Source organism: Sebastes fasciatus, chromosome 11 (assembly GCF_043250625.1).
Source record: "Sebastes fasciatus isolate fSebFas1 chromosome 11, fSebFas1.pri, whole genome shotgun sequence".
Taxonomy (NCBI): Eukaryota; Metazoa; Chordata; class Actinopteri; order Perciformes; family Sebastidae; genus Sebastes; species Sebastes fasciatus.
Window position 1 is genome coordinate 25,117,062 of NC_133805.1, and position 144,179 is coordinate 25,261,240.

Consider the following 144,179-nt stretch of genomic DNA (forward strand, 5'->3'; position numbering starts at 1 on the left):
GATTATAATTAGTCCAGTGATTATGAAATGGACCTTTCAAACTGCAAACTCGGGTTTTACACAGGAATTTGACTAACGTCATGGTTTTAACTCATAAAATGAAGATTTCCAAAGAAATCTCAGTTTACACATTCATTTGAATAACAGCTGAATTCTCCTGGGTTTGTTTTTATTAAAATTGTTAAAAGTCATCAATCAAAACCAGTGGGCAGGATATTGACTGGTTGAAGCACACCAATCGCAAAATACAATTCCACTGCTTTGACACCACTTAAAGGGACTGTTTGTAACTTCTTACACGTATAAATCACCCGGATCGGTGTCCCATGCGCGCTCGCGTATGCGCTGTTCAGGCAAGACTCCAACACAAACTACAGGGAAGCACCAAATCCAAAAAAGTTATATCTAGTGATGCCCGTCTTGCAAATCAGTGTTGGCCGCGGTCGGAGGACGCGGTGGAGACTATAGTCTTGGTCTCCAGGGCCGGAGTCTCTGCTGTACTCTGCTCCTCTGCTCCTCTGCCTGCTTGCCTTCACTCAGCTCGCTCCACCTCACGTGCATGCGCACACACTCCACACTGCAGAAGAGTTAGTTTAGCCCTGAGAATATATTGTGAATGTACAGTGGACGTTTGTGCAGAAATAAATGCTGCAGCTCCTCCAGACCAACAGAGGTTTCCCGTGTCTTGTGAAGTGACGGGGCTCCGCAGCGAGAAACGTTATCGTCTCCGACCGGGTGCCGGTGTCTCCCCTGTTCCCTGCGGCCGCGGTCGGGAGGCTGAAGCAGGAAAAGCCAACACTAGGATCAGCACTGATTCATGGAGAGACCTTTGTCTGGTCAGCTAATATTACTGCTAAGCAGTAAAATATAGAGTGATATTGTGGTTTTAGCTGATGTGTGTAGCCTCACTGTTTTGAGCTACAAGCGCGAGCCCGACGCTGGCTCTCGTTGACTTAACGAAGAAAAAAAAGAAAGCCACTTTATTAAATTAAATTAAATTTTTACACTCTGTTATTTTACATAGAACATACACACAGGCCTGAAATACACACATGCACAAACAGGACCTATATACATGCATTAATGGAGAGATGTCAGAGCGATGGCAGGCGCCCCGGGCAGTTAGGGGTTTGGTGCCTTGCTCAAGGGCACCTCGGCAGTGCTCAAGAGGCAAACTGGCATCTATCCAGCTACCAGTTCACACACAGTACTTGGTCCATGCGGGGACTTGAACCAGTGACCCTCCAGTTCCCGAGCCAAGTCCCTATGGACTGAGCTCCTACCGCCCCCAACATGAAAAGAAAGACATTACAGCTACAATCGAGGATGGCTTTATGCAGAGAATGAGCATTGCAATGGAGCGTGCTTTTGGACATTTTCTGAATAACTCTAGAGGCAGCCTTATGTCCAGGATGGGAGCAGAACCAAAAGGTTGTGTGACTAGTCCTCTTGAGTCAGAGAGCCATGCTAATGCTAACCAGGCTAGCACAAATAATGCAAATGTGGGCACCAACCATGCCATTACCAAGACTGCCAGAGCTAAGGATGGGTATGCTGCTGTTGCTAACGTCCGTGATGCTAATGCTCCTGTTGATGTTCCGCGTTCAAAAACTACCCAACATTCCGGTGACGGGAGGTCTCCTTTCTGGGTCACAGAGTCAGTGGAGCTGGCATTATGACAGAGCCTGACAAGTTAGCGGCTGTCCAGGATTGGCCTACCCCCACTGATGTCCACCAGCTGAGATCCTTCTTAGGATTAGCGTCCTATTACAGGCGGTTCGTGGCTGGATTCTCTATTGTGTCTGCGCCCATGTTCAACTTACTGCGCAAGGACAGAGACCTACAAGTGGGGACCAGATCAAGGTGCGGCCTTCCACCAGCTGAAACAGGCCTTATGCAAGGACTCGGTGTTGGTTGCACCAGACCCAGAGCTGCCATTTATCCTTGACACGGACGCCAGCAACACAGGCCTTGGCACTGTACTCTCGCAGTTGACCCCGGAGGGGGAGTGTGTTGTTGCTTACCACAGTCGCACCCTCGATAAGCCAGAGAAGAACTACTGTGTCACTCGCAGAGAACTCTTGGCGGTGGTTGGCGCTGTGAACCATTTCAAACACATCCTCTGTGGCCTTCCGTTCACCATCCGTACTGACCATGCTGCCTTGAAGTGTCTCATGTCATTCAAAGAGCCGGAAGGGCAAGTAGTCAGATGGATCGAACAACTCCAGGCCTTTCAGTTCACCATACAGCACAGAGCTGGTGAAAGCCACACAAATGCAGACAGTCTCTCCCGCCGACCATGTGCCCCAGGCTGTCACCACTGCAACCAGGCCGAAGAATGTGAAGCGGCAAACCTACACACTTGAAAGGTGATCTGTCGGGCCCTGTTACCCGACAATGAGAGAGTGTGGAGAGAACTGCAGCTCAAGGACCCTGATCTTGAAATGGTCATAGGGTGGCTGGAAAAAGACATCCGGCCACCCTGGGAAGATGTGGTTGCCTAGTCTGCAACTGTCAGAGGCCTCTGGTCTCAATGGCCTGGAGTGTAGCTGCAGGAAGGAGTCCTGAAGAGGTGCTGGCGTGAGCCAGCTACCGGAGAGCCGCGATGGCAAGTGGTTGTGCCAAAAAATCTCCGCAGGGAAGTACTTGAGGTGCATCATGGATCCCCTGGAGCTGGTCACTTTGGGGTGACAAAGACATTGAGACGGCTGAGGCAGACATTCTATTGGGGCCACAGCAGGAGGGATGTTGAGGACTACTGCCTCCGCTGCGATGCCTGAACTGCCCGTAAAGGCCCTCAAGGTCAGTCCCGCGCACCCTTACATTAGCATCGTGTAGGGGCACCAATGGACAGAGTGGCAGTCAATGTGTTGGGACCACTACCCCGTACCAGTAGAGGGAACCGGTACGTGCTAGTCGCCATTGACTACTTTACAAAGTGGCCCGAAGCCTACCCCCTTCCTGACCAAGAGGCGACGACCGTGGCTGAGGCCTTGGTGCAAGGAATGTTCAGCCGCTTTGGAACGCCCTCTCAGCTCCCCTGAGACCAAGGGCTGAACTTCGAATCACAGGTGTTCACTGCAATGTGTAACCAGCTCGGCATCCAGAAAACAAGGACCATCCCGCTTCACCCAAAAAGCGACGGATTAGTGGAATGGTTCATGCGGACCTTGACTGCCCAGCTGGCCCTCACCACTGCCCCAGACCAGACTGATTGGGACCTGCAAATACCCCTCATCCTCATGGCATGCTGCAGTGCAGTACAAGAATCCACCGGCTGTACTCCTGCATACATTTGTGGATTTACAAAACTATAGCTGAATATGCTACATCTGATGGATCTCCAGACCTTTGAGGAGGGGGGATAGCATAACCAAGAAGTGGTTTATTTAGGCATATTTTGGCAAAACGTTTGTTTGTACTTTTGGGGTAAGGTTACAGTAACTGTTATAAAGTGTCAGGTGTGTACATATATTACAATGAGTTTAAAGTCACTCAACACAATAACCTCTTAAAGTTGGACAATTTGGCCTCAGTCGCCAGGACAGGAGAATAATCTAAACAGATCTTCTGTCATTATGTGATCTTAAGTTCTATGAGCCTCTGTCCAGAGCCTTCTTAGTTCTGTGTTAGGAACAGGTCATGAAGGTGTTAAGTCCAAAGTGTCCCTAAAATACTGAGTCTTAGGAGGGCAATGTATGGCAGCAGTAGTGGACAGTATAGCTGATCAGGGAGATTTTAAGTATCTTACAGCTTCTTGAGTCCCCTTAAATCACAAATCCACTAGCGACAGAGGTCCCGTCAGGACAGGCCAATAATCCACAAAATATCCTTTAATTAGTGTGAACTGTGCTTCATGTGTGACTGTAAAGGAATATACTGAGACGGACATTATCAAATGTCTATGAAATCCCAAAGGTTTGGCCATATACTGTATTGTAAAATATATAGTGAAAGACAAAAAAAATGTTGGTGTTCAGTAAAATAATGGGGGTAGTCTGGGGTGCTTTTAATATGAAAATGTTCAATAATGACAATTTATTTTCTGTATATGGCTGTTGTGATGTTTCCTCGGCAAACTAGTAAAAAACTAAATTTAAACTTAAATTAATGATGACATTACACTGAAAATGTATGTAAATGTCTGCTCAATGAATAGTATGCAAATCATAGACTAATTATCATATTTGCAGGTTGTTACCTGTTCTTATGTTCTTACTGTTCTTCTATTCCTCCAATTGTTCAGATGACACAAAGTTAAAAAACTAAAGTTCAATATCTTTTTCTTAGGAGTCAGTGGAAACCAAAACAAATCTAAAAGGAGAGTGAATATCAAATTTACATTCCTCATATGAGATTTGCTGTCAATAGAGATACCCTGAGCTGATCCTGAGGATCGGTATGACAGTTTTTCCTCACCAAAATTTAGCGTACGTTTAGAGCGTTATTTAGCCTCCTAGTGGCTACTGGATATTTGTATCTCCTTGCAGCCCCATGAACCATAAAAAACATTTTTTGTAACTTGTAAGAATTCTGTAGTAACTATTGTTTCTATAATAATGTATACATTTAAAACTGTGTGCTATTATTCCATTATGGGATATATTGGTACTTGCTTTTATTAGTGTCTATTACGGCATTACCCCATGTCTACTTTAGTAATTAGTACCGGCTAGTGAGGTAGACAGCAGTGGCCTACATCCTGAGGGTCTATCCTGCTGCATCTTGTTGACAAGGTAAAGACTTTCCATTGTCTGTAGGCTTCCAATTATGAGCTAAGCTCTTTAGCGGTTTTACTCCAGCCACAAGTTATTGATACAGTCTAATCATCCTGACACACAATAGCCAAGGTTTCATTTTGGAAAGTTTGAACAGCAAGCAGCTCTTGTTGATAATTTTTCATTGTTAAAAAGATTGGATTTTAGTGATTTTAGCCTTCTCACCTCCACTAGCCCTCAGCTTCCCTTTCCATGCAGGACTGAATAACATCTATTTAAATTGAGCTATGGTGTTAATCGTGAATCAAATGTTTCACCGGAGGAGGTGATGAAGAGGACAGTGAAGCAGGAGCAGAAGAAAAGGAAACGCCAGAGTCCAAAGGAATGTCCAGGGAGGAGTTTGTGGAGTACCAGAAGCAGCTGGTGGAAGAAAAGTGAGTGAGCAGAGATGCTTGTATCATTCCTTCATAGCAACACTGACTACAGTGCTTAAAATATTTCTGACTGGTGTAGCACAACAGGTACACTGAACAGGATATACTGCTTAAAAATGGTTAATGGGCTTTGTGTGGAGTATGCACACATACCAAGGCTCTTAAATTACATGTGTTACAATGTTTTAGAGTGTGTCGCAGGAAGCACTTTGCACAATGGATAACACCGAGCTGTACAATTCTATGGAGAAAAGTGAGCATAATTAATGTACGTTTATTTTATACTGAATTGTTGAATAGAGTGGAAAAAGTAAAGAGAAAATATGACCTACATATCCATTAAGCAGGGATTAGCAGGTGTGATTAGTACTACTTAAAGTAGGCTCCCACTTCATGTTTATCTCAGAGACACAGATATAAACAAACAAAACGCCTCACACCTTCACATGACAGTGACAGAATGATACAGTATTGGTATTCAGCGTTTTTAATCTAAATGTCCACTTTTGAATGTGGATCAAGTACACAGAGTGTCATTGTGTGATCTTATAAAGAAACAGAAACAGGTTTGTATTTTCCAACTGGGATTCATAGTTACTAGATAGAAGTTGCCATCTGTGTCTATAAGTGATGACATTGACCATTGATGAGTTTACAGTCATTTAACCTGAAAATTTAGAGAAAACTATTCATATCCAATTACATCACCACCAATATCTCATCACATTTGATATCTGGACAGTATCATACTGCTTTCAGCGTGGAGCCAAAATTGCCAATATGATATAAGAACCAAATAAGAGGAGCAAAGATTGGTCTTTGTAAATTTCCATTTGCAAACAGCTAAGAGGTGTAGCTTCTTGAAATGGATGAAGGACTGGTTTAGACAGGTTAGATTAGACGCACCTTTCAATAAAATGCTGTCACAGCTAACTGCAGCCTTAAAAAGCCCACAGAGTTGACACAGCTCTGGCAACACAACTGAACATAGTGTCTCACAGAGGTAGGTTAGATTATAGGGGCGGTGTATTGGAATGTATTGTATTGTAAGGTGAACCTAATAGTAAACAACATGACTGGTGGTTTCCTGACTCTGCATATTCAAATCCAATGAACTGTCCTGAGTGATAACCGACGGTATAGTTAACTCTCAAATGACAAACATTCATACAAAGATTTGGTTTGGTCTTCAATCAGTCTCCAGCTGATTTGAACTCGGTCTTAAGTTAGACTTGACTGTGCACTGTCTTTGACTTGTTTTGGACTCAGCTTAGGCCATTATGACTAAAGTGTGTTTCCCAATTCATTTGTTACAGTGGATGGAGGTTTAGATATGAGTATGATTTCCATCCAGTCATGTGTTTTGCAATCTTAGGCCCTGTTCAGACCTGGTATTAACATGCGCCCTGAGTGAACAGCTCAAAGTACAGGTGTGAACGCACTCAAGACGCATTGAGATCCGATCACTCAGACCACATTCAGAGGTGGCCTACTCGCTCGCCCGGTACAATAACCTTGTATTTTGATGTTGATGAAATGTACCCGAATTCACGAATATGTAGGATATGACTTCTAACATTCCTGTAATATTACGTCACAACGTTGGCTGTATTAGCCATGTGTTTACTACGCGTTTATTTGCATATGGAGCGGGGAAGTGAGATCGGATCACAAGTGGTCACTCGAGGCGCATGTGGAGACTCATTCTGATGCCAGATGTGAACAGACGTACTTAAAGCTGTCCACTTGTGATCCGATCACTCAGGACGCATGTTAATGCCAGGTCTGAACAGGGCCTTAGATATTACAAACACTCCCTGATGGGATATGTTTGCCACAAATTACCATAAATCAAGTTTCTTCAGTGTTTAATTGTCAATTTAGTGAACAGTACAACTCTGTGATTGATGAAATAACATTATATGAATTTTCCTTATACACAAATACTTGTGAATTGTATTAAACCTAAGTCTTATACAATCTATTACAATACGTTGCGAGTTATTGATGTAATAGCTGATCAGTTACCAGTGCCATTTGTAACTAACACAATAGATGATGTTGATTTCAGTTTATTATAATGTGTGTGTGGGTGTGACTTAGGCAGTTTGAACTTACCTTACCTGTGTGGCTATGTGTGACATCAACGGATGTGAGAAAGGCTTACAAGGTAGCTTTAGGTAGGAGTTTATTTCCTCTGGGCTCAAATTAGCCAGAGAAGCAGATTAGGCTTGTGTGTAATAACTCGTCAGGGCTCGGTTTCAAGAAGCCACCATTAAACACGTCTCTCAGCCAGTGTGCTTTAAAACAATAATTATTTAATCACCTTACAATCTCAAGTAATGCTGATGTGTTAGTTATCGCCAATTAAATAAAAAGGGCAATTGTAATGACGTTAAGGTCTAATTGAAAGAGTGGCAGCCTGATAAGTGGTGTTAACATTCAAGTGATATGAGGCGTTCAGTAATTCATTTTAAAATGTTATTTGAAGATTATTCAAGCTATAGTCTACATCTAGTTAGAGTGTAATTAAAAAAAAAAATAAAAAATTCATCTTTAATATTTCATAAGTTTCACAGCCCCTTTTTTCATGTTTTCTTGAACTAAATTATATAAACATGTCAGAACTAGGGGCTGGCTGTTAAAACAACAGATTACTTGATTAAGCTATTAAGGATGAGCTTCAAATCCTCATTTTGTTTGTCTACGTAAGAGACAGTATCTAGGTCTGTGGCTGAGTCACAGTTTCAGTAAATCTGAAGATCATCTTCGTGTATAGATGACACAATGAGGTGAAGGAGTGCAGCCCGGGCCAAGACATCAAGTAACCGTGGGTCTGTGCCAAGCTGCAGCTCTTGGTGAAGCTAATCTTATTAAAGGAGGGTCAGGGCCTGAGCAGACCACCCTCAAATAGACACGGTTCAAACGTAGTATCAATATGGAGACTGCCCTATGGTCCCCTATTACTGATGATGACACTACTGCATGTACACTTACAGAAGTGGGCTTAGAATAAGTAACAGCTTATTCTATGCTTTAGTTAGCTAAACCCTATTTTTTTTTACCATATTTTTTATGAAAACAAATGACTGGTATTCTGCCTGGCTTAGTTCAAAAAGTGTGACACAAATGTGAATTGTATTTGTCTTTTATTAAGATAAACAAAGCCAAAAGAGGACAAAACTTTACCCAAACCAAAACCAGACTAACATAACCTCAACCAAAGTAATTTAATGCAACCTTTACATATGAAACACTGACCTAAAATGGAACCAAAGAGTGGTGCCGAGGCAAAGTCGCCTTTGCAGCAATGCTGTTTGTGTGGGGTATAAGTAAGTCTTTTTATAGCAAATAAGGATTTCCATTTTTTTTCCGATTCTCCTCACAAATAAGACAATTTGCCTTATTTTACGACCATTCAAAGTTTTACATTTTGATCTTAAAATGTAGCACTTCCACCGGGCCAATATCGGTATCGGTGACAATGAGGCCAATCTATTCAATTCAATTCTATGTTTATATACTATATACATTTTAATACTGGAATTTTAATTCCTGTTTAAATTTTGACCAATTTGTTGCTGCATTAAAAAGGTTACACTAATCAATTGAATAACCTCCATTTAGCCAAGTAGTTGGCTCAATGGCTGCACTTTGTTGTAAAATGACTAAACACAATGCCAAATTGTTTGATCCCTCATATCTTTATGAATAAAAATTAGAATGACGTACAAGCATGAAGAAAAAAAGTTTATAATAGCACCAGGATCATAAAACGGGAGAGACTACATTCTCACAGATCCACATGACGTCATGGTACAGAAGATGAGGACATGTACAGTATAAAGCTTTCTTAACCAAATCAAATCAGTGCAATGTGAGGAGTTGATTAGGTTAATAAGTTCTTGTTTTCCCCTGCTAACAACACTGTAATGTGGTAATGCTGCTGATCATAAGACGCCAATCGTTAAGGAAAGCTTTACTCAAAGCCACCTGCTTCTTTGTCTACCCTTTAACCTTTTAATACATTGTCCTTATGCTAGGACACATTGTTTGAGCTTAGACGTACTGAACACAGGACACACGGGACATAGAGATAATGTATGGTACGCATTCAAATGTACGATAAAGGGATTGTAAAGATGAAAACTATTTGCTGAAGATAAACTATTTAGCTGAAGAATAATATCACATTTAAATTTCTCTTGTATTAATTGAAAGATATTTTAAAATATCAGTTTACTAATCAATGGTATTTTGCAGTTTACGTTTTTATTCCTCATTTCTTATTCAAATATTTTGTGTGTGACTACACTGCACAGTTGGCTTTATAGTTTCTGCTATTGACTGTCTTATATATAGTACATGTATGCTGTAGTGTGTGTGCACTGCAGGATTTAGTGTGACAAAGTTCGCTACCGCGCACAAATGACGGAAGAATGATGAGGAAGAGGAGGAGACTTTAAGTGAGGGAAGCATTAACCAGGTCAAGGAAGGTCCTAATCTGGATGAGTGGATGGAGGGTTAACTCATTTGACTGTTATGACCAAAAGATTAAAAGATAAAGAACCTGTTGTTCCAAATATTTATTTTTCCCTCGCCTGACAACTTTGTATCAGTTAAAATAGTAAATAAGCAGGCTTTAAAGGAGCACACTAATAGAACAAAAGCATTGGATTCAAAATAAGCAAATCCAGGAACGTACTGTTCCTCCATCAAGGATGCACTCCCAACTACAACTCAGTCTGATCTCCCTGAATTTTGTGTTGCTTGTACCTACAGAACATGTTACAGGGTTTATTGTTTAGTATATGACTGCTTAATTTAGTATTAAACCTTTTGCCCTGACACCTGCTTGTCCACTCTGTTGCTCAACAGTCATATTAGATTACTTGCTCTGGTTGATAAAAATAAAAGTACCTATTTTTTTTATAGACTGTATAGAAAAAGTGGACGTAGTCACCGTGACTTTACCCATTGGTTTGTGGACTGCAGTTTTGAAGCCTCGACTTTGGCATTTTGGTCATTGCCATCTTGGTTTTGGCCGTCGCCATCTTGTTTTTTTTGCAACCAGAATGCTGAATATAAAAAAAAAATTGTGAAAGGGTTAAAATTCTAAGACAAAAACACAGACAACTCCCAGACCGGACAACGCCGTGGTAGTGACCTGTCAATCACAAGGTAGCCACGCCCTAAAGCATTCCCTGCTTTATGGTCTATCTGACTCTAAGTGGGACCATAATTTACTAAATGAACATCATGCTGTATTGAAGAAGATTTGAAACTAGTGATTGAGACCATAAACTCATGTTTACAATGTTCACTGAGGTAATAAATCAAGTGACAAGTAGGCTCATTTTCTCATAGACTTCTATACAATCAGACTTCTTCTGGCAACCAGAGGAGTCGCCCCCTGCTGGCTGTTAGAAGGAATGCAAGTTTAAGGCACTTTTGCTTCACTTCCCAGACCCAGAGGTTGCCCACTGGTATAGCCATGTGAGATATCCTGAATTGACATATTAGAATTCAAAACAAAACTAACTTTAAACCATTTAATTCTGGCAGTTAAAAGTAAAAAAAGATCCTTTTACTAACTGGCTCACACAAAATGATCATGAACCAGCACGTCTACGACTGTTCCAAGATGTGACAGTGTCAGCTTTTCCTCCACATTTCCGCTCAAGCTGGTCACATGACCAGTCTCTCAGCTTTTTACCCTCCCTTTCCATCATCTTCCTGTCATCCCCCTGCTGCTCACCATCCCCCTTTCCCCCTGTAAGCTGACACAGCGCCTTGAAACATTAGCCGCTTTCTTCCTAATAGGATCTCATGGGCTTAAATTGTCATCTGATAAAACTAAGGAGCTTGATAGCTATGCTGCACCCTCTTAACCAATTTGTACTCAATTAGGATAATGGGGAAACAAGCAAAGAGGGACAGCTTTAATATATTAATGTGATAAAATGATTATCAATTTCCCTTGCCTACGACTTGGGTGGTATTAGGAGCATCTTGCAAGTCTCATATAAATATTAGCCATTAGTGAAGTGGGCTAAACATTAAAGGACATCAGAACTATTTGAATTAGATTCAAGGATGTGTGAAACATCATCTCTCTGGAGTGGCATGGCAAAAAATGGAACTGAGGCATCATTAATGTTATTAATTACAGCTGTTCTTTCGTGCTATGACATGTCACATGTTTACCAGATATGTTTCCTGCAATTTAAAGAGGTACTCCAGTTTTAGTATTGTAATTCCATAAAGTTGAGGGACTCACAAGAGACAGATTTAAAAAGAAAGCAGGTGAGGTTCCTTTTTAGTCCCTGGTCTTGGTTAAGCTTAAAAAAAACCTGTAGCCTACATCTCCCACAATGCAACTTGACAGCATCTTTTATCAGGCCCTCCTGCACACATCTAAACTGCTACATCTTTCAAACTGACCATGTCTAGTTTGTAACGCAGGGTTTCTGTTCAAATTGATGCATAATTCTGCTTAAGAGGCCTGCAAACTCTTTCTTTGGATAGTTCAATGGCCTTTTGATTTTCACTGACTAAAGAGAAACCTAACACTGAAAATTGAGAGTATACTAACTGTGTATTAAGAGGGATTGTAGCAGGTGTACTTGGCAATCAACTTCAGAAATACCAGCTGATCTTTTTATACAAATTATTACCTACTGATAACACTGTTAAGATTCAAATTAATGTAATACCTCAAACTTTTCTGACAGGGAACAACGTGTATTGAGTGCATACTAAATTTCTGAATATATTGAATCACAAACAATGAACCTTCTCACTTGCATCATTTAGTAATGGGACTAATTATCATTCTCTAAGTCCATTGAATGTCTTATGGTATCAGCTTACTAAGGCAATTAATGCTCCTTTCAATGTTTTGCCTTGTTAGAAGAATATTTTGATATCCTGGTACAAAATATTTGACATGATAGAACACAACAGAAAAAAACAGAAAACTGCACAAATATGATAGTGCCTTATTAATCAATTAATTTTTTGCATGCTCTTTTGTTTTTGTGAACGTATTAAACATTGGAAAAAGATGGCTCTGCAAAACATCCCACAGGCCTGACTTTCTTTTTTGTCACTATATGACAACAACCTACTTCATAGCGAATCCCTGCCACAGGGATATCTTTACGTTCTTTATTTCATTCATCTAGTGGCAAAGCTTGACGTTCATAGGCGAAAATAATGAGCTTTGCAGTCTCTGCTTTCTTGCAAAACAACCTTGACAACAAAGAAAAGGTGTTCAGCCAAAGCCACTTAACCTACAGCCATTCTGTTCAATAGACAGCATTGGCAATGGAGCCCAATGTTGCCAGATGGCTTTAAACTTGTTGGCATTTAAAATTCCTCAGCTACTTAGGCATATGCCAATCGTGCAGGCAAGTGCTAAGTTTCTGTGCATCTCCCTGATTCTGAGAAGATGGTGTATTCATGGATGGAAGACCTTCGTTAGGGTCTTTAATACATGTCAAAAGGTGTTGCAGACGCTCTTATTAATCTTTTACCACATGCAGAACTTTCACTGACTGCTACTATAGTACCATAAAAAGTGATGTAAATATGAACATGCAAAATATGTAGGTATTGGTAGATTCGACTTCTGTGTTTTCTGTCAATATGGTCATTTACGAATACAATGCCATGTTAAACAATCCAAGTACAATGTGCTGCAGAGTATACAAGGGAAAACACTAAATACAATTTGGGGGGTGTTAAAGATAATAAAATAATAATAACATAACAAAAAAAAGTCAATATGTTCTTAGTGCGGTTGATACTTCAGACTAAACTCAATGCAAACAAATTGTATTCCTGAAACATTTGTTTTCTCATATTAAATAAACACAAAATACTGTTGGACAAAAAAAAAAAAGAAATGTCCATGTTGGATTTTTTTGTCTAGTGTGCAAAGAACTCCTAAATATATCTTCAGATAGGAAGAGTGAGGTCAGAGGAAATCTCTAGTGAAGTCTTTAGGCTCATTAAGGATAGGATTGATCTCTGCAACACCTACTGTAGCTGCCACAGCTTTGGTTGTGCCAGCTGGCAGAGGAGAAATTTGCAGGCTGCAGGATAAAACACCCCCGATGCCCCCCTAACCCAATTCTACTGTGAACGATCAGAGGCTGAGCAACAAGATTATTCGGCAAACAGGCCATATTATTTGTTATGTATTCATTTGACACATGTCAACAACATGGTTAAATGTCACACACTCAACTGAAAAATGTTGAAGGGGTGATAAGGACTGGGTTCAACATTAGTGTTGTCTGCTAATTGCTTGTGTTTTAGAGGATTGTACCTTATTACTTTGCCTACTAAATACAGTAATTAAAAAAATAATGAAGCCAAGAACCAGGTGTGGACGGGCCTGTGGCACACGAGCCATTCCCTGGACCTGAGCCTGCTCTGACTATGTTTTTGTTTCTGATAGGTCCCCTGGTATAGACCTGAAGCATGTAGCATCAGACGATAATTATTATTATTATTATTAATAAACAGTGCAACTTATTAGTTGTGTTCTATTTATAGTAACTCTTTCTAACTAGACAAAATAGGAAACCATTCTAACTTTGTTTATTCTTTTTCTTTAACAAAATAATATAACGTAATCAAATTTGCTTTGAACAACACGATTCACTTTTTTCGTTTGATTTTTATTTCATTAATAAAGCCAGCCACAGTATGTCCTAAGCAATGCCGCTCATAAAGAGTTAAGTGCCTACTTGAATGTAACTATTTTTTGAATACAAGTCTTTACAGTGTGTAGCCATTCAAGTTAAAAGTCCATCTCTGTGTCTTTTCTCCCTTACATTGTCTATAATGAAGGGATTAGCGAAAACTCTCAGTACGAGCCATTATCTTTCAGACAATAGATTTTTTGAAAGAAAGTTTTGTCGAGGCTTCATTAGCAATGGCCTCCCTCTGTGGTCTGAATGCAGGACACATTTGGAGCAATTACTTGACCAGAAAACAACTGTCAGTCATTCTTAAAGGGGAAGGATTCCAATTAATAAACCTCTTAAACCCTTTGGTTTTACTACCATTCCCCTGCGAGCATCGGTGTCTTGTGTGGTTAAGGAGAGTTTTGTCAGCAGAGAAAGACATTACATGTGCTTGTTGCACAGGACTCCAACGGTAGGTCCTTTGCTCACTTGTGTGCAGGGGATTTCAAGGACTTAACTGGGAGTAACAAGTGCCTCCAGTAGATATTGTTAGTGTCATTCGTCTACTTATGGACTACAGAGACACCATGTATGTAGCCTAGCCTTTGGTAGGAATCTGAAAGAAGGTAAGATTACTTTATGCACTTTCCTTACTGTGCATTCTGTCAATTGATACATGGGTTTCCATAATGCTCATTTGTATTCAAGAGAATATTGTCCAAGGGCAGCTTGCTTTTTGGTGCCTCTCAAGACGTTCTCAAATGTCGTTAAGTAGATTTTAAACAAAATTAACTGCATACCTTTGTAAAAACGTTTAAAATGCTGAGGTTTAAAATATACAAGTAAAAACTGATGGGAATCAAACGCAAGAGAAAATTTGATTACTTTTTCTAGAAACTAAACTAAACATTCTTCACCGATTCACTTTGGAATTCTTCCTACTTTTGTTTGTTTTTTCTTTCTATATCTTAGTTTTTTTGCGTGTAGTCCACAACATGTGTCGTGATTATTCGTTGTAATGGAAATTATACTAACGTAGCATAACTTGGGGAAGTTTCTTGTGGTTAGATATTCACACTCACTATTTAAAGTCATTTATCTTAATATTCAAAACAAGGGAACCTGCTTGACTAATGTCTAATGTTACATCTTGTTTCTTTTCTCTCATTCCCTTGCAGACAAAGATGTGAGTTTGTTCGGCTTTTGTGTAAACAATATCTTCAGCCTCACTGAAGTGATTCTTGAAGGATACGGCCCTCACGCCGCACATAAATCTGCTCCATTGCACGTGAAGCAGCTCCGTACAACAACTGCTCTGCTTTGTCTCACTTGGTAGCATTTTGCTTTTTTTCCTGACGAAGAAGAGAGAAAGTGTCTCAAAAGGCTCGGATGCATTTGTCAATGGATACCCTGGGAATAGTGGACGATAGTTGCCTGGACAACTATGACATGGCAAAAGGTGCTGGGTCAAGCGCTGGAGGCCGGGTCCACAGTATTGATGTCATACTGGGATTCACTAAAGACCAGGACCCTTTACTCGAATCGGTAGGCGATGATGACAGCCAAAAAGCCAACGGAGAAAACCCACAGCACCCTGAGAAGCAGGTCCTGTCGGACCCCTATGGGCACCTTCCAGAATTGGGTGACAGCTCCCAACATTCTTCCTACCATGGTGAGTCTTTTCAGAAAAAAAATTATTAGGCACGAAAACTTAATGTGGATTTTCAGGGGATTTTGTCTTCAGCTGTACAATAAGCGGAAGTAGAGCTGCACTAAGTTTGTCAGACTCACGTATATCCGGTTTTAAACGCAGTGCTCCCACACAGTTTTCCCCATGTATTGCACCAGTGCCCTTCTATAAAAAAAGAGTTCAATGTCACCTTTTAGCAACCACTCTCATGATGATGAGTTATTTGATGGTTCAAGTTATAACTTGTACTTAAGCTACTAATTGGCAAAATGAGTAATAACGGCAGAAGTTTTCGGGAGTAGAAAAGGGGGAGCATAGTACTACATTTAAGTGCATTTATATTGGTTTGCTTCATCTATGAGGACAAAACCAGTAATTTCTCAGAAATGTCATTTTATGCCAATCGGACTCTGACATTTGCAGTACAACAACAGAAATACAAAGGCCAGCCAAAGAAAGATGAAATAATAGCAAATGTCTCTTATTGCCCTAGATAATGTTACCTCATGAGTGTCCAGCTATGCTGCTGAATCCTGATTTTTCACTTAAATGTACCGTTACATTGCTTTAAAGTTAGAGAAAACCTACTTTGACGACATCACTCTGTGTCGGCCTGTTCTAAAATTGTATTTAATCGATATGAAGTAAAATAATTAAAACTAGGATGCAGTTTTTATTATGGCTGCACCTCTACTGTATATCAAATATAAATATATTAAATAATGTTTCCTGTAATAAGTCTTTTTTTTTTTTGGATTATTAGAGCATTGCTTGTCCACACAGCCGGTTTTTGTAAGTATGGACATACTGTGGGGTCTGTTTAGAAATACGAGGTTACTACCTACTGTAAATCAGCTAAACTTGCATGTAATAAGGGGTGTTGTTTGGTACATACTTCAGTTTTCATTCACTTTTGTTTTTGACGACTACTTGTATGCTAAAAATCCTATTAAAGCCTGTGATAAACATGACTGTTCAAATGTTCTGAGCATATTCACCTGCTGTATGCTTAAGTTATCTAATGCAATATTGCTATACTCTTTGAAATAATCTATGGACATGATGAAGCTGTTGTAGTATTTTCAAAAAATCAACAAAAATACCACTTAACAAACATTGCAAAAAGATAACAAACGGAACAGTTAGGGTGCTGTAGAATTATGGACATGTGCAATTGCAACTCATATTGTCTCTCGGTGGCCATGCTTGAATATGACCTGCTGTTACTCAGTCAACTTTAAAGATTTCATATGTGTCCTGTGTATACATGAAAACTGCAGATTTTTAATAACCAAGATACACAATAATTCTCTGTATATGCTTAATAGCTGAAAATATGAATAATATATTGACATAGCTACAAGCTATGTGAAAACTTACTGCCACTATTTAAGTGCTTCATACAACAAAACAAGAATTTGCAAGACTTTTATATGAGCCTTGGGGGGAAATTTGAACTTCAGATCTACCTGCGGTGTTTTAACTTCAATTTAGATAATTAGCTAACTTTTTTTTCACCACGCTTGTGGTGATTAAAATAATAATTTGCTCCGTAGACATGACTGATACGGCAGACTACACACCTCTATGAAGGTGCTTAATGCCTGACTCTTGTACAGATATAATTATATAATATACCAAAGCCAGAGTGCGACTCCTTTGCCTAAAGAGTTACATGTTTAATCTAGAGTTCCACATATTACGGTCAACAATAACACAATTTAAAAGGGATGATGTTGATGTGGAAAAACTTTTTTTCTTCCATTCAACAGAAAAACATATTGGCATTCAATTTTGATGCGTATTAAAAGTCATCATCCACTCATTCTCTATTCATGGTGTACCCTTTAAAACAATAAGGCCTTAAGCTTTTGCTGCCTGACATCATTATTTTAAAGTAAAGATCTGTCGACCATCTTGCCTTAAACGATTTGGTATGATTAACGAGCTTTGGTACATCAAACACATGGCTCATTTGCTCTACGTGTACATCCACGTCTTGTAAGACACAATCTGGACTATGACCGTTTACTCGGCTTGTACAGAAGCCAACTAAAGTCCCTTGTTAGATTAGAGGAGGCGGGGACTCGCAGGTTTAACTGGTAGCATCTGTTACTATGGGATTACTGCAAGGGAAGAATTCAGTGAAAGACGTGATGTCATTTGGACTTGCCAAACCCCTGGTGTTTGCAAGCCCTCAACTGTATAAAGGGTTCATCAGTCATTAAGCTGTTTTATCATCAGGAGAAGAGATAAGATTTCACTTTTTGATCAGGCTGTATGTAAAAATGTTACATTTATTTTGAAATGATCCACATCACAATAAGTAGAGGTGTTTTCTTTACTGGTGATATCTTTCTTTCTTAACAATAGATAAAAGACAACATATAGTAGATCAAGAATAATGCAATCTTTATTTATTTGATATCAAATATATCTGAGATGAATTTTTTTTTTGGAAAACCAAAAGAAGCTTTGAGGTGTAAACTAGCAAAGATTCACTGATATGACATGTTATTACTCTTGAAGGCAGGGTAGTGCACAAAACTGATTGTCCCTAAAATGATGGACTCCTTGGCAGAGAGGTTTGCTTTTGTGTTTTTTTTTTTTTTTTTTAAAGTTATTTTTTGGGGGGCATTTTCCATTTTTATGACAGGACAGTGGATAGAGTCTTGAAAGGGGGGAGAGAGAGAGTGGATGCGGAAAGGGCCACAGGCCGGATTCGAACCCAGGCCGCCGCGGTCAGGACCAAGCCTTAATACATGGACGCCCGCTCTACCAACTGAGCTAACCCAGGCACCCTGCTTTTGTGGTTTTAAATGTACAGTATAGTCCTACCTCTCCAAGATCCTTCATTGCTCTTTTATGTCCACCTTGCTCTGTTCTGACGGCCTTGGCACTACTCGGCCAAATAAGATTTGTCATAATGGTCCTTTAAGGACTGCTTACTGGCTTGATACCAGTGGCACACCAGTTGGTTGTTTCAAATGTTACATTAATTCTGTAAATATATAAACGAAAATACATCAAACATCCACCAATTTGCGTATACGGAGGGAATTCTCTGAAAAATTTGATGCGTTTTTTTTTTAATCACACCCAAGGTCGAGAGTAAATGTTTAAACATAAGACATAAGGAGAGAGTGTGGGCCACTAGTTGCAGATCACTGGCATTTGGGAAATGACACAAAATATTAATGTTCTGGAAAATGGTGCACAAAATTCTGCAAAATATGCTAGGATATGATATCCCTACGAGCTACATGGTAATCTATTTGTATAATTTTACATTTTTACAGAAGAAAATTTATGAAAAAGGGATAGGTATCTGGTCAAAATATTGCTGGTAGCTAGTAAAAAAAGCTATCACAAGTAAATGGGGTAGAGTGGATCCCCTTCCAAGGAACAATGGATAGAAATAGTAGAGGAACTCTACATAATGGAAAAACTGATGCGTGGTTTGAGATTGCAAGAAGCACAGGTGGAAGAAAAGTGGGAGAAATGGACATTGTCCAGGAGCCAAAACAGCGACGAAGACACAGAAAGGACAGCTGATCTAGTGGATCTAACTGAGAGAAATAAACCCTTTCCCTTTTTATTTTCTGTATTAACTTGATTTTATGTTTGTTTGTTTAGACTTTCATCTGTGGGATTTTATGTTTGTAAATGGTGATAATATCACTAAAAACTTAAGTGAAAAACATTTTTTTTTACATTAATTCTAATAGGTGTTAATGGATATAAATTTTCTTGCATCTTACATTCTTGCCATATTCATCCTGTCCTTCATTTTAGAATCAGACCTTTTCTCTGGTGATAAGTGTGATGAAGAAATGAGCAACTTGCAGAAGGAAGTGGACATTGCTGAGGGGTCTCCAGAGGCCACTATAGAGGAAGAGTACACTAAAAAGAAACACAGGAGAAACCGTACCACCTTCACCACTTATCAGCTCCATGAGCTGGAGCGAGCCTTCGAGAAGTCCCACTACCCAGATGTCTATAGCCGTGAGGAGTTGGCAATGAAGGTTAACTTGCCCGAGGTTCGAGTTCAGGTAAGGACTAAGTGAAATCCTAATGGTATACTATGGTATTATTTACATGGCCATGGTAATGGTATTGGTTACACGACCCGTGCTGTGCTGAGCAGAGAACTGCAGCTTCAATTTATGGCAAATTGGGCCAAAAATGCTATTTATAATTCAATATGCCACAATGTATTCATCGTTTATCATACATTTCCCCCCAATACTTCATGGTGCATCCAGCAGCAAGAATAGTTAGTACACTTTTGGGACAAAAAGTTTAACCCTGAACACTTCTCATAAAACCACTTTTCCAACCTACAAATCTATTTTAACTAAGTTTATGTAAATGTTAATGTGGATGCCACATTAATTTGAAAGTCTCAGACTTTAGCACCACCTAATGGTAGTATTAGAAGGTACACAGCATAATCTGTGCAAGATTTTGTATTTTTCTGGTGAATGATTTTTGCTATTGTCTCAGTGCACCATCTCATCTTATTTAATTTCTCTTTGTCCAGGTGTGGTTCCAGAACCGAAGGGCCAAGTGGAGACGACAAGAAAAGATGGACACTAGCACCATGAAGCTCCATGATTCCCCCATGCTATCTTTCAATCGTCCTCCGATGCCTCCTAGTGTGGGGCCAATGGCCAACCAGATGCCCCTCGATCCCTGGCTGACCTCGCCCATCTCCAGTGCCACGCCCATGCATTCCATCCCAGGGTTCATGGGTTCACCGCAGGGCCTGCAGCCCGCCTATCCGAGCCACAGCTTCCTAAACACCCCACCTGGCATGGTCCAAGGTATGCAGTCGATGGGGCCTCCTCCCTACCAGTGCCCACCCAGCTTCAACGATAAATACCCGATGGAGGACGACAGGAGTTCCAGCATCGCAGCACTCAGGATGAAGGCCAAAGAGCATATTCAGTCAATGGATAAAACCTGGCAGCACATGTGAACTGATGTGCTACTGTGGAACTTTTTGAGCTGCTCCCGTGAATGTTTACAAACTGCTTTTCCACCGTTTGTTTCATGTACTCGCGACGAGGACACATGACACCAAAGGAGTCAGACATTTTTTCACTCACACGAATAAGCATCTGTGAAAATAAACTTCTTGTGATTAAAAAAAAAAAAAATCACTTTAAAATGTTTTTAGCCCTAAGGGAAAATGATCAAATCTCTGAGGGGCACTTATTTTGGTTTAGCTCAAAAGGTTTGGGAATAGACTCTTGTTTAGAGAAAATCCTCAACATGAATGTTTTAACACTTTTATGTCAACATTAATTTTCTGATAAACTTCAGACTGAAATATAGTATATGAGAGGCTAAGTAGAGCCATGTGGTCAGCAGTAGCAACGTTTGTGGTCTTAATTGAGGGGTGTCCTTTTTTGTGGAAATAAGATATTTTATAAAAAAAATTTAATATTGACCCTAACTCTGTCTATATGTACCTGGGTGTACAATTTTCCTGCTCCCCCGGAGTGATAATATCTTTATGAGGTTTAATGAACACTGTGTTTGAGCATTTGCTGGTATCTACATCCTCAGAACTAGACAATGTTAGTATAAATTTGTTCAAAGAAGTTTTTCTCCCAGTATGTCTGTTTGGTTGGGTTTTCTCTTTGTATTTGCTATCTTTTATTTTTTCTGAACAGTGCAGATACTGTCGAGCTATTTCTAGTATATTTTCAGGACCTTTATAAGTGTGCACAAATCCTTCTCCCACTTAAATTTAAGTTTGATTAGGTTTAAAATCGATATGTGTGTGTTTTATTTAAATCATTAAAACTGGCCTTCTGGAGAGCATTGAGCCCTGATGGGGGAGGTTATCGGAAGTCACAGAGCGTAATCTGGCTCGGAGGCTAATTTAAGCAGACAAGCATACCTCTTAACACCTAATTACTGCTTTTAAAGCGATTAACCCCGGATTCTCAGCCATAGACAGAATGCCCTCAGATGCCCCTTAAAAATCCTTTTCAAGACCTGATTAACCTCGCCCCTCCCCTCAAACTTGAACATTTATATTATTTCTAATTTACAGATACGGTCCAACATCTCAATGTTGCTTTTTTATTATGCCCTGTCTTAACCTTAATCTTATTGGTAAAGGATGCTCCTCATTGCGTTGTTGACAAAATATTCACTAAAGACAGGTGGATTAAGAGTGAGAAAGTTAATGGGTGCTGGCAGCCTCTCTAACCCTTGGAAGTAGCACAGTTTGATGTAACTGTTGGACCACAACTAGAAGGAAATGACGTTACACTGACGTTTGTCAGAGACATAAGGTCATTATAATATTGCCTGTGTGTTTTATACTGAATGTGTATATTTGGTGTGTGGCCATTAAAATGATGCAGAAGGGTGCTGGGCTGGCAAAGTACATTTTCCTATAATCATTTTCTCTCTGGCTCTTGAAAGACAACAAAAACATTTAATTTAATGGAATCAAGGGAGGAAGAACTTGCCATTCATTTTACCTGGGCTTTCCACTATCTGGCAAAAATAACATGTCATTAAGTTAGTGTTATCATTTCCTACTTAAATGCGATACTGAGTACTGTGGCAATGCTTTGAGGGAAATTTATCAGGCAATAGAAGTCCCATGTGGACAGCATAATGAAGTGTAAGGAAGAGTTATCATTTACATCACTTCCAAACTTTGTATATATCATGGCCTTTAGAAATGACAGCATCCACACTGTCAGTTTTATAGGTTTTGTTGTTTATATTGTTATAATCCCTGTTGACAACAGTGGACTAAAAAGCCAAAGAAATAAAAAAAGAAAAGACACATTTATAAATGTGTGAGGATGTTTATTATTTTGAAATATTTTTTTTTCATCAGTTTCCAATATCATTATAACTAATTTCTAGTCCTTTCAAGTTTTTAGAATGTGACATTCCATGTGCAAAACACAGAATAAAGTTACAGTAGCACCACTGTAGAAGCACTTTGATTGTGGATCTTGTTTTTCTTTCTACACATGCATTAGTGAGCCACCAACATGACTTAGTGCCGTTAATGAGCGCTGGTGTACAATAGGCCATGTAAGCTGTGACAGAGCGAGCTGGCCTGATGGAGGCCTGTTGTGTTCGTCCAGGCCTGTGGAGCTTTGCCAGGCCGTTAGGCAGATGAAGCTCCACTCCATCAGGCCCAACCGGGGGTGTCAGGAGGCCCCGCCTGCTAGGCTGCAGAGGCCACAAGGGCTCAAGTTCTAATTGCCCTCCGGTAGCCTGTGTGGTTTAGCTGCTCCAGTTTATTTTTGGATGGTGGTTCCTATAGAGGTCTATTTTGCATTTGAGTACTTGGCAATAATGTATTAGTAGGCAGACAACCTAAACAAAATACCCAACATTTTTTGTGACAGAACAGTTTTTTAAGTTGACATCAATAAGATCTTTCTGTCAGATCTTTCACAGCGTTTATCTATAGTCAAACAGATTTGGAGGTTGGTGTAGGAAATTATTAGATACTAAAGCAGTGGCTTTATGAGAAGTGTTTGAGGTTCAGTATATTACAAAGTAACAATGATTTGCAAAGATTCTCTAAGGGAAAGAGGTGAAAATGAAAAACTCTTGTGTGCAGGGTTACGTTTATTTGATTTAGATTTGATAACATTGCACCAGAGCACCACCTGAGCTACCATAGGGCAGGTGGGACATTAAGAGTAAATATTTTTGTGTGTACTGTAATTGAGTCTTAGTGAGGTAGATCTGGACCTGTGACCTTTTTAGAATACACCCTTTAAAATATGATTAAAGGATTCATAAAAGGAAATCATTCCAAGGTTTACCAAATAATATGTAGGCCTCTTAGAACCGCTGCATGCTGAAATTAATTGCCAAGTATAGGAGATAATGCACCTAACAAAGTGAGTTCTCTCACTGCCCTCCTCTTAATTATTACCCTTTAGTTTCCCAGGTTGAGCAATTGCAAAATATTCATACCATTTATATGCTCAGCAGTTTGATGTAATAAATCAGTGGAAAGGTTGTAGATAAAAAGTGTTAGACTATGCTATTTTTAATGACTTATATTTAATGATTCTCACCACACCTTTGTCAGAAAGACTTAATGTAGCAACACCCAAACTATGCAAGAGCCACACTCAGAACTAGTAATTAATTACACACATTATTATGTTATTTTGCTTGGCCAAGCGTGACCTGCGCTGGGGCCCAGGCTCTAGTTAACAGGCTGACTAGCGGGACGTGGTCCACGGTGGAAATAATAAGGGAAAGGAGCGGAATTAATTGGGTTTGATTAAGAACACTTTTCAAAGGGACACCATTTTCCCCCGTTGACATAATTGGGGATCACTTAGAGGGTGGGGGGATTTTGATGGCTGGCGCCAGTTGCTCGTCTTCGCCCCAGTGTTCACTTCGGGAAAACGGACATGTCACTCAAAAAGCACTCCCTCCTTCGCCTTACACACATGTGCAGAGCATGCACCGGCACACATGTTAATGGTTTAGTTTTGCATTCATTGCATTGACTAACATTCACTCTCTGTTACTCATCTTAACCTTAACTGACTAATAAATGCCTAACTATCCCTAAAACTGACCTTTTATAAATCCTATTAGTGAGTGCTGAATGTAACTAAAGGGAAACCAGACTGCCAACACAAGGTTTGTTTTCAATGTAGACAATCAACTGGCTTAAGTGTCGTCTTCTTTGCCATCTTATATTTGCAGAAAGGGGTTTTCATAAATTACAGACTGTAGTGAAGACCTCCCGTTGCTGTTGCATGTTATTGTTTTTCAGAACTTTACAAAAATTTAGATTGTGAGCAGTTTTAACGTCTTTTGTAATGATCCGTTTATGCATTTATAGGGCATTGTTTTTGTTTTCTCCTCTTGATCATAATTTATTAAGGTCATACTAAAAAAATATTTTCCTTATCACACCCTGGGAAAATAAAGTAGTTTCCTGATTACATGTTAACTGTAGTCAGCGTAAATTCAGTCAATTACAATGGATTCCAATAGCGACAAGTATCAAAATTACCATCTGTTTGTTCAGCATGTTCCAAACATGTTTGTACTAGTGTTGCCAACATAGGCTGAATACAATGCTTGTTTCAATCCTCAGCCACAACAAGCAAGCTATGTATTGGTTTGTGCACATTAGATCACCAGTCTCTTACCTGAATTCCAGTGCTGGTGCGAGTGCGGAGTGGTCTGGGGGTTGGCTTCGTCTTCTGAGGTGTTGGGACTTCCAGGCTTTATCTCTACTCTCTTCCTGTACACAAAATAAGTGTCAGCATCAATATCTCATTCATTTCATAAAAGCAGCAAGATAAAAGAGGAGAATCTTACTATGTGTCAGGATGGGATGGCAACAGAAACATGTTGGTTAACTTGACAGCTCAGTCATCAGTAGATGTGATCCATCCATATTATTTGAAGCCAGCCAGCTGCATCAGGTCCTGTGCATATGGAACAGGCATTGGATATTAATTTGTTGATGTGGGGTGATTTATGTATGGATAGTTTATCTTAACCTGTACAGGGATCCAGGGTCCCTCCAACACATTCTCTCCTGAGATTGTGGTCATTAATATATCTGTCCTTTCCCCTCTTTGATTCTTGTTGTTTGTTTTGTCAGTCTTAGTTTGAGACTGATTAAGAATTTTACACATTAAGTTTTTCTGATGTGCTTTTCGAGGATCAACTTTTTTTAATCACAATGGTGAGTAGGTGTAAAGACTTTTCATTGTTTATGGAACGCTATGAAGATTTGGATTTCCAATACAACTCAACTTCCTCCAGAAGATGATTGACGGATGGAAAACAACTCAAGAGAAAATGTATCAGGTTTTGATATTATCGGGACAACTAGATTTACCAACAGTATTCAGATTTTCTGAGTGAAGCATTTCAGCAGTGTGGTTGTGATCAGTTATTCAATAAATGTGTAATTTAACTGCAACATTTGAGAGGTCACTTGTGCTACCTGGCCAATATACTGATGACACCTGACATAAATGCATAAAAGGGAAGAGGAAAACCTCATTACTTTATACCACTGGAATGATTTGTCAACCAGTAGAACATCCATTTAAAATGGTATAGCATTTGTTTTTGTGTAACACTTAATTTTACACTGCAATATAACTTGTAACTTTCTTAAGTACACCAATTAACAGGCATTTGACATTCAATTGCAAATACATTTATTTTGCCTATAAGCAATATTACACATTAACACAGACATGCAGCTATCTTTTATTTGACGTCGCAGAGCAGGGCAACCCCACGCAAGATCCATTGTTCTGGTGACTGGATGGTAGGCAACACCACTGCTGTGATGTAATTCAGGTCTGTGCGCCTTGGTTTCTTGTAGATAGGGCAGACATATAGCTTAGGATCCATGGGGGCAATGGAGTTGATGGCATACATGTGGATGACAGGCAAGGGTGTGAACAGCACTTTGGGTGTGGACTCGATGAGATAGGTGTTCTTCCTGTCCCAGCCGGCGCCCTCCAGGTACAGACCATAGACATAAACTCCCTCCTGTTGAGGTGAGGCAGTCAGTGACATATTAATGCATGTTTCCTAAAAGAATAAACATCAATTGTTCTCTTGTCTCACGATCAACTTACTTATTCATTGTAATGTCCTTACAAGATTATCATGAATGTAGGCGTAAGCTGAATTTGAGATCTATGTAATTTTATTATTTGGTGTATTGCTAGTATATCCATGCTTTTTGACTCACTGTAGGTGAGGCTGTGATCTCCTCCATTGCCTGCTTCAGTACTTTGTTGTGCAGGGTGACAGTGTCCAGAGCCCAGCCTTTGTTTGCCCTTGTTACTTCTTGTCTCATAGCTGTTAGGAACCCTGCAAACATCCCCCATTAAAGACATTATTAGCATAAGTCTGATATCAATTCAGCCCCGGCTGATGGCATCATTTACTTGAGGTCTTCAAATAGCACATCTTACCACCATCAAACTCAGCGTGTCTCATGCTTTGTTCACACTACGAGTGACACAGCAACAGCCTACGAGTCATTTTCAATGGAAGCCGGTGACATGAAGCTTCAAACTGACGCCCAACATTTGTCGCTGTGTGACGGGCATGATACGCTACAAATCAAAGTTGAGCTAGTCTCAACTTTTTTGTAGTGCTCCAATGAAGTGGTGAAGCGTCAACGAATCATATGTTTTTGTTTCACCCTGTTCTGTTCTATCTAAAAAAAAATTGCTGTTAGCCAGTCCCCAGTGCTATTTAACGACATAACTACGCCAACGAGCGCTTGAGCAACACTTCAGCGACGACTAGCCGACAATGTAGCTGGCCATGCTGGCCGTTTTGTTGATTTTGTTGCTCGTAGCGTGAACGTAGCACCAATCAACCAGATTTAACCTGTTGGGATTAATTTATTTTCCTTTATCCTCAAAACTACAGCGATTTAAACATTAATACAACACGTCTAGTGTTCATTATATGTATTAGTGTGAGAGAACTCTAATAATGCCTTACTTTAAAAAACCCGTTACTCACCCTGTGGGTTGAAGAAGCCAGTCATCCAAAAGGTTTTGGGTCTTCTTTCAAACACCCAGCTGTGGAACTGCTCATTTCTCTCCAGAAGCTCTGTGAACCAAAAGCCCAGTGTGGAGGACTCCCAGGAGACTTTCCTCCACTGGTTTGGAACACGGGCATCAAAAATATTGTCCAGGGCATCACGGAGGTTCTAGGAGTCAAGAACAGATCAGTGATTTCACTGCACTTAAAACCTTCATGAAAATTAAAGATATTTTTATTATTACCTCCGGCAAGGCCAAAGGCCTTGAAGGCGTTGGTTTGTTTGTTTGTTTGTTTGTTTTTGTTTGTTTGTTTGTTGGTCTGTCTGTTAGCAGGATTACGCCAAAAGTTCGAGATGGATTTGAATGAAATTTTTTGAAAGGTTGGGGTGAAGCACAGTGAACAATCCATTCGATTTTGGTGGCGATCCGGATCATGATTCAGATCCAGGAATTTTTTTACGGATTACAATCAGCCACAACATTATGACCACTGGGTATAACACATGCGCAGTGTTAGTGACGATGCGTTGACGTCGCGTTGACGACGCATTGATGACACGTTGATGACGCGTGACCCCGTGTCCTTCCTTCTTTGAGCAGAGAGATATGTGTGTGGATGTGTGGCGAGACATTGAGGTGTGGGAGCTGCTGGCCGTCCGCGGTGAGAAAGAAAAAAGCGGTAGATGATGAATGAGAGACAACGTAGTGTAACATTATAAAGACATAACAAGGCGGCTGAATGAGAGAGGCATCCACTGATATGTTACACGGAAACACACCGTGTAAATAATTAGCCGACCACCTCACGGTACCGCCAACTGTGAGCTGTGATCTGTTTTTAAAGTCAGGCACCTTGGCGGAGGTCTGCGCTCTCCGAATGCCATTCTAGTTATGAATAAAATTATTTTTCAAAATTACATGTTTCAGTATTGCAATATGCAAATATTCAGTGAATATTAATTGTGGAGAAAAAATGTTAGAATCGAATTTCAAACATGTTAGTATTTTAAGAAACAAACAGTAAAGCGTTGATGTTTTAGAGTGAGCAAAGAGATGAATTAGTGATCTGACCTCGCTCATTATGATAGTACCATCGATGGCCAGCTTCAGCTCAGTCAGACTCGTGCGCACCACACTGAAGATCCTTTGCATTCGATCCACCTCCTGACGTAGGAAGACGTTCATTGAGGTCAGAGCTCCCATCTTCAAAAGCCTGGCTTTGACCTTAACCCATAAAAAATGCAGAATTTAGATTTTAGTTGGTGCAAGTGGTGACTAATACCATAATGATCAAACAAACTCACCTCATGTGGCACATAATTAGGGGGCAGTTTCTCCAGCATGTCCTCTGCTATGCTGTAGACAATGGACTCCCGAGTCACTCCTGAATCCCCTCCACTTTCCTTGGGCTGGATATTTATGATTGTGTCCAACAATTCAGCAGATGTGTTTGTCTGATAGCTGGTCAACATTGAACAAAAAGCATAAAAGCTATAACATTACACATTATCTTTGTCATTAATATTTTTAGGGTAATGTTTCCTTACGTGATATCAGCATTAGGATGCAGCCCCAGCACCAGGGGTGAATCCACAGCGGGTAAGCTCTCAATACATTCCATGTACTCTTCTACTGTCTTGCACACAGGAATTGTGTAGCCCGTGTAGAAGGAAAATGATGGGTCAAACATCTTTTTACTGAACCACACCTGCAATGAAAAACACTCATTCTCATGTATTGTAACAAATCAAATAAACAAACGTATTAATCAAGGAGATGTAACACATGAATAAACACAAAAATGGGATTATTACACGAGAAAAACACTTGAGTAGGCGTTTGTCATAGTCATCTGTAACCCTTCCTCCGTATTGGACCTCAGCTAGCATGTATTGCACAGTTACCCAGGACACATCCTGTCGGAAAGCAAAAAATGACAAGTGAGGGAAGATGATAAAAAAATCTTTGAAGTTAGAACACTGTTGTTAAATCCTCACCTTCCTGGGGCCACAATCATCCAAGTGTCTCTCAACAAATTCAACACTCGCAGTGAAGTCAGCAGAGTTGAACTCATACGGTATGTTCCAACCCAATGGTCCAAATTTGCGTCGTTCCTCAGAGAGAAAGCAATAAAACACATGATTATGTGTAAAATCAAGTGAATGAGCATCAATCATTACTAAAGAGAAACACTGTGTGATTATGAAGACCATACTTCCCTAGGAAAGAAAATACTAGGGATGCACTTGGGGTATCGGCCGATACCGAGTACCGTTCCAATACCAGTGTTTAATTAATAAGCTGTATGCCTCAATGTGTGGAAGTGACTGGGATCATTCTGTTATGTGTAAGGCAACACCAGGCTTGACTTAAACATTATTTCCTAAAATAAATACATAGATACAAAGTGAATGATTGAATTGTTAATTATTATTAAATTAATTAATCGTACACCAACAACTTGGCAACATTTTTTTCAAAGCTAACAGGAATCACAACTCAGGTGTAAACCTTTTTAATGCAGCAACAAATTGGTCAAAACTTAAACAGGAATTCAAATTCATGTATATAATGTATATAGTATATAAACATAGCACTGAATTTAATAGATCGGCCCCATTGTCACCGATATTCGATCCAGCTATTTGAGTCAGTATCGGCCCGATATCCGATCCAGTATCAGTATCTGTGCATCCCTAGAAAAAACTCAACACATTGTTCGATCAAGGATTTACTGTTGTGAATAGTTAAGCACACTTTGACATTTAAAAACATTAATGACTTAATTATAGTAGGCTATCAGATTAATTTCTCTTTCCAAATAACAACATGAAAAAGGAAGGAGTAAGAAGAAGTAGAAGTAGGACTATGTCGGGATTCCCTTTAAATTTTGCTTTGTTCCCAGTCTGAACTGTGCCAAGAGCTACATCTTTCTTTATTTGCTCCCTGACCTTGGAATGGACCGTACCTGCACAGCAGAGTGGAGAAAGGCCACACTATACAGCATGGGCTTCCACATGGGCAGGCTGATGACTTCCAACTGGTTCTGTGAAATTCCTGCAAATGTGCGTTTCAAGCCAGCACGCACTCCCTGGGGTGGATCGTTGGTAAACTTGATAGAGGACTAGAGGTAAAGAGGTGAGAAACAATAGCTCTAAGCTTGTACATGTACAGTTGATACAGTAAGTGCAACACAGTATTTGTAGAGGTTAGGTAAGGAAATAAAGTCATAATTTCATAACACCTTACATAATAGCTTTATAAAGTGTCACCTGTAGGAGTGTGATGGAGAATTGATCGTGTGGCTCTGTCGTGATCCACACCCTGAAAGTACCATGCATGTTCTCTGCAGTTGTGATAGTTTCTAGCAACTCATCCATAAACTCCAGGCCCAGGTGGCAATTTTGCAGAAGGACCCAGCCTCCCTATACATATCCAGATATAGAGGCCACAGATCAGGTGAAAAGGTCAGCCATCACTTTAGAAGTACTCATTCATACAACGTACTACTTCATTACATACATACATACCTGCGTCATTGATGCCTGAAGAAGCTTCCTTGCATGCACCTCCTGCCCTTGCCCCATGGATATAGCTCTGCTTTCTATAAGACACAACACACAACGTAGTGAGATGATGACATGTAGCACATGTACAATTCTTCAGGGTTAAGATGAGAAGCTTATAACAGTTGTACGTTTAATAGGGCAGTAAAGCTCACCAAGTTCAAGTCTCTTAGCAAGTGCTTCAATTTCACCAGTGGGATCTGAGCCCATAGAGAGGAAGCATATAAGAGGGGTGCGAGGGTCGCTCTCCTCCCATGTGCTGTGAAGGTTCAAGATGACCGGCTCAGCAAATCTCGTGCCCAAGGATTCTCCAATATACTTTTTGGCCTCAGACAAGGTACGGTCAGGACACACCGACCTGTACGAAAATACGAAATAGCTTGTAAGAATATTGTGTTAAACATGATATTGTGTATTTGAACACATAAGCAACATGAGGATCAGCAGGATCAGACCTTATTAGCAAAAGTTTAAGGAAGACATCGAGGGAGTTGTATCCATCTGGGATGACACCTTCCTCTGGGGCATCAAGTTTGAGCCATGCTTTCCAGGCTTTCCCATTTTGAGACACCTACAAAATATGTTAGTAGCAACTTGTGAGGACACTTTCATGGAGGATTCAGATGTACGATGTTACTTACGTTCTTAAGCTCACCTGTTTAATGATGTCAGTGAACGGTCGGAATTTGCTGAGTTCCACTAAATTTAGCCATACCATATCCAGGATCCAGCTGAATGGCTTTGTGGGGCAGGTCTTCAGGTCAAGAGCGGCGCCACCTATTTGTATATTTAAAGGAGTAATCATGTTAAACGATGCCATAACAAAAAGGTGCATTACATTTTCCCGGCAGTGATGATTATCTCACCTTTAATAAGTATCTGAAATTTGTTGTGCTCTATTTTGTTATTCTGTAAGTCAATCTTGAGAGCCAGCAGGAGTGTGAAGATGAACTTGTGTTCTTCATATAGGCCTCTCACTGTGTATTTGAACACCTCATAGGTCAGGCAGTCCATGATGTTTGCAATTCGCTTCTTAGTTTTGGGGGATTTCTCAGACCTGCAAAAGCATACTCATGATAGTAACAATACTAAACAGGAGAGACAGAGTGTGCAACACTGTGTCTCGATATGATAAAATGACAAAGGTGAAGAATGCTACAACACAAAGTGGCAATTATTTTCTACATCAGTACACCTTGAGGCTCATTACAGCACCTATAGCCTGGCCACTTACCTCTTTTTTAGAATTGCAATCTTTATTTGTTTCATTTTAGACAAATTTGTTGGTTGATAGACTAAGACATAGCTGGGTTAGTTTAACGCTGAGTTAATTTTGAACATAGTGTGAAATAAAAGGTCCCTAGTACACAGCCCCATGCTTCATACTCAAAACAAGTGCCAAGATGGTTCAGACATACTTCTTAAACCGGTTTTGGTGAAACCCTACCTTTCCAGTGACAGGTCAAAGATTTTTAGGAACTGATCCAGGGAGGTCTGGTACATGACATTGACCATGCTCATCTCTGTGATGAGGAAGTAGAGAGTGCTGCCTCGGGAGGCAACAGGACGATATTCTGCTTGAGCTATATTGATCCTACACTCCGCGTCGGCTGCAACACTGAGCTTTTCACTAACTTCAGCGGCCGTTTGCTTAGTTGTACTCAGAATGACGATCATGGAGTCATCATCAACTAAGGAACCTTTAATAACAGAAACAGAAACACTTTTATTTTTAGAAATATACAAATACATTACCGGTATGTTTTCAAAGAAATTGGTGTTGACCTTCACCAGCAACTGTTGTACCTTTTGTGCTGCTGAGTTTGTACAGCAAGTTGTCTTCCAACTCCTGCATCTTTCTCTTATTGAAAGTTACATCCTCAATTAGCTTCAATCTTTCTGCCTCTAGTTCCTGTTAAAAGAATTGTAATAACATTCACAACTTAGATTGCAACTAAAATTCATATAGCCCAAAACACTCACACAATATTAATGCTCAATACTGTAATAACAAGTCAATATAAGAAAAAACATTGATTCAGCTAGCCTTGTTATATTATATAGAGCTAATAACAAAAATCCATGTGAGGAAAACCTGTTTAGTACAACATAGAAAGAATATACACTGACCTGTTTCTCTCTGAGGAGGACACGACCAAGTAGTTGGTTCTCCAAGCCCTTCATGTTTACAGTGAAATCGATGATGGATGTCTTGGCACTCTCTTCTGGGGTGTATGCTGGATTAGGCAGTTTGGTGGTTATATACAGCTGGAAGCCATCCATCACAATTACCTCTGTATCTCCCACTTTAACCTACACAAAACAAATCCAAGAATTTAGGAGGGGACACATTTTAGTTGTATTGTTGATTTCAAGTGGGAATGGCAGCAACATTACCTTGCAACTGTTTTCAGTTCTAATAAAGTTTTTCTCAAGGACATTGTCAAGGGCAGGGTCTAGCTCCTCAGATACATCTTCAATAAGCAGTGGGCGTCCCACAGAAAGACAGTCTTCCAAATGAGAGCGAAAGAACTTGTGGTTGAGTGATGTCACCTGAAAGAGGAATCACTGATTAGTTCCATACCATGTATTACCAAAACAACTAATCTGGGTTGTACTGCACTTGTACTATGTACTTGGAGTGCATTAGCCTTTTCTTTTTCCTTAATCCAAGCCTTTCCCTGAGTCTGGGGATCGATGAGGAGGGGATATCTTGTTGCTTTTGTGACGATGATGCCATTCTGCACAGACAAGTCATCTCCTGGGAGTCCTTGAAGGTTCCACTCACTTATCTTAAAACAAAAAGCATATGTTTCATAGCATGAATAACTTTGTGTGCAGCTGCTGTAGTAGTGATGTAAAATAAAATGAGGTTCATGTTGTTCTTACAGTGGGAGGGTCCACTAGGGCAGAAATGAGGTTGAGATTTTCTGTAAAAGGGATATTATGTATCCTGAGCTCTTTTTCCCAGATGTCCTTCAACAGCATGTCACGGAAACTCTGGTTGAATGGCCCGCAGTAAGACAAGAAGCCAGTCAGCTGGAGCACGTCGCCCACAAGTCTGCAAAGAAGAACAGAAGCAAATGACCTCATTTAAATGCTTTTAAGCTCAATAAATTACAAATCTCCCAATTATAATATGAACAGATACACCGCCTCCCCGTGTCCCTTGGGAATGTTATGTAAATAGTTTTTTTTGTAACCTACCTTTTGATCTGTGTTTTAAATTCCTTCCTTTGCTCTATCCAGCGAACTTTCTCCCCACTAAGTCCATCAATAAGTGCAGATGCAGCCTGCATTTTATTCCTACACATCTCAGCATCATCCAACAAGTCCTGAAAAATGCAATATTTTAAGTGATCCACAATTTAAATTTCTAGCTAAAAGTAAATGCAATACTAAAATGTTTTATAAGGTTGAACCACACCTGCTTCTCTTTCATAGCAGCATCACATTTGGCTTTCACTTTGTCGAACTCTGCTTGCTTTTCAGCCAGATGTGTCTCAGCCGCCTCTAGTTCATTATTAGCAACTCTTTGCCGCCTTTCCTGAATGGCCAGGTTAGCCTGCACACAGACAGAGGACATTGCAGTTCACAAAACCACAATCAAAGCAGTATTTTATCATTATTATAATATGTATATGTCTACGATGCAGTCCTGTTTTATATATAACGAAAATGTATGAGAACTACCTCAAACAGAGTTGGAGCAGAAATTTTTTAACCCAATATTAAAGCTAGGGTTGGGGATGTTCCTCAAAATTATTTTTGTTATATTTGTTGAAATTCTCATTACATCCTGACACCAATCAATAAATTAAATGCTCGGACTGAAAAAATAAAAAAGGACTGTGATAAGCCCGTCCCGGCCTACCTGCCTGCGTGCACTCTGCTGTGCACTCATTGCACATCACCTGATGCTCACTTGGCAGCTGTGAGTACTAACAATAGCCATGTTCGTTGTTTACGTTCATAATGATAATTTTGGGGGAGTGGCTTTGGAGGGAGGCCTGAATGGACGGACTGTCAGTGTTGTCAACTTTCTTGCTAGCAACTTTTGGAGCTAGTGCTGCTTGCTACTTTCATTGGAAAAGAGTTGGCAACGTTGGGCTGGATTTTCTGCTTAGATAATTTTCAGAAATCCAGCGTACTCTTGCTAGTTTCTCACAATTACAACAGTCAACTATGCCAGATATACATTGCAAAAATTGATTAGCTGCCATGATGAAGATCAACTTTACCTTGAGTGGTAGCACTTCTTTGTTGATGCCAAAGAATTTGGCCATTGCCCGGGTCCATTGTAGCAGACCAGCTACACTACCACACACTTTCTTGGCATTATCCATTGTGTAGTCCTCCATGTCAAAGTATTGCCGCAGCAGTTCTACCATTTCCTCATTAATTTTGTCTGCTTGGAACTGCTGGAGGGAGGTCAGAAAACCAGTGACAGCGAAGAGCTAAAGAGTAGACGAGGGGAATTTGACAAAGAGGAGCCATAAGTAACTTCACAATGTTAATTATTTATGTATTATTATTATTATTATTATTAATAATAATAATAACATTACAGAACACATAATGGAATTTACATACAGGCTACAGTCATATCTCTCTATATGGGTATACAGAGAGAGGTTACGAGTAATTGGAGCAGAATTCCAACAACTGAAATTTCATACAAATATCTTTTGTTACCTTCTGTGCTTCTCCCCATGATGGCTTAAGACAATTTCGTTCTTTATCAATAGTGACAGTGTCCAACTTCTTTTGGAATAACAGCAGGCAGCAGTCCATAATCCTCATGATGAGATGTGGAGGGTTGGCTAATTTTCTCACAGTGGAAATGTCAGCAGGCTTGATGGTCTGGAACATTTTAAAGTCTATCATGTAGTGCACACTATATATGGTGTAAATACACAAATATGTTCAAAAAAGTTACACAAATCTCACATTGAGTGCGGCTTCAGCCTCTTCTAAAGCTGGCCTGGCAGCCTCCAGTTTTTCCTCTGCAATAGCTTTCTCTATCTCAATTCCATTCACAATTTTCTGGGCTGTATCCTTTGCAACCTGGACCTCATTCTTTACAATGGTAGCAGCTTCAGCACTGACTGTCACCTCTGCCACCACCTTTGGGAATGCAACAAGAAATGTCTCGCATGATAAATTGTATCACATAGATACCAATAAGCTGTTGAGCTTTCATCCAGTTTTCAAAACATGGGGAAGATATTCGTTCTACAATGAAAGATGTTTCCATAACTCCCTTTGACCAATTAATGAATGTGTGTCATACATCCAACCTTTTATGCTTGTTTTTATGTCATTTAGTAAATTCTGATTTGAGAAAAGTTATGAAATACAATCCATCCATTATCTATGCATGCTTATTTTGTGCAGGGTCGTGGGAAGCTGGAGCCTGCATTATTATATACTGTACCTCTTCAGCTTTGATAGATGCTATAGCCAGTTCTTTTTCCTTGACTTCAAGGTCTTTGGATAGTTGAGCCACAGACTTACTAGCCTCCATCAGTTTGTCCAACCCTGGAAATCAGTAACATCTTTTAAAATCCCTTCCCTGAGTAGAATTTGCAAAGTCCATACATTTCATCTTCACAGCACAACCTTGCAGCCAAAACGTTCTTACCAACATTCATGCGCTTTGCTAGTGTGTTGATATAGTCGTACTTTTCAGTGTACAGTGTTTTGTAACCATTTACAAAAGAGAGGTAGGATTTAGGGGTGACATGAGTTCTTCTTCGAAACCTGAAAGATGAACAACATACAACTTTAAGTTCATGTAAAATATGTCTCTGCACTAAAAACTTGCAAAAATCTGGATATAGATAATTATGGTAAATGGACTTGCATTTATATAGCGTTTTTCTAGTCTTCCGACCACTCAAAGCGCTTTACACTACATGTCAGCATTCACCCATTCACACACACATTCATACACTGAATACACCAACTTTGCCCATCAGGATCTAATCTAAATACTCATTCACACACCGATGGCTATGCCTTCGAGAGCAATTTGAGGTTAAGTGTCTTGCTCAAGGACACATCGACATGTGACCCAGAGCAGCCGGGTATCGAACCACCGACCTTCTGATTGGTGGACAACCTGCGCTACCCTCTGAGCCACAGCCGCCCAAATTACAATGTAACAGTGTGAACCTAGATATGATTTGTGCGTTATACCTTTCAAAGTAGCTTTCACAGGCATCAGATACTTTGTCATGATATGTACCCATGGTGGTCACCACGGAAGCCTTCACATCTGCGGAGCAAACCATTGGAAACGCTGACAAGAAATAGTTGGACACAGCCACCAGAGCCTCATTGGGCCACGGGGTGAACCAGTCCATGGTGCAGCCAGAAATTAACCCTGGAAACTTCAGGGATCTGGAGCGAAACTTCTGCCCCACCTGTCAAGGAGAGCAGATAATGTAATTTAAATGAGAATATTCACTTATGCTGGGATAGCTTAGTAAGTGCATGTTTAATGCATCAGTTTACATTTGGCGTGCATGAAACAGAACAATTACAGAGAAATATAAAGTAAACAAAATATCTGAGTACCGTCGGGTTATTGCTTTTGGATAACAAATATGCAAAGTTTTGACCTACCGGTGAGAAGCAAAGAACTACATGGAGATTCTTTCTGGACCGGGAAATGAAGTAGTCATAAAGATTGTCAAAAGTTGGTGGAACACGAGGAAACTCCTTTTTCATTATAGGGGTCAGGTTCTGGGTGATCTCTTGCATCTCATCTTTAGCAAAAAGATTGGAGACCTGCACAAATAATTCACAGTGAAGCAATCAGGACAAGTAAAAGCTTTCCTTTGAGAATGATTTGGTCTGACTTCTTTGTTTCTGTGATATAGAAATAATTTATTGTTTCAATGAGAATGAATAGGAAAGTCCTCAACTATATTGTCTAAATGCAGACTCTGCTATTATGGGGCTTCAAAGACATCAAACGTTTTACTGTTGAAGTGAAGTCCTCACCTCTCCAGAAGAAAGAACATTGTTGAGGTACTCAAGGAAGGCTTCATCTTTTATTTCATTGTCCGTAAAGATGAAGGTGATGCCTTTTCCCTCAGCCCCAGCTGTTTTATACAACACTTTCAGGTCATCCATGAAATTACTTATGTTGTATGTTCTGGTGGAAAAAAAACAGTAGTGTAAGAAACAAACTTTAAGTATATCCTGTATATCCTCCTGTAAGTGTGAATATGTGAAAACTGATACAAGAGTACAATTTTGGACAACTGGATACCAACAGGACATGGGTTCATGGGATACTTATTCTATTGCCTTTTAATAAAGAGGTCTAGTACTTCTTTAAAAACGTCCCGTTTCTAATGAAAATGATCTTGCGATGAACAAAAATGTTGATCCAGTCCAAAATAACACACAGCATACAATAATATTTACGCACAGTATGTGTTATAGGGTTGCTACTATTGGACAATATAGACCTCAAATGACGAATTAATTTGTTCATTGCTACCAAGAAATTAACAGGCCAATGTTTTTCATGAACTACATTATACAACAAATTGTCCAATTACACCAGCATTTTATCAAAGTATTTAAAATGACAGAAGTGACAGTATTAGGTGAATGGCAAGTTATTGTAAAATAACATTTTACAATATATAAATGTACTTGTTAACACTGGAGTCAATGGGAATTAGGTGATATAGTAATAGCAATGTTGTTTTGCAGTGTAAGCAAAACGGAGAGAATAATCTTTAAAAAGTGTACACTTTTTCTAGATTAACAAGATCAATTATCAGAATATTTTACTTTACCAATGGAACTGTACAAATTTATTTAAAACTGTTAATTATAATTGATATATAATTGAATTGCCTCACAAGTAGCCTTTCTACAAACATTATAAAACAAAATACAAAACTACATAGAGACTTTATCAAATTTTCACCTTATTTACCACCTTATCTTACTGCTTGGCTATCTTCTTCCAAATTGCCTCACAAATGCTGAACGAAGTTTGTTTGTTTTTTTCCTGTTTTTACCTGGTCAGTGTGATCTGGAAGATGCTGTATCCAGCCATGAATGAGGCCAGGCGAGTCAGGCTCTGTTTCCCTGATCCTCCCACTCCCACCAGCAGGGCATTACCATTGTCAGTTCGAATTATTCGTGAGATCTATACGAAGGCAAATCTCAAATAAATCAGAATTATCTATAGTTTACGGGGGGTTAGATTGTTAGTATGGGGTTAGATTGGCTTCTAGTCTGACCTTGACAAGGTGAGTCATGGCATCCGTGAAGAAAACCAGATCTAGGCTGGAGCCTCTTACGGTCTCATTGTACTGGGTCTGATACATCATCAGCTTTTCTAATAAGAACTCAAAATTTGGCATCTGGAAGAACGTTAATTTGCTCAGACTTTGGTGACAGTTTTCTACATTGATATTACAGATATCATACAATAGTCCACAATACCAAGTTCATACCAGTTCATAAATTTTGGGGGCATCACAACAGACATCCTCATCTTCTTCTACCGGCTCGGGAGCATCTTGCAGGAAGTCCACAAAGTATGGCTCAGGATGAAGTGCTGGGACAAGGCTGGGGTCAACATGCTCTTGAATCACACGAGATACAGCCTTCTCGAACCACTCTCTGTCCTCAGAGCAAATAAACCTATAGCAAAACAATGTCTCAGTATGCCTTTTTGTTGTACTTAAAAGGGGATTTACTGTATGTAAGCACTGTACCTGTCAGCTATCACCCTCGTACATTCACTCTTGAAAAGAGCCAAGAGAGTGGGGATATCATTGCACTCCTTGGCCTTAATGTTTAACATTCCTTGCCAGATCCTGGACAAGTCTCTCAAGTTGAAGATGTAGTGGAACTTGGATGGTGTAGGAAGCATTTTTGCCTTCAATGAGAAATTATCAAATCAGGTCATGCCTTCATTAATAAATCTATCCCTATAATCAATTTCACATCATCTTTTAAGTGATTACCTTTGTCCACTGCCATACAATCCTCCCAGCAGACACCAGACACTTCACCATATCTGAAATCTCAAGCTTGAATCCCCTGCATGTATGGAAATATCCACAGCCGATTACACCTGTAGCGAAAGAGCATGAAAAAACAATTGAAGTGTTTCATACATCCTAAAGTAAGCAGAAAAGTGAATAATCTTAGTGACGGCTACCAAAGATCTTATCAATGGAGGTGTTGGATGGCAGAGTACAGTTGAAGACTGTAAACTGTCTCTTCAGTCTTTGTGGGATGTCGTTTCTCCCACCACCAGGATGAATCATGGCAGCTAAAATCTGTACGTCCACAATAGTGGAGAAGTCTCCTGGTTTGTCTAGGTTGTACATGCCGTTCATTTCCATCATCTGGCGTACTGTCTCATTGGTGATCTGGTTGGACAGTCACATACAGCAGTTACTCAGACTGAACATAAAATAGTCTATATATATACAGTATATATATATATAAATAAAAACCCTGCTATATAAACACCTGATCTCCCCATTCATTGACAATGGGCATGTTGATATCATCAATGAAGATTGTCATCTGGCGTCCCCCTGGGGGTCCATAGGTACTGCCAATCCTTTTTTCAATGTAGCTTTCCACTGTTCGCTGTAATTAAAAAAATGCTTTCCCAATCAAAAAACAATTCAGAACTGTACTAAGCCATGCATAGAGAACAAGATAAATATCCTACCTGAAACATCATGGGTTCTGTTGCAGATGAGAAGTTCAGGGACTTGGACAGGTTCGTCTCAGGATCATATTTTTTTGTGTAGCCTTTTATCATCACAGTCTTAGCTGTCCCTTGTTCACCAATAAGCAGTACAGCCTATACAAATACAATATGTATCTTTCACAACACACCTTAAAGCAAAATAAATAATGACATTTTATAAGTAAAAATACTTTGGTTATTTTAAGAGAGACAAGATCACCTTTCGTTGTTTGGCAATAGTCTCCAGCAGGAAGGATGTTCTTGTGTTATCCACATTTGGCACAAGAATAGAGGCGTAGTCTGGCACAAGATCAGTAGGATAGACATACTCCCCCACATGGTTATTCCAATGACACCATTCACCTGAAACAGAAGTCACCATACATATAATCGTAGGCCCAGGACAAAACAGTCCTTCAAACACTCACTTAAAAGCCAGGAAAGAAGTGGTATTTAATGTATAAAATGACTACCGTTTGGGTTGACCATATAGTCAAACATAGTCTCTCCTGGATGTGCTTGAGGCACGTCAATGCCACTGTCATGAGCTCTGATGTACTCCTCTAGTTTGGCTCTATCCTCTATCTCCAAAAGGGCTCCCAGGCTCCACATCAGGCAGAAGACAAAGAGGCGTTCAAGGTGTTCGCTCCCAGCCAAGCCCCCTGTCTCCCTGGTTGGGATAAGGCCCTCCAGCAGATTCACAGACTGAGGGTGGATCATATTCAGATAATTCAGTGTTTCGTGATTCATTTCATTTCAAGTTTAAAGGCATCATCTAATTCCTGTTCGTCTTCAGCATTTTTCTGCATACATACCTGCATTATGTAGTTGCATTCCAAAAGCTCCATTTTGGGTTTAAGGTTCTGCCTCAAATATACGAAAGCGTCCTCAAATATCTTGTCGTATAAATTCCTTATGCTTTCTGCCTCTTTTGCATTGCGCTTGTTAGCCCATCCCTACAACACAAAGCCCATGTTCTAACTAAGCACGTCACTGCAGAAAAGAATCAATGCTTCTTTTACAAACAATCTCTCCTTTGATGACTTAACAAAACAACTGTACCTGGAGTATGGGTTTCCAGCTGAGAGCGGAGGAGCTAATGATGACCATTCCCATCCGGGACACAGTAGCAGGGGAGGCATTATCCATGTTGTGCACCTCAAACACCAGCTTGCAGGATGGAGACATGGTGATGCGGTCACCATTAGCCAGGGTCAGTGTTTTGTTATCATCCAGGACAGAGTTGAGGTTCTCAATCCATATGGCATCCACAGGGCCATCCAGCACAATCCATATGAACTCCCCTGAAGTGTATACATTTCAAAGCCATCACAATTCAATCCTTAAATCTCCCACATTTTCAGTTACTCTTTCTGTTGTTCTGTCTCAAGGAAAGACCATTTTACAGGTGTCATTACCAACATTATTAGGTGTAAGGGCCTGTGTCCATATAGCGTCTTGTCTAGCAGAATAGCGCCAGCAGGGTGCTGGGGAGCGTTTCATCATAAAAGCGCTATGAACACTTTTTAAATGTTTCTATGACAACAATATTTTGACAACATATCACCACTCTAACCACCTTTGTATGAACAATTAGTATAGCCCCCTTGTTTGTATTATCTATTTGGGCTACTATCTATTTGTTTGACATACTTCGTATGAAAGAGCCCGTCACTACTCCACACCCGTAGAGCAAAGATAACGATCCGTGACGGCGATAAAAGTACAACACTCACCAGCAACATTCAGTGTCCGCCTGGCCGATCTGCTCCCACAAATGGGCTTTTCGGTTATGATAGGGTCTGTCTGACATATGAAGCTCAGGATAGACAGACACGGCCAGAACAAGCTTCTCCTCCATTTTCTACAGTGACTTTCACTAGTGCTTTTTCGTACAGGTTCAAAGATTTTCAACTAGAAGTGCTCGGAGTGGCCGCACAAGAAAAGTAGAGCACTCAGTAAAAAGGATGCTGGGGGCAGCACTCATTCTCGAGGCGGCCGCATACGCTCTCTCCTCATAGGGAACAACTGAAAAAAAGACGCTGGCGCTCAGAAAAACGTATGCACCACTGCATGTCTGCTGCTTAAGCAAAAAGTGAACAGAAGCTGCTTTCATCATAAACAACTAAACTGTATGAACCTTGCTTTGTGTTCTTACACAATGTGTTTTGGGTAGTGCAATAATTTTTTTTATAAAGGCAATTTGTGACATAAATTGAGAAATACTAGTTTCAATGTGCACTAAACTTTGTGTTACAAACCTTTCTTGGCTTTAAGTGTCCTCCTCCACAGAGTGGAAAAGATCCCATCAGTCCAATCATTGGTGGCTGCATCAAGACGACCAAACATCTGTGGTGCAGTGATTGCTTTGGGGTTCATGCGCATCTCCCTGTGTGGGGCTCCACATTCACTCATAGCTCGCATGAGCAGGTTGATGACTGTAGTCTTCCCAGCTCCACTTGGGCCCAAAGTCATCAGGCCATGGCGCACTCGTGAAGTCTCATAAAGCTGACAGTGACAGTAACACGTCAGTGATGTATAATCCAAACAATAACTTTATAACACACGAAACACAACAGGTGCTTAACGTACAGACAAAGAGGCATTGAGGTACCTGAACCAGCTTGAGATTCCATGGTGGGTGGTTGACAATACCAGCAAGCTCAACTTGATGGGCAACAGCAGCTTGAAGTTCAACATATGTGCTCCCATCCAGCTGGATACCAGGGAATAGATCATTGATCAGGCTAAGGAAGAGGGGCTCATCCTCATCCACCTGAAACATACAGAAAGATTCACATACACAGAATCTGCTGACACAGTACTATACCTCCAAAATATATTATATTTTCCCTAGTGGTCAACACTGAGTTCCTGTCATACCAGTTTAGAAAGATTCATGTCACGCAGCACTCTCATGACAGTGCTGGACTCTGTGTCATTAGGTCTTGCTCTTTTGTTGGCCCCCAGCGTTCTTAACACAGACAGGATGTTCCTCAGGCCAAAGTCATAGTGGACCTGGCAAATAGAGGCTGTGTGTCAGTATTAATAATCATACAAAAATAGTACTGAAGCACCGACCACACATTTCTCACCTGTTTTGTAAGTTGTTCTTCACACAGTTTATAAAGGACAAAGAACTTCTGGGCTAAGATGACATTGTCATTGAATCCACAGCTGGCTAGTTTGACTCTAATGATGATCTGCCAAAGACAACAGCGGAGAAGTGACCGTGTGTTAAGACTAGAGCAGAAGGAAAAATATTACTTTCCAGCAAAGGTAGCCTTGACCCACCTGCCGGTCTGGTACCATCATTGACACTGTCCTGAATTGCACTTTCAGGTTTTCAGGAAGTTCCTGACGACCTGCATACCCAGGGTTCTAGACATGGAATGGCGACATGTTATTTAGTTTATATTTAGTGTTTCTTATAAGATTCCTGTGCTTTTGTGTGTCCTACCATAGTGATAAATATGCCAAACTCTGGATTCAGATCCACACAGTCTCCATCAGTAAAGATGAAAGTGGTTTTGTGTTTCTTGCGTGCCATCAGAACGATGTAGATCTGCTGAGCAGCAACAGAAAGCACTGGCAGGTTGATTCTGTTGAACTCATCGAAGCAGCCCCAAGACCCTGACTGTGCAAGGCCTGAAAAAAGAATACATCATGAGATACCTGAAAACGTACACCACACTGCTCGATGTATTATTTCATTGCCTGGGATACCTTTGTATATCCTGCCAAGTCCTCTGAAGTCCATCTGGTCCGAGCAGTTGAACACCACCACATACTTGCCCAGGCAGCGACCCATGTCTTTAGTGGTTTCAGTCTTCCCAGTGCCGGCTGGCCCTGCAGGGGCTCCTCCCATGCTCATGCCCAGAGCCTGGGACAGCGTGATATAACACCTGTTGATAAAAAGCAGTTCTCCGATTCAACTTAGAAATGAAACACTATGAAAAGTTAATTCAATGATTAAGTAACAAAAGAAAATTCCTCTTCTCTTGCCTGTCAGTCAGAGGGGTGATGACCAGACGGTCGGTACAGCCTAGGAACTCATTCTGATAAATGAAGTCCACATTGGTAATAGACACAAGGATTTTATCCATGTCCTCCCTGAAGTAAAATCTGCTCTGCTTCAGCCATTCAAAATCACCGACAGATTTGATACGCTTTTTTACCTGAGGACAAATAGGATATCAATCTGAACGTGAATAATAATAATAATAATAATAATAATAATAATTCATGAAAATGACAGTTAATAATATAATAGGATCCATGACAAGTAAGATGTTTGAAAGAACCTACTAGGTCATTAAATATGTCACTCTGGTGCACATGGATTGTGACGAGTGTCTCATATTTGACTCTGTCAAATTTGCTCAGGTCACAGGTGGTTTGCTTAATGAGTATGCTGAGTAGATCTAGGAATTTATTATTGGTAAGAGGCATGGCCTCCCTGTAATCTTCAGCATTTTGCAGTGCCTCTTCTGCATCTCTTGTCCAAAGTATCTGGATTCCCAGCAAGCCCACCTAAAACAGTAAGAGCAAAACAATGCAAGAAAACGTGACCTGAAAGTATGAGCTAACATACATTAGTTGCGGTGCCATCCTGTAATAAAAAACAACTAAAGGTCTACCGATGTCACCAGTCTTTCTTTACATCTCTTAAAACTACAAGTGTACTCATTTTTGTTATTTTACAAATAACTCAATGTTTTAACACAAAGTACATCCAAGAGTATAAAAAGGACCATGACTATCATTTGTTAGGCTGCCTCAGTCACTGATGTAGGCAGGGAGAGAACAGTGAATTAGCAAAATAAAGTCATGATCAACGTTATAAATGTTTCTTGAGGCATGAGGCCATAATTCTGGACACTCATGCTAAGTTGTCAAGTGATCACCATGTAGTAGTTTGATCAGGATATGAATAAGCCTTTCCTAAAATGTGTCCTGAGGATTTTATAGGAAGATTACAATGTATAAATCCTCTGTTGTGGAAGCATCTACAAGGTCGGAGCTGTGGTCAGTTGTTGTCACAATTCTGACTTGTTACACTTGGCTTGTGGTGTCAGACTTGAACAGTGGAGAAAGAAATAATCATAATTATACCCTGTACAAGTCTGGTGTTGACCTCATATCTAATACAAAGGTATTAGGGTGCTAATAGCATGGCAACTGTCAACATATTCAACATTTTCATTGCTGTCTTCTGACCTGCGCTTGGAACTTGTTGAGGAAAGAGAGGAGCTCGAAGTCTTCTTCGTAGATATCTTGAACTGCAGCTTTGATAACAGAGTGTAATGAAGCCTGCTGTTGAAACAACAGCTCCCCAAGCCAGTTCTCCACTGGTCCCTGTGCCATGACAGGACTGTCCAGCTGAAACCACAAACACACATTTACTTTATTATACTATACTTCTGAGGATTACAGGAAAGCAACAAAGTGTATTTACTCAAGTACAATTTTAGGTAAATTAGTTTTTTTTCCATATTTTTCTCTCCTACGCTTCACTTCCAAGTTATTTTATACATTAAGATTTCACAAACAGAACACATGACACACTCTGCAGTGTGCACACTATGCTATTTGATGTATTGTTAGAGATTCCCAACATTATATGATGCAATTAAAATCTGCTCCATTTAGACCAGCTGCAACAAAGAGCTTTACATAAAGAGTAACACATGCAGTTCCACATTATTTTCTATTATGCAAATGCAAATAGCATTACATACCTCTAGTTTCTCTCCCTCTTGTGAAATAACAGCCAACATCTTGTCATACTTAGTTTCATGAAACTCCACTTCATTGACATTGTCAAACACTCCGAGAAGATGTGACTGAAAAAAATAAATTGTATCTAAAATTAGTTTTACTACATTTTTTTACCAAACAAGTTCAAGAAATCAACATGATAATATGACAGACTACTATTTGTTGTTGCATAATTCATCAGCGTACATTTTGTCACTATGAAAAGACAATTATAGGATTCATGTGCCAGATGTTTTTTTATTTAAAAAGTGTAGCAGTTCACAAGAATATAAAATGTATGAGGTCATGAAATCCTTCAAAATTTTCCTGAGTTATATCTGTACCGGGTTTACATCCTAATCCTCTCTTCCTTGGCCTTATTTTCTTCCAGATTTCACTGAAATATGTTTTTGAGGTACCCTGCTAACACCCAGATCTACAAGTGGGACCAAAAACACAACCTCCTTTGCAGAGGTACTATTTCCTTTTTACACTGTATAGTTTTTAAAAACAAACTAACAACTTTTTATAGTGACAATCAATGATCTAACCTGAATTGTGTGAGAATCACTGGCTTGTCCGAGGATTTCCAACAGGGCCGGATCAGACACAAAGAAGAACCGTGGGAAGAGGAGCCTCTTTTTCTCAAGGTACCTGTTGAGTCAGATCACATCATCTCCAGTTTACACATCGCCTCCATCAGCTGTAGCAAAGCCTTTGCAAAGTGTGAGGAGTAACCAAAATTAAATGAAAAAAAAAAAGAATAATAAAGTCTGATGACAACGCTTGAATGTAAAACATTAAAATGCAAATGAATTACAAGAAAATGCAAAGAACCTTTAAAGTTATAAGTTTCACCTCTCACCGATCCTGGCTTCCTTACATTGGCTACCTGTTGCTTTTAGAATTGATTTCAAAATATTACTAATTACTTACAAAGCCCCGAGAGGCCTCGTCCCAAGTTATTTAGCAGATCTATTATTACCCTATATCCCTTCCCGCACTCCGAGATCCTCAGACGTGTCATTCCTTGTGGTTCCAAGGTCCAGATTCATTCACAAAGATGAGAGCCTTTGCAGTCAGGGGACCTAGACTATGGAATGACCTCCCTGATGAGATCAGGGCTACAAACTCTGTTGCGCCTTTTAAATCACCTTTAAAAAACTCACTTTTTTAGAATTGCTTTTCTGTGATTTTATTTCTGTTTTACGATATTTTAGTTGTTTTACCCTTTGGATTTTTATGTGTTTAGTTATTGGCTTTTAGTACCTTTTGTTATCCCTGTGTTTTAATGTGTTCTGTTTTTATTGTAAAGCACTTTGTAACTGTGTTTGGAAAGGTGCTATAAAAATAAAGATAATTATTATTATAAGAAAAAACGACTTTGCAGTTACTTTGCAATGAGGCTGTAAAAGAGCCACACTTCTATGCTGTTGAATCTCTCATATATCAGTGTTCTGTTTAACATAATACTGACTGTAGCAATTTGTAGGAAAACTAAGGGAGATCACTAAAATTAAAATACATTCAATGCACTAACAAGGTAACACTATGTAGAAGAGTTTTTAGACATTTTTTTTTAATCCTACTGACATTTCTAACAAAAAGTACTAAACTACAAAAAGTGCTTTACAAAGCTTTACCTTGCGAGAGATTTTTGACAGAACTCCAGCTGTTTCTGAAGATCTGGTAGGAGCTGTCCCAGAGTTGAATCACCCGCACAGCACTCCACCACATTTGGGACTTTGTGGGCTCGCTGCATGACCGTAATCCAGGACTTGTCAATGTTCGCAAAACGCTTTGCTTCCTACATTGGGGAAAAATTAAGTATTTTTGTATTTTTCTAGGGAAAAGCTCAACATTGTAATTTTCAATATATAAAGATAAAAAAGATTAACTCTACCTCTGGTAAGTCTTTGGCGATATCACCCCCAACAAACACAGCCTCCAAATAGATCCACAGGGTTTGAACAATAACCCACTGTTCAATGACATCAGATGATGTTGAAAGCTTTGACAGCCAGTCCTGGATCTCTGCTTTGTAGTAGGCACTGTACCTATAAAAGGAAGATGACACAAGTTCCTTAAGACAACACAAGACACTGTATGGGCACTATGTCTGAAAGGATACCTTGTATAAATAGAACCAAATTTATCGGCATCAGTACTTTATTTCCCTCTTTGAATCATCATTTATAGTCACATCAGTCTAGCAGCAGTCTTTTCTTTTTATTGCCTCAATCCATTTTTCTTACTTGGTGTTAATGCAGCAGTGGGTAGAATTGGAGAAAATATGATTAAAAAAAGTTATTTTTTATAAAACGGTAACTATATGCTCACAGTAGTGCATGAGACAGGTAATCTGAAAAAAATCATGTGCCTCTGTGTCCTCCGGTGCTCCTAATGGCATCTGCAAGATTTCACAGACCGGAGGAAAACAAGCAATCAGAGCCGAGCTGGAGCCCGATGTCTCTGAAATACTAAGCGCCGCCCACCAGCCGGAGCAAACTTTCTCATTTTACAGCTAAACAGTACACTACAAGATGTTTCTGAGAATATTTGAGGCGAGAAATAGGCATTACAGTAACAGAATATTGATTCATATTTTATCAGAGTTTGAGAGTGATTGACAGCTGCCGCCGTTGAATGAACAGCCAATAGGAACACTCTCTCTCTGAAATGACCTGTGATTGGCCAAAGTCTCCCGTCACGGGCTTGAATTTCTAAAGCCTGAAAACACAATGATGCCAAAAACATTCTGCCTACTGACACTTTAAATATGGATTTTGGTCAAAATGTTGAAATCTTATTTGTTGATAATTACAAGTCAGTGCTCTGTTGTACCTGTTGCTCATCATTGACTCCAGCACCATCAGACTATCCTCCAGGTTGGTGAGTATCTCCGCTGTGTCTGAACCTTTCAGCATCACTTCACCTCTTTCCTTGAATGTCATCAAGCTCAGGAGCTGGCTGGACCACAGTTCTTTCACTTGTGACAATTTAGCCTCAATATCCTTCTCCATCACAGCCGATTTGCAGATATCCTACAAATGCAAAAAGCCAAGCGAGTGAACAACATAATAAGATAAATATTGTAACTAGAGATTAGGGCAGGTTGCAACAACAGTATCCAAACTGCCAGCAAAGCAAACCTCAATATCGTCCTTGTACTTCAACAGAGGCGCTTCCATGATGTTTTGCAGGGTAAAGGTACTGGACTCCACTTCAAATTGATGCCCAGTCAGGTCTGCGATCTGGTTCCAGTGTCTCCTCAACATAGACTTGTTTGCCATCAACTCAAGCAGAGGGCATGACTCATTGAAATCATCAATCGTCTTCTTCAGGTCTTGGAAGGCTTGCCAGTCCTTCAGTCCTTTGGGTAGCTTTCGGCATCTAGAAATGGGGATAATCATTGATGTATATGTCTAAAAAAATATACAAAGCAACTGTAGTTTTCATTTTCACTGCCTATCTTTGAATACTTTCTTCTTTTTGCAGCAATTATAGAAATAATATTGTATTAAGTTGGGCAAGATGATTGTACTGTTATGTACTATGCAGTTATTCTCCATCATATAAAAATAACTAAAATAAATTGGTTGTAACAGTAGGGTGGGGAGAATTTACATAAATACTTGGATTACCTCTTCTCAAATTCCAAAAGTTCTGCATTGATCTTCTCAATATCCACATCTGTCCACAGAATACCATAGTATCCGCTAACCTTACTCCTCACTGCATCATAAAGGCCATAGAGTTTCTGTAGCAGGTCAAGCTCTTTTCTAAGGAAATTATAGATCTATTAGTCCGAATACCATAAAGATTAACCATAACCAAGGATTGTCATTGTTCTGGTAAAGTAGGGTAAGCTTTTGTAAAGTGGCAACATACTTTTTCTTATGTAGACAGTCATACTTTGTGACTGGCAAGCCAAGAAGCTGCTCCCCAGAGGTATATGTGGTGAAATTTCTCCACAGTTCTTCGAATCTAGCCTGAGTAAAAAAAAAACAAGAAAAAGAAAAAGGTTAAAATTAAGTATTACATTAGACATTAAATATTCAAGAGAATCTAATGAAAGAAAAGTAAGATGCTGGTATATTTAGTATATTATTTAGCAGAAAACAACCACAAATGTGTGTGGATATTGATAAATGTTTGGGTTTATAAAACAAATTCACATGTATTTTAATCCCCTGCTCACTTGTCACCTCTGATACTTTTGCATTGAACTCCTTGATTTGGGGTCTTGTGAGTTGATACTCATAAGGAGCAAAGACAACATGTCATCCACAGTATCAGACAAGCTAATAAAGTTATATATACATTTTCAAAGTGGCTGCCCTTGGAGGCTGGTTACAGTAGATAGGTGGTAGAGAGTAAAGCACTTTTCGGTACAAAAGACTCAGGATATTTGGGTCGCCGTGGTAGCCAACCTGGTAGAGCGGGTGGCCCATGTACCAAGGTAGGAAACCTTTATTCGCAGTGCGAAAGCTCAGAAAAATCAACCTTGTTCCGAAAAAAAATTGCATTGCATTTCCGCAAGGTAATGTTCATGTTCTGTGTGGAGGTACTCATAACAAAAACAACAATTCGCAAAAATATACTGTTGTGAGAATTAATCGCACAAAAACAATGCCCCCAGTGTGTAAAGGCCTTTAATTTCAAACTGAAATGTTTTTAGTGTGCCACATACTGTATTTAGTTTATGGCATTTCTATTCGTTTAAATGTTTTTCATGCATCTAACATTAACCAGTACAGTATGGTGGATGGTATTAAATCAACTGACGGTGGTACCTGACAGACTTGGAGCCTACGGCTGGCTTCTTCGGATGCTATTCCATCAACCATGGGGCCTTCCTGATAAAACAAGACCATAAAACCATAAGATCATGAACTGATTAATTTAAATTATTTGATTGAAAGCTTACAAACACTGATGAGATTTAAAGATTCACAGATTACTTACTGTATCATATTGTTTCATAAAAGTGCTAACATCATTTTGGAAAATGGCAACACACTCCACAAGGTTTTGTTTGAACTTGGGCTGCATACGAACAAGCTCATCTTGCACTGATGTCTGGGAAAGTCAGGAATAAAAAGAAAATAAAAAAAAAGATCACAGCTGAGTTATAGAAGAACACACTGTAAAATACCAAAGCAAAAAAAAGGATACATATAATGGTAATACTAACAGCTTTAGACTGGAGCTCTGTGAAGAAATTCCTCAGATTGTACACCCCTTCTGCTTCTTTTTCAGTCACCTCTGCTTCATATTTAGTCAAGATTTCAAACGCTTCCTGTAAAATACAACATCATCATAAGATGGTTATTTGACAGCTTCATCAATCACAACTGCACGGCTAACTTATCAAGGAAAATAATGTATGACTTCAAATAGACTGTCAGTGAAAAACATTTCTGAACCAACTATGACAATCTGTAAATTTTATGAGCACACAAATTTAAGACAGAGCATGTGAACCATGAATTTGATGGTGATAGATATAACAGTCTCCACAAATAATCTCTGATAACTTTCACTGATAATGCACAGCTGGCAATTTACTCACATCATGGTGTATTTCTTGTCTTTCACAATGCCTAACTCCCTTTAACTTTACTCCTATCATTTCAACATTATCTTTCTATAATCACAAATAAGTTTTCACCAAGATTTGTCCATATTCCACATCTGGAAACCTAAAAAAAGCTGAAATTCTTTCTGTGGATCCCATTTGGTCGGCTACTTGAGCAGAATGCATTTATTTCAGTTAGACCACTGGGTCGGCACAAGATGGGTCCCAATGCGGAAATGCAAAAAGACAGAGGGTCCTCTAGGAAAAAGACCAAATAAAGCAAACTACGGTTTGCCTCCATTTGTCAAGACAGACGATAACAGGATTTCTGCTGTGAAAGCTTTCCAGAGTTGTAATATCATTTCTCGTATCATAAACCGCTTTGCGGTGTTTTGGTCTCTGATAAATCTTAAAACTAATGGATATTTTTACTTCCTCGATCATATTTCATTCTCTCACCAGTAGCTGTATATAGCCATACCCCCTCACTATTTCAGCCTTTTGTGTTTATTTTTTTAAAAGCAGTTCTATATTTGGTCTGTACGGTCATGTAACCATTGTAGTTACAGACTAGACTGAAGCTACATCATATCCTTGAAAAAACAAATGATTGTGCTATTCATACCTCAATGAAAATCAATGTCATATCAGTTTGTATTTCAGCATCCCGCAGCTCAGACAGGGACCCCATAGCATGACGCACATCTTCCAGATTAGCCACAGGATGAGACAGTTGTACGAGGTATTTGTTGGTGTGTATGCTGGTGTCCATCATTTTCTTCTCGTACTCCTCCTTCACGTATTTGCACAACAGTTTCTTCCATGCTTTGGTCTCAACTGTCAAGGACTTCTTTAATGGTTCTGTACAGACGACACAATTCACAGTGCAGAATTTGCATTCCTCTTCTCTAAACACACACAGTTCTCAAAACAGGCACAACCTACAAGTGATGACATAACCAACTAAAACATTTTGTTGGAAAATCAAATATTCCTATGACAAAAAGGATGTTGCTTCTTGGGTCAAAAGGTTTCTTGTCGGTAAAAAAATTCTGTGGCAGAGATGGCAAAGTTGGTCACTCGGTTCACCACTTGGGTTCAAACAGAAATATCTTGACAAAACATTTGATGGATTGCCACGAAATTTTGTACAAATGTGTGTGTGTTTCCCAAAGGGTACATTCTGTGACTTTTTCCCCTCCTAGCACCACCACAAAATTAACATTTTTGGTTTTGAGTAAAATGTCTAATTATTGGATGGATGGACCGTTTTTGTGTCAAATTATTGATTTCTTCAGTAAGTAGCCGTGTAATAAGCGGGATAATGTACAGCTAGCTGGTCATTGTTGTGTAAGAATCCCCTTCAGGGCAATGCTGCACCCCCACCCACAGCAGAGGGGTCTCTCATCGCCCTGAAGGGGATTCTTTCACAACAATGACTAGCTCGCTGTACATTATCCCTTACTTATCCATCTCCCTATTCTCTAGTGGAATTTGACCCAGCAGCACAGATTGTAAAATGTAGTGTAGAGGCCAGAAAAAAAAGTGGGTAAAAAAAATTTATATTAGAATTAATCTGGTTGCTGTCTAGAACACATTACGGCCTTACCTGTTGACAATTCAGTAGACTCCAAAACAAAGATCGGTGTGATTTCATCAATGTCTTGTTCAACTGAGTCGTAGTGCAGGATTTCAGATTTGATTTGGATCAATGATGGATTGCTGTCTATGAATTCCTTTTAAAAGTTAAGATAAACATGATATTATGATCATCATTATTATTATTGATATAGGAAAACATATATTTTCTGTCAAAAGTCAAAACAAGAACATTATGTTCTCAGGAAAACAAACCTTGACTTTGAGGTCCTTGTCCTTGTCCCAGATCACGCTGTAAGGGTCGAACTGCTTCAGAACATCAGCTGCTTGGCTTTTATGGGAGCTGAACGCTGATTTCAGGGAGACCACAACCTTTTTGATGTCCTTGTGTTCAGCAACTCTGTAATAGAACTTCTCTTTTTCTCCGTCTATGAGATTATCACAAACAGGGAAACAGACAATGATTAAAAACTGCTCTTGACAATTTAAAATCAATGATTAATACAATTTATCATGTTCACACATCAAACTAAAAATAGCTTTTTTTAAGGGCTGTACATAACTTTGATTGCTATTGGCCATGTCAGAGAACTGATTTTATTATACACAGTCAGATTATACCATTATGGACAGTCAGAAGAAAAAGATTAAATAATACATTTGGACTATTCTTAAAACAAAAAAATTTACAAATTAAAAACTGAAATAACTTAAACGTCATATACTTGGTTTCAATTTAAGAAGATTAATGTTATTTACTTAAGATCCAAATATTTTCATTATATTTTAGGATAAATGTAATTTCTGTCAACTTGTCTTTCAGAGTTTTTTCATCCATGTGCATGCTGATAATGACTTACCTTTGTTCTTTGTGCCATCGTGACTGTACTCCCGTTGCCATGCAATGCCCTTGCTAATTTCCAACACCAAGTTGATTAGTTGATTTATGGCCTGTTGGGTCTCAACTACTGTGGGAATCATTACCTGATGACAAATATCAGACAGAGAAACTGAATTTTCTGTTTAACAAGATTGGTAAGGAATTCTAGATTATCCAACTCCCCTAAATGGTAACTAGTGTGAAGTGGAAAGTCGCCAATGAGTAGTAGAAACTCACCACATTGGGTACAACCAGGTGTACTTCACATTTTATTAGCGGCACCATCTTAGTCTCAGACTCTGACTTCTGATAAGTGCTAAAATCCCCTTTTATTGATGTTGATCTGTAAGAGAGAGATAGAGATAATTTCTCTTAGATATTGGCCTTTTTTTACATACTGAATAACACAGTCATACTTACTTAGTGCCACAAATTCTCCTTTTCAGGGTCTCCAGAGATAGCTTGGTTGTTTTGATCAGTGCATCCAATATCCTTGCACTGAAGTATTCATAAAGCTTCTTAAACTCCTGAAATTAAAATTTGTATTTGAAGAATTAACATATTTGTTGATATATTGTACATAAAGAGCAATGTTTTGGTGTTGGTAAGCAAACATACCCTCTCAAATTTTATTGCTTTAGCTCTATCTGGACCTTCCAAATTCATTCCCTCATCCTCATTAGGGGTCTTCTGGCTCTCTCCTGAGAATGACACACTCCTCTGTCCTACAATGTTCAAAGGGAGAAATAAAAAGTATACTCACATACACACATAACAAACTTCAATTTTGGGTGCTGAATGACTGTTATTCAGAAACTGGGAAACTGGGACTTAGGAGCACCTGAAACAGGTTTCTCGACAGTCTTCCTGATGCCTTCTGATTGATAAATGGCACTGAACACATTAGCCAGCTCTGTCACTGCTTCTTTGACACGACTAAATTTGTAGTCCAATGTCTTCGCCCACTCCTGACATCGTTTCTAAACAAAGGATATATAATGAGTGGATTGGTAAACCAGACCTAATTCATAATTTCTCTGAAAAAGCACATCAAAAACAACTGAAGCTTTGTTTTGGTCACTTGAGGGCAGCAGAAACAAGTTGTGAACACAACATTGATATATCATCACCTTTTAAAATGATATGGCGAACTTGTTAGCAAACAGTTGCCTATTTACACATAGTTACAGAGCAAAAAATTGTCAATCTTTTGGAGTCGTGTTTTTAGCCACCCGATGAATGTAGGCCCAATATTCACTTTACTCTCTTAGCTCTGTTTTTGGTGTCTGTCTAAAGGGAAATATCTGGATTTTTAACTGCTAAATGCTCCACTATGTTCCCAAGCTAGTTGCTAACTGTGTCTACATGCCATGGGATTTTAGAGCTTTTTCAACTGAAAACAGCTGCCTGCTGTGGCTCAAAACAATGTAATGAGAGTGGTAAGAGTGAACCAAAACAGTTAAGTTGCTGGCGGCAGGACAGCTTAACAATGCACTGAAACTCTGTATAACACTCCGTATAGCCGAGGGGAGCTGCAGATTAGGGTGATGAATCCCTTCACATTGCCAAATTGTTTTTATATTGTCATTTGATACATAATCATAAAAAATATTGAACATAGCCGCTTTAAGGATTGATTTAATGGAAGAACATTAGCAATTCAATTTTAATTCATGTCTTAATTTTGAGGATGGAAATAAGATAGCAATAAAAAAAATGAAAGTGAAGTCCATACCTCATTGCGGTCAATCAGGTGTTGCGCTGAACACGCATGACTTTCGGGGAGCTCAATCAGCACAGTCTCTGAGATGTCTTTAAGGACATCATCAATGTGTATCTGACAGATATCCTGCACCTGAAAAAAAAAATGGTACATAAAAACGTGGAATCCCTGAAGGGTAAAAGTGTGACAAAGCGTTGCTGACTGGTAATTGCAATGTTATGTCATTCTCACATTGCACAACAGCAATATCCATATCTGAAAAGGAAAGATAGATAACATTTTGCTCTGTGCTTTTATTCAGTCACATACCTTCTTTACAAGATGTTTGAGCTCAAACAAAGCAGTGTCAACAATTTGTAAGAACTTGTCCAGGAGGAGGGATGACCAGGTGAGCAGCACTGCCCCTTGGCGAAGCTCAGATTCCACCTTGTAATTTACCAAAAACATAATAGCAAAAGATAGCAACTCTGGAAGCACTGATAAATTACGCAATAGTAATTCTTTAAGACACAAAAGCCATAAAAACATTTTAAACAGTCATAATTGCCGGTTTATACCTTTTCCCACAGAAAGCCCAAGTATTATTGTTGGTAAGCAACTAAGCAAGAAACACTTGTCTGTTTACACTGACTTGAAGCACATATCATGAGTTGAACTATTTATGTTTACATTTATGAGAACATGATATGAGTTACTCTTTACCATTTTGATATTTTATAATTTAGACAAATGTTCTACATTTAAATGTACTGTGTTTACAAACTGCTTACATTTTTTACTTTTGAAGCCATCATGCTGGCGAAGTCTGCAGGAATGCTCTCACATGTGGACTCATACTCTGCCAAAATGGTCTATAAAAAACAAATAAGGCATACATGTAATTTTATATTAAGGTAACCATCCATCTGTTAAAAAGTTTATAATTTACCTTTAGTCGGAGGTGATTGACATTTATTTTGCTTTCCAACTTCACCAGATGCAAAGCCTGCTTTGGAACCTCCAGACCCATCTTCAACAGACACTTAGCCTCCCGAATGACCTCAGCTACTTTTGAATCAAAGTTGATCACGAATTTTCCAGTCTTTGGGTGACGAACCAGCAGTGTAATATTCAGGACTGTTATGAAGCAGAAAGGGGGAGAAAACACTTGAAATTAATATAATACTATATATATTAATATTACTAACAAGGGACACTGTGTGCCATCTCGGTATCAACATATTAAGTCAGAGCCAGAGAACCAACCATGATCTAGATTTGATACTTCTTCCACCCACGCTCTATGGTAAACATACTCAAACGCTACTAACGCAGCTGCAGTTTGATTGTACATTTTGACCACATCTCGTCCTTCAGGGCTGCACAGGATGTCAGAGTGTTTCTGTTAATGACAACAGATACAGTCAACATTAAAACATTTCAGTACAATAATAATGTATTTTTAGTTGTTTTGGTGGGAGAATCGTAAGCTTACTTTTATGTATGAGATGGGTTCCTCTATTTTCTGGTAGAGATGCCTGACCCAACCAATTCTTCCAGCCACAGGAGGCATGTTTCTAGCTAATGGGGGGTTGTCTTTCTGTCTGTCATAGAGCTGCCAAGAAAATTTACAAAAGAAGATCTGTTCATTTCATCAAAAACATCAAAGTCCATATTTGATAATAAATTTATATTTTATTCTCAGCATCTACTCAAGCATGAAAATGGGTACCTTTTTCACAAACTCTACTTCCAACGCATAGTGCTGAAGAATAAGACCCAAAACGTTGGAAATTTCTGTGTCAAGACAGGGGATGTTCAGCCTCTGGAAACTACCAATAAAGGAATTTATGAGATTTGTGTTAGAATTTTTTTATTATAATGCCAAATCATCCACAGTTTAAATAATTACAGTACAATCTTAATATTATACTACTATACTATATTATACTGACCGCTGTAAAAAGGACAGAGCTTGTTGAGATGAGAAGATGTTTGAGAAGCATGAACTCATTAATGTCCGCAGCAGCATCTGTAAATAAAGAAAGCACAAATATTAATATGACCATCTATATTGGAAACAATAATTAATATATAAGAGAGAGGGGGTCAAAAGAAGCTACCTACACCATAGATTGTAAACAGAAGGAAACTATACATACCTCAATGTGCCCAATTTCAGCCATAAACTTAGTAAAATCCTTTTCAAATTCAACTGTCCTTGGAGCCAACATATCATACTGCGTCCTTTTCAGCTTCATGGATACAGTGCGGAATTGTCTGGCCAGAACCGCAATGCCCTCAATATTTGATTTTTCAAGAGATTTGAACGTCTGGAACACTATAAATATTTGTGTGATCTAAAATAGATAATGCTTATTGTTACTTGGTAAGGCCTTGTGGTAAAAGTAGGATTTAAATTAAAAAAGGTAATGTGGGACTGCACCTTTTGGAGTTGCTTGCAGAAGTGCTCAAACTTGCAAAAAACCTGCATTTCTGGAACCTCAAAGGACCTCCTTCCAGGTGTTTCCACCGTTTGTTTCTTTGTTTTCTGGATGCAAGACTGATACTCCTGATATAAGCAGATACAGTCCTGGCAAAGATAAGATAAGATTAGTGAATTTGAAAACAGTTGCATGCTGATGTCAATATGTATTATTACATTATTATATTTAAGCCTAACCAATTATACCACAGATGTTATCCATATACTGTAAGTAGGTGTCATCATCACCTGCATTTTCTTGATGATATCTTCAGCATCCTGGTCCCATATTAGACGTGTGCCATTGTCAGTAATATATGACCTGCAGGCTGTAACCATCTGATGTGTGACCTGGCAGTTTTTTCAGGAACACAATTACAAAGTTTCACAAAGTAAAAGGGGTCCTTCTATTTTCTCAACACAACGTATATTTTCCTGAGAGTGAATTATATCATATATATACAGTATATATATATATACACAATACACTTACTTTCATGAACAGTGCCGATATCTTTTCACTGGTATTGTAGTACAGTGAAACATTGTTAATCATTTCAATAGCATTGATGACGTTCTGCACACTTTTCATCATGGTGACCTGAAATCACACATCCATGTATATTACTAACCTTCTAATGAACACGTACTTAAAAAATGGAACAAACTCGCCTTAAAAGGGATCTTTCGGGTCTTATGAAGTGGGGTTGTATAAGGTACTTATCCACAGTCAGTGGCTGCATCCAAAATCACATACTATGCGCTACATACTCAATAGATGATAATTTACGTCGTCACTTCCTGAGAGCCTCGTCGGTTTGAGGCGTTTAACCATGGTAACCCGTGCAAGCATCAAGTGACCAAAACAACGGTTTGTGAGAGTCAAAGTCTGAATTAATTTTAAAAAATATATTACGCCGAGCAGAGTTAAATCTTATACTTACAGTTAAACTGAAGCGTTAGTGATGTTACAGAGCTGTCCATCAACGTCCGTTATGAACGTTGTTATTATGCATTGTGGGATATTTATGCCGCCGAAGTTTACGGTAATATTTCACCAGAAATAGTATGATATGCTCAATACAAAATATGCAAATAAAGACAAGAGAAAAGAAACCATCATTTTGTATGTAAAGCAGAAAAGGGGAACAACATCACAGTACAGTGCAAGTTATGCCTTCCAGCTGTGAAAATGCTGTCATCCAAGGACTCGTATCATTTGAGTGTAACAGATTTTAACTTGAAGCAGCAGCAGCAGTACCCATATGAATTAAATTAACCTGGTTTGTCCTGTATTATGTTTCCTGGACGTCTTTTCATGCTGGGATATTTTTAAAATACGAATCTGCTATTTTTGCACACAATGTACCTGAATTATGCTACATCTTACTGTGTATAAAATTATACAGTATGGAGATTATCATTCAATACGAACAAATACAACCTTTCCTTAGACATCATATCAAGTTATTGACTATACATACCGGGTCACTGTTGTAAAGAGGTTGACAGACTTTCTCCAGTGTGTTAAGAAATTTTGCATTGTCTTTTGCCTCGTTGGCACGATCGGTTATCCTGACATCCAGCTCCCGCCACATCTAAATAGGGAAATGGTTGAAAAAGTTCAATTTTGAATGTAATCATTCAAAAAGACAACTTGAAGATCAACTTAAGTTTTCTAATATGTACTTTTTATTAAAAAAAATGAAATCCTTTTGTCCGTTAAATGCCCTTCACGACTTACTGTACTAGTACAGTGACGTTTTCAGATTGCAGAATACTCAAAAAACCCAAAGATAACAAATTTGGAAATAAAATGAGAACAAATGTTTAATATCTTATCTTGATAAAAATGTCTTAAAAAGAATTATCAATGATCAATTTACGTTCTTCATCCACCTGGAATGATCATCTTCACACTGTGGACATTGGATCTCTGATAATTACTACGGCTAAGGCAACAATTATATTTTATATCATATAATTTGTACAGACATTTGTCTTGTTAATTTTAAACATAAACAATTAGCCATATTGTGTCATTACACGCGTCAAACTACAGTCTGAGCAGATCCTCCAAAAACCTGGTAAATGCTGTACAATAAATTCTTTAGGTGTTACTTTGTTGAAGTTTAACGCTCTAGCGTCCATACCTTCATAATCTTGGAACGGCTGATATGGAGCACCATTACCACTGCCTTGCACTCTGGGCCTTTGATGTGATTTATGATGGAGTTGAACATTGAAGACATTTCTTCCCAGTGTTGTAACTCACACAGAGGCCCTGCAGAATCATCCTCTTTCGTTAACTGATCACTTTCTATCAGGACCTGATGATTATGGATACAGACAATGTTTAGCAATTCAATCAATTAATCTACAATGAGATATGAGACTCATTTAGGAAGTGATATGCTTTAACATTTCAAAATATGGATTCATTCACCATGAAAAAATGTTCCATGTCCAACGTTATATGCAGTTTCCATTTATATTTTGGACCCACTGCATAAACCATAAACATGCTCGTAATGACACTGTATTGTCTCTGATCTGATACCAGGAGATACCGTTTCTATTCACAGACATTTGACCGCCTGTTAATAACAATAAAATCTTAATTTTACCAACCTGCTCGATTTGCTTATACCATTGCATCAGAATTTCTTCCAGTCGATGCACCATGTCAATGTTGGCAGCTGCAACTTTCATATCTTCAAGGGAGGCCAACTTAGAGAAGTCAAGATCTGCCACTGTATTCAGATGAACAATACTCTTATTTCTCATCTGGAGGTCTGGGGTACAAACAAGAAAGACAAAGTACAAGAAACTTAAAATTTACTTCAAGACCACCATTTGGTTAAAAGAATATCACTGTTAACAGGCAATGCCACAAATGACAATTTCAAAGCAATACATTATGACTTGCCAAACAAAATAGTTAAGACATGTTACTGTTATAATGTCTTCTAAACATCAAAACTTGAAAGAAAAATAAAATGTAATAAAATAATGATTTACCATCTAAGGAGCTGAGACAACGATTCATGCTGTACTTGAAGTTCTTTTTAAATCTTTTTCCATGTCTAGACTTATCTAAGACACCCCAGTTTTGTGCTGCGTCAAGAGCTGGTAGCAGAAAACTGTAGGCATCGCGTGTTCCTTTCAGGAGGCCCTCTCTGGCATCAACCATTGAAAAGAAGATCTCCTACAAAGCATCAAGACAATAACATCCATCACTTCACGAAATCCAAAGGCAAAAAATAAAAACTAGCTTAGTGCTAGTTACATGGTCATCAGACGTGAGCATCCTCTTAAGTAATGCAGAACATGTTACACAATAGTTGCTTACGTTTACCAAATAAATATAGGGAATGCTGATTCACTTCATCCGACTGGTTGAAGGTGTCCTAATGAGTAAAACTGTCTGTTTTGTTAAATAGTATTAAAAACTGTAGACTCCTCAGACACGATAGCATCAACTTAAGCAATCTTACCAAATCTGACAGTATTTTGGCAATAGGAGCACTCCAGCAACATGATGCATTCCCATGGCTCATTTGTCATGGGTCTGACTGACTTGAACATTTTCAAAATTCATCCTTTTTAAAGCCCCAATATTTGAAATCAGCATGATCTCTATCTATCAATGATCTATGAAGGTCAGTCAGTATTTATATGTAGATCCATATTTAGAATAAAAAGTAAAATACTTTTTGTATTATTAAGATGAATAGAGTTGTTTAGCCTTGGTGGATGTATGCACTCGCTGATAGCCAGGGATGCACAGATACAAATACTGGATTGGCTATTGGGCTGATACTGACTAAATAGCTGGATTGGATATCGATGACAATGGGGCCGATCTATTAAATTCAGTGCCATGTTTATATACAATGTACATTATATACTGGAATTCTAATTCCCTTTTAAGTTTTGATCAATTTGTTGCTGCATTAAAAAGGTTTACACCTGAAATGTAATTCCTGTTAATTTTGAAGTTTTTTTTTCCAAGTTGCTGGTGTACGATTTACTATTTCATTAAAATAACAATTCAGTAAATTTGTATCTATCCATTTATTTGTTAAATTTTGCTTTAAAAAGTTAGGAAAGTGATTTTTAAGTCAATTCTGATGTTGCCTTACACATAACAAAATGATCCCAGTCACTTCAACACAGTGAGACATACAGCTTATTAATTAAACACTGGTATCAGATCGGTACTCAGTATCGGCCGATATCCAAAGCCCAGGTATCGCTTTCCGTTTTCGTTTTTAAAATCAAAAGGCATTATAATATACTGTACTACATAGATTGTTCAACTGTTATATATTGCTATTTTAGCACACAATGATTCATTATGATTAGTGAATCCTCAAAAAATTAGCGGTACATGTGGATTGTTAAATAATAATCACAGCACTGGAGTTGCTAAACTCACTGATGTACAGTGCAATAATTCAACGTGAAAATGCGTCAATATCACATAAAACAATAAACAAATTACAATTAAAGAAACACACCACTCTGCATATACAAGACTGTCTTACCTCGTGTATGTTTTCTAAATTCACAGGAATGTCCACTCTAGTCCGTCTGAAAGAGCAGCAAATGCCTGTAAGGCATGTCTGCGACAGATTGGCTAAAAACAGCCTCAATACTTTTCCCCCTTTGGTAGTCCCAGCATATGAGCGTCCACATTCTGAAATTCAATTAAATCCAAATGTTTTTTGATGAGATGAAAAACAGTAATGGACCTCAACAATTGATATAGATTCTGTGTACTTAAGTTTGAATATTCACCACTGTAGGGAAAAATACAATCAATTATGCAATACAATTATGCCTACCTATTCCTGGGACTTCAGCCTCTTGATACACAAAGGAAATGGTTTTACAACCTCCTTTGGCAAAGAAATCATCAAAAGCAGCCAGCTATTGAGCAAGAAAACAAAAAAATAAATGAAAAACTTTTTTAACAGTAATGCTATAGAAGAGTGGTTCCCAACCTTTTTCTCTAAGAGACCCCTTTTCTATCATTGAATAAACTGACAACCCCTAACTAAGTAACATGTTTTACGTATATTTCATATTATATTTAATGCATAACAATAACAGTACAGAACAACTGATAAACTGTACAATAACCCAAATAGTGAATGCATTAACTGCAGGAAGTTTGTGTAAATCGGGCGATTTGGTTGAATTTTGAGCAATTCATTCCTGTGAATATTGCTTCAGAGATGAGTTTTCTTGATATGTTTAGGAACTTGTAATACCATCCTATGCACTATGTATTTTTTTTAGCAATCAATAATAGGTTTCTTTTTTGACAAATTTAGTGTTTTCTTCTCCCTGATGCTTGGCCATTGTCCTATAAGCTAGTTTAAACTGCGTACTTTTCTAATGCAGGATGAGGCTGTTTAGCAGAGAGGGGAGGCTCTCTGAATATAACTTGTGTTCAGGTCTTCACCTTGCCCTTATCTTGTGAGATTTGTTTTAAGTTCATATCAAAATATTTCTTCAGAGAAATTAATGAAAAGCTGAGATACAGGCCAACTGTATATTTAAGAATTGTCTTACACCCCTTACAATCAAGAGGGCTTTGCGACCCCCGTGGAGCTTTGGCGACCCCTAGTGGGGGTCTGGACCCCCAGGTTTGGAACCAGTGGTATAGTAAAGGAGGCATGAAAGACATTCAATCAAAAATACAATCTTCCTGTCATCTTAGATAGAAAAAAACATGAAGATGAAAAAAAGAGCCACAACAATACAGTGCTACAGAATGTCATGAATTGGCACCATAAATACAGAGCGCACATTTTTATCCAAATCAAATGGGAAACCCCTACTAACTTACTCCCCAAAGTTATGTTAAGGCAATTTGCAACAAGTTTGGAATCATAAACCATCCAATCATCCATGCCATCATGCATACGATGCTCCTTTCTGGGAAAACTCACAGATGAAGAATCTAAAATAAATTCTTCTACTGCTGTTGGCTCCAAGGACAGCCTGTCAGCCAGGAGGTCAATCATGTACTTGTGGGCAGGGGTGAGGAACTTCTTTCGCTCTTCTCTTGCCTGCCCGTATTCGGCCTGTGGAAGACACAGGTTGTAAATAGTAGTAATAGTACTTGCCTGCGTAAAACCGCTGTACCATACTAAATAAACAAATTTGTTTACTTTTTTTATTCTGTAAGCCAGCGTGTAAAGGTGTTAAATCCATTTACCTGAGATCCATGCTGGTTTGCCTTTGGATCATGCGCTTCCATCATGAAGAACTCAAGCAATATCACCTCCTTTGCTATTGAAAAAGAAAAAAAAATCTGTTAATCAGCTTATTCTCTCTAGATTACATACAAATAAACAGTCACTAATGCTGGAGCCTCATGAACTTGTTTCCTCTAACATAGTTAGTTTAGTAAGTTAGACCTATCAAATACACACAGTGACTTCTATGACGTTGAAGCCCCCAAAGAGGCGGTAATAAGCTGAAGGATTTGTGTATTTTTTTTCAGTAAATTATGGCAGTTTTTCATCAAGCTGACGTTCATAATGACATTCATGACGACATCCAACACATCACTGGGTGCGAGCTGCCCAGCCTGCAGGAGCTGTACACCCAGCGGTGGCTCAGGAAGTCCCTGAGGGTCATTAAGGACAAGACACACACCCACAACAGACTGTTCTCCCTCCTGCCCTCTGGTAGAAGATACAGGACCCCCAGGACTCTCACCAGCAGACTGAGGAACAGTTTTTTCCCCCAGGCCATCAGACTTTTAAATAGATAATTCATACGACACCTTCTCACACAAAAAGTGCAATAAACAAGTGCAATACCCCAATCATATATCTTATACTGTATATACTGTATATGTTCTTAATATGCCTGTATATATTCTTAATATGCCTTGTACAAAGTATTTCTTATATATGTACATTCAGACTTCCTGATATGTATATGTTCTTAATATGCTTGTATATGTTCTTAATATGCCTTGTACAAAGTATTTCCTTTTATAATTGTAATATAACTTATTATTTTTAATGGAGCTTCCCAGCAAAAAGCATTTCACACGATTGTACTTGTATAACCGGCGTGACAATAAACATCTTGAATCTAGGGGTTGACTTTCATTTAACGTGTTAAAAGCTGTAAACAGTTATCTAACGCTAACGCGTCATATGTGGGGCGGGATATGACGCACCACATCCACAAACACACAGCAGGGTAACGTCAACGTTTCATGTCATACATCATACGTCATCACGCATAACGTTAACGTCAACTGACGTTAGCTAGCGTTAATTATTTAGCTGGTTAACGTTCATGCAACGTTACCGTTGTAGTGGCATATCAGTGTTGAAAACAGAGCCTACCCCAAGCTAAATTAAAGTAAAAGCTAACATTCGTCACTTTATTGTATGTAATAGCTAACGTTAGATGCTAAATTAGTGTCGGTAACTAACGCTAGGTGGGCGTTAACCAACGGTCGTTGTTTAGCCTGATGCTAGCATTGATTTAGATAGCTGAGTTAGCTACGTCATAGTTACCGTTAACAAACTACGCCGGAGTTTGCTGTTTGCTAATATCTTACTAAGTATTTTCTGTACTTACCAAGACTCAGTTGGCCACATTTTTTCTGTTGGTGCTGTTTCTGTTTTCCAAGTAGAACTAAATTCGTTGGTGTTATTTTGTTTTTAGACCCGCTGACAATGAAGTTTTAACGCTAAACCGACCGTTATCAGCTCACCTGTTACCGTTGGTCTAATGTTATCTAACGGTCACCCGTTGAGAGATGCCACGCGCTCCAGCCGTTAGCACCAGAGATGAGTGGTGACGTATTAACGGTTAGCGGTTATTTAAATCTCAACGTCTCTAACCGAGCTAATTTCCAGTGTGTTTATGGCCTTTCCTTCACTTTTGGGTTTGTCAAAGATTTTATTATGCTCGTCCATGTATTTCTTTCAGTTGTAGCCCTGTTAATTTTGTTGTCTAGTCTTAATATTATGAGAATAAAGTAATAATATTACGAGAAAAAGTAATAATATTACGAGAGTAAAGTCTTAATAATACAAGAATAAAGTCATAATATTACGAGAGTAAAGTCTTAATAATACAAGAATAAAGTCATAATATTATGAGAAAAAATTCTTAATATTACGAGAATAAATTCATAATATACCGAGAAAAAAGTCTTAATATTACGAGAATAAAGTCATAATATACCGAGAAAAAAGTCTTAATATTACGAGAATAAAGTCATAATATTACGAGAATAAAGTCATAATAATACGAGAAAAAAGTCATAATATTACGAGAATGAATTCATAATATACCGAGAAAAAAGTCTTAATATTACGAGAATAAAGTCATAACTTTACAAGAAAAAAGTCATAATATTACGAGAATGAATTCATAATATACCGAGAAAAAATTCTTAATATTACAAGAATAAAGTCATAATATTACGAGAATAAAGTCTTAATAATAGGAGAATAAAGTCATAATAATACAAGTAAAAAGTCATAATATTACTAGAATAAAGTCTTAATATTATGAGAAAAAAAGTCATAATATTACGAGAAAAAATTCTTAATATTACAAGAATAAAGTCATAAGATTATGAGAAAAAAGTCTTAATATTACGAGAATAAATTCATAATATACCGAGAAAAAAGTCTTAATATTACAAGAATAAAGTCATAATATACCGAGAAAAAAGTCTTGATATTACGAGAATAAAGTCATAATAATAGGAGAATAAAGTCTTAATATTACGAGAATAAAGTCATAACTTTACAAGAAAAAAGTCATAATATTACGAGAATAAATTCATAATATACCGAGAAAAAAGTCTTAATATTACGAGAATAAAGTCATAATATACCGAGAAAAAAGTCTTAATATTACGAGAATAAAGTCATAATATTACGAGAATGAATTCATAATATACCGAGAAAAAAGTCTTAATATTACGAGAATAAAGTCATAACTTTACAAGAAAAAAGTCATAATATTACGAGAATGAATTCATAATATACCGAGAAAAAATTCTTAATATTACAAGAATAAAGTCATAATATTACGAGAATAAAGTCTTAATAATAGGAGAATAAAGTCATAATAATACAAGTAAAAAGTCATAATATTACTAGAATAAAGTCTTAATATTATGAGAAAAAAAGTCATAATATTACGAGAAAAAATTCTTAATATTACAAGAATAAAGTCATAAGATTATGAGAAAAAAGTCTTAATATTACGAGAATAAATTCATAATATACCGAGAAAAAAGTCTTAATATTACAAGAATAAAGTCATAATATACCGAGAAAAAAGTCTTGATATTACGAGAATAAAGTCATAATAATAGGAGAATAAAGTCATAATATTACGAGAATAAAGTCATAATATTACAAGAATAAAGTCATAATAATACGAGAAAAAAGTCATAATATTACGGGAAAAAAGTCATAATATTACGATAATAAAGTCATAATATTACGAGAAAAAAGTCTTAATATTACGAGAATGAATTCATAATATACCGAGAAAAAAGTCTTAATATTACGAGAATAAAGTCATAACTTTACGAGAAAAAAGTCATATTACAAGAATAAAGTCATAATAATACGAGAAAAAAGTGATAATAATACGAGAAAAAAGTCATAATATTACGGGGGAAAAGTCATAATATTACGATAATAAAGTCATAATATTACGAGAATAAAGTAATAATATTACGAGAAAAATGTCGTAATGTTACGAGAATAAAGTCACAACTTTACGAGAAAAAAAGTAATATGAGAATAGTCATAACTTTACGAGAAAAAAATTGTAATATGAGAATAGTCATAACTTTACGAGAAAATTTTTTTAATATGAGAATAAAGTCATAACTTTACGAGAACAAATTTTAATATGAGAATAAAATCATAACTTTACGAGAAAAAAGAAAATAACACGCAAAATTCCTACTTTATGATATTATGACTTTATTCTCGTAATACTAAAAAAAAAAATCTCGTAAACCTATGACTTTATTCTCGTAATATTATGACTTTATTCTCTAAATCTCAGATTTATTTTTTTCTCTCAATGTGGCCCTAATACTCCGTCGTACCATAGACCTACAACAATGATAAATAAAAATGAAAATGTAAACAAAAAAACAGTTATTCATTTCCATGTTTATAAACCCATAGGGAGCCACTGGAGAGGAGCTAAAGAGCCACATGAGGCTCCGGAGCCACAGGTTGCTGACCCCTGGTATATCTATTCTAGTTTGGGAGCAAAATGTAACTCAATTTCCCCTCCAGGGGGATCAATACAGTATTTCTGATTCTGATATTTATTTATAGTTTCCTTCCCGGAGAGAGAGGGAAGTTGATTGTAATTTTTATTTCCTACATGTGATATTTGGCCCCCTCTACAGGACTGTTGATATGATGATTAGAAGAAGCACTGGTCCTGGATCAGGCACTAGGGAGGACATATGTTTCGTGGTCTCCTGTGATTGGTCCAGACACACCGTCTTGTTGTCCAATCACAGGCATACATCTGTTCGCTGGAGCGACTCTAAAATACTCTCTTCTCTTCCTCCTCCACCAGCTATTCAATATACTCAGCGAGGACGCAGTCAGCAGCAGCAGCAGCAGAAAGTGAAGCAGAGAGATGGGGAAAATGCAAGTCCTGGGTGTAGTAGCGGTGATATTAGCAGTGTGCTGCGTTCATGCGAAGGTTTACTTTCGGGAGGAGTTTCTGGACGGTGGTAAGTTTTGGCAAAGAAAATGCAATAACACTAACTAGCTGTGCATCACTGCATGTTAGCTCGACTGTTAGCCGTCAGTTTGTGTCGCAATTACCATCGTGAGTTTCTCTTGAAAGCTTGTTGTCTTCACTAGTTTCTTCAGTCGGTATTTCAGTATGAAATAGGTCTCCTCTCAGTGTCCTAACTTTAACTGGGTTGGCTAACTTCAGCAAGGCCCCAGAGCAAGCAAACGTATCACTACTGACACCTATAAGTTGCTAACTGTGGCCTAAGTTGCAGTATAAGATGTGTTTTTGCCAGTTTGTCAGTTTTAAAGAGTAACGTCAATGAACTGACAGTTGGGTAATGTGATTTTCGGGAAGTAGTAGTATTTTGAAAGAGGTGCATTTTCATAGACTGAGCTACTGGAGTTACCCTGCACAATATTCATTTTTAACAGTCTCTTCTGCACAATATTCATTTTTAACAGTCTCTTCTGCACAATATTCATTTTTAACAGTCTCTTCTGCATTATAATCACTTTTTTTAATAGCCCTGTATCACAGCTGTTACCCTGCACTATATTCAGTTTTAACACTTTTCTTCATCTCCTTGTATTTTTATATCTGGTACATTTTTTTTTGTACTATGTAACTGTGATGCTGGAAACTTGAATTTCCCCCGGGATCATTTAAGTTACTATCTATCTATCAATCATAAAACTCAGCAAACTTATTGTGTTTTTGTTTCCTGTTCAGATGAATGGAGAAGTCGCTGGGTGAACTCCAAACACAAGTCTGACTACGGAGAGTGGAAACTAACAGCTGGCAGCTTCTATGGAGATGCTGAGAAAGACAAAGGTAAACATTTTGTGCTTTAATCCACATATTCTGAAACACGTCATTTTAATTAGAAATATCATATATTTCATTCGTGTTGATCATGCTATGTTCATTATGGCTAAAAAAGATACCACAGCACCTGTCATTAAAATGTGCTCTTAGTGTAAATACTGAATATTTACTGACGTAATCCAAAAAAAAACATTTCCACCTTCTCAGCTCGGCTCGTGAACAGCTCTACTCTACTGCAAACCACTCTTATAACCAGTCTATGTTTAATGCTCTTGGAGTCTCTATTTTGTATAGTCCAGTTCCCACACTTCGCACAAAAAAAAACTATTTTGTGTCTTGTCTTGTGTTTGCTAAAAAAAAAATTATTCTTTTTCAGGTCTGCAAACAAGCCAGGATGCTCGTTTCTATGCCACCTCTGCCCGCTTTGAGCCTTTCAGCAACGAGGGCAAGCCTTTGGTCGTTCAGTTTACAGTTAAGCATGAGCAGAAGATCGACTGTGGTGGTGGCTATGTGAAGGTCTTCCCCACTGATTTGGATCAGACTGCAATGCATGGAGACTCCTCATACTACATCATGTTTGGTAAGTGATGATGTTCATGGTAATTGAATGGTTACAGTAACAGGATTTGGAACATCTAGTCATTAAATTTGTTTCACCCAGGCCCTGATATCTGTGGCTACAGCACCAAGAAAGTCCACGTCATCTTCAATTACAAGGGCAAGAATCACCTCATCAAGAAAGAGATTAAGTGCAAGGTAATTTTGAATTTAGAGAAAAATATATATAGTTTATTTTACAATATGCAAACATGCACTGCCTCTGCACCAGTGACTTAATTCAAACACTTCTGTTTTTTTTCTAGGATGATGAGCTGACCCACATGTACACGCTGATCCTGAATCCTGATCAGACCTATGAGGTGAAGATCGATAACGAGAAGGTAGAATCTGGCAGTCTGGAGGAAGACTGGGACTTCCTGCCTCCTAAGACAATTAAGGACCCCGAAGCCAAGAAGCCAGAGGACTGGGATGATCGTGCCAAGATTGATGATGATGCTGACACCAAGCCCGAGGTGATTACAATTAAGTAATAAAATTGACCTTTTGTTTTGCTTTGCATTGACTGAGAGTGCTGTTACTAAGGTAAGTGTTGGTCCATGGAAAATGAGTGTTGTTGTTTTTTTCATTTATTTCTCCCAGATTTTCACAGCAGTCCTGCGCTTTAAATTTACATTCTCTAATCTGTTAGTTCAACTTTGTTTGTTCTTCTGTAGGACTGGGACAAAGCTGAAAACATTCCAGACCCTGACGCTAAAAAGCCTGAAGACTGGGAGGTGGATATGGATGGAGAGTGGGAGCCACCCATGATCCCTAACCCAGAGTACAAGGTAGGCTAAAGTTGGATAGTCATGGCCAAAACTTACACTTTTTTTTATCTCCTCTGCCTGAGAAATGGTTGATATATTTACTCTGCTAAAGCCTGATAAATATTTTCTGTATTGCAGGGAGAATGGAAACCCAAACAGATTGAAAACCCCAACTACAAAGGAACATGGGTGCATCCTGAGATCGACAATCCTGAATACAGTGCTGATTCAAACATCTACAAGTTTGACAAAATTGCTGTTTTAGGCCTTGATCTTTGGCAGGTGAGAGAGAGGAGATCATCTTTTGAATTTGGGATGCTCATTTTGAAAAATGTTCTTAACCGATAACCGACCCTCGTTAACCAATTATTAACCGTTAACCGACAAGATTTGTGCCTCGCGCCAGCTGCAGTGTATGAGTACAACTGAGTCCTCAGTCCACCCGTCCGGGAGCGTTAACTTAGCAGCCACGCTGCTGTGTGTAGTGTCGCGGACATGCAGCAACTTTCTTAGTAAAAATCTCCACCGCACATTTAGTTTAGTTTAGCAGGATGTGAGCTGTGTGTCTCCCCGGCGTAACGACACTGTCTGCCCGGATTAACAATAGTGATTGCTCAGTAAACAGTGTGTGTATTTGTGCTACGTTAGCAGCCCTAGCATTGCCGGAGGCTTCTTGCTCACCGCCACACACATACAGTCTGTCAGCGCGGCGTAACTTTAACGAGTGTCCGTGTTGGCGGTGAGTGTGAGGTTGTTGGTGGCGTTATATCTGTGAACGTAGGTGTAGCAGTGTGTGTACAGTTTATTTGTCGCTGAATAAATGCTACGAAACTACTGCTCCTCCGCTCCGCTCAAGCGAGCAAGACACCGGAGCCGACTTCCTGTATCCTGCAACTCCGGCTATGCCTCTTAAGGTTGGCTGTTAAGGTAGACTAGCTTTTCTCCTTAAAGTGACGAGCTGTTCAGCTTTTTAATTAATTATAGATATTTATTTTAATCGCTTTAACAGATAGCGTTAATTGGTTAAAATGCTTAATCTCGGTTAACGGTTAAACGGTTAATTATGAACATCCCTATTTTGAATAGTGATGTTATTGCCGTAGTGATGCTGAAACTACAGTGTAACATTTGTTTATCGCAGGTGAAATCTGGTACCATCTTTGACAACTTCCTGATCGGCGACGATGTGAAGGAAGCGGAAGACATTACAATGGAGACATGGGGTGTGACAAAGGTATGCTGGTGCTGGTATTTTTTTTTTCTTTGTCATTTGTGCAACACATGAAGCCACACGTGCCAGTGAGATACTGAACAGATGAGTCGACAGTTTGTGATTATCTAAACTTTCCCCACAGGAGCCAGAGAGGAAAATGAAACAGGAGCAAGATGACCTGAACCGAAAGGAAGAGGAGGGGAAGACCAAAGAACAAGACACCGAAGTCGATGATGACGGTGACGGTGAAGATGATGATGAAGACATGGAGGATGAGGAAGAAACAACGGACGATGGAGAGAAGGCCTCTTCAGAAAGAGATGAAGAGGAAGCAAATCTTCAAGATAAAGATGAGCTTTGAGGAGGTGTGGCCAGAGATTTCTTCTGTCCCTCCTTTAGAAACTCTGTTTTGTATTTCCCAGGGGTATTGTGGCTGCTGTGCATCCTTTCCCTGAGATTTGGACGCAATCTAATTTGGGGTGCAAAAATGGTGAAAGGGGTCAAGTGGATGTTAATGGACTTAGTTTTTCTTTAATTTTGGTCATGATATTACCCTGTTGCCCTTGAAATGCTTGAGTGATTCTAAGGTTTTCCACCGACAAAGTCCATTCCTCATTTTGTAACAGAGAATAAGGAGGCACTGACACCTACTGTTTTCTTGACTTTCTTGGATCTATACATCTATGTTATTTGCAGATTCCCTTGCACAGGTTGCACTGTTAACCAGAAGCTCTGAAATGACACATTGCCATTCAGATTTTAACTTAATTTCCTCTTGCAACCTGGTGAAACAAAAGATGCACATAACTGAACATGTAATGCATACGACTTACTGCAAACGACAACCAAAACAAAAACCACAAAATACAGACAAATCAAGATTGTAATGGAACTTATTTTGGTTTTCTGTAGCACTGACTTTTTATTTTATTTTCCACACAGTCAATTGAATGAAGTTTTTAGACATGATTTAATCTTCATCTAAGTGCACAATGAAATACTTTTTTCTACATTGAAATGGCATGAATGTCTTCATGGTAATGTGATGGAACCTGCATTATATCCCAAAAGTCTGGAGAAACAGATGGTGAGCCCCTGGTGTGACTCATGACATCATTAAGGGTCACACACCTTATTTTTATTGGACAGAATGTTATTGATACCAAAGTTTTTATTAAAAGATTATAACCTTATTGCCTGGTCATATTTTGTACTGCATATGCACATTTTGGAAGTATGTAGTTAAAATTATTATAATTATCTGACTTTACACCAACATTCTCTTCATTGTATTTTCCAGGTTTACCACTTCAGTTTGTTTGTAGTAATTTGATTAAGCACAACTTTATTAAGGAATATGAACTGTATAAGCAAAATATCAAGAAAAATAAAAAATATTACAATTAGATTTTGACACATGGACTCTCGACAAGGCAAGGCCCTAGGATTTGGTAAAAATGCAGTTTATGATATAGGGGTGCATATTCCTACACTAAATTGCAATATTAGCTACTGCATACAGTGAACCGACTGGACTGGGCAGTTGCCTGCTTTTGCCCAATGGGTAATCAAACCTTGCTGTTTCTTAAGATAATTTATAGGGCTGTCCTGAATACCATTTTTTGGGGCTTCAAGGCTTCAGTGAGAAATATTCTAAGCTTTGCGGCGCAGCAGGCTGACATGTCCTTCCCCATGTCAGTTGTCGCACTGCTACACACACACACACCTCTCTACACACAACAAACAGCAATATCCGTCTGAGGGCGCCCTCGCTGACTACTTTTTTTTCGAGCTAGAGTGACGGTACTGCTATTATATGAAATTAAAACCTAAGGAATCCAACCATGTCATGTTAGCATGTTGGGAAATAATGCTCTAAACCTGCGCTACATTTCGGTGAGGAAAAACTGACATGGCTTTTTTCAGAGGGGTCCCTTGACCCCTGACCTCAAGATATGTGAATGAAAATGGGTTCTATGGGTACCCACGAGTCTCTCCTTTACAGACATGCCCACTTTAAGATCATCACATCGAGTTTTTTGCCTGCAGTACAAATGTGTTATTTTTCGCCTATTTTAAAATGGTGTATTTAAATATTTCTGTATACTGAGGTCCCTAAACAGTCTTGGAATTGCATATATTGTATATCACTGTAAAGCTGAGACTCTTGTGGATCCAATGAGCCCAATTGTATTAATGTGTGATGATGTCAGTCCCCATAGTAGCCATTTCAATGTAGTGAGACCATTTTTTTAAAATTTGACCTCACTGTATAAAATGACCTGTGGTGCCCTCTAGTATAATCACAGTCTCATGAAACTTTACAACCACAAACTAGAGACCTAGAGAGACCTACTGTAGGGCATTAAGAGGATGGATGACTTTCCTAGCTAGATTAACAATAAGGGGGTTTCTGAGCAGTTTCCAGAACAGAAGTGCTTGCCATCCAATTGCCGAAAAATGCAATTCTTGCAGAAATCTCCAAATGTCAAACGTTTTTGAAACCAAATCACATCATGTTTTTTTCTATGGTGTTTCTCGAGGTCTTTGCGTCTTAACGTGGTGTTTTGGAGGGATTATTGATCATTTTTATCAATTCTCCAGTGGTAAAAAATTGTTAAATATAGCACCAAATCTGTGTAACAAACGGTATCAACCCCAAACTTGCTGCTTATAATTTATGAGACATAATAGAGCATGGGGATGACCATCACAAACGTATATCATAATGTTCTAAACCCTTATACACTTTCAAAATGTATTTAATTAATTAATTAATTATTTTTTCCTTTCTGATTTATGACTAGAACAACTTGACACAAATGACTAAAAAAAATCTTCAGGTTCCCAGCTTTCAGATGATGTACACCACTTCTATGTGACATCTACTTTTGACCTGCTATCTAAGGTGACATAACACATGATCGTTTTACATGTCAGAGTATTTTAATTTTTTTTAATTTAACTGAATTCAACATGAAAGCAGTGAAGTGTAGAAAGTGTGGTGTTGAAGGTGGTTCAGTGTGCTGAGTGGACTGCTGTGCTGCTGGCTGTGTGATGCTGCTGGCTTTGTGTTTCGGTTGACGTTCAGCGGCTCCTTCACGACAGAGAAGAAATGCTTATTCCCGACCAGGTCAGATGGATGACGGACCACAAGACGGACAGAACACTCAGTAACAGTACAGTAACAACAATCACCTTTTTTGTCCATAGTGAAAAACAGTACCTCGATTTGTTGGACAACAAATCGTTTTCCAACAGAAGTTTTCAAGTCGATCAGTTATCAGTGAGTTCAGCTGTCAGCAGACAAAGTTTTGCATCAACTCGTGTGAAGTCCAGGTGCGAATGAGAAATTGAGGCCTGCAGCCCTGATACAGCCTCATCGGGTCACGTCACCGCTCTGTTACCATGACTTTCACGCACGTACGTACGTGCACGTATCTGCGTGAGTGAGGGAGAGAGATAATTTACAGTAAAGGATGATATCGATTATTGGACTTCTGTGTGATAAGTAATTTGTATACATTTTCAGAAACTCCTGCAGCACCTGAATGCGTCTCTAGACTAATTGGAACTGGATTATTAATTCTTGATTCATGCTAATTGCAGAGACAAGCTCGTTCTCAGTATTGTCAATAGATTATGATTATTTGAGTTTCCATCTGATCACATGATATTTTCGTGTTTTTTTTGGCTGATGCGCACTATAGACCTCTCCAAATTCATAAAGGAAAAGAGGTCTCAAATGTCTGATTCTTCTCACCAATACTGTTACTAACAACTGTTAACAGCATGGGTAAAGTTTTTTAGTAAATACCTGTAGCCATCATCAGCAGCAGGAGGAATCTTTGCTGCATGTAGCCTACAGTCTTTTTTTTTATGCACAGCGCGTCATTTTACGGGTTCCTTCATTCATCATCTAAATCTTCGGACACATCGGGATCTAATTAAGGGTTAATTGATTGTCTGTGCTTTTGTAGGAGCTGTTCCACATAAACATCAACTTTATACAGTGTGATCATTTACATTGCGCCTGTCTGTCAGCAGGATTATTACAGAGAGTTCTCAGTTCATGGCCAGGTTGATCAAATGTGAAATAAATTGATATTTCTGTTTTAATTAGCTTCTTTATTTATTTATCTTTGTGTTAATTCCCCTATCTATCTACTCTTCTATTCAATTTCCCCATTTATTTATTCATTTTTATTAATGCAAATTGTATTTATTTTGTAATTTATTTTAAATGTATTTATTAATTATTAAATTGTATTTATTTATTTAATTTTGTATGCTAGATTTCCCCCCTATTTATTTCTGTCTTTTTTTCGTTATACATTTCTTAACACATTTCTTTTTACATTTCTTAATAAATACATTTAAAAGTTAATAAAAATGAATAAAACAAATGAATAAAAGAGGAGATTAAATAGAAGAGTAGTTAGATAGGGGAATTAATAGAAAGGTAAATGAATAAAAAGCAAATTAAAACAGAAATATCAATTTATTTCACATTGTATCAATTCATAAATGCTACATTTATTTTCAATATTATTATGGTACATTTAATGGCATACTGAATGCAACTTTTTTGATCAACTTAAAAAAAATAGCCAAGACATTAAATGAGTGATTCACATGAAAATTACTATAAAAACATATTAAAAAAACATTAAGATGGAAAATAATACCAGAAAAAAACACACATGCATTAACCAAGATAGTTTAACCCTCAAACTGAAACTCAAAACTCTAAATATCAAATAACATTTCAGTACATTATGAAAATGATGAAAACACTGACACAAGTACAAGCTGTGAGAGTGATGACTGAACACAACAGCTCTGGCTGCAGATCCAGTTCACTTTATCTCCTTCACTCGGGCTCAGATAACAACACTGCTGGGTTTGGACTCATAAATAAATGGACTTGCATTTATATGTCAGTATTCACCCATTGATGAATCCCATCACACACTGGTGGCAGAGGCTTCTACGGTGCCAACTTTGCCCATCAGGATCTAATCTAAATACTCATTCACACACCGATAGCTATGCTTTCGGGAGCAATTTGGGGTTAGGGACATCAACATGTGACCCGGAGCAGCCGGGGATCAAACCACCGACCTTCCGATTGGTGGACAACCAACCTACCCTCTGAGCCACAGCCGCCCTAAATAAAAATTATAGTTCATTAATCTTCTAAACTTTGAATTCGAAAGCATCCGGTAACAGCATCCGGATCCATTTGAAGCAATTAAGCTTCAACAATAACAACAAACCAACCAGGTACACCCACCGGAAGTAGGCCCCCTCCGAGCTGCCGCCGCTCGAGCCCGCTCGGTTAAGGGGCGTTTGCGCACTCCCGCGACACCAGGAAATATGGCGGCGCTCATGACTCTCAGCCAGGTAACAACTCTCAATAGCTCCAGAAAAGTCTCAAATGTCTTTATCGATCATCACCGAGTGACAGTGACAGTCGCTGAAGGGTCTGACCACATCTCTACTGTATGAGCTGTGGTGAATACGAGCCGGCGGCGCCGCATTAGCAACCTGTCGTTGTCAACTAAGTCACCCTGGTTAACGTTAGCTAGGTGAAGTGAGGATACGTTTTAAGAGTAACCTTTAATAAGTTACTATTGCAGGGAAAGTAGTAACGTTAGCGGCGAGGATGGTGCTGATAGAAATAAAAGACTAACTAGTAGCAACAACTAAACCAAAACAAACCTTTAGTTAGTTAGCTAACGTTAGCAAATCTGTGTTGATCTACTTACCAATGATGTAGCTTTAGCCTGCCAACGTTACAGCTGTTGTTTAGCTTTCTCACTCTCATTTGTAACTTAGCTGCTGTTATATTTCTCTCCTGTCTGCTTCTCCAGTTATCAAGTGGAAACCCAGCCTATGATAGCTATTACAGACAGGTAAGTGTCTGCTGTGATTTCCACTCCAGCTCTTCTAGTTTTCATTCAGCTGAATATCATCATTCAAATAAAATAATCAATTGATAATACAGGTATGTCTGCTGTATGCACTTTTGTTATTGTTTCTTTTTGTAGCTGGATCCAAGAAACACAGGCAAAATATCAGCTGGAGATGCAGCTCAGTTCCTTAAGAAGTCAGGGCTGTCAGACAGTACACTGGGGAAGGTGGGTCACAAACTCAGCCTACATGTACACATACAAAACACACTAATATATTTGATCAATAGCATCTAAACTGTTTTTTTCTCATCATTTTTTTTTAGATTTGGGATCTGGCAGATTCAGAAAGAAAAGGCTATTTGGATAGACAGGTAACACTGAATTTCTCTATAAACTCGCGGTGAGTGGGGATGCTGATGAGAGCATAAAACACCGGATTTGACTCGCTTTCTTCCTCTTTCGTAGGGTTTCTTCATTGCTGTGAGACTTGTGGCCTCAGCGCAGGGTGGAAATGACATCAGCCTTAATAACCTCAACCAAAACTTAGCTGCACCCAAATTTGTAAGTGATTAAATGACTCTCCTGACAATTGCAACATCCAATGATGTGGTAGGGAACACACTGGGCGGAGACAAGCTACTTCTGTTGCACATATGAGAAATTAATGGACATTGAATATCTCAGAAAAGTGATAGTGTAAAGGAAATTGCATCCCTAACTGTATTTATATACTGTATGTTACTGTTTGCCTACTTTGTCTGCTTGTTAGTATCTTATTCTCACTTAATTTTTTTACAGAGAGACACAAGCAGCCCGTTATTAAGTGTTGCACCGACGGGACCTGACTCTCAGTGGGCGATTAGGGTGAGTTGATACCATTTGTCAAGAACATTCCTGAGAAAATCAAGCCCGTCACCTAAAATTGAGTTTCTTTTCTTTCCCAGCCTGATGAAAAAGGGAAGTTTGAGAGCATTTTTGAGAGTCTGTGCCCTGTAAACGGTCTCCTCTCCGGTGATAAAGTCAGGCCAGTTTTGATAAACTCCAAGCTACCTCTGGATGCATTAGGAAAGGTGATATATTACATGTTGGAGTGATGCCATTGCAGTCTTCCCTGACATTGCAATGTTAACGATTCAAAGCAGCTGAAGCTTGTTTATTCTGGCATTTACATAATGTGTCTGTAGATTTGGGATCTAAGTGATGTGGACAACGATGGACACTTGGACAAAGATGAATTCACAGTGGTGAGCTGATGCCTTTTATTAAAGTTTTACTGTCACTCCAGAGTAGTTCTGGGAAGCTAATACTTAATTTTCTTAATCAAAAGAATTTGTTTTTTAGATATTAATAAATTATCTGATTTTCCATTTTCTAGGCCTTGCATCTTGTGTATCGTGCCATGGAGAAGGAGCCTGTCCCGACTACCTTACCCACCTCCCTCATCCCCCCTTCTAAAAGGAAGAAGGCTGCCGGCGCGCTGCCAGGTGCTGTGGCCGTGCTGCCTGCTCTTTCCGGGCTTATGGCTAGCCCGGCTGCTCTCAAAGAGTCCCTGCGAAGCACTCCTCCTCTGGCCAGCGCTGCTCCCTTCAGCCCTAGCACTGTCAACCTCTCTCCAAAACACTCCTTTAAATCCAGCTCACCGGTATGTCGCCCCACTTGGCTTCTCTCTTGTATTGTTGATGTCGGCGTAGTGACCTTGAAGTGGGGGATGAAGTGCTCTTTCCAAGTGCTGGGCGATATGGTTAAAATTAATATCAGAAAATGATCAGGAACACATTTTCAATATTGCCATTTGGGCTGTCAGTCAATTAAAATATTTAATCATGATTAATCGCATTTTAATTGCACATTCTTTATCTGTTCAAAATGTACCTTAAAGGGAGATTATTTAATACTCTTAACATGGGAATGGGCAAATATGCTTGCTTTATGCAAATGTATGTTTATATTTATTATATATTATTGAACCATATTGGAAATCAATTAACAACACAAAACAATGACAAATATTGTCCAGAAACCCTCACAGGTACTGCATTTAGCATAAACAAATATGCTCAAATCATAACATAGCAAACTCAAGCCCAACAGGCAACAGTGTGTCAGTGTGCTGACTTGACTATGACTTGTCCCAAAAGGATGTGATTATCATAAAGTGGGCATGTCTGTAAAGGGGAGACTCGTGGGTACCCATAGAACCCATTTTCATTCACATATCTTGAGGTCAGTGGTCAAGGGACCCCTTTGAAAATGGCCATGCCAGTTTTTTCTCGCCAAAATTGATTGCAAGTTTGGAGCGTTATTTAGCCTCCTTTGCAACAAGCTAGTATGACATGGTTGGTACCAATGGATTTCTTAGGTTTTGTAGTTTCATATGATGCCAGTATTTTCACTCTAGCTGTAAAGCTGAGCCCGCTACAACATCCTGAATATCGATTGCATTATTGCGTTAAAGAAATTAGTGGTGTTAATGTGTTATTATCGCGTTAACTTTGACAGCCCTAATTGTTATACATCCCAATATAGAACTGTATGAAAAATCACACATAAAAATTATCACATTAATGTTTAGTGCAACGATATACTGCATAATAACTAGGATCTACTTTTCTTTTACATCAAACTGTTCATTCATGTAAAATAAAAAAAATTATTTGCTTTTAATTACAATTTGCTCTGAACAAGTAATTTACACAACAGAATTTTGTGAAATTATGACATGATCATATTTTCACATATAATTCCACTGAAATTTGATAAACGTTAATATTGAGTTAGCGCCCAGCCCTACTTTCTCCATTTAAAAAAAAAATACCTCACTCTAGTAAAAAAGTTGTCACTTCTTTTTACTAGCTGTTTGTTTCCTCCCTCATAAAGGAAACCAGACTCGTAGGATTCACACAGCTGCCTCACTGTATTAGTTGCATGCTTCATCTATTGTGCCGTGTCATGTAGCCAAGGCCAGGGTAATCTTGGGATGTATTAGGATATCATTATATGAATGTGGGTATGTGACTGGTTATTTTCAAGTAGTATGAGGTTAAAAACACAAAAACAATATTCAATCCTCTTGGAAAAATCATTAGTTTTCTTTGCTCACAAGAGAGCACGGAGCCTGAAAACCATTCCGTTGCTAATGGGAATGGGTGGACTTGTTTTGCCACATTGTTTTGAACATTGTGCCCAGGCCAGTGTGTTCCTCTCTACCTTGTTATAGCTGCAGGGATTTTTCACCCGTGACATTTTGAGAAACAGGTTTCCTTGAATGGGAAGAGTAGCAAGTCTCTGTCCGCACTTGTACTGTGATCATGTGACGTGGCTGTCATGAAACTTGTTGTGATGACCTCTTTTTTTTTTTTTTTCTTCCTGTTATGCCACTTGTCATTCCTGTTCTTTTTTCTCCTCGTCAGTTTGATTGCCATTTCCTCAGATATATATTTTATATACCCAAAGCAAAAAGTCAGTGTTCATACCAGATTTCTATATGCACTGTGTACATGTGTATCACTTGCTCATTTAGTTACAGCAGCTTGAATTTAAACTTAGATTTTACATGAATTTGTTCACCTTTTATCTGAATATGTGTGATAAGTCAGTGACAAATCATGATGCTCTTTGTGGTTAACAGTTGATAAAGAAACCAGTAAATTGTCATCAAGACTCTTAGCTATGTTTGGCAAGACTTACAGTACAGTTCATTTTTACTTAATACATAAATACCACCTGTTATTAAAACACAAACAACCTATTGCTTCTGAGGTTTTAGCAGATGTTGTCTCATTCATCTAAAATCACATAAATCTCGTCTTTTGTTCATTCCAGCCAGCGGTGAACTGGGTGGTACCGTTGGCTGACCGGGAGCGATACGATGAGATCTTCAAGAAAACTGACGGCGACAACGACGGCCTTGTGAATGGAACTGAGGTCATAGAGATCTTCATGCAGTCCAGTCTCTCCCAGACTATGCTGGCACAGATATGGTGAGACCACAGCTCACTTTAGATCATATTTATTTGCACAACTTTTCCTCATTACTTTCACAACACATTAAATCATTCACACCGATGCATAGCTAGTCTCACCAGGTTACACTCTATAGCTCCATCTAGTGGACAGTTTAAAACAGTGAAGCCAAGAGAAGTCTGGTTGTATAGAAGTCTATGAGAAAATAAACCTATTTCTCACTTGATTTATTACCTCAGTAAACATTGTAAACATGAGTTTATGGTCTCAATCGCTAGTTTCAAGTCTTCTTCAATACAGCATGATGTTCATTTAGTAAATTATGTTCCCATTTAGAGTCAAATAGGCCATTTGAAGCAGCTTGTGATTGACAGGTCGCTGCCACGGCGTTGTCCAGTCTGGGAGTTGTCCGTGTTTTTGTCTTACAACTTTAACCCTTTCACAGTGTGTTTTCAGTTCATGAAAGTTAATTGTAACATTTTGATCGCCTAAAAATGTCTTATTCAGCGCTCAGTTGTACTTAGCTCCACCCTTTCATGTCACTTCCCGTTACAAAAATACCAAGATGGCAAAGGCCAAAATGCCAAACTCGAGGCTTCAAAACGTCAGTCCACAAACCAAATGGGTGCCGTCACGGTGACTACGTCCACCAACAGTTTATGGTGCAACATAAGAAGTGAAAAATATTGAAGTGTTCTATACCAAGGCAGTGGAAACTGTCCATTAGAAAAAGGGTGACATTTCAGAGGACATTTTTGTCAGTGGACGCTGGGTATTATTTCTCAGGAAGAATACAGTATCTTGTGTTTTGAGTGAAGTCTCTCCTCCTCTCCGCAGGGGACTCGCTGATACTAAACAGACGGGCAAGCTGTCCCGGGAGCAGTTCTCTCTGGCCTTGCACCTGATCCAGCAGAAGATCACCAAAGGCTTAGACCCTCCCTCCACTCTAACCCCAGACATGATTCCCCCATCAGAGAGGACTGCAGCTTCAGCGGCGGTCCCTGTGAGTGCTGACATTAGCCCACCACCACTGCTTCATCTTTCTATTGCCCTTTTTATTGAATTTTTGCCTATCTTCCAAAGCCATTTTTCTCTTGCATCTGTACCTACTATATTCATTTTAAATGCTGAGTTCTACTTTCTGGCTTTTCAGCCTTGCCTTGCAAAACTTGTTTTTGATGCTTTTGCTTTTCTGGGCTCTCTTCTTTCCTGTCTAACAGAGCTATGAGGGGCTTATGTCAGCTGGGAGACCTGAACTTGCTGCACTAGCTAGTGTGCGCAGAGTGAGTAGTTGAGCTTTGTGTCACAAGGTGGCGCTTTTGTTCTGTCATAATCTCCGGCCCAATTCCAGTCCGGCCCCTACGCTCTCCCACTCCGTGATGGAGTGAACTCCATTTGTAGTCACACTCACAGCTCAATGAAGCAGCCTTCTTTAAGGTGGAGGGTATAAATACAGCGGCCACTTCAGGATGAACTTCCCTCTCTCCAGCAAGGAAATAAATGAATATCAGAATCAGAAGTACTGTATTTATCCCTGGAGGGAAATACAGTTTTGCTCCCAATCTTGAATGGAAATGTGAACAGAGAGAAAATATAAATAAGAAATGTGCATAACAACACTGCAAATAATAATGCGGAAAAATAGGATCTGTCTATAATTGTGTAAAAATGCAAGATTAGTATAAATAAATACGAATGTTAGTTTAAGTGTACTGTATAAATAAATGCAGTGTTAATGCCAGAGTAAACCAGATTATTGCACAGCTGAATTATTGCACTAAATTATTGTACTGTTTAGTAAGTATTGCAAAGTTGAAAATATAATACATTATGGGGTTATAGCTGCTGATAGGGGTAAAAAATAATAAAAATATGTTGTATATGTATAAATATAGCTACAACGCTTTACCATCAAATGAACATGTCTACTGTTTTCTAGACTAGGCAAGGGTATATTTGATCCTAAATACAATCTATTTACTTTAAGTTGATAATGTCTGTCTGACAGTAAAGTAGAATAAATTAAAAGTCTATCTTAGTATGAGCAGTTTACGAGTAAATGTTTGTACCGGTAGTCGCACGGACCTTACATTGGAGCCTGTTCCATGACGAACACAAAACAGCGTTGCACGTCGTCAGCAAGGGCAGCTGGTTAAGTCGGCATCGATGCAGGCTCGCTGTTGGAGGGTTTTACAAACCACTTCCACTCCCCGCTAATTGGTTTGGGGTGGCACTTAATATAGCAGACCCTCAACGCAAACGCTCAAACGGAGTGGAAGTGTGTAGGAAGAGGGTGTAGGGGCCGGTTTGGACTTGGGCCTCTCTCTCAGTCCAAAGCATGCCGTGCAAACAGGACCATATCCATTGTATTATGTATTAGTTTGTCAATTATGTTTTCCCAACAAAGGAGAACACATAATTTATTAGATCTTGTTTACTCTTTGCAACATATCTGTCATGCCTTGGATTGTCCCCAAAGTTGTAATTTCTAAACCTCAACTGTGCTAAAGTCGAAACACTGCCACCTGCTGCAGATTCATCATGATGGTCTGTCAGCAACCAATGTCAACTAATGTCCAGCTGTAGTATAGTTACTTAATAATGTATTGTAACAGGATTGGGCGGAGGACAGGGGGAAAATAGTGGTAGTACAGCAATCAAAGACAGCTTAACTATCAACATGGTTTTTATTTACCCTCACCCAAAGTCTTAAGAACAAAACAGAAAATCGAGGTTCTCACTCTCAGCATATGGCACCCAAAATCAACCTTTATTCTCCCATGATGAGGAGATTAGCTCCAGGTGTGTGGATTCCCACACCTGCTCCCAATATGTGAGTGGGTGGAGCTGCCTGGCAGGAATGTCTCCACTTCCTTTGCACCTCAGCCCTTTACAGTATGTCATTCCAGTAAAACAAGTAGGGTCACTTTCTTTACTAGTTGTTTACGAATATAGAATATCCAGGTGATGTTATGCTTTGGTCAAACAACTATTGAGGAGGCCTTTTATCTTTAAAGAAACATCATAAGATCATTTTTAAGTCAAAGGGCTGCATCGGGCTGTCAATCGATTAAAATATTTAATGACATGATTGTCCATAGTTAATCTCGCGATTAATTACAAATTAATCACACATTTTTTATCTGTTCAAAAAATCAATTACCAACACAAAACGACAAAAATTACAAATATTGTCCAGAGAATCTCACAGGTACTGCATTTAGCATACAAAATATGCTCAAATCATAACGTGGCAAACTGCAGCCCAACAGGCAACAACAGCTGTCAGTGTATCAGTGTGCTGACTTGACTATGACTTGCCCCAAACTGCATGTGATTATCATAAAGTGGGCATGTCTGTAAAGGGGAGACTCGTGGGTACCCATAGAACCCATTTTCTTTCACATATCTTGAGGTCAGAGGTCAAGGGACCCCTTTGAAAATGACCATGCCAATTGTTCCTCACCAAAATATAGCGCAACTTTGGAGCGTTATTTAGCCTCCTTTGCGACAAGCTAGTATGACATGGTTGGTACCAATGGATGTCTTAGGTTTTTTCTAGTTTCATTTGATGCCAGTATCTTTACTATAGCTTTAAAAAACTAACCTAAACAAACCTAAAAACCGCAAGTTGTGTTAATGCGTTAAAGAAATTAGTGGCGTTAAAATGGATTTGCGTTAATGGAGTGAAATCAATTAAAAGCATTCAAAGAAATACAGTACAAATACATACCCTTTTGTAACTCTTACACAAGTACTATCATTACAAACAAATAGCTCTTTTACACAGATTATTACACAATTACACAGTTCCCTTTTTGACGTTGAACTTTAAAAGAAGGTTGAAGCTTTAAGTGTAGCATATGTCTGACCAATGCTTTGAGTGCTCGGAAAATGAGAGGATTCTGGGACATTGTCAAAGGCTTGATATGTTGAACACTGATATATAAGTCAGATTTCGCCGTACTGTTATGTATTCTCTGGTCTGTGTGCATTTCTCCTCGTGCATGTATTGTCTGGAACTCCTGCCGCCTCCCTAGCTGTGCGAGATGTTTGTATTTCCTTCCTGTGTCTTTTGTTTTGTTAGACGTATCGGCAGGGAGCTCCTCTCCCCCCCGTGCACCATTCATGTCCCCTCTGCTGTCTTTCTCCCCCTTTTTTGTCCCCTTTCCCTATTTCTCCCTCTTGTCCCCTCTTTTTCGCGTCCATTTTCTTTGTCCTACCCGTCATTGTCACACTTGTCGTCTTTGTTCTCACCTCCTGCCACCCTCACTTCATCCATCATACTTCCTTACCCTTCCCTCCTCTCTCTCACTCGTCCGTCTCCGTCTCTCGCCTCAGGACAGCGCCAGCTCCACGGGGTCGGCCGAGCTGACAGGCATCAAAGAGCTGGATGACCTCAGCCAGGAAATAGCTCAGCTGCAGAGGTGAGTCCCTGAGTAGCAGGAGGACCGCTTTGTTTCTCTTCCTCTGAGAAAAAGGAGGGTAGGCTGTATTGAAGTGATGTTCAGTTTCAAAGCTCTTTTAAACTCTTAGATATATTTTGTATATCTTGTTAGATTGTTTTTATTCCAAGAGAGACTTAGCGAAGAAAGCAGTTTCACCATGGAGCCTTGCTTTGGACCAGTCGGAGCGTATTTTACAGTCATTAACATGTGGACTCAAATCATTTATATATAACCACATTATTGCAGTTGTCATGCTAATACCTTAACATGGTTATCTTACATTCTTTGAAAGTTTAAATTGGAGTAAATATAACACAATTTTAAGACCTGGCGTACTTGACAATATTTCAAATTATTAGGTCATGCCTACACTGATGTACTAAATATTCTGATTTCTTTTAGTGCTTCAAGTCTACATATTGTCTCTGTTTCGCCAGCAGAGGCTTTGTTAAGAAGTAATAATAACACCATTTGTTACTTAATTTCCTGTTGTTGTTCACCTGCAGAGAGAAATTCACTCTGGAGCAAGAGATCAGGGATAAGGAGGAAACCATCAGACATCAAAATAGTGAAGTTCAGGTAAGTTTTGGCTGAGCCAAAATCATTTTCAAGTCGTCAGTTAAAAGTTAAAATCAGTGAAATAGTAACTTGTGAGTGGCTACTAGGGGTAGAAATCACCAGAGGCCCCATGATACTGTACTATCACGATACTTTAGTCGCGATACGATCTTATGGCAATTTTTGAAATTTGGAATATGTTGAGTATTGCGATTAGATATAATGCGTTTTTTTAAAATCTTTTTTCAACTGCTTATTATGCAGTTTATCAACATCTGTTTTATCTAATAAGACAGTTTTAGAAGAAACAACATAGAAAAGGACATTTCAGAGCATTGGTTTTCTCTAGGGCTGTCAATCGATTAAATATTTAATCGCATGATTGTGCATAGTTATTCGCGATTAATCGCAAATTAATCGCACACTTTTTACCGGTTCAAAATGTACCTTAAAGGGAGATTTGTCAAGTATTTAATACTCTTATCAACATGGGAGTGGGTAAATATGCTTGCTTTATGCAAATATATGTATATATTTTCTTATTGGAAATAAATCAACAACACAAAACGTTGACAAATCTTGTCCAGAAACCCTCCCAGGTACTGCATTTAGCATAAAAAATATGCTCAAATCATAACATGGCAAACTGCAGCCCAACAGGTGACAACAGCTGTCAGTGTGTCAGTGTGCTGACTATGACTATGACTTGCCCCAAACTGCATGTGATTATCATAAAGTGGGCATGTCTGTAAAGGGGAGACTCGTGGGTACCCATAGAACCCATTGTCATTCACATATCTTGAGGTCAGAGGTCAAGGGAAACCTTTTGAAAATGGCCATGCAAGTTTTTCCTCCCAAAATTTAGAGTAACTTTGGAGCGTTATTCAGCGTTCTTCATGTCAAGCTAACATGACATGGTTGGCACCAATTCATTTCTTAGGTTTTTCTAGTTTCATTTGATGCCAGTATCTTCACTCTAGTTTTCAGACTGAGCCCGCTACAACATCTGAAAGACGTAGAAGAGTAGCGGCTGGATTGTTAAGACGTTAATAGTTTATATAATAAAACAATACTTAACGAATACTTGATCAATACTTGACGTCCATGTATCGGTACAATATTGCCACACAAAATATTGCGATACTATGCTGTATCGATGTTTTTTCCCCCACCCCTAGTTACTACAAGTCCATCTTAGTGCCTGGAAACAATACCAAGTTCAGGGGTTTTTGATAAATGTTTGTATATGTCTATGTCTGTATGTTTATGTATATGTAATGTTTGTATGTTGTATATGAGATCCACTCCAGAAGATTGTCAACTTAATCACTATGATGTGTATATTAGATACTGTTTTGAGAGTTGATAAAGATGATACTCATTAGCTGCACCATGCAAAAACCTGTGTGTGTGTGTGTGTGTTTGGCGGGCCCTCAGGACATGCAGAATGGATTGGACAGGGAGAGCAGCACCCTGCAGGACCTGGAGTCGCAGAAGCAGGATGCCCAGGAGCGTCTGGAGGAGATGGACCAGCAGCGCTCCAAGCTGGAGGGAATGCTCAATGACATCAAGCAGAAGTGCCAGGAAGAGTCCCAGATGGTTAGAGACTTGACTTATTTGGACCACCATCTCACTGTTGTGCCAACCCTTGTACTTTTCTTGCATCCTCCTGATAATTAAAACATTGCTGCTGTTACACCACTGCTGAGGCGACACATATGATACTGATTCCCTTTTTGTTCTGCTTTCACCCTCCTCAGATCTCGTCCCTGCAGAGCCAGATCCGCTCTCAAGAGAGCGACATCCGGGGCCAGGAGGATGAACTGACGCGCACCAAGACGGACCTGAGCCGGCTGCAGGACGAGGAGGTCATGCTGGAGCAGAGTCTGCTCTCTGGTCGCGTCCAGCTGGACAGCATCACTAAGTCGCTCAGGACCACTCAGGAAGAGATCAACCAGGTCAGTGCAGACGGAGTAGCTACAGGTTACATAAGATGGATGTTCTGCAGCTCTCTGATCAACCTCACTATTGAAATTGGAAGGATTTTTTGAGTTGAAAGAACAAATAGATATCCAATCATAATACTGACTTCCCTGTGGGGGTAGAGAGCTTTGTATGTTTATGTACTATCTGTGGAATTTTCGACTTGTTTTGTGTCGCTGGCGATGGTTTTTATAACACAGCAATCTCACTTTTGGAAAACATTAGTTTTACTTTTACTTCCATGACCTTTGTGCTAAAGTATTCCGCCTGCTCTGAGGCACACTGAAGTGAAACTGTTGTATCATAGTGGTTAAGGCACATTGTTTTGATCCACTTCACCACTAACCACCACTCACATAAGTTGCTCAAAATCAGGTGCAATCCTCAATCTGTTGAAGACTTGACTTTTGAGGATTTTTTTTTAACGTTAGTGAAGGTAAATCCACGACAGATTGGACTTCTGAAACATAAATCACTATTCAGGTAAAAGTGTGCGAATTCTACTTTTGCTTTGAAAAGACTTGGCTTGAAATCATAGTGGCTTATCCATCTCTCCCGGGTGGGAAGTTCTCCAGTGTTGAGCAGCTTTTAACTTTTTAAAAAGAGAAGTTAACTAGATGGGATCACACCAGCCGCGACGCCAAATCGGACCAGGGGCGTAAAGTGTGGGGGGCGATGGCCCCTTCCCCACTTCCGGCGCACATGCAACTGGTATAGAAGCAAAGAGGGGAAACTCTGGTGCTGTTTTGACAATGGCCGCTAGATGGCGTTGCGGTAGCGCTGCCGCTGTTTTGGACCGAAAACGCTATAGCCATGGATGTATAAAGAAATGCCTGTAAATCAGAGGATTTTTTTGTTGTTGAGGTAAATCAACTCCCCAGTATGAACACTTAAATAGCCCTCATTTAAATCACTATGTCCTAAAAGTTGTAAAATTCACCAAAAGCCGAGTTATTTTCCTCGGCATAATGAACGTGCACCAGACCCATGGGACTGCACCGCCCTGCACGCTTCTATGACATATACGGTTCTGCCAGCTTCCTGCTAGCTGTGTGTGGCTGTAATAATGGACATATTGGCTGTAATTTATCACTTTTATTATTTTATAATACACCCATGGGCTGTATGTGTCGCTGTCGCCGCTGGTAAATATGATGTTTTATGGAATCAGATCTGGATTAAACAGTCTTTTTGTGTGTTTTTAGGCTCGCAGTAAGCTGTCGCTGATCCAGGACAGTCAAAAGGAGATGACCAAGACCATCGAGCAGTACAACAGCGCTCTGAGCGACATCAATGGAGGAGACTTCAGCAACCTGCCGGACTTAAGTGAAGGGTTTGCTGAGAAGGAGAACGGAGGTTTCAGAAGTGCGGTGAGGAGAATATATATCCTACTTTTCACCACAAGAATTTAGCCGACAACTCTGAAACTTTATTTGCCTTTCCTCCTGACGAGGAGCATTTTTCATATCACCAACTCCTGATTTGCCCTAATGACTGCTCAGATGCTGGAGGACTGCAAATATGCTCATGAACCCCTTTTTTGTTACCAAGTGTTGTAGTCCCAAAAGTTTTTAGGTGTTTTTAGGTGCTATATTTTAGGTGCTATATTTTCTTGCCTTATGCCAAGGCTTCATCCAAAATTGCATATTATGCACTACATACTCAATAGCTGTACTATCGTTCAACATACTTTTGTGTGAATAAACACTAGTATGTATCTTTTCTGATGCACTGAGCAGTAATTTACGTCGTCACTTCCTGAGAGCCTCCTTGCCAGTTGGAGACGTGTAACCATGGTAACCCGTGCCAACCTCGTGTGACCAAATCGACAGTTTGTGAGAATCAAAGTCTGAATTAATTCAAAATATATATTAGGCCTAGCAAAGGGAAATCTTATACTTACACTTAAATTGAAGCGTTATTGATGTTACAGAGCTGGCCGCCGACGTCCGTTATGAACGTTGTCGTCACTACCGCATTGCATTGTGGGATATTTATGCCGGCGTAGTGTCCAGTGTTTGCGTACTATAATATTTCACTGGAAATATTATGCAATTCACGTACTATTGGTTTCAGACATACTAAAATATCTCACAGTGTTTTAGCGCACTAAATAACATGTTAGTGTGGAAATGCAGATGCAACCCATGTTTTTTTCACTGTTTTCTGTTGTAACATAGTGACGACTTCAAAATGATCCGTTTTTTTGCTGAATTATACTGTACGTAAGTGAGACGTGACTATTGACACATGTATTGATTTGTTTGTTTTTTCTGGATTCATTCATCAGGATGAGTCTTTCAAGTCAAGGATAGCCATGTTCAACAACAGCAGCAGTGCCAAGGAGGCTCCACCAGACCCCTTCCAGTCAGAGGACCCCTTCAAGTCCGACCTTTTCCAAGGTCTGAATACCTTCTTATTATTTACCCCTGTATTTCTGTAAAGGTTAAGCTTATTCCCTGTTCTGCCAGCTGTTCATCTACTCTAATTCTGTGTCCCTGTGAACAAGCATTTCCACTTAATACCTGAAATCGACTTATATTATAGATGCCAAATTGTGGTGTTTTAATGACATGGAAATACTTGTTGTATGTTCCAGTCTGTTTCAATTCATGCTGTGGAAAACAGCAAGAAAGCTCAGATTATTTCTTCTTTAGAGGCTGAAGATGATTGAAGTAGGGCAGCAACTAACAATTATTTTAATTGTTGATTAATCTGTTGATTATTTTCTCGATTAATCGATTAGTTATTTGCTCTATAAAATGTCAGAAAATGGTGAAAATGTAGATCAGTGTTTCCCAAAGCCCAAGATGACGTCCTCAAATGTCTTGTTTTGTCCACAACTCAAAAACCAGAAACCTGAACCCAGAAAACTCAGAAACCAGAACATTTTCACATTTAAGAAACTGGAATCAGACAATTTAGACTTTTTTTTTTCTTCAAAATGACTCAAACCTATTATCAAAATAGTTGGCGATTGATTTAATAATTGACAACTAAATGAATGATTCATCATTTCAGCTCTAGATTGAAGTCCATATTCAGCCACGTCAGTTGCTCTCCTCTCACTGTCTTGTCCTTTTTTCTCTAGATCCATTTGGAGGAGATCCTTTCAAAGAAAGCGACCCCTTCAAAGGCACCTCGCCTGAAGATTTCTTTAAGAGAACAGACAAATCAAACCTGTTTGGATCCTCAGGATCCTTCGGTAGAAAACCCACACCACCAGTCAAGGTATCAAACACCACCTTCTTTATAATCTGTGATGAAGTTTGTTTATCATGGCTCTTTTGTATGCAATGTGAGAAAACTAGGGCTGTCAAAGTTAACACAATAATAACACGTTAATGCAAATTCCTTTTAACACCACTAATTTCTTTAACGCATTAACGCAACTTGCGATTTTTAAGTTGTAGTGGGCTCAGTGTGAGTGACACTGGCATCATATGAAACCATGAAAACCTAAAGAATCCATTGGTACCAATTGTGTCATACTAGCTTGTCGGGAAGGAGGCTAAATAACGCTCCAAACTTATGTTACATTTTGAAGAGGAAAAACTGTCATGGCCATTTTTCAAAGGGGTCCCTTGACCTCTGACCTCAAGATATGTGAATGAAAATGGGTTCTGTGGGTACCCACGAGTCTCCCCTTTACAGACATGCCCACTTTATGATAATCACATGCAGTTTGGGGCAAGTCATAGTCAAGTCAGCACACTGACACACTGACAGCTGTTGTTGCCTGTTGGGCTGCAGTTTTCCATGTTATGATTTGAGTATATTTTGTATGCTAAATGTAGTACCTGTGAAGGTTTCTGGACACTGTTTGTCATTGTTTTGTGTTGTTAATTGATTTCCAAGAATAAATATAGACATACATTTGCATAAAGCAGCACTCCCATGTTGACAAGAGTAATAAATACTTTAAGATACATTTTGAACCAATAAAAAATGTGCGATTAATCAAGATTAACTATGGACAATCATGCGATTAATCACGATTAAATATTTTAATCGATTGACAGCCCAAGAGAGAACCAATCCTCTGAAATGTCCCTTTTCTATATTGTTTCTTCTATGTTTTCTATAATGACTTGCTATCGTTGTCAGTGCTGATAGAAACAAACTCTTCACTATTGTAGATGACTAGAAAAGCAAACCAGTACTGCAAAGAGAGTTTCTAATGGTTATGCTGATGTGGTCATTGTGTATGTACTTACCTAGTGTACTGCTTTGTTTCTTTTCTTTTTCTCAGCCAAGTGCCCTCAGCAGTGGTGACCCTTTCAGGACAAACAGCCCAAAACCAGGTACGTTGCTGGTTCCAAGCATCACAGGATGTCAGTACATACAGTAGAGAGAGAGTTTACTCTGGGTCTTCTCAGTTGTAAAAGTTAACCTGAGGTAGTATTTGTTTGTGCCAAAACATGTAGTTGTTTCTCGACTTCTTGCCTTTTTATATAGTCATAAAGTTTCTCAGTTTAGCTTTTATTGTTTTTCCAGTTTTCTATATTGTAGTACATACTTTGTCAACTAAATGAAAACAGGTTGATTCAACGCTTTTATTTGTTCTTCTCAGTCAGTTGAAGATGTAGGTTGTGTATTTTCTTCTTTCTTATTGAAAATAAAACAGTAGACCGTACTGTACCTTGTCACTTTGTCAAATAAAAGCACAACTGTATAGTCATCTCTGTGCTATATACGTGCAGGTTTTCCGTTCAGATTTCCCAGAATGTGACTCTATTAACCGTCATCTGAACGTGAAAGAACGCTCTTGTTGTTAAACAAGTCTCAAAGAGTCATTCTTTGCCATTCTGGGTGACGTGTTAGATTTTGATTTTATTTTTGGGGGGCATCGGGGGCAAACAATTTTTACTCACTGTGGCTTAAATTTTTCCTGTGGTTTAGGGCTATTTTTAGCCGAGTACCTACGCATTTAACTACTGGCCAACTAAAAATACTCCCCCTACCCTGGAAAAACAGGAGGCTCGCAGGAGCCAAACACAACAGAAACTCTGTGACTGCTGGTCCTGCTCTACTAGAATACACTGCCACTCCTTTAACCAGTTCTCTACTGCCTCTGTCCTGCCTTTATACCTGCTGCTATTGAACTGCTCTGCCTCATTCGGCACGGAAGTTGTTTTAAGTTAGTGGCTACCTCTGGTCGATGCTCTGCCGTGCTACACACCTCCAGAAGAACACAGAGGCAACTGTAGACCTGAGCTGAGTTACTGTGCGTAAAAGAAAACACCGCGCACTTCACATGAATGGGGTCTCTTGTGGGTTGCACACTCACAACAAACATATTCTATTACAATGTTTTGTTTTTTCACTGTAACCATCTGCAGTTTGCTGTTTTTTTTCATTAAACGGCATACCGCGGAGCTTCAAAACAACCCGGGCACAGTTCTGGTTAACAGTACGCCAACTGACGCCTCTAATTAGCTGATCAGATGCATACGTCAGGTTTAAACAAAACCTCTGCTTTCCAGGTTTTTTTTTGCGAAATGTCATGGAAAATTAAACGGTCATGCCACATTCCCCCCCTCTCTGAAAATAGCATGAAGGCCCTTTCAGAATAAGCAAGATGCAGAGATGACTTTTGAATGTGTGGTCTGAGGCCGAACTTCATTATAGTTTCTGGCTCTTTCTGTAAATGTATTCAAATGTCACAAATGCATTTCAATGTCCCTCTTGTCACAGATGGGTTCGGGACAGCGGACCCCTTTGGAAGCAACTCTTTTGGAAGCAAGGGGGGAGGATTTGCCGACTTTAGTCAGATGTCAAAGGTAAGCTCCGCAGGGTTTTGGAGTTATGAATCAGTTGCACCATAAAGCATCATTTTCCACTCGCGCTGTAGAAAGCTGTGTTGTTAATTTTACTCTCATCATGAGTGATTGATCACATTTCTGAAGCGTCTCTGGTATAAGGCCAGAGGCTTTAGATCTGGGCTGACGTTTCTGTTAGAGTCATCATTTTGTGTGATAGTTGAAGGAGTTTTTTTTTTGTCTTTTCCCTTGTGTGTGAACAGAAGTCAGACAACCCTGTCCTCCCATCAAAGAAAAATGTGCCTAACCGGCCTGCACCTCCCTATGGTAAGCCCTGATTTTATGTGTGCTCGAACATGACTGTGCTTGCAGCTTAACTTGACATTAATGTTTCAGTGATGTTCTTATGTAGTGCGTATCGTTTGTTTAAACCAGTTGAAATCAATACAGTTCATCGTGCCAATGTTGTTAGCACTATAAGAACTTTCATTTGCCACTTTTAAAGCTGAAGTAAAGCAAAATAAATAAAGCAAATATGATAAAAAAAGACGTTATTTTTATAAAACTGTCTCTATATCCTGACAGTAGTGCATGAAACAGATAATCTGAAGGTGTTTCCCTCCTGTTAGAATTGTGCCTCTCGTAGCATAGCGTTGGTAAATGTATGTGTTCTAATCAAGGGGTGACGAACTATTCTGTCTATTTAGAAAAACGCCTTTCCCACTTTCAAATTACACACGATTTCACCGAAAGCCCAGATGTTCAAGTTTTCCACTAGCACTTAAACGCAGCATGCATTTGTGGATCTTTGTGGAGCTGGAGACGTGAAAATCGTCTCAAAACTCCTCACGTAAAATGAAACCTGATCCGTGCGCACACAGGAAGCTTTTCGAAAATGATCAGATCTGTGATGTTGAAGTTAAAAATCAGTACGTAAAATATGAATATTTATTCAGGTTGTGATGTGTGCATTTGTAAAACCGTTTTACATGTGTTCAAATTGATCGGTGTTTCTGTGTAGATTGGAACATTTGCGATTACCCAAACTTACGCACAAATTGTACTCATTTGTAAATCTTATTTATCATTTGTAGATTGAATGTTATACACACATGTGACCATTTTGAGACAAATTTCAGTCTAAAGTTTTCAACTATGGACAAACTCTCATTTTACAGCTAAACAGTACGCCATATTATGTTTCTGAAAACATTTGAGGAGAGAAATAGGCATTACAGTAACAGAATATTGATTCATATTTGATCAGTGATTGATGATCAGCTGATTGGTTGTTTTCCTTCGGCGCAGTAGACTCTTGCAGATGCCATTAGGAGCACTAGAGGACACAGAGGAACATGATTCTTTTTTTCAGATTACCTGTCTCATGCACTACTGTCAGGATATAGTGACCCTTTCATAAAAATAACTTTTGATCCCATTTGGTCAAAGATACCGACTGAATGGTTGCAACTTGTCACACAAATGTAGTGGCAGCAAAATGTTTGCAGTCGTCATTGCGATTGACTACTACAAGGCATTTTTTTTGTGGCTTGATGTTATTCGGAAAAAACGACTTCCCTGTTAAGCTTTGAAGGCGCAGAGAAAGCAGTTTCTTTCCTTTGAAGTTGTAAACAGGAAAGCTGTTGGTAGAGGTATGGTAGTACTACTGACTGTATGGGTTTACAGAGTGATGCATCCTTGTTAGTGTTATTAAGACAGCAACAGTGAAATAGCCAAACTTGTGAATAGTGTGATGAGATTGAGAGCTATTAGCCTATCTTGTTTTCTCACGTGTATGTTAAGTCACACTCATGCCCGGCACATGCCCTTCCTCTGTGACCTTGCACTTATTCCATAAGCAGAAGCCGCAGCGTGAGAATTGTCGGTGTTCCCTTTTGCTTTACCACACAGAGAGGGGTAGAGATGAGTTAGCCAGCGAGCTTGCCCCGGAGATGTGCCTCGTACGTGATGGGGAAGTGAGAAGCCCTCGTGTAGTTTAGTTATTTCAAGCTGGAATTGCCACTGTTGATTTTTATTAGATAGCGGAGCTCTTATTCGCTCGGAGCCCCTTCAGACGCAGCCAATCGCTGCACAAAGTTGGAGAGATGAATAATTATAACCACATTATATAATAGAATACCGTCATTATAGGAAATGTGTTGAAAGCTGACAGTAGTCAAGAGTGTGTCCGTTTCTTACAATTGTGTGCTCCAAAAAAAGCAACACTGTGCTTGTTAGGCTCTAATGCATCAGTGAGTCTTACTCAAAAAATGCGGTTAACACCTTTTTTTGAACCAATCTCTCTCCCCTGGGTGACTACTCTGCATGCCATGAGATTAAAGCTGTCGGCTTCCTGTGAACACTTAGCACCACAACATTACACATTAAAGTGTGAGTTTATTTTCTCAAGGGCGGGTGGGGGGGCTACCTGTCGTTATAGCTTCTGACGGGAAGGCACTAAAGTGTGTTGTCTTACACGACTTTTTATATTCCTTTGAATGTCTTCCTTCTCCAGGAGGTATGCTCAGTTTGACTGTGTCAGAGCCGCTCCGGAGCGTTCGCTCCACAGCCGACAGTAAAGACTCTTTTGTTACGACACACTCGAGTAAAGCATCCAAAGACTGTCCTGTGGGTTTTGCAGATTTTGGCTCTGTAAGTGTAGTCCTCTTACAGCTTTCTGATGGGTCAAGTATCTTCGTCTGCATGATGAGCTGCTGATCTCACCCTTTCAGATCGTAAGAGCTGAAGGCTCAGAGGTGTCAGCTCTCTGTCACTGGGCCTCGTTCTGCTAACTTTCCCCTCACACAGTGACATTAGCAAGCGTTCGCAGGACCTCCCGTGCTTACTGGCTGTTGACTAACAACTGACAGAACATCTGAGAGCTTTTTAAGGGCTTGGTGTGAAAGAAAATGAAATGTTTGCATGACTGACTTTGACAGTCCTCGTCGATTGTCGCCTCCTTCTGTCCGTCCGCCTGGTTAAAAAGGGGCTTTTGCATGCTTGCTGTCGTCTCTGGCTTCAGCCTTTGGCAGGAAGTCAGGATTTATACAGTTTTAGTCAGCGAGTCAGTGAACTTGCCTGGTCAGGTAGCACTCGAGGAGCATTTTTTTGAAGTACAAGCTAAAGGCTTACTCGCTGTCAAAGCATGATATGCCTCGAAGCAGAGCACAACAGAGTAAATCTGCCTCTTTGTCCTCCTCCTTCCGCTTCTTTGCCGTCGTCGTATCGCCTCACGGCTGAGCGTGCTCTCAAGTGGAGAGAAGATGCATGGCAGGTCTTTTGCGTCTGGTTCGTATCATTTGACATGACATGAATTTATTTTATCCCTCGTGCCAGCATGACAGTTGTGAAAGGGATTTGTGTTTTTTTTTTTCATATCGAGCTCTGTATTGTAATTTTTGTTTTTCTGCCAGGATCAGAATGTGCCAAGGTAAGACTGTACCAGGGTGTGGTTGGTCAATCTATTGCATGTGAAAAACCTGTTCGCACTGCATAATCTGAGTACGGTGATTCATGAGCACGATTATTTTCAATAAATATCCCCAGTCACATTGATCCAAGCACCGAATGTTTACGGGAAATATGTGACCAGTAATTTATGTCGCTGTGTATTGTGGTAGGAGGCTTTTAGTGTTGCTTTCCTGGCCGTCCGAGTGAAATCTAAATGTCTGTATTTTTGTAGTTATTTTTCTCTTGCGGCTGTATATCAAATCATTTGTTACGTTTGACTGCCTAATTAGAAGCATTTGATTTCAAATTTGCATCCACCGTTCGTTTTCACATCTTGCTTCTGTTACATTTATGTTGACATCTCTGTGGTCCACATCTAATGTTTCGTTTCTCTGCTCTAGTTTGGAAATGAGAGCCAGCAGCTGGAGTGGGTCAAGCGGGAGAGCGAACGCGAGGAACAGGAGAGGCTGCGGAAGCTGCGGCTCCGGGAGCAGCAGGACCTGGAGCTGGCCATCGCTCTCAGCAGGGCCGACATGCCCGGCCCCTGAAGCAGCCGTGCCCCACCACCACGTCTCATCGTCCTCTTCCTCCTGCCTCGCGGTCCTCCGTCCGCAGGCTCATGATGACAGCAGCACCAACACTGGCCCTACACGACTAGCAAAGCCCCTGTTACCAATTTTTGCATAAGAGACCAGCGCTCCTCCAGCCACCACTGGACTCACGTCAGACGACTCCACATTTAGCAACCAGTTATGGTTCATTGCTCCCAAACTACACGGCGACTATAATCAAGGACAATACGGAGCCACTTGATTTACGCCCGGCTTCACCCTGCAAAAGAACATAGCGATTTAACGCAACCCCAACCAGCAGGCTACTCCGCTACAACCTCCCATCTCGCTCCATCTCTTGTTATGGCTAATCACCCTGCCTTAACCAAAAGTCTTTCTGTTGCAAAACCTTTTAAGAATCTTTTTTTATTTATATCCAAAAGCAATGAATCTGTGGTGTATGATGAAGTACTTGTAAAATGCACTGTAAAAATTGTTCTTTTATAACCTTTAATCACTCAGAAAAAATATGGAGTCAAACCAGATCCGTTAACTACTCTGTTGGCCTATGATTGAGTTTGTCCAATTTCTTCTTTTTATCTTCATCTACTGTAAATATTGTTGGATGATGGTTTTATGTACAATCCCTGGAACTGGAGCTTAGTGATCATATCATGCATGGCATGCTTTAGGTTTGTATTTTCAAATGTGACAACTGTTTTCTTGCCACTTAAATGCCTGCATATGGAATATTTATGGCCTTAAAGTAAAAGGATTGAAGAATTTTTTTTTTGGATATAATCAAACCGTCAACCGGGATCTACATGTCAAAGTAGAAATATGACGTTGCATTTTAAGTCCTAACATAGCTTTGGTTGATTAAGCCCCACATCACCGGTCGCCTCTTGCATTCCCAATAGTTAAGATGCTAATGATAATCATTGAGGTCTTCCCTTCTTATAAACAAATCCTCCTGATGCCAGCAGCTTGTGCTCGGCAGGTGGTTTGTCATTGGTTGCCTTGTTGTTACGCCCCAAACAACGTGCACTCCCATACAACTAAACGCCTCTGTAAAATGGAAGTAGTGTAAACCTGCATTGTTTATACTGGTGCTGTTACGTTTAGTATTTACTTCTCCACACTACAGCTGATGCACGGTGACGTCTGCTTTTTCTCTCAACACTCAAATCAACCATCGGATATTTTTTTTTCTCTGTGGATTTTTTTTTCTGTCATGATCCAGTTGGAGGACATTTGTTTAAATGACTTAAAAATATTGCATCCTTGTAATTATATCACACTAATCAGGTTTATTTGGCACATAATGTATGCACTGTATATTCCAGAACTTACTGGACATGTACAGAGTGACAGCGCCTTATTTATCAACATATCAACATTGTAACATGTAATATTGCACAGTATGTATGCGATTATAAAAAAAAAAAAAAAAAATCTCTAATGACTTTTAATTGAATAAAAGTGATTTTTAACATTCCTGGAACAAGGTAAGTCTCACCTTTTTAAATTAAGATACTATAACAACGACTGCAGGAAGAAGTAAGCCAGTTCAACAGGTCATAAATAGTTTGTAAAATAAATGTTATCAGCGATAAATGTAGATGTTAAATACCGCAGGTGGCCTGGAGGAAGATAATGGTCAACTCTATTAGGTCTTAATCAAATGTACAGAGTTATATTAACATGAATGTAAGATGTTTATATCTTGTATTGATATTGGAACAAAAAAAGTGAAATGAGAGTGATACATTTGCATCTCCCACAGCAGATATTTTTGACCTAATGCGTACTTCCTCTTTTTAAAAATATGATAAGTTCTAGTAAAGTGTTGATCAACGCATCCAAGTCACGTTCCGGGTGTGCATGTCATTATTCTGAGTGAAGTGAAGATACAAGACAACTGGGTGTGACACCATTTTTTATTTAAAATTTAAATAATAAGAGAGCTGCTTCAATCACCAACCACGTATTCGAAGGATAATGTTTAATATTTATCTACTTTTTTTGCCTAAAATGCCATCTGGCTTTGATATATCTACTCAATGCAGCCTTTGATGCGGGAGAAAGAAATGCTCACTGACACCATGCAGACATGATATGCACGGACTTTGAAACTGTAGTGCAGGGTGACTGTGTAATTGTAGTATTAAGGCCCTTTGATGTCCTACTATAATTTCTAGCCATCAGAAAGGGGGTCTATGGGCTCCCTGATGAGGGTTTGCTGTGCCCCTCTGTCCAGACGGCTCCCGGCTCACTCTGTAATTATGGAAATGGAGTGTTTGTATTTATAGGCTAAGCCCACAAGCGGCTGCCCTTCTCTGTCTCGCAGCTGCAAAACATCACAGTGGAAATCAAGTGCCCCAAATTAAAGTGGGTATTCAATGGCAACATGTATAACCTATTTAGTGTAACAGATCTGATGGTGCACAGGCCTGAAACCTGTTGTTGAGTGGGTGGACGTGGTTCATTGAATGTGTGAACAACAAAAGAATTCCCCAGTCAAATGTTCAATTTCATTGTTTTTAATATTTACAATAAATACACATATTACAGTATAAAACCATGTACATATTTATATAAATTTAAGTGAAATATAATGCACAGGACATCAAGCCCTGATAGTGAACAGAGGGTGCTGGATCCAAGAGTTTCAAGAATTAAAATAAAGCAGTTCAGGCCATTCAGACATTGAGGCAGTTTAAATAAAACATTGTCTCTGCACATGTTAGGCATCTGTATGTGCATTTCACCCCTGTCAATAACAACATGTACTGTTTTGAGGCCATGTCGTAAGAGTTTTACAGTAGCAAAGTTATACAAAGGCACTTTTGTGTCAAACACAGCGTTCCAGTTCTGTCAAAAGGAGAGTAGTAGTATATATACAGGGCCAGCCCCTTCCATGGTCTGCCTGCTCTAAAGCAAACACAGCTTTTCTAAAGCTTTTTATTGAACCAAAGTAGTACCAGCTACGTTATTAGAAAATAATACCAATAAAACTTTTTAATTCAATATTATATAAAAAAAAGACTTTGGTCATGTTTGGTCAACAATTTTAAATAAAAAATACATCAGTTGAATCACAATTTAAAAAAAAATAACAACCCCCTTCCCAAGTCCTTTATGTGGGCTCCTTCTACATGTGTCTCTTCATGTGAAGCGCCAGGTGGTCAGACCTGGAGAAGGCGCGTTCACACAGGTGACACTGGAAGGGCCTGTGTCCGGTGTGTTTGCGGAAATGGCGGGTCAGCTCATCGGAGCGGGCGAATTTCCATCCACAGCCTTCCCAGCTGCAGTGATACGGCTTCTCACCTGCGCGAACAAAGAAAAATGGGAGATTATTAGTTTGTGCGTAAAAAGGGTGCGTAAACATGGTTTTGAGGCTATGCAGACGATGTAGTGTTATTTATCATGATGGATCTGGGGCTCAAAACTTACCGGTGTGAGTTCGGTGATGTGCCTTCAGATGTGAGCTCTTGGTGTAGGTTTTCCCGCAGCCGGCGTAGGTGCAGGTGTGCGTCGCCGTGCGCTTACGTGGCCACGTGCGCCGTCCCCTCTTGGGTTTGGCCTCCAGCAGCTCGAGCGGAGAGGAGGGCGGTGTGAGCATCACCCTCTGAGCGCCCCCTGGCTGCAGGCTCAGACCTTCGTCGTACATGCCAAATGCGGCGGTGTGCTGGGCGTGATAGGGCATCTGCATGTGTGGAGCCTGAGGGTGGTGTGGGAAAGCCGCTGCCGGTGCACCGTGGTGGTACTTCTGAGAGAAGTTCATGGATGAGAAGTCGGAAGCTGCCTGGTCTTGTGGGCTGAGAGGCGGTGTCATGTTGCTGGATGCCCGCGGGGAGATGGCCACCCGGGGCTGCTCGAAGGACATCATGCACGAAACGTTGCCCTCTTGCTTGATTTTGCTGCTGCAGCTCTGGGGCACCATGCCCAAAACGGGGCCGTAACCGTCCATGGGCGGCTCCACTTTGATCTCCTGGTGGCGGGGGAAATGCGCTGACGTGTTGACGTAAAATCTCCCCTGGACGCAGGAGTTGTTGCGCGTCACGCCGTAGTTGTTGTTGTTGGTTCCTTCGGAGCGGAGCAGCTCCGTCATGAGGCTGAGGCCGTAGGGCGGAGGCGGGGAGCGGTGCTCCTCCGCCGGGTAGGAAGGCACCGAGGAGCCCGGTGTGTACATGCCCGGGTCTGTGTTCACAAAGTCCGCTCCGCTGCTCTCGGAGCCGGTCGTGTTGGCGAGAATAAAATCCAGATCCAAATAGTTACTCAGATCCTCGTCGTCCCTTTTGCTGTGATTGTCCAGGTTGTGTACCATCTCAAGCATGGAGCAGCTGCTGGAGACTAGTCTGTCCACGTCTCCTTTCCACCTCTGGAAGAGAAGAAATAGAGATATGATCAGATATGATGTTGCTATAGAGTAAAATATGTGAGATTAGACCAACTAGACCAGTAATTCAGTCTAATCAGGAGTTTTCTTTTCTTAAAATACAAGATAAAGTATTTTTTTCTTCAGATATGATGTTGCTAGAGAATTTTTGGAACAGTAATGCGAAACAGCATTGTATGAAATTGTGTCTGGAACGTTTACTTATTTTATTCTTCTATTGTTATTTTTAGGTATGTTAATTTTAATACTTATTTATTCTATCCTTTTTAATGCACTGACGGGAGTTGCTGGGAGAGAAACAATATTTCGTTTCCTTCTTCTGTGTATGCAAATACTCAGTGAAATGACAATAAAGTGAATCTTGAATCTAGAATAAAATATGCCAGATTGTAGGCGATATCCAACTAGACCAGTAATTCAGCCTTAATTAGGAGTTTCTTAAAATACAAGATAAAGTATTTTTTTTCTTTGTTTTCCCAAACAGCTTTACAAGATATTACCTTTCTAATCCAAAACAGGTGAAAAACAAAGTGACACAACTCCAAACATGTCCTAATTGTTTGTTATCACTATTATGTAGTCCTATTATTTATTTATATAAATAATTTCTCTAAAGGTGGAGGCTTCAGATAAACCTAGTGGTTTTTTTTGCCTCTTCCTGCACTGTATATTATTCATTTATTTTTTTGTTATGTTGTATAGTCTTAAAATGTGCAAAACAAATAAATAAACCTATCCACAGATTTTAAAAAGCATAAAGAAGATCATTTTAACTTACGTTTTCCCAGGTTTTTTCTCTTTGGTTTGAGAAGGTGGAAAATGAAGGTAGCATCACTCCGGATAAGGCCATCGTTTTGGTGAAATAACAAACTATTTCTTGTCAAAGTCTCTTGTTGAGTCGCACCAGAGACTCTGCGCGTCTCTCTCTGTCTCTCTCTGTCTCTGTCTGTCTCTGTCTCTTACTGTCGCTCTCCACAGCTGCGCTCCGAGCACATGAACATGAAGTTTTAAAAGTGGAAGGACGTCCTCCAAACCTCTTATAACCCTCTAACCCGAGCGCGCCTGGCCAATTGTGAGAGCTCAGGAAACAACGTAAGGTTCAGTAAATTTAGCTCTTTATAAAGCGGCTGCTCTCAGGCAGCGGAGGCTCAGTGTAGCTGCTGTGTGTGTAGCTGTGACAGGCGAGGAGGAGCAGAGCAGCCTATAAAGACACGCACCTCCTCCAACAGGATGACGCACAAACACTCAGCTCACATAGGACCTGCCCACCTGAGACCGAGCTGCTGGAGCTGGAAAAAAGTTGCAGGCAAAATTACAAACACACGAGCAATATAGCAACCATAGATTCTTACGTAATATGCTGAAAAGAACAAGCCTAATGACAGAAACTGCTGGAGGCCAAGCCGCACCAACAAGTCAATATTAAAGACATGTCAGTTAATCACCACTACACAACACACACGAGATCCTTTTTCTTTTGATGAAGAGTCATAAAATGTAATTAGATCAGAGTACAGGGTTAAAAATCTGGAAGGAAAAAATAATGTATATATATATATATATTTAATAAAAGGCAGGCTATGGAGATTATGGCACTAAAACATCAAAAAGATGGAGCCTATTGGATATATAAATATATATAAATATATATTTATAATAAAAGGCAGGCTATGGAGATTATGGCACTAAAACATCTAAATGTATGGAGCCCATTGGATCTGCCATTTTCTCAAGTTTTCCATGTGACTTTAATTTTTAGGCCTCAAAATAAATATCTGTCTCTGTTTTCTTTTATTTTCTCTCCACTATAATGACAAAAAACTCCCAAATCCAGTCTGTACTGGTCCAACTGGTGTCTGTAAAAGGTGTGAAATAAAGCAGTACCATAGTGTATATGAAGATGAAGATGAAGATGTCCTCATCATGCCTCCTCCACCTGTTTGGCGCGTCTCGCTCTCGGCTCATTATCATTAATGGAAGAGTCTTTTGTCCTCTCTCAGCAGGCTTGTCCAAACAGGCGCCAGGGTCGTCTCAAACGGTTTTCACCGCTTTTTAACGCTCTTGATGTAAACATGATTTAAAAGGTAAACGTCCCGTTGTTTGGTCCATTCAGGTGTAAATGGCTGAATGACTGAAGGGGGGCTGCCGTGTCGATCCGAGTCTGAACATTTGCATCACAACTCTGGTCTGCTTGTTTCTGCTGAGAGATCTGGTTGTTCTCTCAGCAGGGATCCTCTGGCTCCAGAGGTCATTAGGACAACTGTCAGTAGCACATCATTTGCATCAATCCCTTAAATAGCCTCAAATATATTGTTTCTTGATGTAAAATCACTCACCTGAACTTGAATTTTTGATATCTACATTTTAAGATACCTTTGCACATCACTCCCATAATCAATGTATGCATAAAACCCCAAATAAATGATAACATATCTAAAGTTAGAAATAAAGGGACCACAATCAAAAACAGGCTTTACATTGATTTCAGTGTTATTAAATCTCACAATCATTAGCAGTGGTGGAAGAAGCATCCAGGTGCTTTACTTGAATGAATGAAAGACCTTATTTCGAACATACAAATAAATAAAAACAGATACAAAATAATAACAAATAAAACAAGAGTAATAGTGTCCGAAAAGGAGTAGGTAGAAGTAAAACTTATATTTCCCTACCCCTTTCTCACTTCTCCTCTAATAACTCATATATCATAGAATGATAATATAATATAATATATAAACTATCCCAGATTTATTTACATCCCAAATACTTCAATAAAAGTAGCAAATAGATAGGGATGCACCAATCCAACTTTTTAAGTCTTGATAACGATAAGGATACCTGGGCTTTGGGTATCGTCCAATACCGAGTACCGGTCTGATACCAGTCTTTAATTAATAAGCTGTATGCCTCACTGTGTGGAAGTGACTGGGATCATTCTTTTATGTGTAAGGAAATATCAAGCGTGACTTAAACTTTGCTTTCTTAACTTTGTGAAACAAAATGTAACAAATAAATACATAGAAATAGATTTAGTGAATTGTATTAAAATAATAAATCGTACATCAGCAACTTGGAATTACAATTAAAGTGTACACCTTTGTAATGCAATTGGTCAAAACTTAAACAGGAATTAAAATTCCAGTATATAATGTATAGTATGTCTAGTTATCTCTCAGAACACTTGAATTACAACATGCTGATAGATTATTATGTCAATTTTGACCAATGATGCCAAAAATGTTCTGCCTACTGCAGGTTTAAGTGCTCTACTCGAATAAATGTACTTTCCACCACCAGAGTGAGGGAAACACTCCTCTTCTGCAACAGGTGCAGTACAAAAAGTACTCAGTGTCTCAGTGATGATCTGAGCAAACACAGAACGACTGAGCTCAGATCCTCATGACAGACACATCACCTCTCATCGAGCTGTCATGTCCACCATCACCAGTAAACTGTCAGTGCAGCTGTGAGGTTTCCACATCCTGATCCCTGATCTGTACTTGTGTGTTCAGTGGAAAGTGCGTCACACGACAGGAGTCCAGTAAGGCCGGAGAGGAAGCGGCCGGTTGGCCTGATGTCTGAACCTCGCTGACCGCTGACTCTGACCTCTGCTCTGTGCAGCAGCACTCCTCCTCTGCTCTGCTACCAGTGAGAGTTACAGCACTCTCACTTCCCCTCTTACTCAGCCACCTTAAACACTTTGTAATGCTCCAAAGTTTCAATTTGAGGAACATCATCCACTGCTTGTTAGTTGTAGTTATATATCTCATTATTTACCTTAAAAAATAGATATATTATGTTGGAAGTTCTCATCTGCTGAATATCAGTGGCTGTTTGTGCTGCAATATTTTAAACCAGGCTGTCTAACAGCATATCACGCCTGTGTGCTATTTGATAATGCACTTTGAATGATTTTGAGATACATTCTAAGCTTTTGTCCAAAGCAATTTACATTTTTGTTTGGGGCCTTGCTTAAAGAAATAGTTCTTTGGGAAATTTGCTTCCTTGCAGAGAGAGATGAGAAGATCAATACCACTCTCAAATATATTTGTGAGTTCAAAATGAAGCTACAGTCAGGAGATGTTTCAGCTTAGCTTTGCACACGCTTTATTTCATGCATGTATCATAACAACAGCTTGTATATCTGCAGTCCTCGGTCGTTATTTCATCTCACCCAGGCGCAGAACGTACGTGGTAACTGGCCGTCGACTGTCGTCTTTGCGGTGTGTTCGAGCGCAACTTTTTGGCCAAGACAAAGGCGACGTGAGGCGACGCAACGGGTGCAGTGAGTACAAAAGCTGAAAGCTGAAAGCATATTTTCCAAAATGTTCAATACGTTCTCATCCCAGCTCATTAGACGCTTTGTCAGACCTCTCGGCATCACTTTTCGGTCACAGTTAACACATGCTTAATGTTGGGAATTAAAAGAATAACACTTGCTTAGGTTTAGGCAACAAAACCATTTGGTTAGGTTTAGTAAAAAACAACATGGCTGGGCTTAAAATGACTACGTTTGTACAGTGAAAATGATGACTTGACGTTGTGAACACAAACAAACAGCCGATTGTGACGTGAAAGTAAAACGCAACGCACAGGACACCAACATCGGTCTCCTGGATGAAAGCCTTGTGTTTGCTGAACCCATCCACCTCCTGGATGTCTCTTTTGCTCTTTTAACTACGTCACCAGTCACTCCCGGCGCACTTTCCTTGTGCATTTATTTTTGCAGCGGATGGGTTTACGTTGTAGTTAATGTAAAGCCCGCTGCGTCTCATAACGCTGCTGTAGGGTGCTTTGTGTGGTGGTATCAAACATTGACATGTGGAAAGGAGGAGTTGGTGTCGGAGGTTTGTAGCAGGACTAAACTTCAGAGAGACAAAAAAGTTTAATTTATTCCTCTAATCCTAAATTTGGAAATTACCCAAATAAATCCACCTTACCAGACTTTTATTTTTCTACTTCTATTAAATAACTTTTACGTAAAATATTACAGACCAAACATTACGAGTCCTAACCAAAACTCACACCCCAATGGGAGCTTGTCGTATGTGTCGGCCAAGCTGGTTTATCCATTATTTGCACACACTCAGTTAAATGTCACGAAGCAGCCAGACCAGGTTAACAGGAGATTTGCGACAGAACTGTATAAAGACTTTATAGACAACTCCGCACCTGGCGGATTCTAATGTCAGCATGAGCAGCCTGAAATCCTGTGAAACTGCAGACAGTGTGCTCTGCTCTGTGACGTGCATCAGACACATGAGAAAGCTGCAGTTGGCAAATCTGGTGTTTCCCTGGAAGGAGCACTCACTAACTCGCATGACGTTTAAGAGACAGGTTTGTATTTCATTCTGATCCGTCACTTCCTGTGGAGAAGTGTACGTACCCGACGAGAGAATTTCATTTGGGGCAAACTGGGCGAGCGTACAGGGGCCTCACATGCGCTGGGTGGGACACTCTTTTGACTGCAGCAGCCCACATAAAAACATCTCTCAGCGGAGGTTTCAGTTAAAGAGATTTTTAAGAAGTTCATAAAGAAGTGGGGCTTAATTGCTCCCTTAAGGGGAAATTCTCCTCCTGCTTGCCCCCTCCACAGAGAGGTCAGAGGTCAACAACAGGACAAACACCTTGGAGCTCACAGGGATTCTTGACCCGGTGTCCTTTAAATCAAAACACCGTCTCCCAACCTGCAGCCCCATGTGAGCTGCACATCTGCAGAAGAGGAACCACTGAAATCACTATATGAAACAAGAATTGAATGTGGATGAACAGCATTTCCACAGAATTCCCCGAAAAGCTTTTTTCCCTGAATTGACATTTACACAATAGTTTTATCATTGGGCAACCCGCATTGTCATTTCACAAGCTTTGTGTTACTAGTGCTGCTGACTTATCTGTGCAGTTATCAACAAGTTGTCAAGTTGTTAACAACTCACGTAGACATGTTCCTGCGACCGTGACAGCGAAACTAAGTCTTTAAAATATTCTGTTTTCTCAATGAGCTTGCTCTTACAAAAACGTTCTCATGAATAGTTTTGGCAGTAACGTTGAGAATGTTAAGCATCCAACTTCTGTTTTTATCCAAGATCATTTTGAGATTTTCTTTTTTTGGTCATTTTTATTTTGAAATACAACATGATCCCGCCCCTCCAACCCACTCACACTGGATTAGAGACATTACGTACTGTATGAATCTACAGAAAATCCATTATACTACATTCACTACTACTACATTTTTTTGAGAAACCCACAGTAATCTCTGAGTAGCTATTCTATTCTATTTATTTATTTAGTCTTTTCCTATAATATTTATTTTCTATTACCTTTATTTCTCGGCTTGTCTTTTCTGTTACTATTCAGGTAAATTATAGATATTTCTCCTCCGTTTTGTAGTCTATAATTTTAACTTTATTTATCCATAATTTAGAATATACTATCCATATATCCACTGTGGTTACCAGTGTGTTTTTTCTTTTTTGGCGTGAGCAGATGGATGTGTTGTGATACTGTTTTATTCGTTATTAATAATCGAAAATGCAACATCAGCTCTGTAAATTTGAAAAAAAAGACAGCCTGTTTACAAACAGAACTTCCTAATCCCACCCAAACACAAAGACAAGAGGGCTCAACCAAAATACAAATTAGCTTTCCAAGAAATAAAGCAAAAAAATTAAGTGTTTATAAAGGAAACAGACATGCTACACTTCAGTTCAATCCTTCAGGAGACCTTCCAGTCTCCTAAAATATAAAGTTTCGGACAGAACAGTACATGTGTGACGTATATTTTGCTTCCAAACAACAGCACAAAGGGTGGGTTACATGGCTCGTCATATAGATGTAGTCCTATGTTTCATATTCTCCATGATGAAACCTCATGTTGTCAACTTGTTATTGGGCTGTTCAATCAGTGACACGAATGCTGGCGCGCTTCACGTCTGTGTCAGGTCTGTAAGTGTTCCGTCACTGCGGTGAGGATTTGGACACATCAGCTTTGCCTCATGTGGCATACTCCGTTAACTTCCATGGAAAAAACAGAGTGTAAGTGTGAGAGTTGGTGCCGGACCTGCACGGGACGTCCCGTCAGAGCGAAAGTCAGTGAGAGTTTGAGAGTGAGTGGGATCCTGCTCCGGGCTTATATAGCCCAGTTATTTTTAACCGCCCACCCCTTGCTTATTACACAGTTTCCCCCCGGACCACTCAGGAAGCACGTTTGGATCCTTTTTCCTGCTCACACGCGGCCAGATTCAAACAGAATCAAAGAATGATAGCATTGAGGCTCTCCATTCCCGCTATTGGAAAAAGAGTGGGGGAGGGAGGACGAGGGGGAATGGGGGGGGGAAGAGAAATGTTTAGCAGAAAAGGTTGGCACGCGCCAACGGCATGACATTCAAAGAGCTGGCTCTGGTCCTGCTCCAATTTCAGAAACCCTCAAACATTTGTTAAAAAAACAGCACAGGGACGGCTGGGGCAGACGGTCCTGAACACACATTTGTACCTGCTGGGGAGCATTCAACAAGGCTTCTTTAGTGGATTAGCATAACTAAAGAACAGCTGAGTTTCACTGCTAAATAACTGTCACCAAACAGAGCCGCCAGTATATGGCAGTTAATTGCACTGCATTTATTTGAATAATGAGTTGCATGATACTGGCTGGTTGTTTACATTGTTGAGATGTAAAAGTTCTTTCGCTTCCCGGCTGATAAACAGACCAGGAGTCGCTGGATAAAACACATTAGGTAAAATAATGTTTAATTTGTGCGTGGAACATAGCTTAGTTAGCTCGCTATAGCTACTAGTGATGGTGACGTATATCGTGCGACCGGCTGAGCGGTTTCACACAAAACTAAATGATACTTCATCAAACCTACAACAAACTGCAACTTTCTTAACTTGCAAAATTCTGTTTTAAATTTACAAAAATCATATGTGTGATTCGTGGTGCAATTCAAATGGGATAAAAAAAAACATTTGTCTCGCCGTTGACTACCATTCATATTTTTTCCAAAATAAGGTCCCATGGGGTCCACCGGAAGGGGCGGGACTTTGCCTCTCTCTATACAGTTCAACAGGACCACAAACTACAAAATTCCCATAAGGTTGCATCAACACCTCTTTAAAACACACCTCTAAAACAGGTAGGGTATTATACTGCATTAGTTTAGTTTAGTTAAGGTGTATCCTACTAATAAACTGGCAACTAAGTGTATGTACATGTGTAGGTATATTGTAGGAAACTTTGACAAAAGTGTTAAAATACCTGAGAGAAAACCTCCTCTCTTTTATCTACGGAGAAAAGTTATTAAAACAAAAAAAATCTGAATTTGTTAATAAACCTGTTAATTGTCTGTACACACATCACTGAGGTGAGAGCTTTTGAAAACAAAGCGTACATACTGGCCCCCGCTGCGTCCCACAGCACTTCTGCATTAAAACAGCCAGCGTCTGGCTTCCACAGAACCCAAACACGTGTCTCGACAACCAATGTAGCTTTCAGCAAGTGTTATGGAAACCCACCTTTTAAAAATATGCAGCTCAGTCCGGCTAACATGGCAGGAATAATGGCTACATGTGGATATAATTGAGCCAGTAGAGCACCGGGGGGATGGGCCCCAATTTATTAGCTGTTAACACCAGGAATCATACCGGTCTCACTCGTCATGCCACACACACATGGCTCCACTGGCTGTGAAAATGTTGTTTTTTTCTCTCTAAAGTGCTACGAAAGGTGCTTTTTATTTGATAAATGAGAACGGGCAGGCTCTCAGGGGCTTCAAGTGGGCCACTCTGAAAAGACGTGAGCATTTTCACACTCATGACAATTCAAAGTGCTTGCCAGGCTCAGAGCACGTTACGAAATAGAAGTTATTTTACTATTGAAAGTTTTTGTTATGCTTCCTCTTTACCTTAAAAAGAATACTTCATCGTCAAAATTGTTTGCATATCAGTTATCACCTCGTGTTACCTTGAATTCTTGAAGAAAACTTTGTATTTCTCTGATGCCTCCGTGGTGACGAAGAATCAAAACACGGAGAAAAGTCTAAATGAATTGAAGTAAATTTGGCTGTGTTTACTTACCTTACTATTTAAGACACTTCAGACTCGTTTGGACGAGTAGCGCACCTGTGCAATCGTGAGACTATTTGTACGGAAGTGTCTTAAATAGTAAGGTTGTAGTGAAGATGCATGTGTTTGAGTAGTAGTGAGCGTACGACTGGATAAATGAGACTTGAATTTTACTGCACAACTTGTGTGAACGAATGTTTTGATGTAGTTTTGCTGTTAATGTGTTCCCCATTTACTTTAATTCATCAAGACTTTTCTAGGTTCAAGATAACGCGGGATGAGTAGGCCTAAACTGCCAGATAGATGCTGCGTGCCGGTAGACAAAGGTCCGCACTAGAGAGTTGAAATTTATAAAGAGTTGTCACTGCAGGCCACAACAATGCTCACACCGAAGCACCTGTTTTCCACTATCTAGCTTTCTAGCAGCTAGCTCACGCTAGATAGCTAAAGCTGGCCAGCTAGCTAGCTTGTTATCTATCGCCAAATAGCGAGCTATGACTAGTTGTATAGCCACTAGCTAGCTAGATAGTTGTCTTCCGCCAGATTGCTACTTATAAATAGCTATGACTAGCGCTAGATAGCTATCTGTTCTTGCATCTCTGGTTCTTGATTTAATTTAACGTTAGTATTATTGTTTTTAGTACCAGTTAAACCTGCAGTGCGGACCTGTGTCTACCTCTTCGAACAGTGAGAGTCATTACAAAAACACTGTTGACATGTGTTTTCGTATGCTGACCGGCTGGTCTCACAGCCAGCAGCTCCTCACAGCTTCGAAAACATCGGCGCAAATTTCCAAACTTATTTGGTTAAACTGATCACATATTGGAAATCTAAATTGTTATTTTCGCGCCTGAAAAAAACGTTAAAACTTAATAACAGCTTTTTTAAAAAGCTTAAAAACAGCTTTTTGGCAAGTAAAGGATGACATATTAACACTGGAGGCAGGCGACGCTAAGCAAAATATTGGCACTTCGCTCAAAACGGAAGTGAGAACACATCATAACGCAATGTGGAAGCACCATAGTTCAGGCAACGAATAAGGTGAATACAACGTATGAGAGTGGTGTCAATCTTCTCATCTAACTCTCTGCAAGAAAGCAAATCGGCTAAGCGTAGTTTCCAAAAGGTCAAATTACTCATTTGTAAACCTCATGTTTTGACTGTGCATAATGTGGACAGGCTTTCACTGATAGTTTTTTGATAGAACTTTTCTGTTCTGTTTGCACCGATTTCTGACACATCTAATGTCAGCAAGTTAACTCAACTGTTCGATCAACACTTTCAGTTCAGTGTGATGACACTGTATAAAGTAGAGTCTATCCTGCTGAAAGCTCGTGGAGGCCTGTGTTTTTTTCCTCAGTGTGGTACGACAGCCTCAGACCTGTGCACATTTGAACATGCCGAACTAAACTGTGCCAGCTGTTCAAATAGCATCACCCCGGCCTCGACACAGGTTCCCCATTGAAGCCACGCTCCGCTTGATGGAGTGATCCAGCCTGCAGTGCACTTTATAGTGTACACACCTCGAAATGGCGACATTTGTAAAAAGGCTAATAAAAACATTCTTGCAGCGAGGAATGCTCCAGGTATTTCCTCCCCTACACCTGGTTACGATTCCTTGAGTGCACTCGTCTGTTTTCACAGAACCACGCTCTTTCAGGGAGTGGATACTGATCCTGTACTCGTGAATGGCGTTGTGTTTTTCTAAATGGATGACATTGAAAACACGCTTGACGCCATTTCAGGCTAAACTCTTAGGAGCTTATTGGTGAGTTGTTTGGGAAATGAGGTAGCATGTGTTACAATGTGATGGTGAAATGAATGGAGCTGCGTATAGCGAGTGGAAGTCACCGTGTGTGAAATCAAGGGGGAGGCAGTGACAGGTCGTCAGCTGATGTACAAGGGTCAAAAGGTCGGGATGTGTCTATCGCTGTGACTGACCTAAAGTCACTACAGTCATACACATACCTAAATGTGTATGAGGGAGGTTTTTCAATCACAGGGTCAGGACCTCAGATGGGTCATAAGATATCATAAGTCCCGTGTTGTTTTTTCACTACACTGATTTCCCACATGAAGTTCTGCAGCAAGGCCACAGCAATATCACTTCGAAAGTAGGAATGTCCCGTAAAAAAAAACAACTCAGCAGGTAACTTAACAGTGGAGGCCATCACCGCACTGCTTGAACAACACAGAGAGGCTACATTTTAGGACACTGGAATCGAAATTGGATCAAATCCGGTTTACTGTTGAAGACCACTTTTGCACATCTCTTCGCTAGTGTGATTGATCTTTGGAGTCTCCAAGAGGACAACCTGGAAGTGTGGATTTTGAAAGAAGGGGGCATTTAGAAGGCAGAGAGGGTCTAATGAAAGGCACCATCAGGCTGCATTATGGGAAATGTAGGATCCAGTGTTTTGCTGCATACTAGAGACTAAAAGTCAGGACATCCCCGCCTCTCTTACTTTGAATTTGACCGTTCTTATTTTAAAAATCTCTCTCTTGTGAATCCCCCAACTTTGTGGAATACTAAAACTTGAGTGCCCCTTTAAAGGTACAGTGTGTAGAAGTGGGTGGCAGCTAGTGGTGTGGTTGCAGATTGCAACCAACTGAGTCGTGGTAATGCCGTTCGCCTCGCTCAGAGTCCATCCTTACCATAATAACACTACTTTAGCAGCAACGGAAGTCAGATGACGGCTGGCGGTACCACGGTTTTGCACTCTCTGGCTCTCGTTACCGCGTGTGTCGTAGAACTATGGGGCCTTCAGGTAACATAAAAACACAAAAAGCTCTCTCTAGAGCCAGTGTTTGAGTTGCCCTTTCTGTGCTACTGTAGAGACAAGGCGGAGCAACATGGCGGACACCGTGAAGAGGACCCGCTCTCTATGTAGATATGAAGGGCTCATTCTAAGCTAACGAAGACACAATTTTTTGTTTCAGGTGAATATTAATTTACATTCCATTTCTGCTAATAAATCCCCTGAAATATTTTGAAAAGTTTACAGTTAGTTATATATTTGTACAGCCTCTATTTGTGATAAGAGTATAATTACTATAATTAAAAGTCTTTCCCAAATAACTAACATGGCAGGTCTTAGTAAGAATAATGACAGAAAGTCAAATCCATGCAGGTGAAGTCTGTTGTCCGCCATGTCTCAAGGCCAGAGGCATCACAAGTTTGCCTGCGAGCAGTCCAGCACTCACTCAGTCAATAACTCATCAGGCTGTGTCACCGGTGGGTCAGACAGGTTCCTCTGCACATTACAGATGCTATCTCAAAGCAGGACGGGGACATTAACCCTGAGTCAAACTGCCATAAAACACACGTTTTTCAAGTGGGTGAAGGGTGAGAAAGATGCTGACGGATGGTATCTAGTAGTACCACTTATTGTTGGCTCACACAGTGTAATATGGAAGCTGTGTTTGATAGACAGAAAGATTCTTATTTAATGGTGGTCACAGTGTGAGTTTGATGTTGAGAAAAATACAGATGATGAAGTGATTTCTGGGTGGAACAAGTGTGAAATCAATGCCTTTCTGCGTTGGACAGTTAGAACAGTTAAAGGGAGTGTTCAGATACCGTTGGTGTATCTACAACTGAGTAATTTAGATTTTTGGGTTTGGCTGCAAAACGGCGAGAAGATAACAACCTGTGGTTGACAAACAAACGAGATCCGGTGCGTACCGGCCATTTGGCACGCGCTGCATTCATATTTTGAGGTGTCCCTCTTTCACTCTTACCCTGCTGACAGGAATCGGTGTGTGTATTGTGGTTTTGTCAGCTAACCAGGTGGGTCCACGACGCACGGAGCGAATCCACACCAATGCAAAAATATTCATATCGTGTGTGAAGTGTGCTACCTCAACGGAGAGAGTGGTTGCTGAGCCGCATGGCGGTTTCCTTTTCAACTTTCAGCAGTTTCTTTTGTGGCTTATGAGCAATCCACTGATGAAACCTGATTTGAAATATGTACAAAGTCGTTTACAGTTGGAGGATTTCCATCTCTTTTAAATACAGTAGTGTTTTACTACTGTAGCAGAACTGAGAATGCCCACACAGCGCTCAGATATAAAGTCAAAGATAGCTTTGAAAACTCCCCCAAGGAGTGAAGTGAGTCAAATTACTTGTGAAGCCGCATCCCTAATTGATTTATTTACCACACCTGGCTTCAATAAACGGCACCAAAGCGCAGGTTACTGGTCTATTTAACACTTCAACTAAGGTATAATTAACCCACTGTAATGGCTCAGGGGCCTCACCCGACTGGTTAACTTCAAACTCCCCCTCCTCTGTGCTTCTCTTTAATAGCCTGTATCTCTTGTATCAACTGTGCCTCTTTCCTCACTTCCTGAATGGGGCCCACCATTGATCAGGCTGTAATTTATGGGCTTTTTGTGGGGTGAAACTACACGGGGGCTGCTTCTTATCATAGCTGAGAAGCTGAGGAGTGAAGACTAAACTAATAGCACGGTTGAAATCTAAGAAGATGACGTCTATTTGTGAATGGCCGAGATTATTACTACAAGGATGGACTGTTGACGTAACGGCGCCGCAACGTTTTATGACTGAGTCTCTTATTCATCAACCGACTGTTCCCAAAAAATATGTGATCATCTTATGCTGTCTCAGTGAATAGTGAGTACACTATACACACACACACACCCAGTGCTTAGCAACGTGCTCTGAGGAAGAGGGGAAAGCCTACACAGAGCAACTCCTCCAAATCTGAGCCTGCGACCACGTCTCAAAGGGGTCAGAGGTCAAAGTGGCAGCCTCTTTTGAGTCCATGACCTCTGGAGAGCTTAAGCTCCCCACCCTCTCAACCTTGACTGACCGCTTAAAACTCACCTGAGCTCTCTCTTAAGCACTTATCAGGCCCATCTTGTTTGCAGCTCAACTGTCAGAACCTGTTCTCACAGCGGCTCGTCACAAGACCCGTCGCCTGTGTCGTCCCTTGAGCCGTTTGACGCTAACCGCTCAGATAATGACTCTTGGCTCGATTAATTCCCTTCTTGTTTTTGTTCCTACCTAAGCCCTCTTCGTTGTCAGCGTGCCCGGGCTCTTCTCTGCAGCAGGACAGGTCATGTACTTCAACCTGCGGCAGGCCGAGGGGATAAACACACTTGATCCATAAATGCATGTGTGCTCATTAGGAAGGGGAGCCCCGCGGCTCTGGGTGACATTCTCAGATGCAGCTGCTCTGTTTAACCTGAGGCGCAGACACGGTGCAGGAGAGTAAGCCTTCGCTAATCTACCTGCCTGGCATATTATGCAAGTCAGACATTCTTTTGTTAAAGGCATAGAAATGTTTTTTTGACAAAGGCCCGCATGCATGTGAGCGAGTACAACTTTCTAATGACAAGGAGGAACTGCATTCCAGCACAAATGAGAACCCTTGAGTAATGTTTGAATATGCATCTCTCATGCATTATTAGAGGAGGCAGTGGAACGGTTTTCTCAGTTCTGCTTCAGAGTTTTTAAGTAGTCAGATATGGCAGGTTGGCAGTGTATTTTTTTGAGAGTTAGTATTACAGAGGTGCACTCTGGTTTAATGCAGCTGGTAACCACTTCCTGTTTTTTGAACAGTGAATCTTCTCACAGTTTGGCCATAGTTTCCTGAAGTGTGTGTTTCGTGTGTGAGCGCGAGTGCTTGTGTGTTGTGGGTTAACGCAAACTGAGGCAGCTTGCATGTTTGCAGAGAACAATCACAGTTCCTCTCTGCTCAATGTGCTGCACATTTTTGAGCTGTCTTAAGTTTATTGGCAATTGTTTGTTATGCATTTGCAGCTATGCAAATCTGTTTAGCTTCATGTGTGAGTGTAATGGAACAAATTGAGCGTCCCTTTTTTGTCTGAGTGACATGTGTTGAAGCTTGTGTGTCTTTAACTCTACCAGGAAGCCGGTGCATCATTCACTATTCTGGCATCGTACTGTAACCTTCCTGCTCATCTACACAGCATTCAAACTGTCTCTTGATCTTTGCGTCTCTCCTTTGTGCTTTGTCTGCAGTCAGCTCAGCAGCGTGGACCTCACACAGGCTCACGACGACGGAGATACCACATTCTTGCCTACTCTGTTGAATGTTGTCTTTTAAATCAGGGATTAACGGGAACACATGTACACCAGTTGTGTTTATATTGTGTGTGTCTCTGAATGAGCCAAGGGGACTGCGGGGCCCTAATTTGTTTTCGCAGACTCTGATGTCGACCGTGCTGAAGATTTATACTCATCTGGCATTTTTTGCCCTCGCCCCGTTGCGTTGCACAACCCTGACTGATACGCTGTCACCCTGGAAACACAGAGAAAGGACTCGCAGCTTGTTCTGTTCTCTGTAGCTGATGGTCAGATGAGAGATTTGCAAGATTTTAAATCTTGTGCAAATACTCAGGAAATACTGAAACTCTCCATCAAGGTCAAAGTCTGTATCAACTACTTGTTGCTCATCAATTTGGTAGTTGTTTATGAAGCACACACAAAAAAAAAGACAGAGCAAAAGAGAAAGAGAAAACAGATAATCTAGCAACCGCATCACATAGGTAGCCACATGCGCCACAAATTAGAGAAGTGGGCCTGACTTGTGGGGGAAGAGGTTCCCCACTAGTTTTACACACAGAGATAAACAGCACATTTTGCTGAAAATAGATCCCCTTCATCTTCACTTGACCTAGAATTTGTGCGCCCACATTGAGGGTTTTCCACCCAACCCTGTTGTTACCTGCTACTGAACAATTGAGGAGAAATCGGAGACGTTTAGCGGCTAGAAGCTCATCCGTGTTGACCCAAAGCAGCCCCCCAAATAACAGAGGGTTCTTCACCAAAACCTTGATAAGATGTCCTCCTTCATCCTGAAATATCCTCATCAGAGGACAAAATGGGGTTATAATGGAAATGTATGGCAGGGTGTGGCGTGTTATGAGAATCCCACAAATTATGGGCTGGTGGGGAATTGTTCTAATCCAGTAAAACCAATGCTGCGGAAACAGAGCTGCCATTTTGGAGAACGGGAAGGAGACAGTTATTTCCAGATCTAATGGATCATGGGAAAGCTGTGTGGGCCCAGTGGTGTTTTTTGGGAAGCGGGGGGGACCCCACAGTTTTGAGGGTTTGGGGGTTTTGCGTCTGCGAGTGTATGAAAATACCTGTCAGTGAGATTGTAAGACAGATTCAAACAGTGTGGAAGTTATAATTAGGGTCAGTTCTTATCCAAATACGGCTCGCAGTCATGTCTTCTTTTGATTTCCCCTCTCTCAGCAGGAAAATGTGATCAAAGATAGCACCGAATGTATGCGTTTCAGTAATTTAAGATTTCAGCTATTTGCTCCGTCCTTGGCGTCATTCTTTGCTTATAATTCACTGCACTTGCTGAGCTAAAGCTTTCATCAGATGTTCAGACACAGCAACGTCCTGGATCATGTTGTGTTTCTGTGGCGCGCTGCTTTTCTTGGAATGTGCGCCGGCTCTTTGATTGTTCTGTTTCCTGTGATTTCAGAGGCCCTTTGTCTCTGCGTGGTAACTCACTAATCAGGGAACTCCGTCATAGCTCCCCGTCGCCAGGCCGCGCTCCCCTAATGTCACCCTCTGTGTAATGATATTTTTGGCTCTGCTCTCATGCCTCTCACAGTCCATTGAAACAAAAAAAAAATGCCAAAGTTGGCCAGAACAATCATCTTTAGGAATGCGCAGTGTAAAAAATGAGATTGTGGCATCAGCGGCAGCTGAGGGGGCAACTGCTCCGTCATGAGGCAGAGCTCCAAAAGTAAAAGAATAACAGCAAATCCCTCTCAACGGGACCTTCCTCTCACCGTCACATAGCCTATGTATGATTTATGATTTGATATATTGCAAGCTACCGGATACATGGATCCCTTTTCTCTGTTCATAAAATGTGCGATGAGGAACACATACGCCAAGACTGGAGAATCATAATGAGGTCAGTTTTTTTTGCACTCTGGGTTTCCCCCCATCTTCTTCTGCTTAGACTGTGGTTTCATGATGTGTTATGGGATCCATGAAACAACAATGAAACCAGATGTGCTTAGTAATGCGTCTATGTACAGTCTTAACAACTTTGCAGAAGTTGAGCCGAGAGCACACCATGTATTCAGTGTGAGAACTTTGTGCCGTCTAAGCTTTCTGGAAGGGCCTCCGTTCCCTTTTATACCTCCTCTTAAAATAAGCCCCCTCCCATTGGCTGAGAGCGGCCTGGTCATTGAATCACATCAGGCCAATTAGAGAGTAACACTTCCTTTACGGTGAAAGATGTTTCCTGTTGATAGTAAACGTGTTGCCTGCCGAGGAGCAGAGCGAGGGAGGGGGTGGCGGGGGGGCGGGGGGGCTTGTTGAAACGCTGCCAGTGTTTCCCTGACCTTCGTGGCCTTCATGGCGGAAAAAGTGATCCTGTCGTTGGGCTGAGGTGTGTGTTTTCACTGTGTTTATGTGTTTGCGGGTGTACAGCAGTGGTGGAATGTAACTAAGTACATTTACTCAAAAACAATGTTAAGATACTTGTATTTCTATTTTATACAACTTTATACTCCCTTACATTTCAGAAAATATTGGCAATATGGGAAATATTGCACTTTTTACTCCACGACATTTATTGAGTTATTTTTCAGACCTACATATATGATAACTTCATTAAATACAACGCATAAAAATAAACAAGTGGTTTTGCCTTATAAAAGAGCAGTGTCTTGTAAAGTCCCTTGTCATGTTTCAGATGTCTTTGAGTTGTTAGGGTTGGGTTATGATAAAGGAGAACTAGTTTGTATGGCGTGTGGTCCGAACTTCTTAGAATATCAAAAGTGTTAATAGCTGTTGCGAAAGGCCACACTTATAGGTTCTCTATTCGATATCCATAGCATTAATATAGCAGCACACAACTATTTGCTATGTAAAGATATAGAGGAGTAATGTCTACCTGAGCAGAGAATGAAGTCACTCTCCCTCTGTGTGTGTGTTTTAATCAGAGCTTCTCCATGCTTTGCTGACATCGCCAGGCCGGTTGCCGCACGTGCCTTTGAGTGCATGTGAGCGTGCCCCACTGGCTCGCTCACGGCCGCCACTCTGCACTGCTCTCATACGGCGGTTACAGCTGATAACGCCGTCCTGGACGATGGTGTCGTCGCGGAAGCGTAGCGCCCACCTGCCCGTGTCCCCCCAGGTAAACGCTGTTAGCTCTGTCAGCACTTTTGCTGCTCAGCCGTCGCCATGTTGAGAGCCGTTGAGAGGCAATAGAAATGCTCCCATTCTCGCATTTAGCACCTTTAAAGGCAGGGTGAAAAGCCGGCTGCCGTAGAGAGAGGGAAGACGCAATATTGTTACGGCGCACATTTTTTTAGAAAGTCTCTCCTGGAAGATATTCATGGTGATGCACTCGGTTGTTCACCTGAAAAGTGTCAGAAATAGTTGTCAACAGTGAAAAAAGGAGAGCCAGAGAGAGAAGTTCAAACCATTGCTCCTCTCTCAGCTCCAAACAGCTGGACAATCATTGTCGGTTTCAGGAAGTTCCTGAAAGGGTCGGAGAAAGGATCGACATTGGAAAGGTGTGGGGGGATTCTGGAGCTATTCGACTGTCAGCTCTGAAGGAGCCTTTAGCAGTTCAAAGAAGAAAGAAAGATTTCCCCTCTAAACTTCTCAGAGTGTGACCCTTTGGAAGGGCCCAACCCCTGCACTAAAACAAGTAACTTTTTAGATCTGAATACTTCTTCCACCACAGGTGTACTGCGACACACAGACCTAGCAAGGAGAGCTGCTCGAGTCGGAGCACTCACGCACAACATGGATGCACTACGCATCGGACTAATTTCCGCCATGTCATGTCTTCCCAGTGTCACCGGCTGGGGCTGGTGGCAGATCCTCAGATGTGGTTTACTGATGACAGCTTCTCACTCTGATCAACTCGGGCAGATCACATTACAAGGTTGTATTTAGAGCTACAAACAGATCTGATGTTTAACTCTTTGTGGCACAGATGTTGCGTTTTCACAGCCATCAAAACAAACAGAAATCTTTTTTTCTCCTTTTTGATGTGTGTGAGAAAATCCGACGTACCAAACATTGAGTCTAAATCCTCATGGTGTCTCTAAAGTCTGTTGACCTCTAACAGGGTTTCGGTGACCAGTCTCACCCCTCACGCCCACCTGTTTCTGCGGCCTGCATAGACTCAGAGTTGTTTAGCTCTAATGGGACTCTGCTGCGGAGTTAAAACCGAGGGGCCCGATGGTTGCGGCCACAGGTTGAAGGAATGTCTACCGTCTGGACGGGAAAATGTAATCAGCTGAGATCAGCGAATTAGAGGCCGGTTTCTCTTTCTCCCTTCGCGCTCTCACTTTCCCTACATGTGCTTCTCACGCATGCAGGCACTCTCACTTTTTCTCTGAGCCGTACACACACACACACACATACACACATGCACACTCTTTCAGATGAAGAAAAATGACACCTTTTCTTTCAGCTATTTCCTCTGTTTTTACATACTTGGGCCTGGGGTACAAGAGGCAACCTTGTGTTTTCATGTGACAAAACACACAGAGGTCTGTGTGGATTTGGGAGAGGTGAATAGCCTAATTCATCATTCGGGGTTAGGCCTGTCTAAGCTTCATCAGGGAATATCTCTATCTACACTTAAAAAGTGGGACTGTTGGCGCTGTCTCTTGAGCTTAAAGAAACTACAACTCAGTCCTGTCCTCCGTTTGACTGATGACTTCTCTGGAGAATCCAAATTCCACAGTTAAAATGTGGTTTTACCTAAAAGCTGCAAGACTGCGTTCCTCCTCAAAAGTCCTCCCGTTTGACTCAGGAAACAGGATTTTGACTAATCCTCGTTCTTTTGGCTGCAATCACAAAAAAACAAACATCAGTGGTAGAAGACGTATCCAGATCCTTAATTTAAGAATGTACACATTCAAAGTTATCTGGAAGACAGTATTTATAATGTACTACTTTCTGCCACAAAATCCCACAATGCAATGCTTCACATTTAATGCAATGGAAAATGTGTCGCATGACACACCAACTGCCACAGTTGACGCAAACGATGACGATTGATAAGTGTCTGAAATAACTGAGTCAGGGAGTGATTTCAGACATGAACAACCCAGAAAACATCACCAGAAAAAAATTGGTGACGTTTCTGCAAACCACAGGATACGTTGAATGTGGACGTTTCTAAATCAGAACTATGTTTAGTAAATGCGTTTCATATCTCGCTTGCAAAAACACACAATGCCACGTGGTTAACATTGTGAAATGATTGGTAAGGTTTAGGCAACAAAACTAATTGGTTAAAGGCAGAAGAAGTGTTAAAATACATCCACCACCCTTAGAGGACTTTCTTACTGATTATACTGGCTATTATACCACATCACTTTCAATAATCCCTATAATATTAATAATGTGTGATGTTCTCTCCTGGCTAAAAGTTGAGAACAGAGTTTTAAGTAATCTCCTTGTCTTCTTTCATAACATTTGTACTCTTGCTAGGCCTAAAAGCCTTCACTCAAATATTTCATACCTCAGGTAACACAAGGTCATGTAGTAGTTCCTGCACCTGAACTTGTACAGAGCTGCCACTCCTCCTTAAAAAATCGACTAGCAAAGCTTGTTTTAAAAAGCGCCTAAAAAAAGTTTATTCTGCTAAAATAAGTCATGTTAAGTGTTTTTGTTTGCTTGAGTATGACCTGTCATCTGCCCTCTGCCTTTTAGTCTTGTTGATGTATGGGTGAGAGATGTGGAACTTTGTTTCGTTTTGTGTTTGTTTTTATTTTGTGCCACTATATTGCACCGCTTTATAGCTGTCACATCAATCTGGTGGAGTAAAAGGTAGAATATTACCCTCTGAAATGTAGTGAAAAAAAACAGCATGGAATAAAAATACTCATGTGAACAAAAAGAACCTCAAAATTGGACTTAAGTAGACCTCAAGTAAATGAATTTAGTTATTTTCCAACACTGACAAACTGTCATCAATACAGTCATGTATCACACTGTCTCACCAGAGACCTTATTTCTGATAATTGAGCCTCCGCCGTGGACGTTAAGGGTAGCAGGTCAACCACAGGCACGCTCATGCTGCGCTGTAAGTCCTCCGCTGCCCGTCACGTACACTCACCCTCACACATTCTCACTCGCTCTCGCACACATGTTGATAACCACACTTGTAATGTGAACCTTACTGCTGAGGAGAGCAAGCCTATAATTACAGAGCAATGGTGGGAAAGCCATAATCACAAAGACTCAAATAGAAATCTGAATCAACAGATGAATCCAGATTGTTTCGCTCCCTCTGTTTACACAAGGCCGGTTTGATTTACGTTCGGAACTGGAAAACCTATTGTCCCCATGCACAAATGTTAACAATCCTCTGATTGAGCTTTTAAGAAGCCTGTAAGTGGTGATAATATGTCATTGTGCTTTTGTGTTTTTGCTTTCACTCGGAAGCCACAACAAAGGTGTTTTTCTCTATCTCGCCAGTCGATGTTTGATTCTGCTCATAACCGCTAAAAGAAAAAACATTGATTTGAATCAGTGGCCAACTGTGAATCGCACTCCTGTGTTCGCCCGCGTTCAACAGATGCCTCAGTGTGTTTCTTTTACACACACAAACGCTGCATTTCCACTATTTCAGCCCAGCTGGCGGAAACCGGTAAATGAGCAGAAACTATGACACCTTTGTGGATTGTAAATGAGATGTAATTGATTTTCTTTCTGTATAAGTGTGTGTCATTTTAACAGGAGGTTTGGTCACCTGTTTATAGACGTGTTGATCATGCATGAGCTGAACTGACCTGTGTGATGAATAGCTGGCAGGGTATTTTTCTTTTTAAATGACGCATTCAGAAATAAAACTTTTAATTTCCTTTTTGAAATACAGCCAGTTTAGTGACATTTGTGTCTGTGTATTTACAGTATTTCCAAAGCATGTGACATATTTCTCTCCGGGGTGAATCAAAGTTCAGAATCGTCACTCATCTGCTGATTTCACTTTTAATGCAACATCCGAATAAGATGTTGATGATGCGTCAGAGATGAGTGTTTTCTCTCTATCTAGAATAACTCTTCCTCTGTTTTCTGTATCAAAACTTGTTACTGTAGCTTTAAAAAAACGACTGTTTAAAACACTGTCGTTGCTCAATGGCAATTGCCTAAGACACCCCATTCCTGGGAAATGAATGCATGCCCTTGTTCCAAATTTAGTTTTTGCCCGCCACCATGGGCTGCTATTTGGTCTGCCATTTCTCAGGGTTGTGGGCTTCTTTAATGAGCACTTTGATCCCACTCAGGTCTGGAGCTGGTGTTTACGCGACCCTGGAGAAAAAAGAAAAGGAAAAGAAAAAAAGGAACGAAAAAACGTATCCCATTCTCTGCGAGCCGTGGTGTCCAGCGTAGCGAGCGGCCACATCAGGACCCCGGGGACCTCGTCTTCATCCTCAGACCTCAGAGAGAAGAGTGGGATGGATTTTCTGCGGAAAGTACGACAGCAGATGACAAATGTACACTAGACGAGGGTTATAAGGATAAAAAAACTGATCGTGAAACATTCCCAGTCAACCTGTCAGATTCCTTTGGATTACGAGTTCTCATTGCAGATGTCACTGGCTGCTGGTTTATTTAGGTTCATTTGTAGTATGACATGTGTTTTTGATTAGGATTTCCCTTTATCAGTCTCATAAATTTCATAACTTAACTACAACAGCTTCTTGGCTCGATATTTCCAGCATGGCTTTGACATGGAGCAGCTGTGCTGAGAGCGTCAAGGCTCAAGTACTGTTTTGCAAGTTGCTGCATCTGTATGTCTTCACTGCAACCTGCACACACTTCACAATATCCTGAGTTTAAAGGCGCAGGCACACTAATCTGACATCTGAGAACTAGCGGCGACGAAGGCCACCTGTTGCGTCGTTTCACGTCGCCCGTGTCTTGAGTTGCACTCAAACCCACCGCAAAGACTCTAGCCAACGGACGACTACCACGTACGTTCTGCGCCTGCGTGAGATGAAATACCAGCAGGCGGCGGTAGTCTGTATTCGTCATTCAAAAAGGGAAACTGGAAGGCCAAGGACGGCGGATATACAAGCCGTTGTTATGATACGTGCATGAAATATAGCAGCGTTTTCCGACCAATTTTCCAATCACTGTCACTCAGCTTCATTCTGTTGTGAAAATATCTGTGTATTTAAATGATCAGATGAGACGAAGATGTAAAATGAGAAGTGCCTTCCGTGTTTTTCCTCTTGACTTTATTCGTCGGCTTTCTTTCCTCATTTCTGTTTCTCTTCTCATGCACTTAACAGCCAATCCGACGGGCTCCGCCGCCGATTCGACATGCTGAATCGGCCAAAAAACCTCTGACGAGGGCAGACTATACAGACGGCGGTGCGTGACACACTTAACATGTTAGTACAGCACAGATCAGGTTAATATGTTCAACTTTCAGTCGTGGTTGCTCTGAGTCAGCTCAGAAAGAGTTTTTCTTTACTTGAAAATGGATGACTGTGATGAATATTACTCTTTATTTTGTTAATGCAGATAAGGAACCACATTACTTGTTTTAAGTCATTTGATTTAGGAACATTTCTTGAAAAAGGTTTTACACTGAAGACAAATAAAATCACTTCACACCACCAACAGATTTGGTAGGCACGCCGCAGTCCTCAAAGACTGGGAAAGTTTGGCAGGTGTTTTCTTTTTAGTTCCCTGAAGGCATCAGCAGGTATTGCCACATTCCACCAGACAAATTACCAGCTGTATGGGCACAAGTACAGTAACACAACAAAGAGCTTCAACCAGGAGGACTGAATGTTCTCGAGTTATTACTTGTTTGGCACGGAGTCCCGTCTGATGTCAGGCCGTGTCCCCGTTTCACTCTTTGGGAGCATCGTCAACCAAACCAGCCTTACAGTGACCTTAAATAGCTCCCAACATTTCACAGCTGTATATACTAGCATATACTACTCTAGTTCCTGGAAAACAGTGAATGAATACACAGCATTGTGTATTGGTTTATATAAGCTTGGAGAAGTTGTTGGCTGCTTTGTTCACTGTGACATATTAATCTTTAAATCCTGTTCGAAAAGGAAGACAGGATATGCAAAGCCTGCATAACTGCAAGGGTGACAGGTGTGTTTGCTCTTAGAAACTCAACTTGAAACTGTGAGTCAAAAACAAAAAATCTATATATATATATATGTTGTAAACATATTTTACAGATGGTCATATTAAATGTACAAATAACAGTTTATTCTAAGCTGGTGAAGCACGACTTGGAAGGCGTGATGGGAACTGTCTAGAGCCAAAGACAAGAAGACAACTTGCATGTTGACTCAGTGACTCACAGCAGGGTTGTTGCTGTTTGCACTGGGCTGTTAATCACTAGAGTATATGGCCATGTGAGCGGGTGGAGGAGCAGGATCCTGCTGCAGGTATAATGGACCAATCCGGACACACAGTAGAGCGAGAAAGAAACAAACGTGCAATGAAACCAAATCCTATGCATTTACACTCCCTCAGTTTGGTGTAGAGGATGGCTTGGTGTGAGATAGATGAGAGGATTTATCCAGGTGTCGATGGCAGCCCTTTGCCCAGGCTTGCCCAAATGTGTGCCCATCCACGTGTTCTGGATACCCATGTGTCAGTGGTTATGAGTCACACCAGACAACATTGTTTGCCCAAGTTGTTGTGACTCATCGCATGCTTGCTGGATGGGACCGGGACTGCCGATCTTTTCTCATGCCTTAAGTACAGTATCTGTTTGACTTGAGCTTTAGTAAGGTATTCCTATCTGCGTTTCATTGCATGCTAGCTCAAAGACAACAGAACATCTCTCTCTGTCTTTTTCTGTAAATCTGCATCTTGCATGTTACTTAAGACCGCTTTTTTTTACCGACAAAGAGTGCCAAAGTAGCATATTTTCAACTTCTACATAAGTACACACACACATTTCTTGGCTTTGGAAACATGCGTGGGCGACTGTCATGTATCAGTGCCCAGCCAAGGGTTACAACCCGGTGGAGACAGCAGCGTTGACCTCAGTGCTGATATGGAGACATTATAGGTGTCTTATCTCCGCCCCGGGCTCCTTAAGTCAGCTATACACCACTCCAGCAGCAGGGTTTTATAGCAACAGAAAAAAATGGCCATAAACATAAAATGACTGACTGATAGCTGCACTCTGCTGAAGGATGCCCTCTAATTAGTGTGTTTTATGAGCCCAGGATCCACAGTGAAAACATGTTCGTGCTGCGCCGGAGAGCAAACACCGCCTGGGAGGTCAGAGTGCCCGCAGGGAGCGCTGGAGTGTCCTCAGACCAAGTTCAGGGCACTTCATAGGAAGTCTTATGGTGGACATTTGGTGCCCACATCGGATTTGCTAATTGCATGGTAAACTACAGTGTGAGTAATGGGGCAGCTTCAACAAAGAAATGTCTGCAAGGACGTTTCACAGCAGTAGATTCAGAGCTGTCACTTTTAAAAAAAATCAAGTTTGAATGAATTTAGAACGAATACATAGTTTGTTGGAATTCATTTGCATGAAACCCATGTAGACTGTTGATGCCAACGTCTCACCCCTTGCTAGGACTGTCAAACTTTCACACCCGGCATGTCAATATTACATTTTCAACGATATCAGTGAGATTTATTCCAAAGGAAATAATGGCAGATTTCTAGAATAATCGTTCTGAAATATCAGAGTGAAGTAGACAGAAAGTATTACAATATGTATTTGAGAACTACTTTCACAATACAGGCTGATTTGTTGTCGGATTTGTTGCCTTAAGCTAACGTTACTGTAAGTCAGCAAAGAACTTTACCTTTATCAGAGTTAACTTTGTTGTCAGGAACCTAACCCGACCTGCTATTTCTGTCCTGCTTAAACAATGTCCTTAACTGCCTGAAAGTATCTCTCATTCTCAGGTTGATTTAGCTGCTTCACCTGATGCAGTAAATGGCCACATCTTATATGTCTGTTTAATGTATAGTGGGTCATAATAAACTGAGATTTGGTGGTTCAATGAATGTTCAATGTATCTAAGTGTCCTTGAGCAACACTAAACTCTCCTGATGGGAGAAATGCTTTAGACAAAAGTATCTTTCCAATAAATATTTTGTAATGTAGCAAATGTGTCACTGTAAAGTTATGATGAAAGAAGTCATTGCTGCAGAGAGAGAAATAATATTACACCTTCTTTTGTAGCTCTGCACTTAGCTTTCTCTAAAATGACAAAAGTAACATTTGAGAAAGTGAAACCTGCTTGTGAATATAAAATGAAACCAAATGATTGTAGATGTGATAATAGGTAACCTAAATTCTTGACTGATTGACTCTTGACTGAACTAATTTTGTTTATATTTTGGTAATTTGGGAATGAATCCCTTAAGAGTTTGTCCAGTGTTGGCACTCAGACCCCTGACAGCTCCTGTTTCACCTGCTCCTGCACAAGTGAACCAATGAGCTCTCGTCCCTGACAACACAGGCCGACCTCTCAGAGAAGAAAAGCTCTTTAAATGATTGAAATATTTCAGATGCTCCTTCACACAAAAGAAGTAAAAACAAGGGAGTTGAGAGAAAGAGGCAGGCAGCGAGCTCCCCCTGACCCTCTGGTCAACCAGAAAGTGGGAAGGGTTAATCCTGGTTTACACTGACCTCACTCAGCAGCTCCTCAGCGCTGGACTGATAAACATGAGTACGAGGAGGGTTCCCCTCTCACCTGGAGACAACGCAGCGCCCCGGGCCTGACCCCGCAGGTGACGACAGACTTGACATGACAACAGAGAGACAGAGAGAGAGAGAGAGAGAGAGAGAGAGAGAGATGTAAAGAGATGGATTAAAGAGGAATAGAAGCAGAAAGAGAGTCTGTTTATCTGTTATGTTAAGTATTTGAGATTGTTTGTCTTTTCATTGTGGACAAAGCTCCATTCTCGCGACATTTAGCAGGACATGCAGGAAATTACATATAATGCTTATAATGCATATAAGCTTCTGACCAATTTCCAGCCATTTAAAAATGTTTTTTTTACAAAAGTAGCTCAGGTAACTTACAAAACTCTCTCTTCAGAGTCAAATCTGTTGTTTCAAAATGATCTAAATGATCAGTGAACAACAGTTAAAGGTGCTGAATAGACTTTTAACCAGGAGACCGATGCTCGAGCCCATTGTTGAGCGCTGTTTTGTTTTGTATGTTATGTTAGTGATGATTATCACATGTTTTTTTATTGATGTTTGTAACATGTTTTCCGTAGTTGGATTACGTTGTTTCTGTACGTATTGTACTTAGTTTACGTACATATTTTAAGCCCAACCAAAATGTCTTCCCTTACACTAACTAAGTGTTTTTCTTGCCTGACCCTAACTGCGGACGTTTGCATAGCGTACGATTGACATGTGAAAAGGCTAAAATGCATACTCATGACACGGAGTGTCCGTGTAATGTTGTGGTATTTATGCGCCTTCCTGTGAGACCAGGTTAAAATAGGTGATAGGGAGCATTTCTATTGACTCTGCACGGCTCTCAACATGCCGACAGCTGAGCTGGTGACTCGCAGCTAACGGTGCTAACAGCGCTAACAGTGAAAACAAAGGCAAAAGTGCTGATAGAGCTAACAGTGTTTACGACGTTGTTTGGGTCGCCGTTATCGGCCGCAACCGCCGTATGAGTGCAGTGCAGAGCGGCGGCTGTGAGCTAGCCAGTCGGGCACGCTGCTATATTAATGCATTGGATATCGTACAGAGAATCTTTAAAGCTTCTTGTTTCGTGTGATGTGACCTCTTTTATTCACATTTGGGCCATGTAGAAAATGGTATACTATGTTTTACAGCAAGTAAATGGATAATCAGAGTGAACTTGCAGACACATGCAGACAAAGTAGGCAAAAAGACGCTACAACTATTTTTATTTTTCCAGGAAATATGCCGTACGTCAGCCAGAATGAATGAGACGTCAAGGATTTTCATTTCACACAATAGTTTCAAACACATCTACAGTTTGTCCCTTTGATTTTTGACAGGACTGTGGCGTCTCTCCAAATATTAGTCAACTTGGCTGTTTGGCTTTCTTTCTGTTGTTGTTGAGTCTCATGCTGCTTCACGCTTCAACGTCAGCTCAGCCAAGGAACATTATGCCAAATTCGTGGATGAAAGAATAAAAGTCTGTTTGTGTGTTTAGTACAAGTTAGGATCTGATTTGATGTCACAAATCCAAATGGTCCAAACTGGAATGGCGAAAAACTCCACTTTAATATGATGAGAAAAAAGAAAGATAGGTGGCTACAAAGAGAGAAGCAGCAAAGATAAGAGAAAGGAGGACAAGAGATGGAGAGAAAATCAGTCATCAAATCCAGCCTGCTATTTATCAACCCCCTGTTTTCTTCTCCTTCCGTGCTTTGCAAGGAAATCAGCCAGCTTTTCTTCGCTCTTCTCTTGCAGCTGATAAAATCCCTGCTATCGTTCAAGGTAAATGCAGAGTTCAAAGGATGTCAAAACTGTTTGCAAAGCATTGGGCGTTGACATTAGCTTTGCAGCGATTTCTTTTTTTTTTCCATTTCAGACTTATCTTTATTTCTATTGATAAGGTGAAGCTGATTCATCAATGTCAAGGGGCTGAACTTGATCGCTTCGGTTTTAATTTTTCAAAGTGACTAATGTTAAGACTATATGTTTTGTACGATAGCCAGATTTCTATCTGTGTTTGGTAATAGCTATAAATCAACCGTAGACATGTTTTTGTAGTCATGTAACAGTGTGTTTTGTGTTTATCAGGCTTATAAAACTATTACTACATTCCACATGCGTGTTTACCTGCCCGCTCAGGTCCCATCTCCGACCAAACCCTCCATGTGTTTTTATAGTGACAGCTATAGATTCATCTATTCTTATTCTATCATGACATTAAAGTCTTTTGGTGGGTCGAAATAGCCACGATAAAAAACATCACACCTTTCTATTTATAGCAACATGATACAAAAACAGCTTTATTATATTTTGTTTCCAATTTCCTGTTTTAGATATCCCATCTAGTACATCTGTAAACCTAAAAAAAAAATGGATTAACATTAAACTTAAACTGACTAATACAGTTTGATGTTGTAACTTTCACGTAAAACCAGCAGCAGAATTACAACTTTGGAAACAAAGTGAGAACACTTCTGCAAACCATTTGAGTGTTTTTTCCTGCTTTGTTTACATCTCATAGCAATAAAAGTGTAATAAAAATGATCCACAGAGGAGCTCCTTGAGTGTGACCTCCCTGTAAAATGTTACCTGAAGCTCTGCAAGTATTTTAATGAGCACATCATAAACTGAATATGCACTTCTGTTGACAGAGAGAGAGAGAAATAAAAGAGCACTGACTGCGTTTTGTCTGTTCTTTAACAAAGCAGTTTCTGTGCTCCGTTCCTCTGTTACTTTGTAATTATTTACCATTTATGAGGAGCATCGAGTCATGCCGGAAAGGCCAGTTATGGGTTTGATTTTCTCACAGGCAATAAAATTCCTTACAGTCCACTAACTAAGGTTTATGCAACTCTTGACTCAACCTGTTTGTGGAGGAAGCTCAGGATCCTTCAGTTGTTTCCCTGACGAAAAAGTAGTATACTTCAAGTTTATTTTATGAAGTAAAATAAGTAAAGTTGAAGTATATCTCCCAAGTATACTTTATGTAGTAAGTATACTAATATCAGTGTACTAGTAGTATACTTTCAAGTGTACTACTTCAATACTTTTTGGGACTAAATTGGCCCATTTTTTAGTTAAGTGTACTTCAAGTGTTTGAAGAGTAAACTTTGAGTACACAACTGGTTTACATCTAAGTTGTATTCTTGTACTGCAACTATATTATGAAGCAAACTATACTACAAGTGAACTTATATGCTGTTACTTTACTAGTTATATACTTTTAGCCCACTTTTTAGCTTATTAAAGAACACTGTAAAGTATACTCTTATTAAACTACTTACTTATTAGCTTTTAACTGCAAGTATACTTGTAAGTTTTCTTTAACTTATAGTACTTAGCCAATGATTTATGCATACTATTATGATACTTTTTCTATTTGACTTGCTGACTTTGATATTTTGTGATGAGATAAAAAATTAAATAAAACTAGTTTCTCTCACGTCTCCAACGAAGAATGCAAAAACATAGAACATTCTTGAAGATTTAAAGTAAATGAATATCAAAACATACGTTTACAAACTCTCACATCCTCTAATAGGCTACTCTATCAAAAAGTAAGCATAAGCCAAGCATACTTAGACTTGTCAGTATAAGCCAAGTATACTTATAATTTTGTTAAGTTTATCTCTTATAAAGGAAATAATACAACTGAAACTATACTCTCTTATTTTAAGTTTAAAAGAAGTATACTAATAGCACACTTGAATAAACTTCTTTTTGTTAAGCATTGGTAGCTTGTAGGCTTTGCAAAAACACTTTATCTCCCGCTTTTTAAAAAAATAATAAGACTCTCAAAATGAGAATGCTTTGAGCCAGCTTAAAAAAATGAAAAACTTTAGTGTTGGTGTGATATTTTTAGATGCAAGAGGTGTGTAAGATTTGATGGATGAAGGTTACATCAAGTCAAACCCTGACTATCAGCAGCTTCAGTTGGGCGTGCTTCCACACACACAGCGTGCACCTGTGCAGGATTGCGCTGAAAAGAACTGATAGGAGAGTGAAAGAACTTGACATTTGTTTTCCTAATCACCTCCGACACCTCCTTTCTGTTTGTGCAGAGCGAGAAGTATCACAGAGCTCAACAAAGGCTCCATTTACTCACCGTCCTTATTTGTCCAAGCGTGTTTCCCTCCAGCTCCCTGAAACCACAAGCTCATTATTTCATCCTCCGTAATGTTAGCTTTTAAATCCACATCAGCACACTCATTTGGTTAGAGATGGCAAATATTTATGTGGCGGGTCACAAAAACACACACACGTGCACACACACACACACACACACACGCACACACGCAAGCACACATTTACCGTCCCATTTGTTCTGATTTCCTTTTTTATTTTCAGTTTGAGCTGGAACAGATTCAGAAGTTACTGGATTAATTTAGACCAGAGAAGTGCTGTGTTGTTTTGCTTTTTGTTTCTTAGTTCTTTGTTTTCTCATGGAAAGTGAAACTAAATACACAAATTAATGTATACATGGATAAATGTTTCTCTGGATTGAATGATTGGGCTTTGGCTTTTGGAGCTGATCACTGAATTTCAAAACAAAAGTCCCAGACACTCAACTAAATTCATTATTTATTTATTTTCACTTTCATGATTAATCGCATTATTGTGCATAGTTAATCACGATTAATCGCAAATTAATCACACATTTTTTATCTGCTCAATATTTACCTTAAAGTGAGATTTGTCAAGTATTTAATACTCTTATCAACATGGGAGTGTGCAAATATGCTTGCTTTATGCAAATGTATGTATATATTTATTATTGGAAATCAATTAACAACACAGAACAATGACAAATATTGTTCAGAAACCCTCACAGGTACTGCATTTAACATAAAAGATATGCTCAAATCATAACATGGTAAACTCAAGCCCATTCAATATTAAAGGACTCAATCCCTATTTTTGACGGGAGGCTTTGACTTTTCAAGTAGAAATGTTAATAACCGTCATTTCTGGATTAGGTGGGGCCCCCTGACTCCTCGGGCCCCTTGGTCTGCGCCCAGTAATCCATCCATGCCCTCAGCTGTGCTACAGGCTCTTAGCGAGTACGCTCGTGGGATGGAGCTTCGTCTCGATGTGGGAGTGCACACTGACGCTTTAACTTTCAAAAAAGTTGCTCTATTGTCCAGGTAAAATATTATGCCGCTAAAATATTCAGCTGCTGGAAACATCTGGATGTGACGAGATCATTTGTGTGTTTGGACCAGAAACATTAAAACACCACCAAAAAAACTGAGTGTGCCCCTAAATGCTCGGTAAATCACCAATACTTCTTTGAAACAGTTTTTCAGGTAGGTTTTCCTCCTCCTCCTTCCTCCACTCTGCGTCTCAGGTTGCCTGCAGTCAGGTAGGATGGCCCGAGGCCTCCGGTTAAATCCCCAGCCCAGACGTCTGCATAGCCTCATCGGGAGTCCTGCATTGATTGCTGCTTTAGTCTTTAGTCTCCCCTCATTGTTAATGGGAACCCTGCATTGTGAGGGGCCTCTTGTAGTATTGTCTTGCAGAGTGCTGGAGAGTTGGCCGTGTGGGCACCGGGGCTGCCAGCGGCTCCTGTGAGGTCTTGTTGACCTGCTGAATGGAGTCCGTCAGTCAGGGCACCAAAAGACCCAACAGGACTGAAGAATGTGGACGGACTGCTGCCGTCTGGATTAACAACAGTCTGACATAGTGACCACATGCTATGGGAATATGTCAGAGGAACTTCAATAACACTCATGATAAAAAATAGTATAAAACATACATGAATGAAAACTGCCTTAATAATGTGTATGCCTACTGTACTATAGCATTAATTGTAAAACAATATTGAAACATAATGATGCTAAAACTGACCCTGGTTTTGCTGCAATGTTGTTAAAACAAACCTTTCTTAAACTGTGTGGAAAACAGTTTTCATGTTTTGCTATGCTGTCATCATTGACTTGAGTCATAAAAGACGTATTTAACAAGTGAAAAATAACGTAAGTGCAGTGAGAATATATTCATATTTATATATAGAATTTATTTTTGAAGTGTCTCCATCTCCAACACTATAGTAACCTGTTTAATGGCTCTTTAGCAACATTTGAAGCTGCTGTCAGTAACTAATCATCAAAGTGTCTAATAGTGTACGTGAAATGTATTCATTCTGCAAGTTAGTGTCAACAAAACAACAATTCTTAGCCTTTAATCTTCAAAATCCCGAAAGCTGCAGTCGGTAACTTTGAGCAAATATGATAAAAAGTTATTTTTATAAAACGGTCACTATATCCTGACAGTAGTGCATGAGAGAGGTAATCTATGAAAAAAAATCATGTTCCTCTGTGTCTTCCTGTGCTCTGATCAAACTGTCAAACTACGCAGCGCTGATCAAATATGAATCAATATTCTGTTATTGTAATGTCTATTTATCACCTCATATTGCAACTCTGTGGGCTTAAAGTGTTATCAACATTCAAATAAACACACACTTGCACTCATAAATACATGATATAAACACATGAAACTGAAACAGAGAAACAGTAATTCCATATTCAGGAGAAAGGAATGTACCGTATTTGTGTTTAGACTCCACGTTGTTCCTACAGGATGCCGTAATTAAACCTTCAAATCAATATCTGCTCTCTTTCTCTCCGTGGCTCTGTGTTATGATTTCTCTCTCGAGCTTGTTGCAGAGCCATTGTTTCACTTAGCCAATCAAAGACTTGGCTGCTATCAGATCAGGGAACGTTTTAACGTCTGTCAGCAGACTGAACCGGCCGAGCTGCCGCTAACAGCCTCTCTCTCGGCACGCGAGACGATGCGAAAAGAACTACTGTGTGGAGGGAGAGAAGAAACTGTGAAACTCACAATGGAATTAACGACATTCCGCGTGACATGAGGACGCATTTTAGGCTTTTCACATGTCATTTGTACGCCACACAGCAAAACTACAGTAATGTCCACAGTTAGGATTAGGCAACAAAACCACTCAGTTAGGTTTAGGAAAAACATCATGGTTGGGCTTAAAGTAAGGACATAAACTAAGTAAAATGCGTACGGAAAACACGCCACAAACGTCACTAAAAGACATGTGACAAACGCCACTAACGTAACTTACAAAATAAAACACTGGTCTCAAACACCGGTCTCCTGGTTAATGTTGTATTCTACGTCACTAGCTCTGAGCGTAGCATATTTACGCAGATGCCTTTACATTTCAGTCCATTCAGACCACATGACGAACAAATGGCACGGCAAAAGCAAGAAAGGCGTTCTTATTGCACGCTAAATGCCTTGTGCATTATCATTTTATTTTTCATACGCCTTTTTGGAATTTGTATTTGCAGGCCATTTTGGGAAGTGCGTAATCAGCCTGGAAAAAAATCTTCAAAGTTATGTGAGATTTCTTTAAATATTAGTTTTTTTTTCTTGAGTTCAACATAGAGAATTGTATTCCCAAATGTAGAAAAAAAAAATATATACACAGTAGCATTTGGAAACACAATATGCAACCTTATCCTGACGGTCACGCAGATAAACGCGAGGTTACCTCTTCAGTGGAGTCACTGGAGGGATGTGTGCCGGGCTCATGTAACTGAAGCTCACAGTGAATCTTGGTGACTGAGCCCACTCCTATTGTTCACCTGCATTGTGTTACATGGGAATGAGGACGGCAGGAAAACCAGCTTTTGTTGAACTCTTATATTTTGTATTATCACACCAGTGCTGGTGCTTTCGCGTGCACACACACGCAAACACACACGCACACACACATTTACATGATATGCAAGAGGGCTTCACCACTTCAAAGGCCTCAATCTGCACAAAGCAAAAGGCAGGAGGAGGCAAATTAGAAGGGGAGCACGGGTGCTTCTTCTTCAGAGGGAGAGGAAGCACATCGGAAGGACCTTTAATCTCCCACAACCCAGCCAAATTGAACACCCGGGAGGAAATGACGTCACATGATTTGCTGTGGCGATATCAAGTTGCAAAATCCGAAATTCATCACTGTCCCAGATATTATTGTCCCTATGCAGCATGACAGAGGTCATGTTGCTTGATATTGTAAGCTTCTCAACGAGAAGGTATTATGTTGCTAAGCCAAGCTGACAATGGAGAAAAAAGTAGTCCAATAATAATATTGAATTGAATTACAAATTCACACCGAGGTTGCATGACAGCTGTGGACTCACTTTTTTGTATAGTGTATAACATCTGTGGACATGTTTTTACTGATAAAGACATCTGTATTCTGGCATTTGAATGATGATTCAGAGCTAAGTACCCAAAACTGCAAAGACACAAAAATATTGTCCCAAAGTGAAATCAGGTTTTTTGAGATTGTATTTTGCTTTTAATGTTAAAAATCCTTTGCCTTGCAATTACAAATATGTTTTTCTGATTCTGACCAAAAACAAGGCCTATATTTGTTTGCCGTCATGATCTTTGTTTTCTGTTTACAACATTAGAAGCTGGAGGGCTTAATCCTAAAGCCTTATTGTTCTGCACTGCATTTCTTATCAAACCTCATGGAGAAAAAATAAAAACACGATTCTTAAGTTATGGATTGTAAAGGATGAAGCGCTAAAACAATGTTTGATGTAAATTGCAACCTTTAAAATAAGCCCGTGCCGTTCCAGCAGCCCAGCTTAACTCATCATCTCTCTCTTTGAGACAACCTATAATTGCAGACTTTTTAAGCAGCCCTGGAGATCTGTTGTAGATAAGCTGTCCAGCTTAACACAGTCAAGGCTTCTCGGTGGTTTCCTTTAGGCATGGCGTTCCCGCAGGCTGCAGATTTTGCGCCGGCGGTGTCACATTTCAAAGATGTTATTCAAAACACATTAAAGCGGGACGAGTGATTCATCTTGTAATTAGCAGTAGAGAAATGACGTGAAAGTAATGTTTCATATTCAAATGACAAATGGGTTCAAATGTGTCAGAGTGTGTCGGTTGTATGTTCTCTAACAGGAGACGTGGATCCACTAGATCATGAAAGGCCAACGGAGGACAACAACAGTTGTTGAAGTGATTAGTGGTCACAGCGTTTAGTAAAGGCAACTCTTTAATTACAGAAAACACCAATGGAGGTAAATACTCCGTCATCTGATAGCATCTCGGGTAAAGTGCCCCCCCCTCCTTCTTCTCCCATCAACACCCAACACTAAGTGCAGGTAATGAAGCTGCAGCCCTGAGGTCTCAAAAGGAATCAAGAATCACAATAGAAGTAAATCTAATTTCTATTGTTGCAAAAACATTCAGGCATTATGAAACCGAGGTGTTTTCAGGTTGATCTATCTGTGTTAACCAGCACAGGTTGGATAATCTATTCAGGAAAACTTCTGAATCAACTCATGCTTATACACTAATTTACTGGAACAACACAATGTGGGACTTTTTTCTTCAGAGAAGATAATTATTTTGTTGGCACATGCCAGTGATTTCTTCTCTGAGGCTGATTAACATCCTGCTAAATGAGGAGGAGCTCGCTTTAACTTGGCTCATCCAGCAGCGGCTTTCTTTGATTGAATTCAACAGTCAAACTGGTTTACTGGATTCAACCTGCGATGCTCAAGAGGACCTTAAAAAACTCCTACAAACACTAAAACAGATAAAGAAAGTTGGAGCCAAAGTTTATTACACCTTTATAATACTGTATGAGTAAGATTAGTGTTCTCCAGCTGGAGCTCCTCAGGCAGGTCTTTCCAAAGCCAAAAGCCAGGTCACCTTTGGTCTTTAACCTTGAAAGAGGAAAATTCAGGACATTTCTGCCTGAAGGTCTCAGGTTGAACGAAGGAAACAACAGTCCAGAAAGAAAACTGGTGTCAAATGAAGCAACAAGGACGCAATAATGATCAATAAAACACCCCTGAAGAGATGTTAAAGGTCACCTATTATGCAAAATGCACTTTTCCATGTCTTTTAAACATCAATATCTGTCCCCAGTGTGTCTACAGGCCACCATAGTATCATAAAAGACCATCCTCTCTCTTTTTCTCCTCCTCCGTTTGTCCGGAAATGGGTGCAGAATTTTTTTTTGCTTTTTTCCTTGTATTCTGACGTCATTAGGGAATGCAAGCCACGTGAGGGTTTCCTGGTCGAACCAGAGAGAACCTTCAGTAGCTGACCCCGGCCCACAGCGCGTCACTGTCTCTCCTCCTCAACCGAACTTGAGCAAAGTAGCTCCTACAGTTAGTCTGCAAGAACCAGCAGAACAGGCTTCATGTACTCCCATCATCTAAATATAACATGTTCTTTCACAAAGGCTTTATGTAATTACACTGTTTAAACAGATGATATTTATATATTATATATATTTGATGTCATGCATGTAGCAGAGTACAGGTAGTAAATAGTGACTTGTAAGCAACACAACACATTTCTGTTTCACAGTCAAACTTTATTTGAGTAGACAGATGACAATATTAATTATTCACAGCATTTGTAATCATCTCACCTGTTAGTTAGTTATGTTAACATGGTACAGGAGAAAGTCTTCAGCTCTGGTAAACTATGGTAAGCTAAGCTCCGGTGGTCTGTAGTCATGGTAACACAGAGACAGCTACTACTGTAAATAATATATCATTACTCTGATCTTCCATACATTTATCTTTTAGCAGAAATAATGAACTGACTACTGTTTCACATCTTCTATTTTCCACCCTGATGGTCGCTGTGTCTAACCAGGGTTAGCTCTGTATCTCCCATCTGCCCACAGCTGTCTGCTCTCAGCTGTCTGCTCTCCTCTGGGATGATTCTGTCGGTCATTTCTCACAGATGGATCTGTAAAGACAGACGTAAAACAGAGTGTATGTTTACGGTTTACAGAGTTGATGCATGAGGTAAACACTGAGCTAACTAACAGAGATATAAATAGTATTATTTACCTGAGAGAAACCGTCAGGAAAACCTGGAATCTGGACCGCAGATGTTCATCATGTGTCGCCGATTTCTGATCAGATTCCTCCGGTAACGTGCGCTGGGTGAAGTTTCTGGTTTATAAACTTTAAAGTGGTTTATAAGCTCTATTCTAGCTGCCTCTCTCTCCACTCCTCTCTCTCCCTGCTCTCAGGCCGCGAGGGGGGCGGGGAGGGTGATGCTGTGTTGTTGAGGACGTTTGATTGACAGAAAACGCTGACCAATCAGAGCAGAGTGGGAGGAGACAGAGGCTACAGACACAGAAATCAGCACTTTTGGAAATGGGCTGAAACAGAGGTTATAGAGACATGCTGGAATGCATGATCTGATTGTTTTTTTGAAAAAAAAACTTCAGAGACATGGTTTGGAGGTGTCTGAGACCTATAATAACTAGTTTAAATGGAGTATAATATGTGACCTTTAATAAAGGGTAATTCTCAGATATTTCCAAAGTACCCCTTTTGGTGTTCAACCCGGTCTCATGAGAAGGCATATATATAGCACAACATTACACTCCGCGTGTCATAAGGACGCATTTTAGGCTTTTCACGTGTTATTTGTGCACCATGCAACAAAATTATGTCCACAGGTTTAGGCAACAAAACCACTCACTTAGGTTTAGGAAAAACATCATGGTTGGGCTTAAAATAAGTATGTAAACTCAGTAAAATACGGAAACAACGTAACAGAAGTACAGAAAACAAGTCACAAACGTCACTAACGTAACTTACAAAACAAAACACCAGTCTCGAACACTGGACTTCTGGTTAAAGTTCTGCATTTGTTGGACCCATCCTCCGCCATAAGCAGTCTTTCTTGCTTTTTATACTTCGTCACTAGCTCTGAGGGTAGCATATTTACGTGGTTGCGTTTACTTTGTAGTCAGTTGCGTGTTATTTGTACGCCACGCAACAAAATACGGTAACGTCCGCAAAATCACTTAGTTAGGTTTAGGAATACGTCATGGTTGGGCTTAAAATAAATACGTAAACTAAAAAAAAATCATACGGAAACAACGTAACATAAGTACGGGAAACACGTCACAGTAAAAGTAAATCGCTAAACTTTCTGCGTGTCATTTATACGCCACGCAACAAAACTATGGTAACGTCCCCATAGGTTTAGGAAAAAAGTCATGGTTGGGCTTAAGTACGTTAACTAAATAAAATATATACGGAAAACATGTGACAAACGTCACTAATGTAACTTACAGTCTCGGCCCCCGGTCTCCTGGTAAAACAATCCTGTGTTTGTTGGACCCACCCTCCGTCATAAGTAGTTTTTCTCGCTTTTTATTCTACATCACTAGCTCTGAGCGTAGTATATTTACGTGGATGTGTTTACATTGCCATCAGTACAGACTACATGGCGTACAAATGACACGCCAAAAGCAAGAAAGGCGTTCTTATTGCACGCAAAATGCCTTGTGCTTTATCGTGGTATTCATACTCCTTTTAGTGCAAACAGTTTGTGACATTAGTTTTGGTTCCACGTTTCTAAAATTTACATTTATCTTTTGCTGAATTTTGCCAATTAAGTTTTGGTTGGAAACATACCAGAGTGCAGGACTATGACACCAGAGAGTTCACTCCAGGAAAACCATGATGCTGTCAAGCGTTTTTATCAATTTCTTCAGAAGACAGGCCTGGCCAAATAAAACAAAAACTATCCACTGTCTACATATTTGTATGATAAAGGTGAACTGACTCCTTAAAGTAGAAGGAAGCAGCACATGTTGTCTGTTAAAACACATGCTGTAAAGATAAACAGAGCGTTGGAGTTGTTGAGACGATAGGCAATAAATCATTTAGAAACACATTTGTATAACTGAATTATTCTGGTGCTTGTGCGTGATTACTGGGGTGAGAAGATATGAGTGTCAATATGCCGTACTGTAGCACCGTCAGCTTGATTTGAATGAATATGAGTCACCATAGCTGCGACCATGGGTGTGCCGTTTGTTGTCCAACATTGAACTCCATTCACCCGAGATAACAGAATTTGGCCAAGATGGGATTTTGGATCATTTGAAAGAGAAATCTATCCGACATATCACGGTTTCTTTCTCCTTTCCATTTTGTATTTTTTAATCAGTCACTTATATCCCTGACTGACACAATAAGAGAATTTTATTTCTCATTGCTTTTAGAAACATTAAAGCAAGAAACAACTGGATTTTTCTTTTCTCTAAAATAAATATAATTCATTTTATTTGGTGGAGATAAAACGTGTAAAACATAACTTGAACCTGTTCCAGCTAATTTATCTGACAATCGGATACCTATATAACTGTTAGATAAGATAAGCCACACGAGGAGACTCATTTCTCTGCATGCGTTATAAAACTACTTGGCATGGATTCAATCTCCTCCAACGGTAGATTAGATTAAAAACTGGCACACCACCAGATTCAATAAAGTGTGTAGCAAATGTTTTATTTATTCTAAAACCCGAGATAAGGCCTTGACTTTTGCAAACAGTTCGCTTTGGGTGATCGTGCGGCCTGGAAAACAAAAGCGAGGTGTAGATTGAGTGCAGCCCTGCAGGTCACATGAACTTCACCGATGAAACGTGCTAATAATCAAACACCGTGGTCATCATACCCGATCTCCTCGAACAGTGAGCTGTAAAATGAGCAGAGCCGCAATGTCTGCCCTCAGAAGACGTGATGGACAGCAAGACGTCAGGCAGACAAGTCACAGCATAGCAGCAGTGGCAATTATCTCTTCTTCTCCTTTGTCCCGTTTCAAATTAAAATACCTCTTTGATGAACTTACAGTACGATGAGTAATAAATAACAGCACCAACCATGTGCAGTCTTGTTCTACCAGCGATACTTGTGAGCAGAATGACTCTCTCTGAGTTACTAATGAAGTTGTTCTGCAACAAGCATTGGCTGCAAACTT

The 144,179-nt window shown here is 39.9% G+C and overlaps 5 protein-coding genes across 10 annotated transcripts; 3 read left to right on the forward strand and 2 right to left on the reverse strand.

Moving 5' to 3' along the window:
* Positions 1–3,649: 3,649 nt before the first annotated feature.
* LOC141777504 (retinal homeobox protein Rx2-like) lies at positions 3,650–22,518 on the forward strand. Of its 2 annotated transcripts, none has more exons than XM_074651809.1 (4): positions 3,650–5,152; positions 15,030–15,523; positions 19,337–19,593; positions 20,085–22,518. In XM_074651809.1, the coding sequence occupies exons 2-4, from the start codon at positions 15,241–15,243 to the stop codon at positions 20,520–20,522; spliced, it is 978 nt and encodes a 325-aa protein (XP_074507910.1). In that variant the 5' UTR covers positions 3,650–5,152; positions 15,030–15,240; the 3' UTR covers positions 20,523–22,518. The 2 variants fall into 2 exon arrangements, with proteins under 2 accessions (XP_074507910.1, XP_074507911.1); XM_074651810.1 differs by lacking the exon at positions 3,650–5,152 and adding an exon at positions 14,037–14,477.
* A 3,211-nt stretch (positions 22,519–25,729) lies between these two features.
* Positions 25,730–66,182, reverse strand: LOC141777508 (dynein axonemal heavy chain 8-like). The gene is made up of 93 exons (XM_074651817.1): positions 66,044–66,182; positions 64,656–64,729; positions 64,387–64,521; positions 63,274–63,358; positions 62,974–63,125; positions 61,445–61,631; positions 61,055–61,218; positions 60,577–60,753; positions 59,908–60,021; positions 58,917–59,024; positions 58,673–58,774; positions 58,385–58,531; positions 58,101–58,298; positions 57,894–57,970; positions 57,671–57,770; positions 57,434–57,553; positions 57,205–57,340; positions 56,888–57,075; positions 56,730–56,810; positions 56,269–56,385; positions 55,972–56,091; positions 55,078–55,216; positions 54,855–54,961; positions 54,657–54,763; positions 54,474–54,579; positions 54,217–54,340; positions 53,612–53,784; positions 53,367–53,493; positions 52,383–52,618; positions 51,374–51,478; positions 51,145–51,258; positions 50,973–51,035; positions 50,068–50,168; positions 49,821–49,958; positions 49,329–49,569; positions 49,021–49,220; positions 48,080–48,233; positions 47,820–47,983; positions 46,728–46,830; positions 46,158–46,262; positions 45,637–45,798; positions 44,725–44,949; positions 44,422–44,594; positions 44,143–44,321; positions 43,877–44,064; positions 43,711–43,797; positions 43,512–43,619; positions 43,300–43,434; positions 43,031–43,192; positions 42,678–42,924; positions 41,479–41,720; positions 41,232–41,372; positions 40,890–41,121; positions 40,637–40,779; positions 40,396–40,530; positions 40,188–40,310; positions 39,871–40,084; positions 39,674–39,783; positions 39,422–39,585; positions 39,158–39,347; positions 38,942–39,064; positions 38,717–38,847; positions 37,680–37,833; positions 37,299–37,463; positions 36,870–37,096; positions 36,313–36,431; positions 36,106–36,209; positions 35,619–35,795; positions 35,364–35,531; positions 34,910–35,125; positions 34,096–34,233; positions 33,876–34,003; positions 33,558–33,729; positions 33,305–33,460; positions 33,066–33,221; positions 32,799–32,981; positions 32,475–32,580; positions 32,116–32,368; positions 31,535–31,725; positions 31,324–31,445; positions 31,124–31,239; positions 30,824–31,026; positions 30,633–30,706; positions 30,375–30,527; positions 30,071–30,226; positions 29,100–29,216; positions 28,917–29,018; positions 28,650–28,810; positions 28,407–28,563; positions 28,174–28,326; positions 27,080–27,269; positions 26,292–26,413; positions 25,730–26,086 (listed from the first exon to the last, which is right to left on the reverse strand). The coding sequence occupies exons 2-93, from the start codon at positions 64,698–64,700 to the stop codon at positions 25,799–25,801; spliced, it is 13,701 nt and encodes a 4,566-aa protein (XP_074507918.1). The 5' UTR covers positions 64,701–64,729; positions 66,044–66,182; the 3' UTR covers positions 25,730–25,798.
* Positions 66,183–69,022: 2,840 nt separating this feature from the next.
* Positions 69,023–73,806, forward strand: calr3b (calreticulin 3b). The gene is made up of 9 exons (XM_074651818.1): positions 69,023–69,200; positions 69,938–70,039; positions 70,410–70,613; positions 70,695–70,789; positions 70,897–71,106; positions 71,308–71,421; positions 71,539–71,682; positions 72,542–72,634; positions 72,756–73,806. Exons 1-9 carry the CDS (start codon positions 69,104–69,106, stop codon positions 72,972–72,974), a joined length of 1,278 nt encoding a protein of 425 aa, XP_074507919.1. The 5' UTR covers positions 69,023–69,103; the 3' UTR covers positions 72,975–73,806.
* Positions 73,807–77,902: 4,096 nt separating this feature from the next.
* On the forward strand, positions 77,903–100,744 carry LOC141777505 (epidermal growth factor receptor substrate 15-like 1). 5 transcript variants are annotated; one of them, XM_074651815.1, is made up of 24 exons: positions 77,903–78,019; positions 78,490–78,531; positions 78,667–78,756; positions 78,855–78,902; positions 78,997–79,092; positions 79,330–79,395; positions 79,476–79,601; positions 79,716–79,775; positions 79,907–80,173; positions 82,354–82,511; positions 83,332–83,497; positions 83,715–83,777; positions 86,836–86,921; positions 87,449–87,521; positions 88,938–89,099; positions 89,261–89,458; positions 90,689–90,853; positions 91,774–91,885; positions 92,575–92,714; positions 93,736–93,787; positions 95,181–95,266; positions 95,509–95,572; positions 97,761–97,897; positions 99,097–100,744. In XM_074651815.1, exons 1-24 carry the CDS (start codon positions 77,993–77,995, stop codon positions 99,241–99,243), a joined length of 2,631 nt encoding a protein of 876 aa, XP_074507916.1. In that variant the 5' UTR covers positions 77,903–77,992; the 3' UTR covers positions 99,244–100,744. The 5 variants fall into 5 exon arrangements, with proteins under 5 accessions (XP_074507916.1, XP_074507913.1, XP_074507912.1 ...); XM_074651812.1 differs by lacking the exon at positions 97,761–97,897 and having other exon boundaries at positions 77,904–78,019; XM_074651811.1 differs by lacking the exon at positions 83,715–83,777 and having other exon boundaries at positions 77,904–78,019.
* Positions 100,745–101,773: 1,029 nt separating this feature from the next.
* klf2b (Kruppel like factor 2b) lies at positions 101,774–104,828 on the reverse strand. Its single transcript, XM_074651816.1, has 3 exons — positions 104,427–104,828; positions 102,703–103,630; positions 101,774–102,576 (listed from the first exon to the last, which is right to left on the reverse strand). The coding sequence occupies exons 1-3, from the start codon at positions 104,496–104,498 to the stop codon at positions 102,401–102,403; spliced, it is 1,176 nt and encodes a 391-aa protein (XP_074507917.1). The 5' UTR covers positions 104,499–104,828; the 3' UTR covers positions 101,774–102,400.
* Positions 104,829–144,179: the final 39,351 nt, after the last annotated feature.

Excerpts from the sequence above, each read along its gene's own strand:
- LOC141777504 (XM_074651809.1), top strand. The coding sequence starts at position 15,241 with ATGCATTTGTCAATGGATACCCTGGGAATAGTGGACGATAGTTGCCTG. Across the intron at positions 15,524-19,336 it reads CCAACATTCTTCCTACCATG|AATCAGACCTTTTCTCTGGT; the intron begins GTGAGTCTTTTC and ends CCTTCATTTTAG. Across the intron at positions 19,594-20,084 it reads TGCCCGAGGTTCGAGTTCAG|GTGTGGTTCCAGAACCGAAG; the intron begins GTAAGGACTAAG and ends CTCTTTGTCCAG.
- LOC141777508 (XM_074651817.1), bottom strand. The coding sequence starts at position 64,700 with ATGATGGAAGCGCATGATCCAAAGGCAAACCAGCATGGATCTCAG. Across the intron at positions 41,721-42,677 it reads GACACTTAAAGCCAAGAAAG|GGGAGTTCATATGGATTGTG; the intron begins GTTTGTAACACA and ends TATACACTTCAG. Across the intron at positions 41,122-41,231 it reads AATGCAACTACATAATGCAG|TCTGTGAATCTGCTGGAGGG; the intron begins GTATGTATGCAG and ends ATCCACCCTCAG.
- calr3b (XM_074651818.1), top strand. The coding sequence starts at position 69,104 with ATGGGGAAAATGCAAGTCCTGGGTGTAGTAGCGGTGATATTAGCAGTG. Across the intron at positions 69,201-69,937 it reads GGAGGAGTTTCTGGACGGTG|ATGAATGGAGAAGTCGCTGG; the intron begins GTAAGTTTTGGC and ends TTTCCTGTTCAG. Across the intron at positions 70,040-70,409 it reads AGATGCTGAGAAAGACAAAG|GTCTGCAAACAAGCCAGGAT; the intron begins GTAAACATTTTG and ends ATTCTTTTTCAG.
- LOC141777505 (XM_074651815.1), top strand. The coding sequence starts at position 77,993 with ATGGCGGCGCTCATGACTCTCAGCCAG. Across the intron at positions 78,757-78,854 it reads CAGACAGTACACTGGGGAAG|ATTTGGGATCTGGCAGATTC; the intron begins GTGGGTCACAAA and ends ATTTTTTTTTAG. Across the intron at positions 80,174-82,353 it reads CCTTTAAATCCAGCTCACCG|CCAGCGGTGAACTGGGTGGT; the intron begins GTATGTCGCCCC and ends TGTTCATTCCAG.
- klf2b (XM_074651816.1), bottom strand. The coding sequence starts at position 104,498 with ATGGCCTTATCCGGAGTGATGCTACCTTCATTTTCCACCTTCTCAAAC. Across the intron at positions 103,631-104,426 it reads GAGAAAAAACCTGGGAAAAC|AGGTGGAAAGGAGACGTGGA; the intron begins GTAAGTTAAAAT and ends CTTCTCTTCCAG. Across the intron at positions 102,577-102,702 it reads ACATCACCGAACTCACACCG|GTGAGAAGCCGTATCACTGC; the intron begins GTAAGTTTTGAG and ends TTGTTCGCGCAG.